The following is a 144179-nucleotide window of genomic DNA, read 5'->3' on the forward strand; positions in this document are numbered from 1 at the left end:
CATGTGATGGAGCATTGTCTTACATGAAGATGGACTCCAATGGCAGGAGAACAATTTTGTAGGTGCTAATTATTCCCTTAGAGCTGTTGCAAGTGAGTGCAGGCAGAGCAAACTCTTCCAGAATGTCAGTCCGATAGTACTCACTGTTGGTCCTCTTGTTGCAGTCCACCACATGAAGCTCACTGAATCCCAGAGACCCAAATGTACTCCACACCATTATCTTCAGGGGATGCACAACAACTTTGACATCTTGCTTTTTCCTGGTCCAAACTTTTCCATTTTGGGGATTTTTAGAGGCAGTTATCTAGAAGAAGCTATCATCTGACCAAACCATACGTTTCCAGTCATCCACAGACCACCCTTCTTGTCAATTGCAAATGCCAACCTCTTCTTCTTCATCTGCTTATTTTCTTACTAGTGGTGCACGGTATCGTCAAAAATCGGCCTATTTTAAAGTATTGGAATCGGCTCAATAATATAACACAATCTTTACAAATAATTTAAAATAATGCTAATAACTTATTTTTTCCAGTGAAAAATGCTACAAAGATAACAAAAATTAATAGAAACGTACTTGATACTTTGTTCTCCTAAATATATATTCAAATAGATTAAATAAAAGCTTTTTTGGATGAAACAGCAAAATATTAAAAGCTTCTTTATTACCTCTTTTATTTCATACACGACAGCACATACCCTGACATAATGTATCTCAGGGTATTTTATATTCATTATTTTGTCATTGGTTTAATTCACGAATAGAATATCCTCGCTTGCCTAAAACCAAGGATGTATTCATACGTCATATTAGGTAAATAATGGGTGTAGTCTTCATGTAAATAGTCTGAACTTGTTAACCTTTTCAAGGGAGTTAATGAATTGAATATTTTAACATGAGCAACAGGTAATGTACATACATAAATACAGATACAAGATATCTTTATATGATAGAAATAAAACAATGTTTTTCCCTTGCTTTAGGAGAGAGAAAACTTTTAAATGAAAGAGTAACATGAAGGGAAACACCAGTTTTAAAGAATGGACCTGCGAAAAACACTTTTAAATGAACATCAATATTTTCCCTAAAGATGTAACGATAACCCCCCCCCCGAAAAAAAAAAAAAAATCCTGATGCCGATTCTAATAAAAATTCCAGATTCCGTTCAAATTCTTCGATTTTGTAAGTAATAGTTAAAAAAAACAATTTTGCTATCAAGACATGCACAGGATTATATTTGAGGGGAGGGCTTTGTTTTCGGTTTTTTTTTAATTTAAAAATTTAAATTATTGAGTTTGATATTAATTTTTTTTCAAATATCCACAATGTTTGCAAAAAATAAAAAATTTTAAAAACCCATGGGTGTTCTCAAAAAAATTAACTTTTTAGAGAAAAATCAAATTTTGGAAAATAAATTGAAAAAATAAATTAAATTTCAAATGCTAAATATTTTATTTTTATTTTCAAATATTAAGTTTTCTAGTTAAAAGGAAAAATTCTTTAATTTTGGGTGGGGGACTAATTTTTTCATAACTTTGAATTTTAATAAATAGTTAAATACCATAATAAATCAGAATCGGAATTGCAGATTAAATTTTATTTTCCTGATGCCGATCCCGATTCCAGAAAAAACACCCGATTTCACACAAAATTTCCTCATGTCCACAGTTTCAGATTAAGGCATACGATGTAATTCCTTAAAATTTCCAGGGTGTTCGCAGGAGGTTGGTATGAGGGCTGTATCCCTTACCAAATTTTGGAGTTTTTGTTTTTTTCTATAAAATTTTATTTTGAAATAAATTTAATTTCTGAAAAAAATTTCTTAAATTTTTATTTATTATGAATAGTTGTGGATTAGTGAAATTTTATTCCTAAAAATTTGGTATTTTGAATTTAATTTTTGAATTGAATATTTTGAATATAGTTTGTGAATTTAATTTTGAAATTTTTTTTCAAATAGTCGAATTTTTTTGTGACTAATTTATTTTTGAAAAAAAATTCAAAAAATTTAATATATTAAATTTAATTTTGGATTTATTTTCAAAAAACAATCAAGAACCAATAATAACCAAAATAATAATAATTATTATTTATATATATATAATCCTGCATTTACCCAGAGTAGAATAAAAATGTAATCCAAGCTGACAGCTTTTATTGACAGGTATCATATTTTATTATTTGTACTTATATGTAACGTTTATTATTGAAAATATCAAAAATCTTTTTTTTTTTTACAATCAAACTTTGATAATTGCCCTAACTGCAGAGTCGGTCTACAAAACTCTAGTATTTTGAATGTCACAGACATTAATTATATATTTTGTAGCCTATTTATTTTAAAGTACTATTGAGTCATTTGAGTCTAGAAACTATAAATTTAAATTTATAGCTCTAGGTGGTTAGATGTAGTAAATAATTGTGCAATATTTAAAGAAAATATTTGAAATATAAAATATTTAACATAAAGAATTACAAATGAAGTGGATCAAAAGTTAAATGACTTATATCTATTGCTAGAACATTCATATATTTCTGAACATAGTTTATACACTCATAACCGAGAAACAACAATACACACAATCTTTTACTGCAAAGTTAGACTTTACACTGATGATATTAACTATTCACAATACTAAGTAATGAACTAATATAGTTTGTGGCTAAGTTCAACGCAACAAAATAATTTAAATTTTAAAGATTATCGGGAAATTAGATTGTATAGACATTAAAACACGTATAGGTTATATTAGTGTCAAAAATCCGTTTCAACTTTCAAGGTTCGTAAATTATAGCGCTTAATGGCGATAATTTATAACCATTTAGAAAAAAATTTACGAACACTCTATATACACCTTAGATTATGAATAAGTTTTAGTTACATAAATTATAATTACTTTCGCAGTCGGAGTCGGTACAAATTTTCGGACTCCTCCAAAAAAGACTCTGACTCGCACTTCACTGCCTTTTTAATTACCCCAATACTTCCGAATAAAAATATGACCTACATAATTTGTCGTCTTGAGACCAGATCACCAGAGTCTACTGAATAAATTTATAATTTTAGAATGGAAGTACCTTCAAGGAATTACATTTGATGTGGAGGAAATTAGAGAAGATGTAAACATACTTAGAAGAAAATGGCAAAGATGAAAAGAAAGATAATAACTTTTTTACCAGTTATAGTTTGAGATGAAAAATACATTAAGAATATGATAAATTTTCGATATAATATTTTGATACCATGTTTAAAAATTACATTTATTCTTTTTGACAAAAGATTTTTTTTTAAATTTGATTATTCGAAATATTGCATTTAGCAGATCAAATAAAGTAAATTTAGAAACACCAGAGTTTCAACATTTTTTTTCTAATGAATACCTATAGTGCTTCTTATTTTTAATTTTATTTTAATTGTCACAGAATTGAAAAATAGATCGATCCGTTAAGGGGTTATTAAGATTTATTAGAAATTTGTTTATTACATGTAGAAAAAATATCAACTTTGACCCCCAAAATGGTGTCTTCTTTAATTAGGATGCAAATTATAACATGAGTAAAAACGTTCAACCGATGGTCCATTAAAATCGGACCACTTTGAATTTTAAGATACAACAAGATATATTTTATTAATTAACAATAAAATCTCAACAAAAAAATATTATTAAAATGTGTGTCTGAGCTCTTTTAATCAATAATGTAGCCGTCCTTAGCGGCAAAGATTGCTTCCAGGTGGTGGCAGAAGACCTGACACCCACTTTGGATTGGCATTAGGGATAAAGGGGGCCAAAAATGTTTAAAAAGAAGTTGCAAGACTCTAAAGAGACATTTAGAAAACTAAATGAAGACATACTGTTTTGTTCCCCGGATGAGGGAACGTGCACAGGGGAGGATATTTTTGAAAAGCTTGGCAGTAAACTAAGAGAAGAGGTACTATTTAGGGAAAATTGTAACGATGAGTGGACGGACAAGGCAGGACCGATGCTGGAGAAAAAGATAGGACTGAAAATAAGAGTATTACAAGTGGTTTTGCGTAGCATTATAAGCCACTTCCAGTGTCGTTGAAGGTCGCCAGTCTCTGGCACTGTAATTTTAGGTGTGTCGTAGGCAGAAAAGTTTGGGAACCCCTGCTCTAGAAAGTCTTGTGTGAAATCTCGAGATCTCTAGCATAGGCCCTCATGGATTTGAAGGTATTGGCCTGAGCTGTTTTCTTTCACTCTTCCGGGTCTAGTTTGTTCTTTTTGACAGAACCCTTCTTATCTCCGAGCTACCGGCGTAGACTGTGGTCCTGGAGACGCCCAACTGCTTGGACTGTGCGAATGGAAATCCGTTTGTCACGTTCAAGTGTCATTTTCTCGACTTGTACGTAAACTAGAGACCTCAGGTTTGTTTTGTTTTTAATTGTTAATACTTCAATATATCGAAAAATAAGATTAATTTCAATCACTCAACCTTCATTAATTATTGAATTAGTAAGTGTTCAGATTTCATCGGACAACACGGTATTGGCTAACTATCCACTAATTTTGTGTCTCTTTTTTATTATTTCTTTTTGGTGAAAGGTTTCAAGATACAATAAAAGTAAGAACATTATGAATGAAAATAAATTATTAACTGAGTACCTAAATTGAAATCTTTCATATAAATTAATGGAAAACTATGAACATATAAATAGTAAAAATCATGTTAAACATGATGTTCCCCTGTTTTGATACCTACAAACTGAAAGAAAGTATTTAAATAGACCCCTAGGATTGTATATTTTGCAATATCTTCATATCTAAGTTCAGTGTTCGTATGTTGGCATTTTAAAGAAAAAAAATGTAACTATTTCTTTTAGTTACTTATTTTGAAATTTAATATCCAACCTCAAATATTAAAGAAAAATATTTATTTATATTTTGTCATACAACTTTTGTCCTAGAAACTATTTATCGAATAATTTCTTGTATATTACTTTTTTGTACAAAATATAACGAAAAGTTTATGAAATTGCCTTATTGCATCAATTTCTCTTCTTTTTTATTTTTTTTATTGTTGTTCTGTCTTTTTGGAATAGCTCACAAAGAACGAAAATAACTTTTTAACTTTTTTTATATAGATATAATATTTGATATTTTTTGTATCTCTTAACCTTTCCAACCAAAAAGAGAGAGAGAAAAAAAAAGAACCAAAATTCAGTAGGGAAATAGCAATTTATTCTCCATTATTATTTGACTATTCTTCATTTATATATAGAACATTGTAATCTGTACTTAATTTCAATCTGAATGAACTCAAATGAACTTGGATATGATAAATATCAAAGAGAAATTATATTCAATATACGAGAGTCGTTTGAATAGTGCGTGCCGAGTCTGAGAAATGTCACTACTGGCGCGTATCGAGGTTATGCTTATTTAGTAATCAGCTCTTGGAAGAACACAAACAAAATTCAGTCAGACCGGTCTATTTCTTTCGGTTTGGAATTCGTTTGAACCGAGGAATCGGCCGAAAAGATTATAGGGAATGTATTTTGGATTCGCAAGGAATAATCCTCATCGAATATATGGACAATGACATGTCCATATTATTCATCGTTATTGGACCTTTGAAAACTCGTGTTGCAAGAAAAGGGCCCACGATTGGTCCACAAAAAGTCATTTCCCATCACTACAATACACCAGCTCACACTACAGCAGTTGTGGTCGCAAAATTAATGGAAATAGGGTTCCAACTTAGATACCCTTCATTCTTGTGTCATCTACCCTCATATCATGGATTTCATCAACGATTTCTGGAGTAGTAACCTCAAAAGGGAGTCAAGAATGTTCAGTGTCAAAGTAGCACATATGGCCACTCTGTAACTTTTGAAACCACTTATAAAATATTCTAATCGAAGGTGCAGAGTCACCATAATGTTTATCAAGCCGCTTTTGAGTCTGTTGAGGCCTTTTGCTATTCATAAAGTAATGTTTAATCAACTTGCAAAATTCTTTTTCGTCCATACTTTGAAAGTCATTCCACATCTTCGATTCAAACAAATGCCAAACAGAAAGAAATAGACCGATCTGGCTGATAGTTGCTATGTGTTCTACCAAGAGAGGCTACTAACTAAACATAACCTCGATACGTGTCAGTAGTGTAATTTCTTGGACTTTACGTAGACTTTTCAAACCACCCTCGTGTATATTTGGAAATTATTTATGAACTAGGCTCCCATTGGCTGCAATAATATCCTCCAAGCGAAGATGGAAGCCCAGTCATACATGTAAAATGTAGCCTTGGCTCATCTTCTGACACTCCTTACTCACGGAAGACTTAAGATGGGCAATGTAACTAAGTAGCAGACTAAACAAGCTTTGGACTCTACTTGCCACCAGATGTTGTACTCCAGCTGATTGATATCTGGGGTCTGGAGTGATGTAAGTCCATTTTATATTTTTGTCAAAAAATTGCCAAATAAAAATTTACAAAGAAAGTTGCAAAAAAGTTCTAATCTTGCACAAAAAAAGTAATGATTATTTATTGGAATTTAAAGAAGAACACAAATCTACCAAGATTTTTTTCGTAATTACAAAAACAAAAAAATTATAGAGAATAATGTCGTTCTCAAAAATAAAATTCATAATTGGTTCATTTTTGTAAATATTGCAAAAAAACATTAATTAATTTTTTATGCAAATTGAAAATACAATATCTTTAAGCTAACGATTCAAATTTTATGTCCAAAATGCATCGTTTTGTGGTATTTATTTTTAAAAATTGGCATTTGATGAACAGATACTGAAAAATATATTATTAACTATTCAGATAATGACAGATATTTCTTTTACGCATCCATTTTTTGTGTCAAATTTATTAGCAAACAAATCTTTAGACAAAATTTATTTCATTTACGAATGCAATTGTAAGTTAATTTTTTTTAACCTGAAAAAAACGATATTATAATTTTCACCGATTTATTTTTTTGGCGATAACTTATATATATATATATATACCGAAAAGTATGTACATTGGTAAAGAAACTCTTTTAAAAGATTCCTTTTGTTCATGGAAAGAAACCACATATTTATAGGACTGCTCTAATAAATATCAATAATAGTAAATCACAGAGTGGACCCTTCACAACCCTCAGAGCACTATAACACGGTCAAGGTACTGTAAGTATCCACTAGTGGAAGGACATGTATATAATATATATAATTAGAACTATTTTTATTTTTCACACTCGAATAAACTCGAATTACATATTTATAATTTATAAATCGAATTGGACATATTGCGACACTGAACACAAGGAGAGACATTTAATAAATGTACGTAGAAAGAGAAAAAAAGGACACCGTAATTAACAGGGTTTCTTATTTGTCGGTCTTGAGCAGGGTCCTGGGGAACAAAATTTAAAATAACGGGATACTATTACTAAATCCTATATACTTTTAGTATCTCTTATTATGTTTGAAGATTTTTTTTTTTTAACCTTTAGTAGATAGCAAATAATATATATACATAACGGACCCTACATACTGTAACAAGTTTACCTTCAAATTAAACTTATAATACGAATAGAAATTTAGACACATTATAGTAAACCATAACGGCTAAGGAAAACGAAAATTCTTTCTTGATATTATACATTCCAAAAAAACCGGGCCGGGTAAAATATACATACAATTTATATCAATAAAAATACTGCACTATACGAAGAGTCAGAATAATTCTAAACACTGCATTATTTAAAATCTGCGGTGTTTAAAACCTCGTTATGTGAGGACTACCTGTAGTATGAAAAATTAAATGCAGGATTTAACGGGAAAATACATATATCCCGGACAAACGGGATACTAAGAGAGTATATATAAATAATAACATAAATAATAAAATTCCCAATATTATGTTTAAGTACAGTTCTTTGAAAAAAAAAAATTCATTGTCGATGTGATTACCATTATTGTCATTATGAACGTCCTGCTTGATAAACAAATACAATAAAAAGTCATAATAGCTAAGTAACTACCTTCCTACATATTTACCTATTTATAATCTAACTCATGATAATAACTACTATCTAATAAAAATAAGAAGAACCTATAATGCAGGTATCTAATATCTATATTATCTACAAAGTGCGTAAGCGCTCGTTACAAAGTCTATTTACAGGATGTGCAAGTTATCTATCAAGCCACTTTGGCGTTCTCTCTTGGGCAGACGCAGGCACTTAGACAGCTGATTTTTTTTTTTTTGTTATATAGCTAGTTCAAGCTTGCACCAGCTGGAAAAAAATGGAATCAATTAACGAATGTGTTGTCCTAAATATTTGGAAAAGACACTGTCTTTGGAATCCGCACCGGGACTGAGAATATTATTCACATCATGTCTTCAACAGACCAAGATGTAGCTTTGGATTAAAATAGTTGCCAATGGGATGCCTTGTATGTGGAAGCAGCAGAGTTGGGTAAGTTAATGCAATTTAACATAACTTTATAAGTTAATAAGTTATGTTAATTAACTTTTAATTTAGCTGGTTAATTATTTAAACAGGATTATTTTAACTTTAACTTAACTAGTTAATTTTTTAAACTTCGTTATCTTAACTTTAAATTAACTTGATTAAGCTAATTAGTTAAAGTTAAATTATTTTTTTTATTCTAAGTTGAAATACTAAAAAAAATTTATTGAAGTAACACTTAGTTCTTTGATAATTTAGTTAAACACTGTGTCGACACTATCTGTTTTGTCAAACTTTGTAACTGGGTCATTCCACACCAAATCGTTTTTATATTATCTCCGATATTTTTTTTATTTTACATATAGCTTAAAATTACACAAAAACTCAAAATTTTAACTTTCTTTGACCTCCATTTAATTAGTTCATTTCGAAACAAATGTTGTTGGGAGTTTGAATCTGTATATATTTTTTTTTATGATCGTTCAATTGTAAGTAGAGAAAATCCCAGCCAGAAAGACCGACAGAATAATCCTTATTCTGCTATCCTGAATATCATGGACCTTTCTAATATCCTTTGATACACCCCAGTGCAAGTGAACCCCTTGTCCAAAAGGTGTATTATTAGCCATCGCCACCGCTTCCCTGCGCATAAAGGGCCCCTTTCAATATCTTATAATACACTCCAGCCCATTGGTTGCACAAATGAACCAATGGTCGAAAAGGTGAGTCATTAGCCACCGCTACAACTTCATTGAGCGTCAAGAATCTTCAGTATTCACACAAGTCAAGGAGTTTAACTTGTTTTGGTATTACACTTTGTGGGATCTGTAAAGATATGTGTAACTTTGGTGGTGGTTTATGACCGTCATACAGCTTCTCTGGTGTTTTTTAATACTAAAATATTAGCCAAAAAGGTAAGCAATTAGAATGAACGTGATAAAATGTTGATATATCAGGAGGTCTACAGCAACAAGTAAAGATATCATTTTTTGTCCCTATTGTATAATATCGGTTCTCGGCTACATGGATCACAACATCCAAGAAGTAGTAGGGATCTGTTTTTCCCCAGTCGATATTTTGAACTTTTGTTTTCACGCATTGTCCTACCTCAGTCTCACCCCCACCCACGGGTTTTGCAAAAGATCCATAAGTTGAAGAGGTTTACATACCGCCACCGGTTTTTTTACCTCTTCCAATATACAAATATACGTCAAAATACAAGTTCCAAATATCGACCGTGGGAAAACGGATCCCTAAACACCAAAAACATACTTATAAATATATGTGAAATAGTTTTAAAAAATGTAGGGGATGCTTCAGAAAAAGGGGGCTGGCGATACCACTGGCACTAAATGTTCTTCCTTATCTAATTATATGTAACAAGAGTTCTAAGAGTAAATCAAATTTAGAATTGCTAAAATATTCAGCGGAGTTACTCGTGTTAGGATTTAAGACTAAGTCCCCCTTACCATTTAGAAAAGCAGATTTGCTGTCATGAAGTTTCATTAAATTATGGTTCAAGCAGTTATGACATGAAGGAAAGACACAAAAACTCTACTCCAAATCTAGTAATGATATAGTCCAGAATTACTCCGACGTCGATCCTCAATTCTACTCCGAGTCCAGAAAGGACTGAAACTTATTACTCCACAACAAATGATCATTGTTAATCTTCATCTTTCACGCACTAGTGATTTCTTGATACTTATATGTTCTCCCTTCAAGAAAAATGATAACAGTTATGCAAAATGAAATATTCATATTCAGGTTGCAACTACAAACAGCTCTTTCATTATCATATCATTTTCATCTATGTTTTTTACTGTATAATTATATAAAAATAGGGATAATATGAAGAATATACATATTTCATAACATCCTCTTTTTTTATCACTTAGCCTATTTTTTTTTCTTTAGACCCTCTTAAAATATATAATGCCTTTCATGGTCATTTACCTATAAGGGTATTTCATATTTTTATCCAGGACTTATCTTTTGAATAGATAATGACGTGCGTGAGTGAATAAATTGACGTAATGTATTAATAAGTGAGTAACTACAGTAAATTATAAGCTTCTAAAGGAAATTCCAAAGACACTCAAATAATTAAATAAGTGAAATAATTCGAATTTATGATAAATCAATTAAAGTAGAAATGCCCATTTTTTTATCATGTATCACTCAATTTGGTCATGATTAGCCGCCACCACGTGTTTTTATTTCGATCCTGTACCTGAAGCTGGCATAAGCGTTTATGACGTGAGAAAGATCCAAAACCTTAGTCTGCCTCATGATGCTGGTTTTCACAGAGGCGTGGGGCTTGACACAGGCCTTACCCTCTAACTCCTTCAAGGCATGGAAGTCCAATGGGTTCGTATTAACGGAACTAGGGGACAAGTCTAGAGATCCAAGTAAGCAAATACATTGGCTGGGACCCTTATTCAACGTCATGGTACTCACAGAGTAGTCTTTGGCATTTTCGACATAGGTTTCGTTGGATTTGCATCAATTGACCTCTTTAGACCGTGCAAGAATGTGGGGTTCCCTTTTGGGGCCTCATGGTGACGTTGTCCGACTCGTTCATACACTTTAGAACATCGTATACGGTCGTCCCAGTGTCTCTGGGGGAGTCAGCGAAATCCCTGACGCCGTTTCCAGATCGAGCTAGTTCAGCAATAGTTCCATGGTCGTTGTTGATATTTCTGCAATAAAATCGAAATCAAATTATCACTAGGACTGATCACCTCTCATATATCAGGGGCGCCTGCATGATTATATTTAAGGAGGTTTTAGTTTTTGGATTTTATTTTTGAAAAAAAATTCAAAAACCAAAAAAAAAAATTAATGAGTTTTGGGGAAAAAAAAATCCACAGATGTTAACAAAAAAATTAAAAATTAGATGTAAAAAAATAATTTTTTTGTGAAAGGATTACAAAAGTCAAAGGTCATTTACAAAAATGAATTTAAAAAAATCAAATTAAAAAAAAGTTATATTTCCATATATTCCATATTTCCTGTATAAGGTTCTTAACTTGACTGCAATGGGATCGTCATTCACATTGATTAAATCAAACTTTTGTATGCATTTATTTGTTATACCTTTTATACGAGTATAAACTTATATGTACATACATATAGGCCAATATTTCCTTTGTATATTTTGGTCCAATATATGGTTTTTATTTGAATTTCTAGGATGATTTCATATACTCGATAATGTTAACTATAGTTTTTAAACTTTATTTGATTTTTTAGACCTTATTTGTCCCTGATACATTCTTTTCAAATAAAATACATATATTATACATCCATTTAATATTTTTTTATAGTGATTTTGAACTTTTGTTATTTTATGGGCAATTTGCAACAAATACAAAAAGTTAATTAGAATAATTTGCTGATTAAAACTGAGGATTATTTGTACAAGAATACAGATTACTCAATTTTGAGACAAATCATTTGAGCTTGATTTTATTTGAACGAGTATGGGAGGGGGGACTATATCTAATTCATCAAATTCCATTCATTAGATTTGTCATAATTAATAAAATCTGACAAAGCTCAACATTCAATCATCAAAAACTGAATCTAAAACTTTTTTACATCAATCTAAACACCAGCTACGGTAGAGTATAATGTATGATAACACCATTAAGCGAACAGAATGAAAAGTACATTAAGATAAGAAGAAAGTTTTTGTTTTACATAATTAATATCATTAATTATATCCCAAGATAATTATGAATGATTACTTTTGAGTATCTTATTAATACACTTTTTTTTAAAACATCAAAAACACATTTAGTTAATTGTGTATACTATAAATTAAATGTGTAAAAAATAAACATTGAGAGGTGTTTAATAAGTATAGTCTAAGGTAAAAATCTCTGTAGATTATGATTTTTTAAATTTCAATCCTGTATTTTGTGTTGTTTAGCCAAAAACATTAAATTTGTGACCCATTTTCTCCAAAGATGACAGTTTTTGCGAGGCAAAATTTTTGAAATTTAAATTTTGTAGACTTATAGAATCTACAATGTACATTAGAAAAACAACTATTTTTGTTCAAATGATAGAAAAAAGGATCTAAAATAAAACTTGAGTGTTTAGTTGTTTCTTCAATATATTTTGTGCAATAATCGATTAAAAAATATGTCTCTAGTGACAAAACTAATCAAAAATTCACACTTTTAGATAAATGTCTGGCTACTGATAAGAAATGAGTAAAGGCTTGATTTACATATCATTTTATTGAAAATTTAATAAGCTTTAAATTGATACCTAATTTATATTATTTTTTGTACAGGAATTTAAAAAACCCCTACTCCCTAATTTTATTGAATTGTAAAAACAAATACCGTCCGTCATTAAAATGTTTGGGGCTATATACTTCAAAATTTGATTGTTTGTACCTGAAACAGTATATTTTAGGCTGATGTGTTTAATTTTCTCCTACCAGCTGTAATATATATACATATATATATTTTTTTGCGATTTACCCATTTAAAATTTTATGCGAAATTATGCATTACGAGAGGCCGCAACAAAAATACGGAATGAGTGATATTCTTGAAAAGTTAATAGATTATGCCCAGCATATATTTCTCTATGAAAATGATGCCAATTTGAGTCGAACTACAGGGAGCGGGGATCCAATTGTCGCCAAAATATTTTTCTACAAAAAACAACACAATATATACATTTTTTAACTTTTTTATTGAAAATCAAAACTATGACGAGCATATAGGTATAGAGTAGCCATTCATTCGATATAATCACCGTTGGTATCAATAACAGCCTCAATACGGCCTCTGAGCCGGTCGCAGACTCTTCTGACCATATCATTGTCCATGTTGCCGAATACCTCCTTGATGGAGTCCATCAGGCTGGCCTTGGTACTATGAGGATATCTGTTGGTATGTCTCTCAGCCCCAGACAAAATAGTCCAAAGGATTAAGGTCGGGAGAGTTAGGAGGCCACAAATCCTTGGTTACGACGTCATAACAGTTCCCGGTTAACCACTGCATGGAGATTTTGGACACATGGTAGGGTGCTGAGTCCTGTTGCCACAATGTTTTCTCATGGCAGCCCAGATCCCTCACCATGGCCTTCATGGACCTAGTAGGGTCATACTCAACCATCTTCTTCACCTTGTCGACAAAATCGGTGTCCCTGACTTCCTGTTGGCGCCCTCCTCCTTGGGTGCCCTCTTTATGGTGGTATCAACATCCCAGGTGTCCTCTAGCTTCTTACGGATACGCTGAACAGTCAGTAAATTTACTCCTAAGGTTGAAGCAATCGTTGAATTGGAGATTTCACCTCCATTATTAACCAATGCCATGACTACGGCGGACCTCGAAAGCTCCTCGTTCCACTTATAGCTCTGTATCTCCTCATATGATGACGGCATGATGCTAACTGAACTGCGTATCGTCAGCTCACGAGAATAGCTTTCCTATTTGGTAACCGGTTTTTTATTTGATAATGTTGTCTTCAAGTTATCAAGGTTTAAAGTAGGCGACAATCTGATCCCCACTCCCTGTACTTAATATTTACGGATTATTTTTTTTATGATTAGATATACCTTTACAAAAATGAGTATATCTAAAAAAACTTTGCATGTTTAATATTTCTAACATCAGATTTGAAGTCTACATAAAATTTTGGTTTAGAAAACATGTATTACTTATAAGAATTCGATACTTGATATTTCCCCAATTTTGGCAGTGAAGCCGAGGTCAAACCATGCCATACATATATATGTTCCCGTATTGCAGTAGTGTTCTATCGACTCGAATGCTGCGTAGTGTTATTACACTTCATGAAATATTTTGAGGCGACAAAATCCACGAATGATTGAGGAAAAGTATCAATTCACAAAAGGGGTAAAATATGACGTCACATTTGTTTGTTTTTCTTACACTAATAATTTACTATTCCAACTACAGAAATGATATTAAATTATGATTGTTCTATAACAGTTAACCAATCAATTTATTTTCTTTAGCTGACACTGAAGTTACCAAGTGGTCCATTAAAATCTGAACACTTTGAATTTTAAACTTCAACGAAATATAATTTATTAATGAACAATAGAATTTCAACAAAAATAACACTATAAATAGATGTGTGTCTGAGCTCACTTAATTATTAATGTATGCCCCTTTAGCCTTTAGATGGCGTGTAGTCCTTGTGTATGAAGACAATCCCAAATCGCCCTTTACGGCACTCCTCAGCTTCAGAATCTAGGAGATCTGAGATAAAAAGCTTTTTGGCTTTTTGCACACTCATGATGACGAAATTTTTATTATAGTTTGTTTATGCACAAAGAATGGCTGAACTAGAATGTCAAAAAAAAATTACTAAAACTCCCTATGTTAAGTAGAAAAGTAACATTAATTAACCGTCCACGTTTTGTTACCCAACCATGTAGGCCCAAATTTAATTTCATAGATTTTTTTCAAGAAGTTATAATACATTTTCTTCTTACAATCTTAAGGAATCTAACTTATAAACGTCATAAAATGCACTTTATAAGATATATATAGATTTTTAGAGGAATTATACATCATGCTATTAACTCAATTCATTTTAGGTACTTTCCCCCTTGTTAAATTATGAAACAAACGAGAATGAGTAAAATGGAGTAACAAAGGAGAGAAATTTTGAAGCTTCTGTCACGCGGTATGTCCCCATGGGTATATCCAATGAGCTTGGATGCAGCCGTACCACTTTTTATCGTGCCAGGGGCTTATTCACCGCTACCGTGGTCTTGGGTGTTTTGGCCAGCACTAGCGAATTCTGCCATCCCATTTTTGTATAGACTTTTGATACGTCAATATATGGCCGCCCTCTTCTCCAGATGCAAACTTCGTGGACTCCTCTACCTAGACACATCTGGAAAAAAGGGTATGTGCTACTCCCCACAGAAGTATTCAGTCTCTAGAGACTTCCATCAAGAAGGAGTGTACTAAGCTCGAGTCTGAGTACATAGTCAAGGTCAGCCTCGTATTGAGGCAATTATTAGAGCTGAGGGCTCACATATCGAATAAAAGTTGCCCCGACTACTATTTTCGGATTATTTTGTTAAATAAATGTCCTCAGAAACCCTCTCATTTAAATTTTACTCTTGACAAATTGAAAATAATAAAAATTGGTTTCGATCCATAGAGTTACACAGAAAATATAGGTCACGCTCTGAGACCGAGGTCTAGACTGAAAAAACACTAAACCAAAAAAAAATTCGTTGCTGGAACACAAATTGGTCCTTAATGACTCGGCTATACTTGTTCCACTCCGTTCAAGTCGACACAACACTATACGTTGTTAACTCTGTTGTAAGTTGGAACTTCCATCCATTTATCGTATTATGTATTATATGATTAAGTAATTTCCAAGCATATTTCCCTTTATATATCTAAAGTGGAGGACTCGTGACAATTCCTTGTCTCGTTCCTTCCCTTTAATGGTTTTTGTATACCAAAACCATTATTCTTAATAATAATTTCAGACATCACATGTATATGATATATATAAGTATCATATAGGTAAGAAAAAAGTAGTGTTGGATTCCAGTTAATATATTTTGAGTTCGAGCCGTTTTAGCCCAACATACCAATGTTTGAGTTCGATCAAGTTCTAGTTTTGAAAATTTAAACATAATACACAATATGACCTCTTACTCGTATATATGTATTGAAATAATTATAATGCACTAGAGAATCATAAAATAATTTATTTTTTAAATATTATAATGACTAGATTATAAAAGTTTAGAAACAAACAACCACCCCCGGTCCCCCATCCTAACTCGTTATCGACATTGAAGATACTAATTAAAGAAAAAAAATATATAGCCATTAGAAAAGGAAAAACTGTTTGTGTGTGTGCCCCCTTTTTATATGATAATCCTTCCATTATAGATCCTTATATTGCAGGCATCTCTTTCTAATACGAAGTCTATAAATTCCAGCCTTTATTTATAATACAAGATCATCCATATAAAATACAACATTTTTTTAAATGGCGCGCATTTTTCCTCTTTGTTAAGCCTAGATAGGAAAACAACATTTTTTTTTGCCAAAATTCATTTTTAGTCATTAATGTAGTCTCCTTTTAGAACGATACAATCATTCCAACGTTTCTCTAGCTTTTTGATACCACGGGTGTAGAACGATTTATCGAGACCTTCAAAATATCCTTCAGTTTCGACAATCACTTCCTCATCTGACCCAAATCTCTTTCCACGGAGCATCTTTTTGAGTTCTGCGAAAATCCAGTAGTCGCTGGGGGCCAGATCTGGAGAATACCGTGGGGTGTGGTAGCAATTCGAAGCCTAATTCAACCGATTTTGCAGCTATTTTTATTGATTTGTGACACGGTGCATTGCCTTGGTGAAAGAGCACTTTTTTCTTCTTCAAATGAGGTATTTTCTGGGTAATTTCTTCACACGATCCAACAAACTGATACAATAGTCGCTGTAGATAGTTTTTCCATGTTCCAAGTAGTCAAAAAATAAAATTCTATCACAATCACAAAATACAGAGGTCATGAGCATCCCAGCCGATGTTTGAGTCTTTGGACGGCTATCTCTGTCTGCACACCACTCAGAAGACTGCCGTTTTGATTCTGTAGCCAAGTTGTGAATCCATGTTTTATTCACTGTGATGTACTGACGCAAAAACTGCTTCTTCTTTCGCGTAAACATCTGCAAACAGCTCTTTGAATCATCTTCTCGTTGATGCTGTTGCTCTGGTGTGAGCGACTCGGGACCCCATTAGAAAACAACTCTTTCATAACCAAATGTTCGTGTATGATGATGTAAACACTACCTTTTGATAACTTAAGAGTATCAGTTATCTCTTATAAAATTCACTTTGCAATTGCACATGATGATTTTCAGTGTTTTTAATTGTTTTCCGGAATTACCGCCTCATTCGGCCCACCAGGGTGTTCAGCATCATCGGTGTCCGCATGAACACGTTTGAAATTGGCAAACTATCGTTTGATGGTTGTTTTCGATGGGACAGAGTCTGGATAACATTTTTCAAGCCAAGCTTTGGCTTAAACAGTGTTTTTCCCATCAAAAAGCAGCGATAAAGCAACACACAAAATTGCTTTGAATCCATCGTTTTTAAGAATCACAAAAGTAGAGTCACTTAAACCACTGAACTCGATAACTACGATAACCAAACGTCATGAAATTTTGATAGTAACCTTTTGAATGTTTGTACTCCCGAAAAATATTTTGTTATTGCGCCATCTGGTAGTTATGTGCGGGACTTATTGACCGATGTAATATATTTCGATTATTAACACTTATAAGTTATTCTAAACAATTGTCTTAGGAAACTGTGAACAAAAAATAAGCAACTTCAACCACGAAAAAAGAACTTAATAACAAATAACATGGAGCAAATCAGAGCTGCAATCCTGGAGCTATCTGAGTGTGGAAAATCACTATCAATGATATATAAAATGCTGGGCTTTAACCGCTCTTCTATGTACCGGGAGGTCTCGAGAGGCACACCAAAAGCTTCCACACGGTCCAGATTACACCCATAAGAATTGGTTGAGGCAGTTAAAGGCAGTATTGAAGATAGAAGAGGAAAGGTGACCGTCAATGACATTGTTTGTGAATTTGATAGCAGCTTAAATACCATGAACCGCTTAGTGAAGCAACACTTAAACCTTAATGCCTACAAGAGAAATCTTCGTCAAAGTTTGAAGCCCTTGGATGGAACTAAGCATGTGACCCAGAGCAAAATCCTCCTTATCAAGCTTGAAAAGCAAAACTCTTGGCCTCCCTACAGCCCGACTGTTTCCCTCTGGACTTTGGTGTTTTTGGACATCTCGAGGGGAGGCTTTCAGGAGTACAATACACAAAAAAAAAGAACCATCTGAAGGTCAGCATCATCACTACTTGAGCCAACCTAATGACAACTTTTGTAAAGAACTGCTGTGCAATGTTCTGCACCAGGCCGGAACTGCTCATTAAGGCAAAAGGGGGGCTATATTGATTTAAAATGTAAATAAATTAGTCCCTTGATTGTATAATTCCAAATCTGAATATATATTTTTGAAACATAACAATTTTTCTAATTTAAAAAAGTGCGCATTTAAAATGGAGAAGCATTTACTAATAGACATATATATAGGCAGTGACATATAGACTATTCTGGGCAAGTAAATGAACACCATTTGGTTTTTTTAGTTCGTTATGTTTATATTAAGAAGGGATTTTTTGAGAGTCTTTAAGTTATCAAAAATAGTAATTACTCGAATTTTTCGTGTTTTGCTTATAATTCAAGTTCAAATAAAGTCGAATTTTTCCAAAAATAAATATATTTACTGCATTCGAGTTACTTTCAGAAAATTTTAGACTTTAGTAATGTAGAGTGATTTTGTTTTTGTTTTTTCAACTTGAGTAATAGACGAATACAACACATGTAGAAAGGATTTCGTAAGTGCAAAAGTATTTTCAACTTATCTAACATCATATTAGGTATATTTAGAGATGAAAGAACAAGGGATTCAATGTCTCCTTCGGGATTATAAATGAGATCAAATGACAAAAAAATGGGGGAAATCTGATTTCATGAGTCATAGAAAAAGGAGAGGGGAAGTAAATCTAAATTATTAAAGAAAAGTTTGTCTTTCTGTCTGTATGAATATATGCAACAAGTTACCAGGTGTGCTATATATATTGCCCCTGACATGTATCATAAAAATATTTTGATCTAAGAAATAAAATGTAGTCGTATAAATGAAATATTGCAGGCGTGTGCATATAGCATCGAACTTGGGTGCACTATATATAGTGCTACTAAATGTAAATAATATAAATATTTTTGAAATAAGAAATAAAAATGTAGTCATTTTTATTAAATACAGCAGGCGTGACAAAAGAATTTCTTCGACAGCTTGCGATTTCTGACTACTAATCAGTCTTGTTTATGACCGGAATTTTTAAACAAGGTCATCTTTTTACAAAAAAAAAAAATTATAATTTCAATAATTTTAGTATTATATTATAACCCTTGTATATTTTATATCAACCTTTGTTTTTCAGAGAAGTTAAGGGTACTTAGAAATAATTTATTTGTAAAGAAAATAAATTATTAAAGAATTAAATATTCAAAAAGCTACATTAATTCTATTAAATAAACATTTTACTATTATACCGTACCGAACAACGTACGTGTTTGATTCATATGTAGGAGTAGTCTTTTGTTGATCATTATTTAGGAATAAAAACTCCAGTTCAGTCCTACATATCAGTCCTAAAACATTTAAAGTTCGGTCTTTGATGAGTTCACTCAAATTATTTTATTTTTATTTTAATCATTTCTAGTAGTGACAGTCTGAAGGACCGACACTCTTAAGGATCGGTCACAAGGACTAATAGGACAGGTTCTAAGACTGGACTGGACCTAAATATGGACTGACACAACACTATGTAGAAGTCCAATTTTGCAGAGTATATTAATTTTTTAGTCCATTTGCACTCTAATAAATAAAAGCGCACGCCAAAAGAAGATTTCGTTCTATCACAGAGTTTAACATCTACATCAATATTGGTAACATCTATAGACTATACATGTTACTTTATGTAATTGTATATATGATCTGTGGTTCCATATTCATTTCAGTGTTCACTGGATAACCCCTGAATTAATTCACTTTTTCTAAACTTTTTTTTTAAATTCTCACATAACCTCGCAAAATGACGTTACGATTGTAGTTATGTTTATAAAGATGGGCAATCCAGGGAACACTAAAATGAATATGGAACGATATCTTCTTTTGGTGTGTGCTTTTTTTACTAGAGTGCAAATTGATTTTTCATTTGTCATATTAATAAAGTAAATTGAAAATTTAACATCTCATAACTTACCCTTTTTAAACTACTAAAAATTTAATTTTTTTATTGAAAACTTAACACATAATTTTAATTGAACTTAATTTTATAATGAAAAAATTATACTATGTACATTATAGAAATGACATTGAAGAAAAAAAAGAGCTGTTCACTATTCAATGTGATTTCAGCTTTGATTTTTTTTAGTATATTAGAAGAATTTTTGCAAGTATTTTTCCTTTTTTTATTTACATGATGATGACTTCAGACACCAATTTTTTTGCTAACATATTAAACATTTTTGATGCAATTTGATTAAAGAAAGTGCTGCAAAGAAGATGATTATTACTGCATTTTTTAGACCACTTCTATTAATCTCATTAACAAAGGAGTCTAATTCTTGATATTTTCCCAGTTCATCCATTGAGAGAGTAATTTCTCCATCTTAAGATAAGAACTTGGTGTAACACTCCCGATTTAATGCTTTTAAAGTAGAATGGGCAACATAGTTACATACAAAATAAATGAGCAGCTCCACCTTTTAAGTGAATCTAATTCCATTGCAGAATTGGAAGATATTATGCTGATAAATGTAGAAACCTTTTCTTAACTTGTATAACTAGATTCTTTTGTATCGATTAAAATTGATGCAATTTATAATATTGATTTGAAAAGTAGGCTTACACGATTATTTTTTTTCACCCTCAAAAAACTGTCGAAAACTGATTTTAAAAAATTAAAAAAATTCACCAGCAAGTTGTCTATACAAAAACGTATTTCTATTGGGTCAGAATTAATTTTACGAAGAAAAATAAACTTAGCTTTATTTTTATCCAGTAAATATATAGCTAAATGGGTAGGCCTATGGATGTTTGATAGACGGCATGAAATGTCTCGAAGATAAACCACATCCACGTTTCTTTGAGAGTATATCCCATTTTTTAATCCATTCTGCAAACTTTATCAAGAAATCAATTTATTCCCGCTCATTTACAGAAATTGGTTTTAATGAATTGTCTCTCTTTTGGACGTACTTAGTATTAGAATTCATATTTATTCAATTTCAAAATCGCTTAAGAATATCCATAACATGAGCTGTTTGTTTGAAGCTTCTGAATTGATCATTAGAGCGGACTCGTGGAAAAAACTTCACAGAAAGATCAGCATTACACTTTTCAGGAAAAATTCCATTTTCTATTTTATCCACATATAATTTTCTGTTTGAGGCATGCGCGTCCGTAATGGTTGCAACAGGTTCTAGGCCAACTTTGATAACTACTTCAAGAACATTCATATAATATTGTTTTATAATGGAAGATTTAATATTTGTGATTGGTACCATAGCTACCATGTCACCGTATTTCCCAAGTACACTCTTCACCATGAAACAAAGTATGGTTTTAGAATAGTTTCCATTTCTATCACATCCAAAAAAATGGCTATCACTAAATTCAACTCTCTGTGAGGAATAGACTTTGTCAATTATAATGGAAACATACTTGTCTTGTTCATCCAATAATTTAACTCTAGATTTTAAATAATCAATTGTTGAAACTGGCACTCCTTGAACTGAGAACACACTTGTAATTCTTCTTATACACGATTCAGATGGCAAGTAAATAATTCCAGATTCTCTAATTTGATTATATAAAGCTGGGGTTGTATTGTGCAGAAGTATTGAAATTCCTAAAAACTTTGGAGAGTATCCTCGTCCTTTTGCACTTACAAAGTGAAGGTGAAGTTGTTCTATAATAAAGCAGATAGGATTTATCGAATTAAAGTCTTGATGATGTGCTGCTTCTTCCAATATCTCAATGGCATACTTTATGCTTGAAGCTAGTTTGAGTTATTTCTGTTTATTTTTTAAATATGCTAAAATGTTATTGATATCAGAATGACGGCTTGGACTCTTTGATGAACATGTATGATTCACTTCGACAGTAGGTATAGGAAGTCCCTTTGAAAAAATTGAGAAAGATGTCATTATTCACTTTTAAACCAAGCAAAATGTAAGGAACAAGATCCTGTGATGATAAGGCGAAAAATATGACAAAGTCTTCATTATATATTACATTAATGCCTTTGGGTAAACACGGTTTACCCAGGGTTTTTTTTATATCCGTCAAATTTTTTATCTCATCTTCTTGAGATAAACGTTCAATTTGAGAATTAAGACGAAGTCTATCTTGCTCAAATCTGAAAAAAATAACAATGCACTTTAAACTAATTTGAAATGTTAATATACCTTTTCTCAACTATAACCTTTTAGTATAAGTAGATAAAGTTGTTATACTTTCAGGAAAAGTTTGTTTTCTCAAGTTTTTTGGAATATCCGGAAATACTGTAGGAACAGCATCAAATTTTAATTTATATCGTTTAAGTGGATTATATATTTTTTCCCCGAGTTGAATTTGCATCCGTTCTTTCATGAATAAAAGCTCATATAGGAAAATGCTTGCTACAGATACTTGAATATTGATTTGGGTCCTATTTTTTTCTTCTGATGGAATCGACCCATACTTAAATAAGTCTTTTGGAAACTTATGAAAAGAATGTTTTTATTCAACAATTTCTTCCCCACGATGATTTTGATGAGTTTTTTCTTGGGATAATCAGTCCTAAAACCTGGACAAAAGCAAACCATTCTTTCTAAAATAATAAATGCAAAATATCAATTTATTAGATGAAATTGTTAATAAATTCATTAAATAATTCCTGTGAAAATGTAATACATATATGTGATTACATTTTATATATAATTTAGGTAATAATTATATAACTTTAACCACGAAGTCTCTAGGTACACAAAAAACTAGAATAATCATTTGGAAAAAATATATATAAAAAAATAATTATTCATTTCTTCTTTGCAGTCTTGTAAAACAAAAAAAAAAGAGCACGTCCCATTTTCATTCCAGTGTTCCCTGTACAATCTGTGTATATGTTTATTTTACTTTTTATATTCTAACGCAACCTTTCATTTTGAAGGAGTAAGGAGTGAAATTCAAATAAATAGTTAATTAATATAAATTATCATTTAAAAAATGCAATTAGTTTTATTGTCTCTTTATACTTGTAACATACAAACGATTACATCGTTTGAATATTTATTTAGTTTTCGATGATAATCTATTATGACTACTGAATTAAGAAACAAAATTTTGCCAAAAAAAGTCTTTTTTGACAGATATAATTTATTGAAATTTTGCCAGTTGGTAGACATAAAAACTAAAGTGCACCGTATTTTATCCGTTGATGACCGGAGATGTCCTGAAGTTGGCCAAAATTAACCTTTTTTTTAAACACGAATTTTAAAAAGTCGATTTTGAATGTATTAGAACTATTGAAATTTAAAGATCTTCAAAAAAAGATATTTAGCTCGGTTTATGAAGAATAGTTAGCCGATAAAAAAAAATACAAAATAGTTTGCGATAGAATAAGTGCATTATTGAATCATTTTTCGGAAAAAAAAATCTCTAAGGGAATGATTTAAGGAAAAAATTGCAACGAAAAAATGTCAGGGAAAAAAGAAAAGGTGTGTAAGTGGAAAAAATGGCAAGATTTTTTTAAACTGATATAATAACTATCACCAATACACATAAATATTATGATAAAATAAAAATTCCTTGGAAGAGCCTATTCGTTACTTGTTATGGTTCTCATAACTTGGCTTGATACATTCGTAGTATGAATTTACAGTCCTAGATAAACAACTTCAAGAATTCGAGTCCTTCAGGTAACTACGTAATGCAGCCTGTTTCTTACTCTTTGGACAATAAATAAGGTTTATGAAGAGACGAAGACCATCGTTCTATTGCAATTTCAGATTGCTCCAATTGTACTGGTATTTACAACTTTCCTCGAACTCTCCAAAGACTGGACTTTTGACTACCTCCTCGAATCCTCTCAGTGGTTAATCGCGCATCATCCAACTATCTCTTCTTCTGGCATACCCTGGATCATAACGAAGTGGAAATCACTGCTCTTGCCTAGTATTATGCAATTGCTTGTCTGTCAATCCAAGAGGCTTGCTGAATATGAATAATCAATCATATCTAATGATATTATAATTGAAAACGAGGAATGAAGTGATTAGCACTTCTTCCAACGGAACCGCTGTCGTGTTTGTTTATTTTTCTTTTATTTTAATATATACATATATTGGTGATAGTTATTATGTCAGTTTAAAAGAATCTTGCCATTTTTTCCACTGACATTTTTTCCTGACACCATTTTTAATATAGTGTCATCTACGTTTGTAACGTACATAGTAGTGTTGCTTTCGGTCTGAAAATCCTAGAAAGGTCCGAGACTGTTACGATTTTTGTGTACTGAACTAGTTGGGTCCTTTAAAGAAGTTCTGGACTGGTCTCAAAGAAAAATTCAGTGAAGATACGTCTGGATCGTAAACATTTAAAATTCGGTATAGACCGATTCTATACAAGAAATATTGATACGTCAGTTGTGTTTCAAAATTGTGAACATCGATATACAATGACGTCATATGAAGTTAAATGTGTGGTGCATCAATCTGGGACTATAGAATCCAATAATATCTAAACAAGAGAGAATGAGAAATGTCACGAAACCTTCTACAAATAAAATACATCATGAGGAAAGGAGGAAAATATAAAATGATTTAACTCTTAAGCACTTTTTTCTGAAAACAGTTTCGGTTGATAAACATTAGTCATCAAATTAATTACTTCTAATAGAATGAGGATGGTTTGGATGGATCTTTTTCACGGAGTATCAGAATATATGGATCTGAGTCCACTCATAGTTTCATTGAATTCATATATGTTTATGACATTGGGATATCCATCACGTTCAGGGGTTTCCTTTCTTTAGAATAGGTTCTTGCCCCTTACTTGATGGATATCATCTCAAGTAATGGAATTATCGGTCATTCTGCAAATGTCCTTTAACGTCAAAATCTTCTACTTCGTTATACATTGGTTCAAATATACATCCGTCCCTGGCTTTATATCTTGTATGGAATCGTTGTATACTTCTATAATAATTGAGGACATGTTTAACCAATAGGATTAATACTGAATTAAAATTTACTTAGAGGAAAAAAGAGACTTTTCATCCGCGGCTCTTCCATTAAAACTACTTTCTCCGTCTCTTCTCTATTTCGTCTCCTAATATTCTTGGAAAACTCTTTTATTGATTTGAGTCCTTATGTGTCATTGATGTACATAACAACTCATATCTATGACACTGAATCCATTTAAAAGGCTTTATTATTTCTGTAATTCTAGACACTTCATCATCGCTTCCGATTCCATTATTACTTGTGAGTCTCTTCCGTCATTGGAAAAAAGTTGAAGACGATCATGGACCATGAATTTAATGTATGTACATTCTGTCAAAATGGATAAATTGTTCATTGGAACTCTTACATGATAAATATGTTAATAAATTATCGGTGATCTTATAACTTTAGTACATCTATATTGGAAAATATTAATTTTGTTTAATATATTTTAAAAGTTGGTGAGTCGAAAGTCATTTTCTGAATAACTTAATCACTTGTCATTATATTTAAATATCATTCGATCGTGAAGATTTAGGATCTTCACATCTATATTCAATAAATAAATTACGGATTACACCAAATCCTTACGATGTAACAAAACTGTATATAAGAACCTTTATTTCAGTATTCATTGACACTAAATAATAGATTATGTTCCTTGACAATTGTAAAGCATATTAATATGATATTAACAATTAAAATTATTTTCTTAGTTATCAATTGTAATTAATGGTGTAGTGCAAATATGTATTTATTTATGTTCTTCATTGATTTAAGTTTATATTTTTATTTCGTATTAATTGTTTAGCCTTATAACATATTTGATAATTGATTAACTTACTACAATTTACACTTATTATAATGATATACTTCTAAATATCTAGGTAATCTTAGTAAAAACGTAAGACTTTGTTGACTACTCTCATTGGTCAAAGGTTTATTCGAAAGTATCTTTGCAATGTTCCAGAATGCTGCAGTAGTTACAAGGCATCGAAGTCTAAAAAATTCATTATAGTGCTTACTTTTCCTAGTGTCTACGTTTTGTTATTTAATATTTTCATAAATTATATATTTAACAAAAAAAATCTAAAATAATATTTCAACTAATTATATTTTAAAACTAATAACAGAGGACATGTATTTACTAGAAATTAATGACGTTGAATGTGATGAAGAGCATCATTTTGATAGTTTTATGATTCGGTCAAATTTTCAAGTGCATGATAAAAACAAATATTTTCTAAAGTATATGATAATATTCAAAAAGATATAAAAACTAAAGAGTAAAAAAGGATTAAAAGTTTTATTGTAAGGATTTTTTTTTTTTTTTTTTTTTCAGAGTGAATATTGATTATTTCAGTCCAATATCGTAATTATTACCTTATTGAAAATAGAGGTACATAGTTAGAATTAATTAGAAGTATGATCACAGTATTTTAAAAAACAATATTGCATATGCGTCAACATAAAAACAGGTAAACGTCTTTTTTGTAGGGGTGTTTTTTCTTTCCTCACTCTTTTCCTTTTCTCCAATAATAATATATCATTTAAATAATATATATTTACGTAGTATCGATCAATTCTCTGTTGACGTCACGACGCGTTAGGAATATAATGATGATTTATTCTATTAGGAATATTGATAATGTTCTTCAAACTTTATAAAATTTTTGATTGTTTATGTAATTGTATTGTACAATATCATTATTAACATTGAATAAATTCACAATAATCTACTCTTATTTACAATAATATACGGTAATATACCAATCAATGAAGCAAAACATAAAAATATCCCATACCGTATATCACCTCACACGTTTTCTCTTCCTTTACGGTAAGTATTGATTGATAAATCATATTTTTACAGCTCATTAATTAGAGTAGTGGAGAAAATTGTTCCAGAATTTGAAGGCAATTAAATTTCAGTTTACGGACTGAGAGGTAGTCTGAATAAAATATCGATCCAAATCGCTTTAGAAAAAATCCTTAAAGACCGAACTAAATAATTGTTTCGTTCTTGGACCGAGTTTTAATAATATTACCTAGCTAGTTAGCAGTTAGAATAAAAAAATTTAAAGCAACGCAACTATTTAAGCAATCAATTTTACTTTGTAATAAACATAAAATACTTGGCAACGTGTGACGTCATATTGTAAGTATGTGTGAGATTTTTTTAAATTTTGTCATAGAAAAATACTATTTTAAATTAGAAATTATTGTACTTTTGAAAAAGTGCAATAACTTATAATTCCATGTTTATCCAACAAATAAAGCCCGTTGTAGAATGAACGAAATTATACACTGAATATAGATCGCAAAAACCTATATTCAGTCCTGGATTTTTGATATTTTGTATTAGTATTTAGTATTACATAGTAAAAAAAGTGGAAAATTATTTTATCTTGTTATTTTTTGACAATCCTATCCTTGTCTTGTTTAATCCATCAATCATGCGGTTATTAGAACTAAGCGTCTTTCATTGGCATCCATCAATATGGGGAAGGCTTGCGTAGTTCCAGGATGTCGTAGTGGTTACAAGCCTTTGAAGTCTGAAAATAATACTAACGTTATTGCATTTAATAAAAAGATAGGGTATCATATGTTTCCCAAAGATGAGGCTCTTAGAAAAAAATGGATTCAAGCAATACCAAGAAAAAATTGGGAACCTACCAAATATTCTGCAATTTGTGCCTTACATTTTGATTCCTCGGATTTAAGAACGGAGCCTCAAGACTCTAATAAATTTCGACGTAATAAACCTAACCTAATTCGGAAAGTGTTGAAAAAAGATGCCATCCCAACCAAGTTCCCCAGTGTTCCCTTTCATAATCCGCGTCGTAGAACAGTTGTGAGATCAGAAAATGATCTTTCTCCATGCCGATTAAGTATAGATCATGAAAAAATCATTAATACTTTAGACACCGCGGATGCAGTTTTGACGCTGGATGAACTTAATAGTAAACTAGATCGAGGCCTATATCCAGAAAAAATATTTGACAAGTTCAACAAAGTGAAGAAGGAATTACTTTTCCATAGTATTTGTGATACGGATAGCCATGGGTTTACTATTTTATTTAGTCTAAAAGTTAACTCAGATATGTCAATTCAAATTTGGTAAATAATTATTTTTCAGAGTAAATTTCCTTTCATTAAATCATGTTTATCTATTTAGGTTGAAAAATGAAGAATTTCCTTTTTATAGACTGAAGCACATCATCAGAAATAATTGTATTGAGAAGTGTAGTGTACTTCTTAATATTTTGGCCTATATGAATTCCTTAACTAATAGTGATTATGTATATAACGATACAAAAGACAAGAAACGTGACATTAAAGATGAACTTAATGAGTGTTTTAGCCGTTTGGATTTTTTATTACCCGAAATAGAAGATATTATAAAAGTGGAAAAATTAGAAGAATCGTCGTTTTGATTGGCTTATTGCTCTAGGGATTGTCATTATATATATTTTTATTATACCAAGAGCATCCTGAAAAATCAATACTGTCTCTAAACAAGTTTTTTTCATTATCAAGAAATGGAATAATCCACGATTTTAATAGCATTTGACAAAAGTATTCATTTTTGAATTGGTAAATATTATACACAAGTAAATAAAAAATATATAAATCCTAATCATTGTGATTGAAATAGCATTTTTACCAGACAAAAATATAATTATTCTGCATCGAAAGAGCAAAATAAATATTTACGTAGTTAATAGTATATTTAGAGTTAAAGCCCTTAAAAAGCTTCAAAAATACAAGCTTTTAAACAAGTTCTCAGTCTCAAAATAAATCAACCAACTGCCGAAAAAGCTCTTTTTGATTTCATGGATGTTCTGGATTCCAATAAGCTTTTAATTCTACGAATATTTGTTTTTTCTATTCGAGTTAGTTAAATATTAGTTTTTTAAATCATAAATTCATGAAAATAATTCATGTTTTGTATAGCGATATTTCTCGGTAATATGTACTTGATATTAAAAAAAAATCTCAGGAAACAATCTCTAGTTTATACCACCTATAGCCAGTCGTGGTTATTTAACTGCATGGCTGCACTAAGTATTATCTAGAAATGTAAGCCTGTTTATCAGGGATATTCATTAATAATTGATATAATCCGTCAAATTTGAGAAAAAGGTTTTTTTTTCAATAACCTCTTTGATCCTTAATCATTGGAGGAATATATGATTAATAATGGGGTTCTTACAATTCATGACATTTATAGTTCTGTATTATTTGGAGACGGAAGATTTAAGTTCCCTCTCGAGGGCAGCAAATGCCCGCATTATACCTTGCCATCTTAAAATGGAAATTCCTAATTCATCGGATGTGGGAATTTTTTTGTGATGATCATATCAAGCTTCCTGAAAACTGGAGAAACATTAATAATAACGTTGCCAAAGGTATGAGTTTTGTTTGGGATTTCCAAAAGGATTAGTGGAGTCTCAATTGAAAACTAAAAAGGATTCAAAAATTCAATGGTGGAAATTAAAATGATGATTTATTTCATTAGGAATATTAATAATGTTTTTGAATATTCATATTAAAAAAAATATATAGTCTAATCCAATATTATAAGAGATAACAATTCACCAATATGCTATGATCTATTCTTATTTACAATTAGATACCTATCGATGAAGTAAAATCGTGAAATTTGTTTTTGACCTCTTATTTTATATAATTATCTTCCTTTTAGTACTATTAAGAAGCTTCTGCCCGGTTCAGGTTCTATCGGTCAGCAGTTTTGGTCTCGGTTCAGCTTTATCGGTCTTGGCTCTTTTTAATACAGGCACAGTTTAGTAAGAGACACTTAGAACAAGGGGCATCGCTAGAAAATTCGGACCCAGGAAATGATATTAGATACAAACAGGGCCGTATCTACCTTATATGCATAGTGCCCCAAGTTCCAACAGAGGCCTCGAAAACTAAGATTGATTACGACAATGGTTTTCAAAGTGGGGCTGTAAGGGGAGGTTAGGTAGAGGGCGCAGGAAGATGGAGAATTGAGGATACTTTCAGTCTACACAATGATAGTACAAATGTTTCGTATAAAGGGGGCTATAGCTACGCTATAATATAATATTACGAATGCGAATGCATATTCACTGGCACGCGCAAATATTCTTGTAGTTTATGTATGGTTTTTACCATTATTGTTGACAGTGGGACACTCATTGATTAGAAATGTTGAATTGGCACTCCATGTCTCAAAGGTTTACTTCCCCTGATACAGAGTGACGAAGTTTAAGTTGATGGCGCTGGAGTAGTAGATTAGGAGTCAGCTGTTGTCGGGGGCAAAGTTATGTTATGAATTGAATCTTGTTAGCTATATCGTTTAGTTATTAGATATCAGTAACAACTAAAATGTTTAAATATCGCATGGATGGTTAATGTCATGCTTATGCAATTTTATCTGATGATAGATTCAACATTTTGGTTGAATAATTTACGTTTCAAAAAAGCGCTAAAATTACAGTTTCGATAATCAATACGGTTATTCGAGAATTGAATAATACGTAAGGAAAAAAATTAATTATTAGAATTTGTAGCACATACATAAAACTACAATTCAAAATTTAAAAAAATATTCTACTCAGTCATCGATAAAATTTTATTAGTTGTTTAAATGGGAAAAGATGATATTATTATGTCAATAAAAATTAAGGATTACATAGCGGCCCATAGTTGATAATATTGTAGAGAAAAACGCATGCGAGGAGAAGGGCGAAGAATGACATGAATGAGATGATTGTTTAAAATACTGACATGATTCTCACTGATAATCACATCAGTATTTATCAGTTGCCTGCTTTATTACGATTTTTGAGGGTATAACGAGAGTATTTATTAGGAAAATGTTTAATAAATATATACTACGTATAATTGACTTAGACGGTTTTTATCCGTTACAGTAGATTTGAAAACGTCACACTCCATGAAACCATGAACTATATTCTCAGAATAATTACTAATAAAACAAGAAAGTAAGAGTATTTCGAAATATATTTGAAGTTCCAAGTTTAAAATAGAAAGCTTAAATTAAATATAATCTACATACTAAAACATAGTCTGGATTTCTGAAATTGGAGGTCTAAGAATTTGGAAAATACTTCCCGGATGAGAAACAGATGGCTTGTCGGATTTATCGATATAAATGTGCCTTTAGTCCCCTGTCTAGAATTACACGCCACTCAATATCCTCATCTCATATCAAGAGCATGGATATTCATCTATAAAATCAAGTTAACGATGAATACATCAAGTCAGACTCTAACTTTGATCTTACAAAGATTCGCATGTAATATAACCTTATCCATTGCTAATCGTCCTACGTTCAAAAAATTTATGGAAAAATACACGGGTAAATTCTTCCCTTCCCGAGGAACCATCATTAATTAATGTAGGATGTTGGTAATGATGTCATTTATAGAAATACCCCAATTGTAAATTGTGAAGTTAAGATAATTTTCAGCATGTTTAGAGTCATCCACACCAAATTACGAAATGGAACTCTGAATTTTGTACCATCTAACAGTAAGTATTCATTTTTTTTAAATCTAATCATAAAATATGATTTCTTGATAATTTTAGCCAAAATTATCAAGAATTATAATACACAACTCATTAAATGGGAAAAACAAGTCCTTAAATGGTCACAACAACGGGGGTAGTAGCTTTGGATGGTTCGCAACTAGTCGGTCTGACATTAGTTTCTTCACTTAAAGACTTGTGTATGATAATTAGGTTTTCCTATATTTGGAACATTTGGATTCAAGTTCCAGATTAGGAGGCACATTAAAACCAGGAAAACTATGGTATAGGATCTTAGGTGTCTTGAGGGTCCCATCATAACCTTAACAACGGTACTTCTATCCCAACATCTTAAACTTCAGACGATTGGAATCCTGGAGCTATAAATATTAAGTATAGTATCTTTCACTATCACAATCACTAATCAATTTTAAAAAACAAGCCGTCTCTTGGAGCCGGCGCGCTTTTTTATTAATCTGCATGTAGTCCAGATAGCTCTAGATGTCCATGGTATAATACAATAGATTGAAAATTCTAGCAAGTCCAATTACATGATGATCTAACCTTGTATTTCTATTAATCTTGACACAAAGGAAGTCTACATGCTATAAAATTAACTTAAGTTTTCATTTTTTAAATTGGATATCATTTTTACTTTATTTTTAATCAAGCTTCAGTAATTTCCATCACAATTAAATATTTTAACAATTTGGATTGTCTTTTTTTTTTTTTTTTTTTGGGTCTTGATGATGACTATTAGAATAGTTTTTTGAAGCCCTACGTTATATTGAATCCGATTCTTGGCAATAAAATTTTTGTAATTGAGAAGTTAATATGTTTTCAATATTTAAAGAACAAAGCAGTTTAATATTGTAATATCAAGGATCAATTTCGTCAACTCTTCCTGCTTTTATTGAGAGCATAACCATTTTAGGACACAAATGACCCAGGACTGGATCCTTTCCCTCAATTTTGAACATTTGGTAAGTAATATTGTAATCATTTGGATTTTACTCAAAAGTCATCTTTTAAAAGATGTCTTGGTAGTAGAATCCACGAATATTCATAATCAAAGTTGTGCCCTTATCGATCTAGATCGGAACCGAGACCGCAATATATTGCTTATCGGTCTTGGTTCTTGTGCTTATTTTCGATTGTTGTATTTTTTGGTTTATGAATAACCTTTCAATATTCCATCAACATAATTTTATGTAAATGAAACACTTCGCTACCTATATTGTAGTACACAACCTTTCCTTCAAAAATAAACAGAAAAAAAGCCGTAAATCATTTGGTAGATAGCCAAATAAGTCAATTATACCAACTGTTATATTCTAAAGTACTACGAGACTATTATTTTGATAATTATTCCTTCACCATTTTTAAAATGAATTCAGAACATAGATAACTGTAGATTGGTTAAAGGCGCTGTCGTCGCAGCATTTCATGTCAGCTATTGTCGGGGGCAGTAAATCAATAAAATTTATTATAATTAATGGCCAGAAAAAAACGAGATGTTCCCCCTGTCACAGTTGTCAAGCATCCGTTCAAGATAAATGGTGTGGGGTGCATTTAAGGTTCTGGGGGTCAGTGAGCTTCATGTGGTGGAATGCAACAAGAAGATCAACAGTGAGTACTATCAAACTGAGATTCTGGAAAAGTTTGCTCTGCCTGCACTCACTCGCAACAGCTCTAAGGGAATCATTAGCACCTGCAAAATTGTTCCCCTGCTATCGTAGTCCATATTAATCCAAGACAATGCTCCATCACATGCCTCCAAATCAATTCAGAAATGGTGTTCTGAGCATTTTTCTGGGTTCTGAATGAAAGCATAATGGTCTGGTAACAGTCCTGACTTGAATTCGATACACGAGCCTGACCACATGATCATACAAAGAGAAGTTCTTACGACAAGTGAAAACTGTCTGGCAAACTCTGGACCCCGAAATCTTGAAGAAACTAGTTGCAGGCATGCCTGGCACCATCAGAGAAATCATCAAGTAGAGGGGAGACATTAATCGGTAGATTTTTGTATTGTCAGTCCAATGATCTTTGCATTATTTTTCTTTTAAGTTCTTCTCCTAACTATATAAAGGGCTCAGGAGCAAAACGTGGACTGAATGACTGATTTTAGGAAAATTTCAATAATTTTATTTTTTGATACATAATTTTGAAATGTTTTTTATCAAAACTTTGAGACAAGACCTTTGTGAACATGTTAAGTCAATATGGCCGCCCTCAACAGCAATCACAGCCTCCACACGGCGGCAGAAATCCTTGCAGAAGTTGATGATTAACTTCCCAGACAAGTTGTTCCACTCCTTCACTATGGCGGCCTTCACGAGTCCACGTTCGGGTGAGATGTCCGGTTAGTCTCCTTCTCCAAAGTATCTCACACAGCAAAGTCCAACGGGTTCAAATCCGGTGAAGATGATAGCTACATGTCCTTGGACAAAAAATCAGCCATGTCGTCTTCTGGGATTTGGCCAATGCGTATGAGGGTGCACCATCTTTAGTCCACACATAGTTTTCCTCTGGGTAGGTGGCCTTGAGGCATGGCAGTATGGTGAACCTCAGAATATTGACCTTGAATTGCTGGAAGATTGCATGGTCTGACTGGAGCTGCTCGAGTTCAAGTCTGTAGTGCTTGGCGACACGCTCAATGATACAGGTCTCCACTTCACTGTCATTGACGATTGCAATGAGATCCATTGTGATGTTTGTATCGTCGGTGGCAAATCTGCTCTCAAGCTCTAATACAATCTTATTGATTGCAACATCGAAATGTTTGGATTGTTGCAGTAATTTATTAATTATCAGAAATGTATCACGGGAAGCTGAAAACGCGTTTTATATTCAAAGGTTCAATCATTTATATTTATAAAATGACAGGCAATATTTGAAAGAGATATTACGGTAAATTACAGGATTTGAATTCAAATTTCTGCGATGAATTGAGATACCCGAGAGTGTTAACTGTAGTTTAAAACCTCCGTTTTATCTATCTGACTTAATTTGACCCCAATATTGTCTTAGAGATATAATTTATTAATTTACTAATTCTATAAATGTGCCGGTGAATTTTGGCTACTTTAAGTACAATTTGTGGTGCCTCCAAAGGATTAATCAGAATTATTTTTTCATTTAAATGAACTATAATTTGTTGGAAAATGTATTCCATGTTCAATTTTGAGAAAAATTATCTAGCTTCCTTTTGGGTGGACGTGCTACAAATATGTAATTTTATTATAATGACTCAGTACTATTATGAGTTGGTCATAAGTTACATATATATAATAGATTTTAATAATTAATTATGACTTAATTCATCTATATTTACATACCTATATGATTGGTGGACGGCTGAGTAAGGTTTTTTTTTTTTTTTGGTCCGCTGAAGCGGACAAAGCGCAATACTGACGTACGGCCCTGGTCACAAGTAAGTAAAATGCAGTTGATAATTATTTTCTTTTGATCAGCATTGAAAATGTTAAAGTGAATACTCCACCCCCTATGAGAGGGATTAATCAACTTCCAGGAGCAACTCCCATTAATGACAGAAAAATTGTTTCGAAAAGAATACATGTTGAGAGGATCATTGGACTGACCAAGACCTATAAAATCCTTCAAGGGGAACTTGACCGCCATAAAACTCCCTTGGCAGGATGGATTATTTACGTGTGTTTCATTTGTTGTAACATTAGAAAAAAGCATTGTATCTAAGTGCATGAAATTTATTTTTATGCTGAAAGTTCACCGTGGGGAAAGTTAACTATGTAAAACAATAAAAATATTCAGAACTTAATCTAGCGGTATTTTTGAACAAAATAACTGTTATCAGTTAAGTAATACAACCAATATTAAATTAGGGAATATATAATTTAAAAAAATATTAATTAAGTAATGTCTCAAAAATTTTTTACAAATTAGGGTCTCTTCATGGTATAATTTATCATAAAAAACTTTCCTCATTGTGAAGTTAGTATTGTAAATTGTCTGTAAGTAAACTTCCCTGTAATCAAGTTTATCAAACTTATTCAAATAAAATAAGTTAGTAAAATAAAAATTTCAATAAGACGCAGTGTGATATAAAATATTTATATATTTATTCTTAGGGACTATAAACATATGGCAGCAGAAAATAATGTGTAAGAATGTGTAAACATAACAAAAAGGACCAGGTATCTCCTTTTTGATTACCTCTTCCGATGAAGTTGTGAAATAATACTTAACCTTTGAGATGAAATGACCCTAATTAGAAAACTATACTACTATTACCACCTGCACCAAGGAAATCAAAATGTTTAGTCTTAGCTGATTTGATATGTATTTTATATAATAATCATTATAAAATTTGACGAGAGGAGGCAGTATATCCTCATTAAAGAATATATTACTTTATATAATTTCCTCAATATAAGTATCTTCACATGTGAAGACTACAAAAAACAGTTTGATTTCCTTGCTGCTCGTAGCTGACCCTGAATTTGGTAGTAATAATTGTGATTTATTTTTAACTTAATATCGCCACCACGAATCTCCAAAAATGGAAATGTATATCCTGGAGCAATTGTATCATAACGTCCTGAATAAGAACATTTCACCTTGATGATTGAGTCTTCTTCCACAAGTCCATGGGGAGATGCAGCCAAAAATGGATACTCTGCATCAATGAAAACCCCACATTTGTTAACAATTTTTCTAATTAATTGGGGATACTTTTTTATACCAGAACACTCATGTGCCTTCCCATGGGAAATAGGAGCAGAGAATTTTTTTTTGTTTGGTAAAGTCTGGCCCATGACATGACTTACATGTGTCACCAAATCTGGAGGCAGTCAATCTCCATTTCCGTTCTATTTTCCATGCAGGAGACGATGCTTGTAATCGAGTATTCTTCTCAATTTTTATGATATCCTGATCAGATACAGCTAATAATGGGTAAAGGGCTGTGCCAAATAATCGTGATCGAAGATGGCTGCTTTCAGACTTGCAGACCCAAAGCTATATTTCCATGATGTATTTAATTGATCAATTCAAGATGGATCAATTTGAACTTGTCAACAAATTCAAGTCTGTTGAGGAAGCGCTCAGGTCGAGGATCATCGTGATTGTTGATACCTGAAATTTAGTTTTTTACAGTGAAAGTGGTATATATTAACATTTCTTAAACAACCCTCTGCACATTTTTTCACCCACTACGGGTTCTCTGCCATATAATTTTCTGGGACTTTTAAAAGTCTGTAGTGTCTCTGTAGAGGACTTTGATATATAGAGAATGCCATAAGAAACAAAATTTTCCATTGTCAGGGGCCAGAAACCACATGTTTACAGGTGCCATGTGGACCGATTCCTGCCGCACATTCACAATGGCTATTAACGACCTCTCCTGATTTTGCGATGACGAACTTTACATTATAATTAATTTTTTTCATTTCAGCTTAAACTATACCAGAAAATTGTGTTTTATGTATGTCTTCTTTTGATTCCACGAAGCTCAAGGCCAAGACTGATTCTTTCATTTTTTCCCCTTTGCACATGGACACAATATCCAAATTTTGAATATCGTCCCCTACTTGCTGATGCATAACATAATGCTCAATGTGAGCCTTTGTTATAGGAGGAATAGAAGTCCTATCTGACTTAACGATACTTTTAAAGTCCCCAGAATCACGCCAGATTGGAATTGGAATCATGCCTGGGATCTGAGCAACTGGGTCTTTAAAGTCAGCGTTTCGTTCATACAAGAAAAGACGCTTTATCAAATCGGACTTTCTCCCCCTTGTCCTTGCACCTCGTTTGTTCAGTTCTCTCCAAAGCGCCAATAAAGCCCAGCTTGAATAATTAGAAGAATCCAGGGTTGAATAAATTACTTTCGTCTTCCCGCTTTTATAACTAATAAGCAATAAATAGGTAAGGAGTCAATAACTAATAACAACTAGTTAACTAGTCGTTAACCTGTTTTAAAAAATGGGACTTGCTAAGAATAATTTTGAACTTATTTGACATTAGCATCGAAATGAGGAGAGGCAGTCCATACTCGTCTAAAAACTTTTACATAAGAAAAAAGGCCATTTTCTTGTTGCCTAACTTTATAATAGTAACATTGACTGATATATGGATTAGTTTTAATGGATCTAAATCCAAATTGTAATTCAAGGACTACTAGCAAGAAGGACTTCATACTTTTCTTATTTCTTGAAAAGAATAGATTCTTGAAATTAACTTCTTGGGTTGTTCAACTCATCTTTGGAAAACCACTTTGAGGCAAGAATACTTTTAATTTAATTATCACTTAATAAAAATTAAAATCACTTTCATAAAGTCTCAAATAAGTAATAACAATGAGTAATCAAATTTAAGGACTCATGTCAACTTCGTTTGAAGTCTCTCTCCTTGCTAGTAACTAGTATTCTTTGGCCGGATAATCATAACTATTATTCAGGGAGGTTTATTATTTTTCCACAACGTGGAGCTACTCACTGGTGGTGTGTTTACATACGAATTTAAGTAAACAACGCACTTGCCCCATTGAATTTATTTTAGAAAGGGTGTTCACTACTCGAGAATTAAATAATAATGACAACTACTAAGGAAAAGAAAATTCTTTCTTTATATTACCAATTAAAAATTAAAGGGCCACCTAAAAAAACACACCGAATTTACATCATTATACATGTGTATATAATTAATCTGATTGAGATACTATAGTAAAGTATATACAAATTCAAAACTTTCTCAGCTAAATTACCTAGAACCCACTAAAAATATTCTAATAAAGAAAATCTTAGTCTTAAAAGTTGTCGGTTTATTCGTATGTATAAAATTAAGATGAACAAGGGTAGTATTTTGACAAGAAATCATTATAATACATATATAAAGCCTATACTATAAATGGGATTGAAAAGTTATTTTTGGCACAGATTTTTCATCTAAAACATAAATCATATCATTTAAACTTTGTTTAACGAGATTTTCTCCGATGATACTCAGGGTCTCACTCTCATCGATCGACTCTTCTTCTTCTTCCATAACTTCTTCAATCTGATTTCTTTCCTCCTCCTCCTCTTCTTCAGGTTCCTCTGTTACCGTTGGAAGATTCATGATGGTACGTAAGTGACGATCAAAGAAGTAGTCATAAACGTTTTGGTGATCGGTTAAAGTACTACGGTTTAAATTCTAAAAGAAAAAAGAAAAATACACTTTTATATCGTAAGTGAATAACTCATTATTTGCTAAAATCCATTTGACCAAATAATTAATTTATAAATACGTCAATATATAGGGTATATGTTGCAGTGTCCACTGGACTTGATTAAAAGTAAGCACCCTTCGTCAATTTGTGTCTCTGGAAAGGGTCTTGGAATATAATTTGAAAATGAAATTTATCATGTCAATAATTTTACTCAATTCCACTTTTTCAGTTATTATTCACATTAACGGTCTTGTTCAGTTATTTTGTAAATTAACAGATTTCTTACTTTAACTGCAACGTATACATAGAGAAAGAAATAATAGAGGCGACAAGGAATTTTTATTGCCAGTTTGGTAAATCAGGGCAGTAGTATATTAAAATTTTCAGTCTCCAGGAATGGACTGTAGGTCGATAACATCAGCTAAAGAGAAAAAGTTGATTGTTCAACCTTTTAATACGTGATCAAATTTGAATATACTTTCCACAGTTGAGATTACAGATCTCAATCGACGAACTTCATATTCTGTATTCAATATTTGTTTATAAATTATAGTTATATACTTTTATTAAAATGTTAAAATATTGTACTGTTTACGTTTGCTCCAATTTGGACAAGGGTTTGTCATCTGGATGTAGTATCCATGATTTTCTAGAGACCCAGGTTAAACATAGCTTGAATCCTACACCAATTTTGGTTTTTGAAATTTATTGGAATAAAATTTTAAATAATAATTTTTCTGGAGAAAAATGTCAAAGATGTATAGTCATTCACAGCAAATTAAATTGATTTGAAAAAAATCCAGAGTTATTCTCTAAAAATTATTTTTTTTGTAAGAAAAGTTGAAAAATGATTTTAGGGTTGACTGTATTTGATAGGTTCTTAGCTTGTTATATATTAGATATAATATATTGGAGAGAGTATGTTGTCCCTAAATAAAGAGGGGTACTACCCACTATATCATTTCTTTCTTTGGCATAGTTATCTTGTAATTATCTTTGCTGTCTAAGATCCCAAGTTGGTTATTCAAATCAGTGCTGGACAAATTAATAATGTAGTAAGTTTGAAAGCCAATATAACTCACTGAACTGATACGATGCACCCAATAAAGGAAGAACAATGAGCTGCTAGCTTACCTCCTGGGTGGCCTGGAAACAGGTAGATCTTTGAATAATAAATTGTTAATAAGATAAAAGTAGATTATTTTACATACTTTATAACTTTTATTTTTGCATCTTCTTCTCATGATACAAATTCATCAATGCAGAAGACACTAAATAATGATTACATTTATACAATGAAGGAGTCATGATGTAAGAGCGTACAAACAGATGCATTTTTATCTCGGTAAAGGGGGGTAAATAGCGGGAGACGAGGGCCCCAAGCCAAAGTTATTACCAAGCCCCGCAATCCTATCTCCGGTTGTGTATAGAGTTTTGGAGCTTATACTATCGGAATAATTTTTTCCATGTTCATTAATTTTCTACAGAAACTTTAGTATTAGCATAAATTCTTAAAAGATTTTATTTCATCAAAATATAACAGCTATTTGTGGTTCATTTAAGAATTAAATGGAATGAATCGATGAAGTATACAGTGAGATATGTATTTTTTAAGTATAAGAGTAGCAAGGGGTTGAGAAGACATAAGCTAATCTTGTATTAAGGGGTCAGGCAAGGGAACCCGAGAAAGCAACCCCTTACTCGAGCTGACCTCTTAATTCAGTTTTCTTATTTTTCTAACAATGGGGCCTGAGCGTTGTTTACTTATATTTGTTTGTAAACAAAGTGACAGAGAGTGGTGCTGCATTGTGTTAAAATAATACAACTCCCTTAATGATAATATTTTTTTATTAAAAATTAACAAAACGTATGTTACTAACATAGAAGGCACAGTGAAAAAATTTCTGAGAATGCACTGATATTGTAAGCATCAAGCTACAGATTGTCACAACACATTGCGAATAATACATATTTTTTTTAGTTTGCTCATGCCCTATTATAAAATTAAAAACTGGATATGACTACTTAGTGTGGTGACACTCTTAAAAAAGGTGCACTTAAACCAGATTTCACTGTATATATTATTAAAAAAATAGCTTAAATGATGAAATGGTAGGAAATTATAACAGAATAATTAATCAAATAATATAAATTTTTGGTTAAGATATATATAGGCTTTAATTATACTGATAAATAATATTATTTTTCACTTTTATTTATCAAAAATCCCCACTGTCCCAACTTTTCTATAAGCTGTCTCAGTTTTTCACTTACATGAGGAATATCAGGGGGAGGTTTGGGCGATTGTAGCCCAAATTGAGAATTTTTTGAAAAATTATCACATAGGAAGGGAAAAAATTCATGAGAAAATGAGGTTAAGAATTTTTGTAAGGATTTCTTTTCTACAAAAAAAGTTTATTCTTCCAATTAGGCTGTGGAGCAAAAAAAAATTTACAAAAAACTAAACCCCCATCCCACCCCACCCCCAAAGAAAAATAACAATAACATAATAATATATATCTAATCCTGCGCACACCCCTGAATATTAGAACCAAGTACTATTAATTATGATATAAAATTGGTGTTAAAAGTTACATAATATAAGTTTTAAATATTGCAAAATAAATCACGTCTCAATGTCCCTTCTATAAAGGGAGTAATATATCAAAAAGGAAATTTCGCGCCAAATATTTTTTATTTTGTCGCAAAATGACTTTAAGAAATTTTAATATTTAATATTTCTGACTCATTCTAAAATGAAGCATTTCAAATTTAAGTAAATATATTTAGTATGTAAAATAATAATTATTCTATCAAGTGTACCTCTCCTGGTTCAAGTTCCTCGTCCTCAAAAGCTTTTTTATCAAACTCCAATTGTATATCCCTATCCATATTATGATTAAAAGGATCATAGTGCTGAGGCTCGCTCTTGACGGGCCTTTCGCGCATCCAGGTCTCTTCAGAATAAGGAATGAAATAACTGGTCGATGAATATTTCTTTTTTCGTCTACCGAATTCACCACTGAAATGAGTGATTCCGTCGACTTGGGAATAACCATTTCGATGTCGAAATGTGTCTTTATTTTTGATCTAAAAGATACAAATGAAATTAATTTATAGTTCATTATGAATGTTTGCAAAATGATTTAAAGTGGAATTATTTATCTTGACTTATCATGAAGTAGTAGAATTAAGCTTCTCAGTCAAGAAACATACGAGACAACTTTTTTTGGAAAACTATTTTAAATACTCTGATCCTTCCTTATCTTTTTTATAAGACACACTAAGTTTTAGCTACAAATGGTCATTGCTACATTGTTATTTCTTAAATCAAGTAGTCACGCTTTTCTGAGACAGTAAGCGTGCACTTAAAAATGAGGCATGGACAGGTTGATTATTTCATCAACTGAATACTAAAAACGAATCCAAATCACATTTATGAGCAGTGATCTTAATTGATAGCTTTTACAGCATGTTAAAAAACTGACAATCAACATGGTAACCCCGACAATTTTTTGAAGAACGTTTTACAGAAGTGCAGTTTAGATGTAATCACGTTTAACAAATCAGCTACAAGTAGCTATGATGAGGGGGAAGAAATAAAACTTCCAATATAAGTAGGAATTATTCGGATGTCAATCGTCAATTATACTTTGAGTCCAACAAGGACTTATATACAATTATAACTCCGCAATGAAATCCACTGAGTTACTCTCTGTCTTTTACGAGAACATGTAAATGTTCAATCCGGTTTCGGATATATCAATGATGGCTTGTATGTAGTAGAAAAGGATGTTTACTCCTAACTTACTCCTAGTAACTAAATAATAAGGATAGCAGCGTAGCATCAGAAAATTCAATTTACAGGGACACAACTCCAAAAAATGAGCCAGCTAAAAAATACAACCGATTACCATGATGGTCTTTTTAAATGAATATTTATAATTTTTTTCTCTATATATATTATAACACTTTATAGAAGCATTTTAATGGTTAAAATGTTTTTCCACTCCTCGGTTAAATAATAAATGTGATTAGGATTAAGAAAGAATCAGGAAATCTCCGTTGAATTGTTTTACTAGACCTTTGAGAAAATCAGGATTATATTAGATCATTTATTTGCTGTGTGAGTCATTCAACTTTCAGCCGGAAAAAAAAATATTGAAAATCAATTTCTTATAACATACAAAGTAAGTACCTTTACATATAAGAGACATCGATATATTTATGGCTTTGCCCTACATTCGCTTAATTGAGAAACAATCAAATGCTATTCTCGCGTTTTACATGATAGAAATATTTTCTTCGTTGATTTTTTTAAGATATTCATTTGAGTTTGAACGGTTGAGATCAGTGTCAATTTCAAAAACAAGAAAAAAATTCAAGGAAAGGCCGACGTCAGCACTCCATTAATTATGAACCATGACCAAAATTATTGTCAAATGGCAACAAGGAATAATTTTAAAATATTTTCAACATTATTATAGGTCTCAGTTAAGAGGGCGTGAGGGTATTTGTGAAAATTTGTTCATGGAGTGTCATTTTGTAGTTGCAGCCTGAAAATGTTTTTTTTTTTATTTTACAAAGGTGTTATAATTATTCTGTTGTACTTTAATTGAGAAAGTATAATTACTACTTGTGCATGAAAGACGAAGACTAACACAGATGATTAGTTGCATAGTTATAAGTGGAAGTCCTTGTTGGACTCGGAGTAGAATTGAGGATCAATTCGTCGTATTGCCAGCCAATAGAGCGTTTACAGATCACGTTGTCATAGTTTGGATTAGATATATGCACTGGATGATAGTGCACGAAACCTCGTAATAACATGTCCCCTTAGACAGTAGTTCCCAAAGTTTTTGTGTCCAAAGCTCACCAAAAGACAATAGAATTTTCGTGATACACCCACTTTAAATAAACCAATCATTTGGATTATTATAAGCAATTAAAAATAATGTATAATTGTCACAAATCGTACGGCACACTTGAACTTCCAATATATTAAATTTAATCGTAATCAGAAAGAGTTGTCACCTATACGAGCAAAAATATGAGCGGTAGCGCACATACAAAATTACTAACAAATCACATAATTATATCACAAAGAAGAAGAATAAATTAACGTCATCTGTTGTATCTGAAAAACGAGAACTTGCAGGAGGAAAATTTTTCTCGTAGCCAAGGTAATCTCCGGGAACTAACAAGCAAATTTGTCATTTTTTTATGCCTTGCTGCCTTCCCAAAAACAATACTGCCCTACATTGATCCCTTCCTCAATATTGACAACCATTTTTATAAATGATCCGCACGATATACCTTATTCATGCAAGTAAGTATAGTGTCCAATGTAAATATTAAACCATTAGCTCTATTGCTGAATTATAAATTATCATAATGCTTAAGGAAATTTTAAGTAATCACCTCTGAAGATCAATCAAAAAGCATACTAAAGTATGTAAACTCATACATGTTTGAGAGGGGTAGATAAGATTAATGTAAATAGAGGCGTAATTATGGGGGAGAGGGGGACTTGGGAATGAAATTTGGTTAAAGTAAGTAGGTCAATTCATAGCTTAAATGAAAATATGTAAGTACATAATGACTAAGTCATTAATAAAAGAAAATAATCGATTTTATAACGTGACAAGAATTATTATCAAAATTCGTGAGGAAAGCTTATAAACCATAGATTTATGCTTAATTTATATGGGTATGTATTATGAATGTATATGAAATCAATATTGTTTACGATGTTATGCCTATGTGTGTGTATCTTATGCACGCTCGATCCACGTGTAGGACCACAATTATCCCAAAATAAAAAAGTTACAATTAGTATTGTTCGGTATACTGTTATAATCAACGTTCATAACATTGTTAAGGAGAAAAGAAGCTGACAACAAGGTACAGAGGATTTTGTTTCCAGCTGTCGATGTTTCTGTCTCACACGCAATAACAGCCTCAATACGCCGGTGAATAGATTATCAGCTCTTGACACTGAATGCTGTGTGCATGCCGTAACACATTGTCAAGATAGCAGCTCGCAGCAAATCCAAATTTGGATGAGAGGTGCGGCAGACATTTTTCTCCAAGACACCCTAAACTGCACAGTCCAGGGTGTTGAGGTCAGGGCTGAAGAAGGCCACATAGAGGCAGGCCAGAAGTCAGCCATGCTGTTTCTGCAGAAGCTATGGTACTTCTTGGCTAGATGGGGCTTTAATGGCCTTCTTGATGTTGTAGGGCGTCGAAATGGAGATGCCCACAGTCTCTGCAGCCTTATCGACACTGACACCGGCGCAGATCGCACGCACGTTTTTGTTTTTTTTGTTTTTGCTTTTACCACTGCAAGTTTTGGGTACTCACTCTATAGCTCCCACGCAAACAAAAATTATGCTAACGCACTATTAAATAGATGTAAATACCGATATCTATGTTAGAATCACACAAAAAAAAATATTGGTATCGTGACAACCCTTTTAGGAGACTTTTTACGTTCCGGGGATAATTCCCTAAATAGAGGAATTTTAAACTTGTTCTATCAGGACAAGCATCTATGACCCCTTCGCACACCATCCATCTTGAATTGGTAAGTCTGCCACACCCCCCGATATCCCGTAGTGCCTGACGAAACATCTCCAGAGGGTTGAGTACCATTACTAAAAATTTAAGGACTTGGGATCACATCCAAAATCCTTAATATAGCCTCTCACCAATGCCACGAACTCCATATTCTTCTTTCAATTCAACACATCATCAATTTCAAGTTCCAAACGGGAACATTCACATCTCAACTCCACAAGCATGAGCATGAGTAATAATTTTACAATCTTCGTTGCCACTTTTGGCGTTTCAAGAAAGACTATCTAATAACGGAAAGCAATGGACTAGGGGAATCGCATGTAAATTAGACTATTGCATTGGGGGTAAAATTGTACTCTGAATAATGTACATGTCAGGGATTACCATATAAAAGATGTATATAATACTAAGATAATAAAATATATATACAAGTACACACTATTGCTAAAAGGTAGATTGATTGCTAAAACTACTCTCCGCGTCATATAAATAAAGGCAAATAAAACAATGTTGATATTATATATAAGAAAAATGTATGCACTAATGTACCTCTAATTGAACACCTTTTCCTGTGACTGTCATCCCAGGTACCACTTTTGACTGGTTCGACCGGATGGGTCGGATATCTGAAATGGCGATGAGTTTGCCTCCGCGCGGGATGGTTGTATTAGGATTGAACGTTGCTGAAGTCATTATTCGTGTCATAGCTGAAAAAGGAAAATATAATGAACTATGGGGATATTTGAAAGAATAACATATATCAATCTGAAATGTTATTATAATAGGGAAACTATAATCACTCTACTTTTTGAGAATTTACAATTATTATATGTACATATAATGGGCTGGTACGGTACGGGGTTGTAAAGTGGTTCGGTTAAGAAGCCTTACCGGGGAAGGGGCTAGGTTAATTACAAAAATTAAAGTATCACGATCGAATAACCTTTTTTAGAAGGAAACCCTCAAAAAAATCCCATGTTTTTCTAATAATTTTTTCATCCACAACCCCTCCATCCCATCCCAGCACACCCACCCTGCCCCCTGCATATCAATCCTATACATATATTAGTGCAGTTGTAATATTTATGATTGATTTTGTAATACTTTTCTACGGTTTTCGTTTTGTCAAAGTTAAAATTTATATTTTGCATTGGCTAATGATGCTACATTTTTTTAAATCATTTATTATAATATTAGATGTTTTTATTGCTTCACAGAATATAAATAATGTCTAAGGCAAATAATATATTCAGCTTTGTGGAGAGTAAAATATTGAATATACATAATATTGGAAAATATCTTGCATAGGGCGCCAAACTGATTCGGATTGGCCCCTGTTCGATTTCATAGATGATCTCAACAAAGACACAAATGATATTTAAATATAAGAAGCAAGAGTAGGTAGAAACGTCAAGCGTCATCCACTCCCATTTTTTTAAATTTTTTTAACTAGCTTGCCTGAGGCCCACAAATGAGAAATTGATCATGGAGGGACGAACAAGCTGAAAACGAGGAAAAAGAATAAAACCTTCATTGGTGCAACAGAAAACAACCATTTGACGCGTTATATAGTTATACACATTACAAAATTTGATTAAAAAAATCAAAGGGAACATCAATTTCAACCCAAAATAAGCAATAACGACTTATAAACCTCATTTATCTATATTTCAAGACGAAATATCCTTAAAGCAAAATGGTTTTAAGGCAAAATGTTTTGAGGAAAAATAGATTAAGGCAAAAGTATAGGGTACTGGATTAGATACATGGGACAAAATGCTGTTAAATAGTGTTAAATGTTTAAAATTTCCGCACATTCAGAGATATATATTTGAAGGAATTGAATTTCACCCTGATACAACAACTGACTCAATTATGCTCCCAGTTCATCTTTTTAACAGCCCTTGATTCTAATAAATATCTAATAAGAGGGCATCAGAATTATACTACAATTCACATGGTGGAGAGTTGAATAAACGTATCACGTATTAATTTAACATGTGTTTCTTGTTTGTATGATTATTTGCCTGATAAAATTCTAACTAACTCTAAGATAAAGCTGTAAAATTAACTTGAATTATGTTTTTAAAGACTCACAACTGCAAATTATAGTTTATGACTAATGATTTGAGTTTTATATTGTATTAATAAATCCACCGCAGCTTGCTAAGCCAATTCATGAAGCTGTGGAGAGTGTTTATGCTACCAGGCCTTAAAAACATATGTATCTCTCTAAGTTTATGAAATAATTATTAGTACATAATAATTTAAGTGCAACATTGTACGTTCCTACAATACTACAAATTGTTTGGTTAAAAATGAAAAGAGACATAAAGTCTAGAATCTAGACAGTACCTCTATTGTGATACATTATTCTGTTCATAAAACGTGAATGGGAGGTCGCAGGAGCGTATGGTGGCCCCAAGTTTAGTTAAAATAACAAGATTATTTGAAATACAACTCAATTTAGAAGCACTATGAGTATGTAAACATTAATAATGATTCATTTAGGATTACAAATTGTTTGGTTAGACATTACATAGAAAATAATCAGTGTTCAAGCAATTGAAAGTTGTTCACATAAAATCAGAGCTAACTTTTTTCACTATACATATAAAACTATATTTTAGCCACCATCAAAGATAATAATTATAGTTATATTCATAATAAAGAAAAAAAGATGTTGTAATCTTTAGAAAAAATAGTCGAAAAGCGACCCCTTATAAACAATAAAAAAATGAATGCCGTTCATTCTTCTTTTTTTTTTTGTCCATAGTTCATTCGTTCAAAAAATCAACGGAAAGCGTGAACGCCGTTCATTTTCCATTCAATATTCAAGCCTGAAATTCATGAATAAAGTGTAAAATTTTAGACTTGTGGAGGCACGAGGGCTCGTTTGGGATCCCTTCAAAGTGTTGCTCCCTTCGAAAGACCTTCGTACTTGAGTATGCTATAATTCCATTTCGAATTAAACGATTTATTTTTTATTTTTGCATTAAAATAATTTAAAGAGTAAGAGCTTCAATTGATACTAGTAAAATTAAATTACAAAAATAGTTAATTTTGAACAATCTGAGAAAATTATTTCGTAATTTTAATTATATTATCTCTTATTCATAGTTATGTTTTTCAAAATTTGCTTCTCTCCGACTTTCAGAATGCGTTCTTGCTAGTGAAAATGGGACACACAGTGTATGTGTTAGTACTATTCACGAAAATGTAAAGCTTATGGTCATGGGATCTATAATGTAAGAAATAACGGAATATCACTCCTACCGTCAATTATAGCGTCTTAAACTTTGTAATCTTCTACATTGTCCTGTTGTTTCTTTCGTAAATGTGAAAATTGGGAACAACTTACTTGCTCAAGAATAAATTGCTCAACCACTTTGAGAAAAATAGTGTTGTTAATTACAATTTCAGCAGTGGATATCAACCAATAGGTCAGAGAGCTTACTAGTATAGTACTTTCAATCCAAAAAATTTTAGAAATATTTTATGACAAAGCAGAAAAGCTGGCAAAATACGGCTTCCTTGCTAGGGCACAAAGTAATTTTTTGAATAAAACAAAATATGGACGGTTAATTTGTTGTAATTTTAGAATTTTCTGAAAATTACAGCTTTGTAGTGAAGGGGGCTACTCAAGGTTTTCATTGCAATTCATCAAGGGTGACGATACACCCCTGGGTCTTTTATCACAAAAAAAAAAAAAAAAAATGGGAATCTTTACCATGACTTATTTCCGACAACTTCCATGTAGCTACAGTAAACTTGTTCTAGCATAGACTAATTAGATATTCGAAGGCCACGTTCGGATTTATAAAAAAAAATGTATTACTTTTCCGACGGCTCTGCAGGTCAATACCAAAACTGTAAAAAAGATTTAAACCTGATATGTCACGAAGTGGATTTTCATGTCCCTGCTGAGTGGCATTTTTTCGCTACTAGTCATAGCAAAGGGCTAGCAGATAGAGTCGGAGGGCTAATTAAAAGAACCACAAAAGAGAGCCTTCACCGCCCAAACGATAATCAAATTACGAAACTAATTCAGTTGTTCGGGTTTGTTTCTAACCATTTAAAATCAATAAAGCGTAATTTTGTACGTATACTGACTACAAAAATGAGCGGAATTTTTTTTTAAAGAAGAGGTTAAACAATGCAAAGAACATAGCAGGTACCCAGAAGCTTCATGCATTTATACCTGAACCAGATACATCCGTTAGAATACAGAATACAGCAACGCAGCCGAGTCGAGAGTGGAATCAGTGTTTCATTATAGATACTACTCTGGATAATAAAAATTAAAAATCTGCTTTACATAATTGTATTCCTTTAGCAAAACTTAAATTTTTGTCCTTCGAAATAATAAAATGTTTTTTTTGATAAATATGATCAAAGATAGAAATACATATATTAACAGAGTATAAATATTTAAAAGTTAGAGGGGGATAGATGGAAGAATAACACATAATTACATATGTTTTTAAATAAAAAGACAGAATTTATTATAATGGTGACTATGATCTTTTCCAGTTATAGGCATGAATAAAAGTGATCCAATTGAGATCCCACTCTATCTTTTTTTTCTTTTTTTGCACACATATAGAATATGAGTAAGAAAAAGTTTTTACAAAAAATTGGCGAAATCAAATTTGAAGTATGGCTGGGGCGCTATTTTTTACATTTTGCAATGATGTTTCTATAATATTTTTTTCACATTTACTATTTTTTAATAAAATATGAATTAAATATCGTGCTTTTAAAAGTATTTTAATAAAATGAAATCAGCCTATTCTAAATAGAGTTGTGGCTTACTCAAGTTCGAAGGTTTTTCTAATGGGGCCAAACTTTGAGGGAATCCCAAAAGGGCCCCGTGCCTTCACAAGTATAAAATTAAACACATATTGTTTTTTTTTATGAGATAAACATCCTGACCAAAAATTATCGAAATCGGTTTGTTACCATAACAAAGATATACAAAAAGTGTGTATACTTGACCTGGAATGCTACCTATATATTTGTACAGAAATAAATTATTAAATAATAAAATAGGGAAGTTCCATTATATTTCAAACACCCACTACGGTGAAATTTATTTTAAATACACTGTTGCATAGAGCATCATTAAATATGATCACACAAAAACATTTTTTTCTGGAATATGGAACTCTTGAAGAAATCAAAAAATTCAAAATTTCGTATTATTCTTCATTCTCAAATTGGGTCCCAAAGATATGCCTCTCGAAACATAAAAGCATTGATTTCCCTTACTTTTACACCCATTATACCATCAAATTCAAGTTCCTCTCCCCAAAAACATTTAATTTGATACAAAATCATATTTGTATCATAAGTATGACCTACAAAATCAGTGATTAATGTTTTCTATATGTGAGCACACCTTGTGGGGGTTTAGATTTAAAAAAAGGCCTATATCACTAACCGGTTGGCCAATTTTAAAATTATTTTTTTGGAATTGTAAGTTTAACTGCACCCATGTCATTTTTAAATATTTTTTACGTAATTCATCCAAGGGGTTGTTGAAATATAATGGAAATATCCAATATCAAAAAACTTGAAAAAATATATTAAACCTATTTTTTTTTTAACAGAACACATTTGACTATTATAACGTACCAGCGACATACTGTACTGTTCCAGTCCTATTATAAAACATAACTTGGGTGTCCATACTTTAATTCACAAAGAAAGAACATGTGGACCAATTAGGTTTAGTTTTTAGAGGTGTGAGAATGGAGTTTTAATGTTTTGAAATTATTTACATTTTATATTAAATTTAAACTTTATTTAAGATGACTCACAATTAGTATAAAACGATAAAAACTACTACTGAAGGAAATATGCCCCCCCCCAATCCCGGTGATAATGAACCTGATCTATATGCCTTTTTTAAAGGGGTCCTGTAATTAGGGCTATGCTAATAATCATATAACTAGGACGTCCATATTTTGATTTCCAAAAAAAGGACATGTGGGCAAAATAAGTTTTATTTTTAGGGAAAAGAGGTTGCATACTTTGATTTTAGATTTAAAGTTAAATTTTGGTTCTAGTTTACTAACTACAATTTTTTTAAATAATAAAAACATTTATATATTTTTTACTTTTTATTTTATCTATTTCTTTAAATATTACAGAAAATACTTAATCTAAATGTTACGGGCAATATGGAAAATCGGGCATTTTGCAAAATGCCTGTTAGAGCGGGTTATCTATAAAATTTCCAATAGAGTGGTCATTTTACCTTAATTTACATTGTAAGGTCAAATGATTATGGGTAATTTGATTGTTAAATAATTAATTGCAAGCAATTTGATAATTATGAGGATTTTCATTGAAATGTATATTATATTCAGATGCATGTTGGAAAATATGATAGACAACATAATATTTCGGCACACAGAGATTACTATAAGAACTATAGTGATCCCTGCTTTCTAATATGTTAGAATTTTTAAGATAAGGAGCAATAATTACTTAGATAAATAATATCCTGCTTATACATTTTTTTACGCTCACGAGGATTTCGACATTTTTAACATAAGTCATAACTAAAGAGGGGACCTGTGTAAAGTAAAAACTAAGTATAGCGCTTGGAAAAGGAAAAACGGTTGATGCGTGTGCTCTTTATTCTCCTTGGTTAATTATTTAATAAGTTTCGGTTGTGTTAGCATCTCCCCCTAAATTACAATAATTACAATATTTTCCCTGTACTAATGGTATTTTCAATGTAGAAGATTCTCCTTTTTATAGCAATAATTACTTTTCTCTACCTGAAATCATATAAAAAGCAGCTGTTATAACAGGGTCTTAATTCAGTAATACTATATGTTACGCTCCCACTTTCTCTTGCACTCCCATCTCTACTCATAACGCATGCTAGATCTAAAAATAATGACATTTAGAGTCAAATTATCATTTATTGATGTAAAATTTTTCATAACCAATTAATTAATATTTTATTGCAGATAATTTTTACTATGATAATAATTTGATTTAGCCATCAAAATCAATAATAAAAATTGCATTTTAGTTATGGGGGTATAAGGACATAACTTATGAACAAGGTTGTGCCCCGTTCAGGTTCAGTGGTTCTATCGGTCTCGGTTCTTTCATTTCATCAGTTTTGGTTCTTTTTATGCATTCTCAGTTTGGTAACAGGCACTTAAAACAAGGGGCATCTCCAGAAAATTCGGGCCAAGGAAATTATATTAGATACAAACAGGGACGCAGAGTGCGTAGTGTCCCAAGTTCCAGCAAGGGGTCGAAAACTAAGGTTATTTATGACAACGGTTTTCAGGTTTTCAAAGTGGGAGCCGTAAGGGGAGGCTACAGGGGGAGGGGGGTAATATTATGGATATATATATATATGTAATTTTGAATAAAATTTAAAAGTTGTGATGAAATAATAGTCTCGTAGTACTTAAGAAAAAAATAGCATTGACTTTTTTGGCTAACTTCTAGTTGATTTTGGACCTATTTTTAAATTAAAGGTTGCGTAATATAATGAATGGAACGATGTGTTTGATTTACATAAAATGCTATATATTGAGGTCTTGGCTCAACTATGTCGGTTCCGGTTCTAGAGGTTCAAGAACCGGAACTGCTAGACCAGTAAGAGAACAACAACCTTGCTTATGAAGTTATACACCGGAGAAAGGCAAATAATTCATAACATAAAACAAAGATTAGGGAGAGTAGTTACTTTTCCCATTAGCATATCTACAAAAACCTCAATTGAAGTAATCCCTTAAATTTATACTGAAAAATTATATCGATACTAAATAAATTATTTATAAAATTTAAATTAAATTTTTTTAAATAAATATAAAGTTATAGTCATAAAATTACTTTTTATATGAAAGTTTTAATATTAAACCACAAAAAGTTGAAATCGACTCCAGCCATCCAAATGTTAAGTTGAGAGGGCTAAAAGCGATACAAATATCATTTCAAAATCAACATTGTATTCACGATACTGCTTAGTCTACTTTGTGGAACCACAGATCAAATATCGCAACCAAATAATTTCATAAGAACGTTAATATCAACAAATATAATAACAGACTCGAGTACTACAGCTCTGAGTAGATAAAATATTGAGCACAATATATATTTGTGTCAATTAATGGTTAATTTTTTTTTCAAAAATTGGGAGTAACTAGTAATTGAGTCGATGTATACATCGAAATGTATTCTTTAGATATCACTGATGGTTGATATTTTGAAATTAAATTTATCAAAAAATTTCGTTGCTAGGCAATTTCAAACATATTTTTAAATATTTCAAAATAACCGGGTTACTTTGGCGTTCTTCCAAGTTTGATATTTATGAATAAGTTACACTTTTAATTAAATTAAACTTTCAACAAAATATATAAATAAAAGATTGTGAAAGATTAGTAGGTAATGATTAATTATTATAAACAATGATCAAATCGTTATTATTAAATAAAAAAGGATAGCAAGATTCCAGTACCTCTAATAAGAGCAGTTTAAACTGTATTATCATTTATCTACCACTACAAGACATGCAGGAGTTAACCTGATTTTCTTAATCCGGTAACACAATTTTCATAGTATCAAGATCGATCTGTGTAATTCCTGGAGGACAATGAAGCGAAGTTCTAGAAGAGATATGAATAAGGAGTCTCTTATGAAGCAGAGAAGATGGAAATCCGAGTTAATAATAGCAGAATCTCCCGAGCTAGTGGATGTGGATTCCCCTTCTGCTAGATTTAAATCCAACTATGCCAAAGAAGTGGTACAATACGTTCGTCATAATAAAAATTTATCTGGTCGCCATAGTCATCCCGGATATGTTTATAAGTCTCAGAGTGAACTTCGGATTGATGTAAGCCATTGAAAAACCATTTCAGTTTTTTATTTTATTTCATTGATAATTATATTATTGATCATTTTGATTTTCAGGACTATCCTGAAGAAAGGGATCAAATGTACAGAAGTAGAAGCAACTGTGACCTTATGTCTCTTGCTAGAAAAAATGTTCATATTCAAGCAGAACTCCCAAGTAAGGACGATCATTTGGCTTGGATGTCTGCTACAACGTTTAAGAGAATATTGGACAAACAAGAGGAAGCGGAGTTAAACTGCAATTCTTGTGGATCTCGTAAAGCAGCTTATAAAAAAGGAATGCCTGTAGATAAACGGTGCTCGGAGAATAATGTTGACCTTTTGAAGAATATGAATAAGGTCAGAGATATTTTAAATTTGGATGTTAGGGAAGAACACCAGTGGACTAATGTTTGCAGTATTATTGAACAAAAGAAAATGTTATCTCCCAATTCTAATGGGAACAATGATATAATTCTATCTAGTCAAATGGTTGTTAGAAATGAAAATGGTAATAATTACATAGGAGAATGTCTGAGATTGAAAGAACAAAACGAGCTTCTTTCTTCTGAAATTCATGATTTAAGAAAACAAATTAAAACTGAAAAGTACTATGAAAATGAAGTTGAGAATTTGCGAAACGAGCTGAAGTCGGTAAGTTGATTATATATTTTGTAATAATTTTGTAATCGTTAAATATTTGTAATTGGATTTCAGATGGAAAAAAGTCGGAAAGCGTATGAGTCAGCAACGGTTAGGTTAATTACGTTACTTGAGCATGTAACAATGGTCTTACTATCTACTTCTCCTTCACATCAACGTCTCGTAGATCGAACTCGTGCAGAAATTGCTGCCTTGTCTCAAAAAACAGGATGTGGGATTCGTCCTGAATTGAAATGTATATCTAACAGAACATCACGCCCTTCACTCAAAAATCCTATAAAAATGAAACGCTCTCAATCAACTTCAATAAACCCTCAGATCAACCGCCCTTCATTGAACGAATCCGATCAAAATGACTCTTCATTGCCTGTTCAATTAGACTTGAGTCGAAATGATCCTGTTTTCACATCACCCCTTCCTTCGTCAAAATCTAAGAAGTATTACGAAAACATAGAAGTTTTTGAGAGTTTGTACAAAGACACTCTTAGTGGACAAGAATGGAATTCTATGAACAAAACTGCTAACAATGACATAAGTGAAGAAACCAGTCCTAAAATTAGGTTTGAAAGGCGGAGATCCTTTAAACATAGGTATATTAATTAAATAGTAGTTAAAAAATGATGGAACTAATTCGTTAAAATTGATTTCACAGTGCTGCTTTCAAGAATAAGATTAGTAATTCGACATTAGCTTTGGACGAAAGTAAAAACTTGGGAAAGCCAAGAACACATAAAATTATGCGCTCAGTCAAATGGTTTTTAGCTAAAGAAAAATCTCTGAGTATTACTCCACATAAGAAAGTCGAAAATATTTGAAATACTTATTGACACAAGTTGTGAATGAAGTAAGATAACGTATGCCCAGAAAATCAATTCGTATTTTAGGTTTCTATTATTAATACTTGATTAGATTGAAAAAAGTTGTTGATATTATTTGACTCTGATCTCATGTAATTAGTTCATTTTCTTGACTTATTTTTACATTTTCTATATAATTAAGGTATATCAAAAAATAATATTCATAAAATAGTTATTCACTTTTATTAATTAATTATATTATTGCTTTTATTGTTTCATTTAATGTTAAACCTATTAAAAATATCATGAGTGTTTCAAAATTTATTTAGAAACCTTCATTTTGTAAAGGCTTTTATAAAGTAAAAAAATATATTTTGAATTCAAAATGTGTGTACTACTATCAAATGACTAGTTATTTAAATGCATAGAATGGCATGAACTACTTTTACAAAGTAGGCTATAAATCACTGGATACAACGTGTAATCATGTTCGAGTATACATAAATTTTCCACAAAAATAAATTATAATACAATTTGTATTTGATTACTGGTTATAGCTTTCATATATACACCTAATGAAAAAAAAGTGATATTTTTTGCAAGTCAATATATCGAAATGATCATGGGCTATTCGGTTCAAGGATATTACGCCCTGTGGCAGTTTCACCCTCATACAAATATTATAGCATAAATGTATCTTCTATATATAATTTAAGATTGAAAATTAGTGTGTGCCCCAATTGAAGTCATAAGTAATGCATTTTTGCATTCAGCAGTGTAAATTGAGTGCATTTAATTCAATTTGAATATATTTTAAAATAAAACATGAAACGGTTCGAATTCATTATAATAAGAAACAATTATTTAATATTAATTACTCAAATGCCATAATTTCATAAATAATTACAAATGACTTCAAGTTGAAGTAAAGGAATACCTTAAATTATATGTAGAAGATACATTTATGCTATAATATATGTGTGAGGGCAAAAATTCACAGTGCTGAACTTCCGGTCACGGGGATATTCTTATGTTTTATTTCATTGATAGGTATATTATTGTAAATATGAGTAGATTGATGTCAATTTATTCAATATTAATGATAATATTGTATAATACGATTAGACAAGCGAATTTTTTTAAAGGTTGAAGATTATTAATATTCCTAATGAAATAAATCATCATTTGAATCCCCACCATTCAATTTTTGAATTACTTTTTACTTTTTTTTAAGTATCCTCATTTACTTCAGAAAGTAATAGTTTTACCTTTTACTTGAAAATTTGACCGAACTATAAAACGATCAAAATGACGTTCTTCATCACATTCAACCTCAAAAATTTCCTGGAAGTATAGATCTTCTGGTATTAGTTTTTATATATTATAATTAGTGAAAATATAATTTTCATAATATAGACCTGTTGTTTTTAATTTATGAAAATATTGATTACCAAAACGTACACAATAAGCAAAGTAAGCACTACAGATACTTTTTTTTAGACTTCGATGCCTTGTCACTATCACCAAATTCTGGAACGAAATTTTTCACCATATCGATGGATTTCAATGTTAGACAATTAAGACAAAATAAAAATATAAACTTAAAGACATAAATAAATACAATCGCCGCGCTAATCGTGGGCTACTTTTGAAATAGAAGGGTAGTTGATCAGCTAATTGTAGATGCTCTTTTTTTTTATCTCTTTTAACAACCGACTAGTGCTCTACACAGCAACAGCTGACTTTCTTAATTTACTGCAGCATGCTGCATGTCTCGCAGACAGGAACAAATTCGGGGAGCTGTTGTGACACTCATCCGCGTCGGACATGAAAATACCAAAATAAGTTAACTTTGCAACATTCCAAAACAAACAGTTTCTAAGGTGAAAGTGAGTTTCTGCGCTTTTGTTTATAATGGTGGAGACCCAGACGAGTATGATATACGCCGCGGCGAGTAAAAGCGGCGCTCTGATACTGCTCCAACATCCAAAATAGCGAAAGTTAAGCGCTAAATTGTATCAGATGAGCTCGGTTTGAAGTCTTATGCCCGTCGAAAAGCGCAATATTGTCAAATGCAAATAAGGAGTCCCGTGCGCTTCGATTTTGTAAATTGTTTAACTTTCTGAAAAGTCGAAACGAGAACGGAGAGGGTACCAAGAAGTTGATTTTTTTCAGTGATGACAAATTTTTTTGGCAAGACCAGAAGCTTAATAGTCGCAATAATAGGTGGCTATGCTCGAAATTATCGTAGTCTCTCAAACAAAGTTTCCAGCGCACGTTATGGTCCTTGGAGTGATATGAAATCAAGGCTACGTTATGTCTCTATTTCTTTGAAAAGGGTCAGAAAGTCAATTTTGATGTTTATATCAACGTTTTGTGCACTGTAGTGAAGCCGTGGATGGATAACGTGGCAGGGGAGTGGCATACACGTTCCAGCAGGACGAAGCACAGGCTCACAAGGCCAAGAAGACCCAAGTGCGGCGTGAATTTGCCAAATTTCTGGCCACGTGGCCCCCTCGTCACCTGACCTAAATCCCCTGGATTATTATTTCTGGTCCGCGATTGAACCAAATGCAAATGCCAAACCGCACAGCACACTAGACTCGCTGAAACGTGCCTTCGCCCAAAGTTAATTGGAGACCCTGAAACGTGTTTGTTTCTGTTTCCGGACAAGATTGGAGCAGTGAGTATTTTGAGTAAAACGTGTTTATAATACCATAATAAATTATCTTTGAAATTCTATGTTTGTATCTTATTCCGTTTTCATTTTATGTAAATTTTTGTCCAAAACCGATTTTGTCCACGATTAGCGTGGCCACCCTGTACATATTTATGTAGGTGTATTACACTATTATTTACAAATGATAAATATGAAAATAATTTTATGTGTTTATGTCATATTAATATGCTAATCTATTGTAAAGGCACTTAACCAATCTTTTAGTGTCAATGAATACTGAAACAATCGTTTTTATATACAGTTTTGGCACATCGTAAGCGTTTAGTATAAACAGTAATTTATTTATTAAATATTCATATGGATATCCTAAATCCTCTGGAGAGTGTTATTTAAATATGGTAAAAAGTAATTTAGTAATTATTTAAAAGTATTTAGAGAATAACTTCCGAAATTTTTGAAATATGTTGAAAGAAAAGTTCATATCTTTATATTTAAGTCTACTAAAGTTATAAGATACCTAATGATTAATTTATTAACATTTATCAGATAAGAGTTTCCATGAACTATTTATGTGTATATGTAATTAATGGGGGAGTTGAATAATGCTTTCCTGATAAAGTTATCTAGAACAAAAGACCAAATTACATTCATGGTCTACGATCGTCTTCTACTTTTTTTTCCAATGACGGAAGAGACTCTCAAATAATAATGGAATCGGAAAATCGGAAGCGATGATGAAGTGTCTAGAATTACAGAAATAATAAAGCCTTTTAAATGGATTCAGTGTCATAGATATGAGTTGTTATGTACATCAATGACACGTAAGGACTCGAATCAATCAAAGAATATTAGGAGACGAAATGCAGAAGGTACTTAGAAAGTATTTTTTAATGGTAGAACCGCAGATAATAAGTCCTTTTTTTCCTCAATGTACATTTCATTTCAGTATTTTTCATCTTAATTAAACATATCCTCAGTTCTTATAGAAGTATTCAATGATTTCATACAAGATGTAGTGCGACGGATATGTATTTGAACCAATGGATGATTAAGTAACCAATTTCGATGATAAAGGACATCTGCCCAATGAATGATACTTCCATTAAATGAGATGACATTCATCGAGTAAGGTGCAAGAACCTTTTCTAAAGAGATGAGATCCCTGATCATCATGGATATCCCTATGTCATAAACATTTATGAATTCAATGAAACTATGAGTGGACTCAGATCCATATATTCGGATGTTACGCGAAAAAGATACATCCAAAGCATCCTTATTGTGTTAGAAGTCATTAATATGATGTAGATATCACTATTCTGACTAAATTTTATCACACGAACTGTTTTCACAAAAAAGTGCTGAATCATTTTTTTTTATTCATCTTTCACCCCATGAAGTAATTTGAATATAAGAGGTCTATAGCGCTTCTTATTCTCTCTATTATTACGTATATTTGAAAGTCAATATGAATATTGGCAAATCCTACAAATTTGAATACAAAGCCTATAATTGAATTAAGTATATAATATGTCTAGGAAATATTGGTTTGAATGTACATATATTAAGAAAAAAAAGGGATATTCTCCCTTTCTGAATTTTATTCTAAATTAATTTTATAGGGAGAAAGGCCTTATATTATTAGTCTTTGGTATTGAGTCGATTCACATGTCCAAGCTCTTAAATATTTTTATTAAGTATAGTTAGAGAAAAGTTAATAATTGAATTTCAACTTTCCGCTGTCACTGTCTCCAATTTTGAGATAGAAAGTATGACATGTGGACAAACTTATACAGTGGACCGATATATTTTATTGGATTCGTATCTAGATGGAAATATAGATATTAATAACTGTCTGAATTATGTAAACATATCAAATCAATAATATAATTAAAAAGTTATAGAAATTATAAATTTTAAAATGAATAGTCATATATCATTGTTTTTTTAAGTAGTTAGAAAATACATTTTATTAGAACTTTATTCCTACTAAAAATTGACTACAGAACATAAAAATAAGTACTTCATTTGATATCAGTTTTTAAAATAGTATTATATTGAACGTAAACTTAGCTGGTACATAATTGATTCAAAGTTGATGTCTTGTTTATTAAAATCTACATCTATATAAATAACGCAATTTTTATTTGTCTGTATGTTATGAAAAGCACTGTGTATATGCCCCGTTTTCTCATAAATTTATACGAAATGTCCTTATACGAAGTTACCCTATAACCGTATCGAACGTATATACAGGTTGCACTATATATAGTTATTTCTGATGTATATCATACATATTTTTGATCTAAGAAATAACAAAGTATTCATATTAATAAAATGTTACAGGCGTGTGCATGCAGTCACTTTGATGTAGTATCGAATATCAATGCTGTGTATTACCGCTAGTTATATTCATAAATAAAAATTTGTCCGTTTGTGTGCGTCAATATATAAATCAATAAAAATATCAGAAAATGATTACCGTAAGAAAATAGTGCTGAAAACAGAGAATGAAATTTCAAATTTGCGAAAGAAATGCAGGTATCTGAAGAGTAAGAAACATGAGGTATGTATTGTTAAAAAAAACACATTGGTAGCAAGCTTGTCGCATCAATGACAAAACGTATAATTTCAAATAAGGATACCAAGTTTAATCGGGGTTATATAAGGGATGAAATAATATCTTCTCTTGTTTTGAGATTAAAAACTTTTGAATACCTGAGGAAAAATGGTTAACTATTTCTTCCAAGCCGACAAACTCCAGAGAAGTAGCTTCAACGGGTTGACTGCTTGTTTGGATTGCAACATGACGGCATTTGAGCCTTGAAAGATACGTTCTTAATTTCTAAAGATGATGAAAACATAGCAATCTTAGCCTTTGATGAGATGGATATCAAGAAAAGATATAATATGAATTTAAAGAAACAGCAAATAGTTGGTCCTTGCAAGAAATAGCAAAAGGTAATTATGTACGGTTTATTCCGTCGCTGGAAGCTTTTTATAGGTATTATGATATTGATATGATTAGTTCAAATTATTTTCCGTAGGATAAATATTAGTTTTTGATAATTATTAACTTTGTCTATTAAGAATTTATCAAATAAATATATTTACTCTTCTCAAACTTTAATTAAATTAAAAAGTTATCAATTAGTTAATTTATTAATATATATATATATATATTAATAATTATAAGAAGTGAACAGATATTCAAGAACCTTCTCCACTGAACCTGTGATTTATCCAATTTCCCTTAGTAAGAGATAAATTAGCTAAAGTTATCATGGAAAATAAAGACAAGGACAATCCTGGTGGAAGTGAAATGGAGATGACCTACGAGAAGAATGTTCTTGAAGCATCAATAATAGAGAAAACGTCATTTCCCCTAATGATTCGGGATCCATCACAATTATCCACCTTAGAATACTTTAGAGATTTGCCACTTGATAACGCAGAAGTGCATCAACAACTTGAAATTGCCGAACCCGAAGCAAAAAAGCGAAAAGTCGAAATGATAAGTCCCTCCCGGTCAAAAGGTCGCGGAAAAGGCCAGACGGAAGCTTCAAAAAGTAAAAGTAGAGGTAAAAGAGCTTCTAAGTCGAGAGAAAGATCGACTTCTAAAGGCAGGAGCCGTAGTAGAGGAGCTTCTACGCCAAGAAAAATATCGACTTCAAAGGGCAGGGGTCGCGGTAGAGGAGCTTCTAAGTCAAGAGGAAGATCGACTTCAAAGGGTAGGGGTCGCGGTAGAGGAGCTTCTACGTCAAGAGGAAGATCAACTACAAAAGGCAAGGGTCGTGGTCGAGGAGCTTCTACATCAAGAGGAATATCGACTTCAAAAGGCAGGGGTCGCGGTAGAGGAGCTTCAAAAGGAAGAGGTCGTGGTGGCAGAGGCAAGGCCACTACTTCTGCTAAATCCCGTGCTTCATCAACTAAACGTGGCACAAAAAGTAGAAGAGGAGGAAGAGGCAAAATGTCTTAACTAGTTGAAAAATCATTATTTTAATCGAAGACATCAACTCTTTTATCAATTAATACTTTTAATGTAATAGTTTATAGTGTAATATTTAAATATTATGTTGGCTAATGGCCAATAATTAAGCTAAATCAAAATGTGAAACATTTTCTGAGGAATCAAAAATTATTTAATATATGTAAAATTCAATTCTTAAAAAATAATAATCTTATTGTTGGTATATATTCAGGATGTACAAAGGTGTGTTTTCCCCTATTTTTCAACTTTTTGATCTCAGCTATACAAATATTAAATTTTGTTTCTCAAACTTTTTAATGATTGTACCACTCTAAAAACATAATATCAACATCTCCAAGTACCACAATTATGAACAAAATTAATAAAATACGGAGGATTAACCTATTTATAACGTTTCTCAACGTAACACTAGAGGTTTCTTAATTACCATCAGTGATACGCGTTCCCCAATTTAAAAACAACTTAATAACGAATAGTTAGCGATGACATGAGCTTTAACTATTAAGTGGTACCGGGACATTTCATGGTTGAGCACAAAATTATAGAAAATATAGTTGATTAATATGAAGACCCTGATAGCAGATTTCCGAACATATACATACATACATTGGAACTTGTCTAACTGAACCTTTACTCTATCATAATTAGGGCATTCCATATCAACTGTACACACCTTTCTTCCATCACCATCACCGATTTTGATAATTTTTGGTCAGGATGTCTATCCCATCAAATAAACGACATGTGTAGAATTTTATCATTGTGGAGGTACGAGAGGCTGTTTGGGAGTCCTTCAAAGTTTGACCCTCTTCAAAAAACCTTCGAACTTGAGTAAGGTTCTTTATTTTTTTGTATTAAAATAATTTAAAGAGTAAGAACTTCAACCCATATTTCATAAAAAGATGTAATATGTGCAAAAATACTATTAAAACATTATTGCAAAATATAAAAAATAGGGCCCCAGCCAAGCTTCAAAATTTATTTAGCCAATTTTTTGTAAAAAACTTTACCTCACTCATATTCTATATGTGTACAAAAATGAGACTGGAATCTTAATAGGATCATCTTCATTCAGTTTTATAACAGGAAGAAGTCATAATCGGCATAATAGTAAATACTATCTTTTTATATATAAAATATGTAATTTTGTGTCATTCTTAAGTTTTGAATATTCTTAATCTTGTCATATATGTATTTGTATCATTCATCTTATTTATCAAAAAAAAAAAAGATATGATTTCGAGTGACTTAATTATAAGTTTTGCAAAAGGTAGATAATTATGCAATCCGTAGTTTGGATTTTATTAGTTTGCTATTTATCCATAGTGGGGGACTGATTTCCTCTGAGCCACTGATTCCACTCTCGACTTGGCTATGCCGCTCTATTCCAGAGCTCTAACGACTCTCACTTGAGGAACTTGTTGCCAGGATGTTGTTCATCTTGGACAAGACCTTTCTGATTCGTCAATTTTTTCAATGATTTTTTCGTTATTTTTCCCCGTTCAGGTGCTCAAAAATAAAATTGTAAGTTCTTGGTGCAGTAGAATTGCAGATTGAAATCGGAGTCATTCTTGCATAGTGCCCTTGTTTATTTCCTTCTCCCCTCCCCCCTCGTCACAGGGGCTTAAAGCTGATAAAAAGAAACTTCGTGACAGCTTAGCTGCTCTACTCCAAAACATTCTTAAAATTGTCAAGGTTACCATGCTGATTTTCGGTTTCTTTTTTAAGCATACCCAGAATTCTACCGAGTAGCTTTCCTACCTTCAGGCTTACCTACTTCTTCCGATTATAAATTTAAGAAATGTAACTTTTTTGTTCCCATATGTCTGTAAATTTCTAAATCGTTTCCAAATATAAAGAAATATTTCCTATGTATTAGCATTTTGTATAATTTTAGAACTGAATGAACTTTACTACAAATCGCATTATGAAGATATGTTCTCTTGCAAAAAAATTGGATATTATTTGAAATTGGGATAGACTAGGGTGGAAAGAAATGAGGCTCTACTTTTTGGTAAGAGCATGAAATATTCGATTTCCCATATGGCATTTTAGGGAAAACGACATAGGATAAAATTGTAGAAATAGCAGTGGAAAAGTAACAAATTCGAAAAAATGGCAAAATTATTTTAAGCTGACATAATACCTATCACCAATATGATAAATAATAAAATTAAAAAAATAAACTCAAAAATATAAGGCATTTTTTTCCAAAATAATAAGAGGCCTTTCTTAATAAATAATTTTGTTTATTTTTTATCGAATGACCTTTTTGGAACAAAAAAAGCTTTATAAATCCCTTTTCCTAGGCTGTGCCAATATTTACTTTGATGATAGCATAGTTAATAGAAATTCAAAGTTATGCCATCATGTAATTTGACACGCCAGAATTTTCAATTTGATGTGCCGTACTGACTGCTGGGCAACACAGACAAATTTTAATGTCATAGAGTAAAACAACATAGTGTAAAAGTAACAATCAAGGAAGGCGGTATATTTCTAGGGGCGTCCGCAGAATTATATATATATTTTTTTCGGAGGGGCTTAGTTTTAGGATTTTTTGGAAAAAAAAAATCAAAAACCCTTGCTATTCAACAGAAAATTTAATTTTTTTTTTCAAATATTAAATATTTTAGAAAAACATTTCAATTATTAAATTTTTTGAAAGTAAATTTAAAAATCCACAGCTGTTTACAAGAAATTTCAAATATTAAATATTATATATATTTTTTTTTTCAATAAAAAGCAAAAATTCCTTAGTTACAGCCTCTCCAGCCTACCCTCTGCGGATGTTCCTGGTAATTACACTTCTTAAAACAGAGAGAAAAACAAATAACTATATAGTAACAGTATAGAATAGTAACTAAAATAGTCTGCAGGTGTGGGTTGAAGGGACCTATAGCCCTCCCCTTCCCCCAAAAAAAAAAGGAATTTTGTATTTTTACTTGAAAATTTAATATTTTTTTTTTTTTTTTTTTTTCAAACAATTAAACATTTGAAATTTAATTAAATTTTTCAAATTTTTTTCCAAAAAAATTATTATCTTTGTGACTCAAGATTTATTATGTAAGTTTCAACTCAATTAAGAACAAAATAAACGAGAAAGCGTAAAATGGGAGTTACAAAGGAGTGAAATTTTGAAGCTTTTCTCACGCAGCATGTCAAGGCCATATTCATGGAGCTCAGGTACAGCCGTAACACTTTTTTTTGCTCCAGGGGTTTATTCACCACCACAGAACACATATGAGTAGTTACTTGTGGGCATGCTCATAAAACAGAGTAACACTCATAATTTCTTGAGAAGTTATCTTCTATATGATTAAAGCAAAATTTGTTTTTTAGCCGACGCCTTATTACTTCTACAGTTAGTAATTATCAAGTGGTAAATTACAATCTGAACACTTTGAATTTTAAACTTCAACAAGATTAAATTTATTAATAAGCAATAGAAGTTCAATAAAATTAGTACTATAAGTAGATGTGTGTCAGCTCTCTTAATCATTAATGTAGCCCCCCTTAGCGGCAATGATGGGTTCCAAGCGGCGGTAGTAGGTTTGGCACCCCTACTGATGTTCCTCTGTCAGTACGTCTTAGTGCTGGCTGACAGAGGCTGTGAGTACCTCGGTGTTTGGATACCAGACACTGCATGACTTCCCTCGACATGCACCCAAAAGATGCAACCGGGGGTTTGCATCAGGGCTGTAGGGGGCCAAAAGTGTTTTTTTTTTTTTTTTAAAGAGTTCAAAAGGGTTTCTTTTCTAGTGCCAAAAGTGGCCTCTCCACTCTTACAACGCTCTTTTCATAGACATTTTTTATAGTTATCTCTTGCAAGGGCCCTTATGGACTTGAGGGGCTGTTTTTATAAACTCATCTGGGTCAAGTTTAGCCTTTTTGAGAGAGCGCTATTTCTTTTTCAATGTTTCGGACTTGCTGACGGCGTAGACAGTGGTCTCGGAGACATCCAACTGCTTAGAGTGTGCAAATGTAATTTCATCGATTATGTTCATATATAATTTTCTTGACTTGTACGTAAGCTAGAGAGCTAAGGATTTTTTTGTTTTATAAGTAATTGTTCATGCTTTAATATATAGAAAAATTTATTAATTTCAATCACTCATCATTAATTAATTATTGAATTAGTAAGTGTTCAGATTTCAATTGACCACCCGGTATGAAAGAATCTACTATCTGAAAAATGCTACGGTGCTGCATATATACGGGATACGGAGCCACTTTCTCAAAAATTATACATAGGTAGGGATACATAATCAAACGAACTCTAGATACAGAGGTGCAGATACTGAATAATAATTGCCCAGTTCTGAAAAGTGTGGTGGTATGACCCCCTGTTGTGTGGTGCCTTTACAGAAGCTTATCGTCTATAATGACCGGTGGCCTGGGCTCCGGAATAATTTTTTAGTAGTAGTATTTTTTTGGTATATTAATGGTGAGTCATCGAGGTTTACCCAAACCGCCGTTCCCCCCTTCACATAACAAAACCGTGACTAAGGTACTTTGGATCCTTCACGCACTTTCATCAAGTGGTTCTAAAATATCAACTAGCTATAAAATATTATCACCCTACCTGTATTGATGATAAGAATGTCGTTTGTTTTGTGGTAAAGATTACATAATATTATTGCAAGTCATTCAAGATAAAGACATACAATTAGTATAACTTATAGCAATTGTAATTTCAACTGACTTTCTTAGCGATAGTTGTACTTCAAAGTAAACCAAGGACAGACTGTTCGTAAAACTTCTTTTTACTCTCTAAATATAGATCCTTACAACAAAAAGACTCCCTTCTTTCTGTTAAAAGTCTATGTAATTGTAGAAAAGCCCCTTTTCTGTATGTATGTTTTTTGTTTTTGCTAGTATGGAGGGAGAAGAGAGGGTGAGAGGAAGTGAAAGCCGGTGGTGGCGTGTCTAAGGTGTACAAAAATAAAATGTTTCAAAAAATAAGAACACATTTTTTCATAGTGTTATCCATATAAACCTTTTTAATGTAATTTAAAGGCCTATATGTGATATTCAGTTCATCACGCATCACTTTTAGGTTTGGATGCTCAAAATGTTAGACTTCTTCTCTGTGGTCAAAATATGATTACTAGAGTTGTATAAAATATGAACTGCCGGTCAGTAAAAAAAAATATCAAGTGAAATCACCGTAGCTCATGGACAACGTGCTTTGGAGAAATTATTCTCTTGAACTTAATGTGCGTAGTTTCGCGGCCAGGTGATTCCTAGAGAAAGATATATACTTTATGTATATGGTCTTTACAAAAGATTCCTAGGTTAGTTGGAGTAATTGTAATAATATAATGTTTACTTATTCTTAATCAGTGTAACCAATTAAAGAAACGCTTAAGTATATATATATATATATAAGTAATAAAAATGATATGGTAGCCCTATCAATTTCATTAATGCTTAGGCTTTGGAAAAGAGCAGCACGTACGATTTCATCATTAACTATAGTAGCGGTATATCTAGTGTAGAGTAGTTTGTAATGAAAAAACTACCTTTAAAATTAGAAAAGAAAAAACGGTTGTTGTGTCTGTTTTTTCTTCTATTTTGTTCATCATTTAATAGGTCGTCACGGCCTTAGCATCTCCCTCTTAAATAAAAATTATGTCTTATCTTTCTTGTAAATTGTTTTAAAATGCATTATAAAATAAACTTAATAACATTATTTTCCCTGTGATATTGCTATTTTAAAAGTAGAAGGTTCCCTTTCTATTGCAGTAATTAATTTCTTCCTTTCAAAAATTATATATGAGACAGCTGAATTGATAAGGGTCTTAATTCAGTAGGACCGTATAACTCCCAAACCAATCTTCAGTGTTAATCTCCATTTTTCATGATCCCACTCACTAATGATTGCTTCATACTTAGATGTTCGGTCTTCAAGAATTAGAGATTTCGAAAATAAAAAAACACTTTCAGATTGCCAACTAGAAAAAAATCTTCCTCTTGTTTAGGTCATATTTTATAAAAATCCAATGATCACCATGATGTTTGGTCCATTGAAATCTGAACACTTATTAATTCAATATTTAATACATTGAAATTAATTCATATTTCGAAATACTAAAGTATAAACACTAACTTACAAAAAAAAATTGAGCTCTCTAGCTACGTACAAGTCGAGAAAATTAAACTTGAATGTAATCGACGAATTTACATTCGCGCACTTCAAGCAGTTGGGGTGTCTCCAAGACCGCTGTCTACGCCGTCAGCAAGTCCGAAATGTTGGAGAGGAAGAAGGGCTGTGTCACAAAGGCTGAGTAAAAGAAAACAACTTAGGTCAATCCCCTAAAGTCCATTAAGATCCATGCAAGAGCTCATATTTTCAAACTAGACTGTCCATAGAGCTATAAAAAAAGCGAGAGGAAAGACAGATTTGGCCCCTTACAGCCCTAATGCCCCCCCCCCCCAACACACCTTTTGATTGAATGTCGATTGGAAGGCCTGCAGTGTCCGTCATCCAAACATCAAGGCCCTCAAAGTCCCACTGTCAGCTAGCACTGGGACTCCATGACAGAGGACTACATCCGCTGCGGGTGCCAGGCCTTCTTTTATGATTTTGGATGATAGTATATGAAGTATTTTTTCTCTAAGAATCTTGTATATTTCAAAGAAGACTAAAGGAGAGCTAATATAAAAATGTTTTTTTGTTTAGGTATTATTCAACTAATACTATCAATTATATTGCATAAAGGTAGGAAGCAAAAGACATGGTGACCCATAAGTCTTAGGACAGCAACTTCAACTTAATATTTCTCCTAAGTAGCTGTATACTTTTTAATTCTTTTTGTTGCATATGATTCATTCAATCTCCATCTTTGTTTGTTGTTAAACAAACTTTTTTAAATGTGTTCTTGAGCTTCTAACAACGACATCAATAAATCCGAAGCAGACCGTCATTTCCCTTCATTTGGAAAGGAAGAGCTGTAAAGCCATTACCAAGGCCCTGAAAGACCTCAATATGTACAAGTCATCGGTCTACTACACGATTAAGCAATACATGGAGACCAGGAGTGATGGGTGTTCAGGGAGGACTAAATGATGAAGCCGTATCGTCTACAAAAGTGGCAGCTTCTCAGCGAGGCCACAATAGCAAAAAGGCTAATCCGGGCGAAGGTTTTTTCTGAAATTCCTCAATTATTGTAAACACGTTTCAATCATTTGGACTGACGAGAAGATCTTCACTATGCTGGATTACAATAGCCACAAAGACCGGGTGTGGGGTCGGAGCATCGATGACATTGTTAGAGGAGACCATATATACAGTGTGTTTAGTTGTTCCATAGCGTCTGAAAGCAGTAGTTGAAGCAAATGGTAGCCATGTGTAATGAAGGGAAACTCATTGCAAAGGAAATTTTATGCTGATTGCAATGGTATAAAAAGATGTTCGGAGAAATAAATATTTGTGTACTCTCTTGGCTGTTGAATTTGTCACCCTGTATAGTTTCTTATTAAAGGGAGATGTTATCACATCAATGATTTGGCAAAGAATGTAAAAAAAAAAAAAAAAACACGCAACAACAGTTTTTTCTTTTCTAATCTTCAAAGAGTTATTTATGTATAATCTTTGTTCAGCTTTAGTCGTAACTAAAAATGTATGGCATGCAAGATTAATTAGTGGCCTCCTTCGGGGAAATGCCTATATTTGATAATAACTCAAGACCTCCTGACTGGTAGTATTGTATCCCTAGCTGATCTTTTCTTATGTAATTGTTCAAAGCCGTTGAAAATCATTTCAAAATTACCTTTAATAGTCCAAGTTCAACAGATTTATCAGACTGTGTGAGAGTTTCAGTGTTATGCACTAATATTTCATTATTTTCTATTTATATGGGGGGTTGTATTGCTTCAAGCCTAAAGGGTTATGGAATAATAAATTTTTAATATAGCCAAAGCCGATATAACCCGAACTAAAAAGAGTATTGGGATAGAAGTTCACCATGTTAAATGATATAAATAGTATTTCCCATAAAAGAGATTTTTAAATAAATAATAAATACATTTCTTTGTGACAGGAATCCAAGATCTGGCTCCTTCTTTTTCTTTTCTACATATGGACGTCTAACAATACCAAAAGTATGTTAAACTTAAAACAATCAACAATATTAATTATTGATTATACAACAACAATAAAATTCCAGAAGAAAACAATATTATAATCGAAGTTCTAATATGTATTACATTTAACATTATAGCCCTTAGAACTGGACTATTTATTTGACAGATTGGGCTTCCTACTAAAGATGATCAAGCCCTTGATGGAAAGAAAAATATCCTTAATAAAAAAATAATATTAAAAATATTATAACTAGAGCTCTAAATCCAAAGCATTTTAAATTGTGCGAGTTTTGTTGTTGTTGACAACCTGAATAGTATTGTTTTAAAGCTGTTATCATTATTCTCGAAGAGAGAAGAACAAAGTATAAAGTGTAACCACGAGTCTGTGTTATCATAAATAACAAAGAGTAACGTTGAGGATTTGTCAGGGGTATTAAGTCTAAGTCCCCCTTGGATTCAGATAATGATGGAGGATTGAAAAGGGAATAATTCCTGCCTATGTCCTTGCCTGATACGGAGTGGGATTTATGTTTATTTCCTTTATATCGTTGATGTTTGATGTTATTCTAATGAAACGTCATGACAGCTAAATTGCTGTCCTTCCAAACTTTCGTTTTGTTTTTTAATCAATAATAATATATTTCAACAATTTCCTTGTTAGACTCAGAGGATCGACATTAACATTATTCCTGCCTATGATCTTGCTTGGAGTGGAACTTCATCCTTCATCTTGCACCTGCTCACTACTAATTTAATGAAAGGTAATGACAGTTAAGCTTTTCTTTATCAGCTGTTAATTTCCTCGTCTCACTTGATACGTCATGGTTATTTCATAATTTATTCTTTTTGATAAATAAACATAGTTTGAACTGCCCAAATAAAGAAATTTCTGTTTTTTAGCAGAATGTTTTTAAAAAAAATTCCATAAGTTTAATTTTTTGTGAATAGAAATGGATTTTTGAAATTTTTTTCCTATTTTTTTTTTTTTCAATAGCTATTAATTTTTTTAAATTTTCGGCAATAGCTATGGGTTTTTGAATTATTTTTTTTACTTAAAATTTGATATTTGAATTTTTTTTCCAGAAAATATTTTTTATTTTTTTTTTTTGTAAATAATTGTAGATTTTTGAATTTTTTTCCCCAAAAAGTTCAATTTTTCAAATTATTCTTCCAAAAATCTAATTTTCTGTGAATAGCTATAGATTTTTGATTTTTTCTTCCTAAAAAATTTAATTCGAAAAACCAAGCCCACCCCAAAATAAAATCCCTTGGACGCCCCTATACATACGTATGCGCTTGTTCCAGAAGGACAAGAATACAATTTCTTGTTCATGGCTTGTAGTCCTATATATATATTGGTCCTTTTATTATTTCTATGAATAAATTTTAGCTTTCATATACAAATAAAAATGTATACCTACGCTTATAATAAAATATCACTAAGCAATATGTATTGTAATTAAGGAAGGGATCTGTGTAAAAAAATATTTAAGTTAACTAATTTGAAAAGGAAAAATGGTTGTTAAGTGTGCTCTTTTTATTTTTGTACATTATTTCATAATCCATAATCCCTCAAAAGAAGAATTATCCCCTATCTTTGGTGTTAATTGAGTTAAAAAAAGCATAATAAAATTAATATATATTAATTTACATATCACTATAATATTTTTCGTGCACTAATACTATTTTAAATGTAGAAGGTTCTCCATTTATAGCTGTAATTCACTCGCACCAAAATCATATAACATAAAGCTCATGTTAACAAGGGTCTTAAGTCAGTTATGCCAAATGTCTTGATTCCACCTTTTCCTTGCGCTCTTTTCACAAATCCCATATTTAACTATAATACAGTATCGAATAAAATACTTTATTAGATTTTAATATTATTAATGTAGAGGCTCGAAGATGAAATCCACCCCTTTTTTGGGTAGTATTGGAACCGAATGTCGTCGACATATCAATTTTATTTAAAATCCCCCGTAATATACAGACAAAACATATTCATTCAGTTTTACTAATAAATAGTCTCGTAAATATATTACAACATGGAAGAACTATTTCTCTCGGTCATCTGGATCTCTCCACCTTATAAATAAGTTTGAGCTACCGATCAACAACGGAAGAACATACTGTGATCATCGCCCGAGTGGCGTCTCTGGGTGAGGCAGTGGGATTCTGCACTCTGGTAGGTGTCCAACAAGTATATTGACTGGCTTGAGGAGAGCAGATACGACCTTGTAACCGACGCTGAGTGTAATTACATCTAGTAAGCCTCAAGACAACAAGACCTACAAAGACTCTGTTTTTTATTTGAAATAAAAATATAATAAATTCAAAGTTTTTTTATAGGCTCAAAGCTCCAAAAAAAAAAAAAAATCCAGAATGAGTAAAAATATCTCATTTGATAGCTAAAAGTCTGAGCGAAAATTCAATTAAGCTTCCATTCAGAAAACTCTCTATATGTTGGTAATTCTTCAAGGATTATTAAATTTATTATATAAGATCAATTTACTTAATTATTATTAAAAACCATATAAGAAGAAAAGAAGAGAAGAATAGGCTAGGAAAAAAAAAAGAAGGGGGGGGGGGAACTCAAACATTTCGTCGCATAAGTTGAGATAATTAATTAAATGTGGGCCTTTGTCACAAGGGGCTTACACGATTTGACAGACTCAACAATTTTCTTCAATTCATATGAATTTTCCCAATTTGGCATCGGAATCAGATCAGGAACCTGGACTACTGAACCTCCATAATCATCATTTCTATCATATGATTGGAGACGCTCAATCAGAAGTAATTTTCTCCCATGAGTCCTAACACCTCGTTTTACGAATGCTCGTTTGAGTTCCATTATGTTCCAACCAGAATAATTTTGAACTATTGACTTCTTTTGTAGGTTGCTCATTTATGGCGACGCTTTTCAAAGAAAATCATTTTTTAATTTCATACGAACAATCTTATTTTTTAAATACATTCAGTTCAAAATGAATATTGGATAGTTAAGAAAACTTGATGTAGTGTTCCTAAAATACAAAAGATACGCCCGGAGAGCAAGAGACTGGAGACAAAGTTTACAACAATGACTACTTAATTTGGGGGTACACGCATATACAATATCTAAATATATTTCTAAGGGACCAAAAGGTAAAATAGATACATACTCATAAAATAATAAAAGATCAATACAAGTAAGAATTATAGGTAAAATGTACATTAATGATTCAAAAGATTCCCTACGTCAACTTAATAAAAGTGAATAAAAACAAGAGTGATACATAACACTTCATCCGTGATTATTGACAAGACATATAGCAAATTTTAGTTAAATTTAAGTATTATTCTCAATTTTTACTTTAAATTGTCATTAGCATCCAAATAAACAATGATGCAGTGCGTTTTATCGTTAAGAGTATTAATGATATATCCATTTTCTGTATCATAAAATTATTCAAACTATTTTTCCTAACTAAAGATTTATTTTTAGAGGTTCCACTTTTCGAAACATCTGCTTAATAGACAAGATATTCAAAATCAGTATTTGAATTCTTACACTTAAAAATCATATTTTTAAGAAAATATCAATTTGAATGTTCATGCTTCTGGAACTATGCAAATATTTTTTCTATGGTATTGAAACGTTGCAAAGGATATTTTCTTATAACTAGGAAAAACTTTTTTAAAAATAAATTAAAATTTATTACAATTCTACTGTAAAACAATGATTAATTAAATAGTATTAACACTTTCTTGATGAATTTATGATATTAAATATTCAATTTTCTAGGGCCTGAGCATAGAGATAAAAAAATATAAAGTGCTTACTTGAGGAAAAAATTGAAGGGAGAGACAGCTGATGATTACAAACAACAAAAGGATCAAAACATTCAAATATTATAGTAAATAACCGTTTCGTCTTACTTAATAATGTGGTTTTAGGGACCTAATAGGTAATGACTAATGAGAGTATTCACCTTAGTTCAAATTTTCCTCATTTCTCTTATCAAAATGACAAGTATAAATATGAAATCTGTAAAATGCGAAATAGTTCATTATTATTGTTATAACAATTCATCAATTTCAATCTCTTAAAGGATTCTCCACGATTGGTATTTAAATCTTGAATCCCATGAAACCTATAACAACATTATGAAGAACACTTTCATAATTGATTTTTAAACTCTTAATATTCCCGTTTGTTCTTGTAAATACTTATTTTAATAAATAAAATGTTTTAGAATATCTAAGACAAATAAACATGCAATCATTGAAGTATCATTTATTCTACAAAATATTAAATAATAATAAAATTAAGTCTTTCAACATATTATTGATATTTTTCAAATTATTGATTCTTAAACTGAATAAGATATGGCAATTATCAAATATAACTGCTATCTTGATTTCAGGATGTCTCTTTTTGCTTTATTTTTTCACCACCCCCAAGGATTCCATAGTACTAGATAGGGCATATGTATGAGTAATGACTATATTAACAGTATGCCTTTTTTCCTCATCAGAATTCTTTTTTTTAGTACTGTCTTTTTCATAAGTTCTTCGCTTTAAGATTCGTCGATGGGACTCCACTTTTTTTAAGTGCATTGGAAAGTCGAAAATGGGGGGGGCACTGCTCCATCAACAACTAAAAAGAGTGTACTTAACTTTGGGCTTGATGATATCAGAATCCTTGAAGTGCTAAAAACATATCCTTGACTATTTGGTTTGTTTCTAATCTTGGGGACGGTAGTTTACTATCCATCACTTTAGAAGCACTAGATTTTTAGGATATCTGAAAATAGAGGGATATAATATATATGAAATATTAAATTATGTAACAACTAACAAGGATGCCCAAACATATGATTGTTTTATAAAGTTATGAAAATACTTATGGAAAAAAACTTATTTTCACATAATTGTGGTTATGTTAACATTTTTTGCACAATTTACTAGCAAGATCGTGCTCTAGAGATCTAGAAAAACCCGGTGTTCTTGAAATACAATTAAATGCAATGCATTGAACTCTACGAATAAAAAAATAAGAATACCTCAAGTTCCAATGATATCCACAATGATAAACTTACCTAATACCAAACTCTTTTGTAAAAATTAGAAGGTATCCATTTATGCCTTGCCCTAAAAACGGTCAACAAAATATTATGCTTCTAAAGAAAAAGAAATTTTTTTTTTTTTTTTTTTTGAAAACGTCATTTTCGATAATAAAAAAATTGTCCAGCCTTTATTTTCTAAAATAAACGCGGATTTGAAATTACTCAACTATTATTTGACAAAACTTGAAAATTTATTATATTTGATTTTTTCATTTTTTTAGGATAATTTAACATCTCCAGTAGGGTTAAAAGCGGTATCCCTGGAATTTAAGAAAAAATTATCCTCTAAAAAGGTGCTACGGGACTAGTCTTCCCGCCAATTATCCCACTTCCTCAAAAAGAAGCAAAGGAAAGATATAATAATTATAAATAAATAAATATATTGTTGTGACTTGATGAGCGAATGATTGAGCAAAGATATCAGTTGACAAAAGGTGTATAATATATTATATAACTTATCTCTTATTGAAGAAAATTTTTGGCAAAAATATTTATTTATTGGACGTTTGAAAATATTTTTTTTTATTTCAAATGGCATATTTAGATGACGTTGAAATTACTATACACCTTTATACCCAGAAATAGAATAATATACATTAATACCTTGACATATGAGTTTAACTTATTCCTTGACGGAGCTCGTAAATTAAAGCAATTAATCCTTGATAAATAAATTGAATAGTTTGACAAAAAAACGTTTGAATTTTCAAAATAGGTAGGAATAATTAATAAGAGCACTAATATATTAATACCTTGGAGGTTATCAACTTATATTTTTTTGTTTTATATGTAATAATGTATGCTCACAAGGAATTCGACAATCTTCACATCCCTAACCATAACATAATAGCATACATCACAGTTTTTACAATAATTGAAAATTATTCCATGAAAAGTGAATATATCTTTTAATATATAATTTGTAAATACTACATTGTTATCCATGTAACAGTACATACATATACTTATGTTTGAAAAGTGAACTGGGAAATCATCTGTTTGTAGATAATCTCTAGCAACTGTTATTTATTTATGAATTTAACAGGAACGAATATAATATTACCATATTATATATACCCTTCACTTATAATACGTACTTGTACATTCAGTCAATGTCAAAAGAATACGTGTTACACCTATGCCTACAAATGGCAAATGTACATACATAGATTGACACACTGCTGGTAACTTTTTAAGGAGTATATTTGAACAATAAATTGTGCTTAGAAATTTTCATAAAATTAATTTGTATGAAACAATAATACATTTTTTATGGATAAAATTATAAGTTGAATTAGCAATTAATTTCTGAGCACTTCACTTCATATCCTTGGATCGTTCAATGATGTCATTTTGTGTGAGAAGTTCAAACCCTTCTTTTTGCTCTTCCAATATATTTTTCACCATAACCGAAGCCAAAAGTGTAGTTGGAATGGAGTATTTTAAACTTTTGCTATCAAAAAATTTAAGAAAGGATTGCGCAAGGAATTCAAATGCCCTAGACTCTTGCCTTTCACATATCAAAACAGAGGGTCTGTAAATAGAGGTTCGCTCAAATCCCAGGGCTTTGACATCCCTTTCAATTTCTCCTTTTGTTTTATTGAATAAGAATGAGGAATCCTCGTTAGCCCCAGTAGATGATAACAAATGGAACTCAGGACAGCCTTGTTCTTTGAGCAATTCGGCAGATTTTAAGACATAATCATGATCAACTTTATAGAATCCTTCTGCTCCAGACTTGCCTCTAGTAGTTCCGAGACAGCAAATTGCAGCATCACTCCCCGAAAAATTGCTGCCACTTAAATTGTCGAAGTCCACTACTCTTTGTTCTACGTCCTAGGTATATAAAAAATAAATAAAAATGTATGGTCATTAAGGTGACTAAATTTTACCTTATTTTCAATGTTATCACAAATATCTAAGAGTCTTCGTGAAATTAATATAACTTTGGATACTGTTTTCTCCTGAAGAAGACATTTCAGCACTTCTTTACCAGTCTCTCCGCTTGCTCCAATAAGTAAGCACGATTTCATCATAAAAATCTTTTATTCGCACTAAAATATAAGGATTGAACGTCTTGTAATAAATTCAAAATGAATAATAATTAATCCCTTAATGGAACTATATACGCGTGCTAATGACATAGTCACCTATGAAACAATATATTTAACTATACATAATATCAATAATAACAAACAATACATTTTTAATTATTTTTCTTAGATGAAGTTGATGTAAATAATTTAAACATGTCAGTAAAGAGACCCGTTCCTATAAAAACTAAAACAGTTCCAATCCAATGTGCAAATGTGAACGGATTTTGGAAGTACCAAATAGATACCAAAATAGAAAGAAACTTTCTTAAAGTGATGATGAGCGTTACAGTAAGACTAGTACATTCAGAGGTCAATAAGAATACAGATCTTATACAAATAAATTGCGTTAAAATGTTTGCGATAAGATAACAAATCATAATAGGAATGTCAACCCCTATATTAACAACTTCTGAGTCCATAGCTATTTGAAAGTGTTTTGATATGTCAGAGAAGAGGAACAGAAACCCAGGCAAGGCAATGACATGCTGAAACAGAGATAGCAACAAAAAAGTTGCAAATATATATAAGCACAATTATGTTTTTAAAATAATATTACCATATAAAAAAAGGCTTCATTGGAGTGTTTTCCATACTTGGAATTGAGTTTTTCTTGAAATATACCCAAAAATGCGGAGAAAAATAAAGATATACTCTGTAGTGATATACCAATCAACCAAGAAGTAAGTCCTCCCTCCGAATTTTCTGAACTAATCGACTGTCCCGACACAATCGTGCAAATAGCAATACCAACACTAATCATGAAAACAGAGATATATTTGAGAGATGTATATGTTTTATTGAGTACAAAAACTCCCAGCACCATATTTGCCATTAAAGAACCCTTTAAAAAAAGTATATTGTCTTATGGAATTGTATCAATTATAATTTAATAATAGCTCACAGCACGGAAAACCAAAGTTAGGGGCATTGAAATATTAAAGCCAAGAGCGTAGTTGTTGATAACACTGACGATAAAATAAATCATAACTAATTGTATCCATGTGGATAAAGGAACTTTGGACGTTCCCTTTATAAAGTATATTTTGTATATCAAGCCTTGAATCGCATTGAACAAAAAGCTTAAAAACGTGAGTAGATTTCCAATCCCTGAGTTTTGTCTAAAAAGTAAAGAAATATTAATATAAAGATAGGTTAACATACAATTAAACTACAAATTAATTACTTAATGAGTAATTCAAGGAAGACGACATTGGAACCACATCCAAGGAAGACGAGTCCTATTGCTATGCGTGTCTGTGTCGATAGCATGACTGACGATCAAAACGTCATTCTATTTCTTTATAAATTATAATAAATTTAAATATATATATTATATTTATATAATAGCAGAAAAGTCTTGCGACGCGTCGTTCACTTGTTTCACTTTAAGTATTCTTTCGGCTTCATATGAGAAATTATTATTGACAGTTACTCCTCGATTATATGATTATTATTGCAAATGAATATCGCATGAAAGGAATGAGTTTAATTTATGACTAACGTCATCATAACAGTAAGCAACAACAAATCAGAGTTCCTTTCTTAAATATATGACGTCATTTTAGCTTATTTATAATAAGCACGGTGTTACCACCCTAACACAAAAATACTCTATTAATTATGTATCCATGAGTTCTACTAATATCTGGAGTGATCTGGTGGTCAATCACTTAACCTCATGTAAGGGGATGTGTATTTTTTATGGTTGAAAATCAAATGGCAAAACATAATTGACTTTGTACAATATTACTCAATTTTTATTTCAACAACATCAGAAAATCTATGTCACGTGCTACAATTAATGCATTTACCACCAAGACAACATTTTTGAACTGAAATAAAAATGTTTTTGATTTAAAAAACTTACGTGGAGTATATTTTTTAGCCTGAAATTGCTACAGACATTACCTTTAACATTTTCTACAAGAAAATTACCAAAAGTAAACTTTAAATCGAATATTTTACCCTTTATAGTTAGGAGTCATTTTTTGGCAAAGGTTGTACAATATATTTTACGTGATGCTAATCGTAAGCATTTTGTAGCTCGCCCATTTTTTTTAGTTTTCTTTTTTTTGAGTTGGCAACCTGAAGAGTGAACTTTCTTTTCCAATCCTAAGCTGCTATGATTAGATTATTATTTAATTCTTGAGGATTGAACTTCCATTTTCTTCTACATACAACAACATACAAGCTTCATTGATATAAACGAACCCGGATTGAATATTTGCGTGACCTCAACGAAAACGGACAGTAATTTGTTGCGGAGTTATAATTAAATGTCCTTGTTGGATTCAGACTGGGGTTGAGGATCGACATCGGAGTACGCCGTCCCTCTTCCCTAAAAAAAATTATCTTCAAATTTTTAGGATTACCGTCCATGTTGATTTTATGTTTCTTTGTTTTAACATTCCAAAAATGCTAACGATTTTCATCACTTCTCCCACTCAATGAGTGCACCTTACTTTTTCTTTTTGCAGTCTAGTTTAAGGTTCCTCGTTCGACAACCCTAGTTATTACATATTAGAAAACATTGTTAATTTAAAAAATCAAATTTGCTCAATTTCTTCTACATGCTTTGAATACTTGAAAATGGATATTGAAGGTGTTCCTGAGAAGATAAAAAAATTCCAATGTACTTACTGCTCTAGTTCATGTATAAGCCCTGGACAATTGAAGAGCCATATTGAAGGTGTTCATGAAAAGATAAAAAATTACCAATGTAGTGTCTGCTCTAGATCTTTTGCGCGCTCTGGAGACTTGAAGAGGCATATTGAAGGTGTTCATGAGAAGATAAAAAATTACCAATGTAGTTACTGCTCTAGTTCTTTCACACGCGCTGGACACTTGAAGAGCCATATTGAAGGTGTTCATGAGAAGATCAGAAAATACAAATGTAGCTACTGCTCTAGTTCTTTTACACAATCCGGAAGCTTGAAAATACATATTGAAGGTGTTCATGAGAAGATTAAAAAATTCAAATGTAGTTTCTGCCCTAGTTCTTTTATAAACTCTGGAAACTTGAAAATTCATACTGAAGGTGTTCATGATAAGATAAGAAAACACCAATGTGGTTTCTGCTCTAGTTCTTTTACACAATCTGGACACTTGAAGAGACATATTGAAGTTGTTCATGAAAAGATTAAAAGATTCCAATGTAGTATCTGCTCAATTTCTTTTCCACACTCTGGACAATTGAAGATCCATATTGAAGGTGTTCATGAGAAGATAAAAAAATTCCATTGTGGTTCCTGCTTTATTTCTTTTACACAATTAGGAAGCTTGAAGAGGCATTATAAGAATCGTCATAAGTAGACATACATAAGTGCAACTTTTCTTAGATAGCAAAATATATTAATACATACGACTGAGTAGGAAAATATCTAATTTATATCTATTTATTTAATAAAATATATTTATATTTCTGGTTTTGCTTCAATGATGGTGTGGTTTATCCAAAGTTCAAAGTGGGTGTGCCCATTGTGTTTACAATTTTTGATTCAGTAAAAATATAATTATATAGATATTTAGGTAAAAGAAATAAATTTATTTCAGAATAATTAAATATTTATATTCATAACTGAATTAGAACTAAATTTATTGTTTCACTAATGTATATTATTCTACCAAGGGCTTTCGAGAGTTAAGAAGACTTGTCTATGATTAAATTCATCAACTATTCTACTCTTAACAATCACACTAGATTCAGTAACTATCTTAACAACAATATACTAGGATAATAAAGTATTGATAATTATATATATACATATATATGTGAAGTAAATTAGCCCGAGAAGGCTTGAACATAGAATTACATTATTGAAAGTTCCTTAATAATACCCTTGAATATTTATTATCCAGTTTTAAAAGCTCACACTAGATCCACAATACTCATCCAAGAATTTAAGCTAATGGAATGCATAAAATTACTTAAAAATAACAAATTTAAATGAAACATATAAAATAAAATTTGATATTTGCTCTTAAGTTTGGCAAGCCAAAGGTTTCAATAATCTGTCAGAGAGTTATTTTAAAGGCAGGATTTGTTAATTCCTAGACCATATCGAAAATTTAAAGCTTTGATAACGTGTAAACAATTATAGCAACCAGAGGGCGTTCTTTCGCTAAAATTCAAGACAACTTTTAGATCTGTTCTAGGGACTAGTTTTAAGTATGGTTAACGTTATCACTAACGCCCAAACTTGTTCTTCAAACTAATGACATCCCTACTTAATCTATTTTTATAGCAGCTAAATTTTACTACACATACTTTGTATTAAAAAAGACCAAGCGTGGACCTTTTCCCGAAAACCTTATTACAAAAAAAAAGGCAAGGTTAATAGAAATACAAGGGAGCGTTCTAGTGAAGTAGTATGAACTCTTTTTAATATTTTTACAATTTGTCATAGAAAAAATATTATTCCAGTTCATTCAATTCAATTACATCGGATTGAATAGAAGTAGATAATATATATTCATACATGTAATGATACTTAGATACATTATCAATTAAGGCACATTATAATAAAAATCTTTTTTTAAATGATGAAGGAGGGGGGGAATATTCATATTTGGCCGCGTGCCGTCGAAATTTCGTCTTCCCATCTTTTAAAAATGAAAAAATTACTTTAACTGCAAAATTAGACGGCATTAAAACTATCTTTAAAAAGGGAATAAGCATGGGTATCAAATACACGCTTAAATTAACTAATCAAGTAATCCATCCACATCCTATAGAATAAAAAACAAAAGTTAATTTATCACTAAAAAAATTATGAATCAACAATAGAGGCTTTAAATCATTATGGTAAAAATAACGGAGAATTGTAAAGTTACAGCGAAACATTTTTATATAAAATTAAGGGATGAAAGTAGAAAACCAAGTACTAACGATCAAAGAACACAAATATAGTATCTAATTTCATTCGGTGAATAGTTATTGAAATGGAAAACAATATCTGGTTAGCACAACAATTTATCCATTAAAACATTTCAAACTGGTTTAGGACTTGTCTCCTACATATTAAACACTTTAAGTTTATATTACTAAGAAAAATAAATTATGCCACCATTCAAAGGAAATTCAGATGATATCGTCAATTTGGTGGTGTTAATTACTTTTAAGTTGAAGACATTTTTTAAAAAGGGAAAAAAAAAAAAATTGAATTAGATCTTTATTGAAAATAAACATTAGATCCTTATTGAAAATGAACATTAGGTTAATTAAAAGAAATTTTCCCATTCAACTCTTCTTTAAAAAACGTTGAAGATGATTCAAAAACATTTTTGTGAATGATTTATCATATAGATATCCCAGACTTGGATGAAATTAACAGAATATAAAATGTAATTTATTACGTCAGCGGATTTATAGCCTTTAGCATAATGAATTGTTTACATCAAAAATGTTCTGTTGAATTGGTCTGTTCATCAAAAAAGGATCTTATTTATGCCGATGAAAATAGAACACATTATATCTTAAATTCATTTTTTGATGTCATGGATAGAGGTGGGCTCAAAAGACCAACTGATGTAATGAACTTGACTACAATTCATCCTTATTAAATTTTACCGATTTTTTAAAAAAGTAGATGCTATAAGAAACACATTATTTATATTTAAGAATCCAAAACATGTATTTACTGTTACTGTAAATACTTGAATTAAAAAAAGAAAAAAAGAAAAAACATTTGTCTTGGATAATGACAGCAAAATGTAAAATAATCACAAATTTAATCACTTTTTGGTTAAAATATCTTGTACAATATGTACAATTTATTTGTAATTTTTTTCTTATGAAATGGACAGCCAAAATCATTCTGCTAGAAATAGAAATAACTTATAAGATCAGAATAAGTCTGCTAAATGAATTAATAAGCTTCGATCATTAAATTCATTAATTCCAATTGAGTTCTTATTTATAAATAAATAAATATACCAAGTAGAATTGTAAATAATCTAATTTTATCTACAAGTTTCATATAAATCATACAATCTCATTAATCATGTAACTATTATAACTATTCACATAAAATAACATAATTTCAATTAATAGTTATGTTCTCCAATTGATTTCAAGAAAGGATGAGCTGCTTTTTTGATTATATAAATATTCAGAAGTTGATGAATGAATCACACCATATTTAATTTATATCTAGTGTTCTAAAATTGAAACAGTTTTTATAAGATTAGTATATAATAAAATAGTGTAAAACTAAAAGTAATACAATACCACATTCATTGATATTGTCATGGATAGATAATCATAATCTGGACGCAGCTCAAACATGATCCAATGATCTTTGAAAGTTAAATACTATAATCCGTCTCTGTTAAGTATTATATTTAATAAGCAATATAAATTATGATATTAATTAAAAAACGACCTACGAAGGAGAAAATAAGTATTTGATGACTCACCAATTTTGTAAGTTTGCCCACAAGGGTAGCCAAAAACCAAAAAAGTTAGAAAATCGAATTTGGCTAGTTATATTTCAATGAAAATGAAACTGACAATGGATCTTCTAGTACGGCAATAATCCAAATACTTACGATCATGGCAACAGAGGAGTTACTAAAAAGGAAGAAGTGCATTAAAGTCATGGAGTGGCCAGCCAAGTCTCCGGACCTCAATCTGATTGGAAATCTTTGGAAATGGAAAAAAATGGGCAAACTTACAAAATCGATAAGAGATCAAATTCTTATTTTTCTACACTATTATTATTAATAGTCATAGTGAATACGACCTATTATATTCAACCATAGAATTTTAAGAATGGAGTTTTTCTTACCAGTTATGAGTCAAAATGATTCTCGTTGAAAGTAATATTCTAAATTTTTCTGCCGAAGTTTTATTAACTAACAATAAATTAAGAATTATTTTCAAACAAATAAAATAGGTAATACACCTACTAATAAGTTGTGACACAACTTCTTGAATATTAGGTCGTGTAAGATATAATGCAGACTCCAGTACTAAAGTACTCCCTGGTTAGACCATCATGTAATCGGGCTTGCTAAAATTTTCAATTTGATGTATCAATTATCATACCGACTGCTGGGCAAGACACAAAAAAATGATAGGATATTATCATTTTTTTAAAAGATAGTTTTTATGATGACACCTCACATTTTAATGAAAAAATAATTTGACAAAAACCGTAACCAACCATAGTCTATGACGTCACTATTTGTAGAATTTTCAATTTGATGTATTGTACCGACTTCAGGGCAGAAAAGACAGATTTTAACAAAACACACAACCATTCATATTTAATTATTTGCTACGAATTGTAATGATTAAGGGTTGATTAATTAATAGTTGAATAATTTTGATATAAGTATTCTATAACAGTTGGCCAAAACCTCTATTAGAACATAAATCGTAACAAAAAAAAAATTGAACAAACAAATTAAAAAGGAAAAAAATGATTAAAGATATTAGACAAGTAAATAAATCAATCAATGGTTGAGATTGAATGGACGATACGAATGAATCAATCGTTTATATCAAACATTTTGGAGTTCCTATGTATCTGGTCAAGTCTTGATTGACATTTCTTTATTTCAAAGTTGTATCTGACCTTATAATTATCAAGATGTGTTATTTAATTCGAGTAGTCTAAAAGTATTGCAAAATGAATCATCGTATTATCCCTAGTATTTATTGTAATATTAAAATAATTAATTCATATATGCAGCATTAATAATAAATCAAAATGATTTATTTAGATTTAACACACAAGCCTTGCCAAAAGTTGATGATGCAATTTTGTATTCCCAATGCGACTGAAACTTGATGCAACTTATAACGTTAATAATTTTCATTTCATAGTGCGTTTTCACTTGACGTCAGCATTGTTGACGTCGCCCATTTTGGTGACCTTAACAACCAAGTTTTATAAAAATGAAAGCCATTTTTTCATTCATATTAAGGAAAACAGTGAACTATTGGATGTCTAAATGGGATCAATAAATAAAAGGACTTAAACCTTACTGTCCATCAAATTTTTATAACTATGTTGTATTATATATGTGATCCTAAAATTTATTAAAAGAGTTATTAGATCGTTATACAATCTTATTTCTGTGTTGTAGATATAAATGAACAATTACAATGGAAATAATAAGATATTTTTCTCTAGTTATCTTGTTTTTTTTATCTGTAATCGATCCCCCAAAAAAAATTAATTGTATTAATCTAGCCATTATATGGATTTTCAGTAAATATTACTTAGATTCTATTCAAATATCAGTGTTTATCATTTGGATCAAGTAGCATTTAATGCAATTGTGAAGTATTTTTATATTCTTCAAGCCATTTGATCAATTTTTATTTAGGTTTATTTATACATTGTTCATTTAACGATATATAAATATCAAGTTTGAGCCCCCAAGATGGCGTCTCCTTCAATTATAATGCAATTTATGACGTTTGTGAAAACGTAAACTGTATGTGTATATTCAATTAAGATATTATTCCTATTGTTAAGTCCAAAGTAAGTTAAACAATATGGTGGAAATTTAAAGCATGTGCAACAAGCAATATTTATTATTTGGCCAGTTGAAGATACTATAAATTATAATTTATAGATAGCATGAGGCTACCTATATAATATATTTAGAAACAATTTTGAGAGAAAAGAGTTGCGTGATCGTTTAAGGAAGTTGCGTGATTCTGCTGAGAATTGTTGAGTGTGATTTGGATGTTGTTTGTCATTGTTTTGTAATCGAACTATAAAATACAACTACTCGAATAAAAACTTAGTGGTCGGAATTACTACTAATAATTGTATAATATCAACTAATATGTGCGACGACGAACTCATCCTTGTGGAACGAGTGTTTTTGCGATTCGTATCCTGTGATGACGATAACTCACTGCAAAGTAATGTGACTAAACTCCTGGGTCCTTGTCTCTTAACCCTCGGATCCCCTAAAGAAGGTGTCCGTAAAAAGGTGTTGGAACTCTTTGTTCATTTGAACAAGAGGATCAAGAATAATACGAAGATCAAGTTACCCATGGGGACTCTGATTGAACTCTATGCTAATCCCAAGCACTCTGGATTTACGTGGAACTTCACAATCGTGTATATAAAGATGGGGTTTCCAAGATGTACATCCGAAGAGAAGGGTTCCATCGTGGGCCCTCTCCTCCAGTCCATGGAAGGGAAGCCTTCGAGTCAACAGGACTCTTTACTCTTCATGATTCTTCCCTATTTGGGAGAAATCAAACCCGATTCTTTTCAACTCACGAATAAGCCTCAAATCAAGAGTGCTTTAATTAAATACATCTCAGATTATCTTCTTCTGCCCTACGGAGTCTATCCAGATGCAAACTCTCCCCCTCCCCCATGTTTGAACTTCAACGCATGGAAAAGAGTGTCTGGCGATCCACCTTACCCAGCATCAGAAGTGATCACAAGCAATAAGGCTGGAATATGCGTCTTCCTTGGTTCCGGTGTGCTTAAGCCCAGTGAAGCATCACTTCCCCTAATTTTGGCACTTGCTGATACGCGATATGCCGTTGTTTCTAAAGCAGAAAGCGCTATGCGACAAATACGCGGCTCTTTGGATTGGAATAGTAGTGTTCTCATTGAAAAGATTCGAGATTTATTCATAGGGAATAGAAGTGCTTCAAAGGACGGAAATATGCCTGCAGATGTTCGCTTAAGATTAAAGTTCATGCCTTATTTGATTAAATCTCGCGAAGCAACAATTAGATCCGATATAGCTATGCCTATTCTAACTGAGCTACTCAACGAATCCAATGAAAAACTCAAAACTCAAGCTGTGACATTTATGCATAAAATGATTGATGATTGTGCGGAGGAAGACTTGAAAAGTAGGGGCTCTGTGCTATTTGAATCCCTGACTGATATTGTTACGGAAAAGAAAAGTCAAGAAACGGCTTCAAGTACTAAAATCAGGCATGTTTGTTTTCTGGCTCTAGGCAAATTGGGTGCAAAGGTTCCAAATCTTGTCAATGAAAGTCTGACAATGGTGAGATCTCTTTTTCATTTACTTCCATATGAAGACAATGAAATGCAAATGAGTATAAAGGAATGTTTATTCATTATGTCGGGTTCATTTAAACTCATGGATTCTAATAATTTGAGTATGATGGATACGCTCCTATGTACTAATATGGATAATAAAGAAAAACAAGTGAGGCTAATTTCAGTTCAATATGCTGGAGAAATTTTTGAGTCCAAACATGTTTCCTCTCGTTATACTCTTCTTTTGGGAGCTGGTGATATGGAAGAGGAGGTTTCACGTAGCGCCAAACGGTATTTATATGGAGGACTTAATGATATTGAGAAAAAAGATGGCGTCTCTGGCAAAGATATAATTTTACCTCCATTTGAAGCCATGATAAATTTTATTTTGAAAAAATCAAATGTTCGCTCTTCCTCCAAAAATAAGATCTCTATGAATGGCGTGTCTCTACCATTTAATCCTGTCGTATATTCAGAAATACTTGATTATCTTCGTATATGTCTATTGAATACTGCAATCCCAGAGCTTATTCCTCAAAAGCAATGGTTGAGTCAACCAACTTATGAAGCTCCTCTCATATCTCAATATTTGAATAAGCTCTACGAAAGCAACAAGGATCTTGTGAATAACTTCATCAAATTTGCTGAGAGACTATTAGAAGCCAAAAATGGACTTCAACAGAGTCTTGCCGTTTTGCAAATAATTGGATGCACTTCCACCAAAACTTTTAATCACTTTGAGAATAAAATAAATTGGTTGAGAAGTTTGTTGAACGAAACCCAGCAGGATGTTCGGGATAATATTGCTCATTTAATTGGAATTATTTTGTCTAATTTTGATGCTCACTTTTTTGATAAATCAATTTCAGATTTAAGCAGTTCATTTTCTGGAAAGTCTGCAGAATACCAAGAGGGTGTTATTTCATGCTTTGGCTATAGCTTTGGTAGTAAAATGTTACTACTTAAAAATAAAGATGAAAGTTTCAGTGATTGGGAAATTTTTCGTTCAACAGTTCAGAAATTTTTAATAGAGCCACTATTTGATGAAAATATCAATAAAGATACTTCCAGTACTAAAATGTTAATTTTGAATGGAATATGCTTTGCAATTGGAGAAATAGGTCGCTGTGGATCCTTGCCCATTACTTTTGAGAAGAAATTGGAAGTTTCAAATCGATTGATTAATTTAGTAAAAAGCGAAAAGATGCCTATGAAACTAAGAGAAAAAGCTGCTATATCGGTAGGGCAGCTCTGTGTTGGGGATTCTACATTTCCTCATCGACAAGTTATTATTGATGGCCTTATCAAAACATCCTTAAATGTTGAAGAGATTGAATTACATCTGAGTGTAGGAGAGGCCTTAGTGTATGCATCTCTTGGGCCATTATCTTCAATTGGTCGTAATCTTTGGACTGGTGAATCATTAGCGAGTTCTTCTTCTGATGAAAGTTATTTGGCTAATTTACTGGATGAGTTAATCCAAGTCCATACAAAATCAACCCATCCCAAAATGAAGCAAGCCTCTTGTCTCTGGTTACTGTCTGTGGTAAAAAATTCTTTAGAGTTCAGCTCTGTGAAGGAAAGATTATTAAAGATCCAGTCCGCGTTCATGGGATTATTGGGAGAAACTAGTGATCTTGTTCAAGATGCAGCTGCTAAAGGTCTTGGAATTGTATATGAATCTTGTACAGAAGAGCAAAAAACAAATATGGCAAATCAACTTGTTGGTACTCTTTTAGAAGATAAAAACACTGTTATTAAGCAAGTGACTGAGGATACAAAGTTATTTGAGAAAGGTGAATTGGGTAATGCTCCTTCTGGAGGAAATATTTCAACATATAAAGAACTCTGCTCTTTAGCAACTGACTTGAATCAGCCAGATCTTGTATATAAATTTATGCATTTAGCCAATTACAACATGGCATGGGAATCACGTAAAGGTGCAGCATTCGGCTTTGGCTCAATTGCCAAAAGAGCTGGAAAACAGTTAGAACCTCTTATACCTAAGATTGTGCCCAAATTGTATCGCTATCAATTTGATCCTACCCAAAAAATCCAACAGTCCATGTCAATGATTTGGAACACAATTGTTCATGAACCACGTAAAACGGTTGATGACTGTTTCAATACTATTCTTGAGGAATTAATACGCAACTTAACATCAAATGAGTGGAGAGTACGAGAATCATGCTGTGGTGCTCTTCAAGAGCTACTCAGAGGACGAACATTTGATGATGAGAATTTAGTTTATATTCCTTCTTTATGGAAAGACCTATTTCGTGTGATGGATGATATAAAAGAGACTGTTCGTGCTGCAGCGGTTAAAGCAGCCACAGCCCTTTCGAATATGTGCATCAAAATGGTTGATATGGGAGTTAACTCTGCGGAAAAAACTGTTAAAGTTATTCTGCCGGCTCTATTGGAGAAGGGGATACTATCATCTGTGAGTGAAGTCAAATCAATTTCTCTTAATACAATAATGAAGATATCGAAAAATGCTGGGATTTCCTTGAAACCACATCTTAGTACTCTCATTCCGTCTCTTCTTGAAGCATGCAGTGAGTTGGAAGGAAAAGATATAAATTATATGAGTACAAGATTGGCAAATGATGCTTCGATCCAGGAAAAGTTGGACGCTGCCAGAATTTCAGCTGCTAAAACATCCCCCATGATGGAGTGTGTTAATTATGTCATTCAATATGTTGATAAAGATTCTTTAACATCTCTTATACCTCCTTTAATTGAAATAATCAAAAGTTCCATTGGCCTCAATACTAAAGGAGTAACTGCTCATTTTATTATTTCTCTCACCCATCACTGTCCTTTAGATATGCAGTCCTTTACTGGGAAGTTATTGTCTGCTTTTGTAGCGGGTCTATCCGATAGAAATAGAACGATTCGAAAAATTTATGCTGGCGTAATTGGACATCTAATGAAGACAGCCAAAGATAGTTCAGTTGAGAAATTAGTTAATAAGTTGACTAATTGGTATGTTACAGATACATCGAGAATCAGTGTTGCTTATACTTTTCAAGCAATTAACCAATATAACCACGATGTAATTAATTCACATGCTGCCAAATTTATGCCTATTGTTTTTATGGCCATGCATGAAGGGGATCCGAATGGAGAGGAAGATGATGAAAGTAAGAGGGAAATTATTCAAATATGGAAGGAGATATGGAATGAAGGAACTCCAACTACGGAGAGTGGAATTACATTATATTTGACTGAAATAATTGAATTACTCTCTTCTTCAATGGATGCACAGCAATGGAAGGTCAAGTCGCAAGCAGCTAGAGCTATGGGCATGATTGCATCGAAACTGGGCGATAAATTACATAGCAAGGAAAGAAAGAAATTATGTGCCTTATTATTGAAAGGCCTTGCAGGTCGAACATGGAGTGGCAAGGAGTCTCTTGTCGAATCTTTATCCTACATTTGTTCATCTCCCGAAGGAATTTTAGATAATGGAGAAGACTCTGACGTAAACGAAGAAAAACTTATCGAAGTTATTTTTAAAGAATGCAAAAAAGAAGGGAACATTCCTTACAGAATGGTAGCCCTTCGTTCTGTGGGAATGATCCTTGATAATCTAGAACTAGATTATTTTGATAAACTCTATAAGATCGTGTTTCCTTTTATTAAGGTGGATAAAAAGCAAGATGATGATGATCATACCGATCCGAAGGAAGAAAATGCTTCAAAGAAACGTCGGGTCAAGTATGAAAACATCCTTGATGAACATGAAGAAGATAAGACAAAGCTTGAGCTTCAAAGAGTTATTTTTGAGTCCCTTGGTCGAGCATGGCCTAAAAATGCTTCCAGTACACAAAAGCAATATATGGTCGATTTTACTGAGCTCATTTTTAATCACATTGAAAACACCACGATTAAAAACCTAACTTGCTTAGTCAAAACAACTGGTGATGTGATGAGAAAATGGAATTATTTAGACTTCTCCCTTATGGAACAGGAACAAAAAGAAATACTACTTTATGTAGCTCAAACATTGTCAGTTACCCTTGTGATTCCCAAAGCAGTTGCTCTCAAAGTAGAATCACTCAATACTTTGGAGATAACGATTCAAAATTTAGAAGCTTATCATGAGGAAGCAGCCACTGCTTTTAAAGAGGAAATTGCTCCAAGTCTCAATGACGTCGTCAAAGACTTGGCTCTTGAAAGTTCAGTCAAATCTCGGGCCAGAAATCTGAAGCAAACTCTTTTTCCGTGATCCCTGTACATAATATGCATTCTTCATTTCGAAAACGCATTTTATTTATAATATCAGGTATTTTTTCTTTTGTTTGTTCCTTGAAGTGCAATATTCACTTTCTAGGACAAAGGGAGCTTGATAATAAATTAATAATTATAATGTATTATTTATTAACATTCTGTATTTAAAAAAAAGAAGTTTAAAAACTAAGGTAGTGTCATGCAATTATATTTTGTGATCTAAATTAGTATGTAATTATATCCAAGACTCAAGTGAACAACTCGAAGATTGTTGATTTTATTTTTGTTCGTGATTGGAGTACAATTAAGATGTGCATCAGGTATAGCTTAGTTGAATCATGTTTGTCTTGATTTATAGTTATTGTAACATGTTTTCACCTCACTTATGAATTAAAGTTATTTTAAAGATAAAATTGGACTGCGTTTTTGACTTCTATGTGTTAGCTATTATTATCTAATTACAGAGGTTCTCGACTATTTTCGCATTTTTAAGTCTATTTCAAGTTTACATCAAAACCCTATAAATTAAAACTGAGATACATTTGTATATATATACACTGTTTTATTAACCCATATTATCCCAAATAAGTTTTTTGTATCAAAACATTAAAAAAAATTGATACATCTTGGTGTGTTAAATGTGAAATTACACTTTTCTTAAAGTTTGGACTTTTTTTGGGGCTTAATTAAGGGTTTGATTTATTTACGTCAGTTTAAACTGACACTGGTTACATAAGGGTGCGTATTCCCGCTCCCTTTTCATACAAAATAATGAATAAAAATTACTCCAAAAATGCAAATTTTTTTAGGTGAATGAAAAACAAAATTAGACCCTCAATAAAAATTTATTTCTATTTTGATATCTATATTTATATTTTGATAACTATATACATACTAACCTATATATAACTTAATGTGAAAATCCTTGAAACAATCGGGATGGAGTCCAACGTTGCATTTTTGACAATAATCTTACTTGTTTTGAAACATTTTACACATTGCCTCTGATTTCCTTTGACAATCCAATCTATTTTGTGATAGTAAATATCAAAATTTACTTTTTGTTTTGTTTTGGGTGTTGAAGATATAATACTTATCCTTACTTATTTGAATCTTTTATAATATACTTACACTATTTCTCTCCTAAATCCTAGAAAATCAACTTTTTTATGTCTTTCATGTAGAGGCTGCAAACGGTATAGTTGATAAGCATTATGCATCTACACAAAATCGCACAAGAGGCCACCACCACTTTTTAGTTTGTAAATTAATCATATACTCTATCAAATTTTGGTCTAATCTGTCTTCTACAGCCATATATTTATTATAAACTGAAATTGCGTTTGGTCGTTCTATGTTGAATCTACCACCTATTTCTTTGATGTACCGACGTGTCATTTTTAGAGTTTCCTTTCAATATAATGTTGAAGCAACAGTAACGACCTAATTATCTCTCCATCGAACAAGACGTTAAACTTTCTTTCGTTTACTACAAAAGAGCTATAACTCTTTTTTTCATATCATCGACTCTGATTAAGGGTGTATTGCCAATTCTATTAGGTCGAGTTGTTCCAGTTGCAGTAACGCCTTTCAATTTTAACAATTTCAGAAGTTTAAGACTCGTAATGAAGTTATCGATTCCTACATGGTAGTTCGATTGGGAAAGTTTTTGCAACTGAGACATAAGTTTCATCACAACAGATCCTCCAAGTCCAATATCTTTGTTATAACAACTGTCTCTTCCTGCATACGGGTAAAATTGTACGGCGTAATCAAGTGGTATCCCTGCACCTCATAATTTATATCCAAATTTGACCAGTTTGTTTTGGATGTACTGTTTTCAGCTATGACGCCCATAATAAGGTACCATTGATTCATCGATACTTACATTCCTTTCTGGAATAAAATTCTTGATGCAGTTTTCATTGACCATTTCTAGTAGGAGATTTACTTTTGCAAATTTATCGGCAGGGTCCAGTTTGTCATTGTTTGCTAGATGCAAAAACTTCATTATTTCATCGAAACGATTTTTCGTAAAAAGATCAGTTACAATTGAATTCCTCACATTAGAACCGATTTCCCAATACATAGATCGTCTATGACATGAAACATATCCGCTCAGAAGCAATACGGTAATAAATGATTTCAACTCATCTATGAATAAAACCCTGTACCCTACAGTTACCAGGCTCAGCTTAAACTGACGCTCGAAAACATCGATTTTCGGAGCTTATACTGTTTGTATTTCGAATATTTCTTTTTTCAAGAGACAATATAGATTATAATTAATAAGTTATATGATTTTTTATATTAAAAATTAACATTTATCATATTTAAAAAATCAATTGAAATTTGTATAAAGAATTTGTAGTTTACAATAAACATTTGTAAATATCAATTACACAATATTAGATTTTTTAGTTGAAAAAACTAATTTATTGGGAATTAAATATCATATAATTACATATCAATCTGAAATTTAAAGTCATATGTATTAAACAAGTACATATAAAAGCGATAAAAGGCATGTCAGTTTAAACTGACAGTTGGAAGATATGAGTTAATATAGAGATTGTCTAACTTTTTATGATTGTAATTTGTAATATATTTGTACAGGATTAACATCTTATATAATTATTTTACAAGAATATCCCATAGCTAAATGTAAGGAGGATAATAGTTGTCCTCTATCCATTTTTTTTTACTAACTTAACATATTTGGGAAATATAAATATATCAAATAATTATTATTCAGATGAAGAATAATATAAAAGAATATTAAATAAAAAAGCTATTTTAAAAGAAGCTTTTTGCAGTTGTTACCTGAATCAGGGAGAGTGCTCCCTGCATGAATATGTGTTTTAATTTACCAAAACTGTCATCATTATTCTTTTTTATCCTCACTACGGCATCACAAAGCCAATGGAGTCCTAAGATAAATTAGTGTCATCAAAGATTAAGTAAGAACTTGTGGGAAATAACATCTTGCCTTAGACGAGATTACAGGTAGATCCAGAGATTACTTATCTTCCCATAGACCCACAGTATGAGGACTCGGGCTTGACTTGAATACTGAAAAAGTACATTCAAATACAGCTCTGAACATTATGTCTAATGAATCTTTACTCTTTCTTTAAATTATATTTACTATTTACAATGAGTTATTATTTATGGAATATGAAAATGATCTATAATGAATATGCAAAATAAATAATAATTAATGATAATTATGAATTAAAGTAGATACGAGTATAATATTCAAAAAAATATATAATATTTGGTTTCTTATATTGATTGCACTATGTAAGTTTTATTGATGATAACTTCCTCGAAAATGTATAGTTGTTTCATTCATTAGTACACATTTAAGTTGCGCGTACAAATTTCCCAATAACAATGGTCTTATATTCCATGAATGAATAACGGTATTGTCTATTTATTGCTGTTGATTTATTGATTGTATCACTGTTTTCAGACTGAATTGAAGTGCTTGGCGTAGTAATCAATCGTTTTCAATCACCAGAATTAAGGCACAGCATTTTTATTACAAAGGATACTAATTCATTTGGAGTTAGAGTAATTTTAATTGGTGGTGACAAATACTTCCAGTTGTACAAAGAGGTTAAAGTATTAAAAAAAAAAAGATCAAAAAAAAAAAAAAAAAAAAATATTAATCATTAATTTGGTTTAGCAACATTTTCACTTTTAAAGCGGTTCACGTGCGAGTGCAAATTTGTTCTGTCATTTTCAAAGCAGCCGAAACTGTGGGAATATTGCTGTAAACAATACCTGTTTAGGAGTAATTTTGACGAACTTAAACTTTTTTAAATCTAACCCAAGAGGCCCCCACGCACATATTTTAACTTGGGGGTTGCTTATTTTCTGGGTTTTACTGATTATATATTCGGGTTTTTGGGTGTTTAATTATTCTTCTAGAATAAATCAGGTACTTTTACATTAGATTTAAATGGACAAACATAAATAACACTTTTTATTTGAATTTTTAAATTATTTGACATACAAAAACATGTACTATCTTAACCAGCATTTTGTGTCCAAATGCGTCTCCCCCCCATGCGTCCGTGGAACAGGCAATCTCATACTTTTTGAGAGTTTTACATAAATGATTCAGGACTGGATGCTTTTCCTAAAATTTGAGAATTCGATAAGTCATTCTACCTTGATAAAAACAGAGTAAGATGGTTGGGATGTTATGATTATGGTTAAGATAAAATGTCCTTGTTGGACACTAAGACTAGAGTTTAGGACCGAATTTGATTAATTTTGCCAATGTTTTTACTAGATACTGAGTAGAATTTGTGTTTATTTCCTTTCCAACACTCTCAGGACTACCCACAGCTAATTTAATAAAACGTCATGACAGCTAAGCTGCCTTTTTCTAAAACATTCTTCAAATTGTGAGGGTTACCATGTTAATTCTCGGTTTCTTGTTTCTTTTTTTCAGCATACCGGTGGATAATATTATTTTCATCTCTGCTCATCAGTGGCAAGGACTCTTGTAAGCAGGACCGGGCACGCGCAAACATGAATTCAAATATACGTGCAACATGGGTACATTGAAAAAAAAACAATGGAACGTGTTTGGTAAGATAATAATTAATAAGTAATAACTAGGGTTGTGGGAATCGTGTTTTTGCGCAAGCGCCCGCAACTACAACTTCTACTATCTGGTTCCTCTGTTTTCTTTCGGACAAAAACAAACTTTTATTCATAAATTGTACTTGATGCTCGATGGGTAATTTCGAACGTACTTATAAGTAAGGGTGATAATTTTGGTAAGAATAGAAAAGCGTGCGAGCAGAAGAGAAGAAATACTTATGGCATCATTGATTAAATAATATACATCTTCTTCTATCAATCAAGAACGTCATCATTCCCGCCTTTATTATTCAATATTAATATATTAGATGGTGATAGTCGATAGAGAACTGAATAAAATGCCTAAAATAACGTCACCTTCTGTCTGGATTTCTGAAAATGGAGGCCCAGGAATTTGGGAATTACTTACCAGATGAGAAACAGTTGGTTTGTCGGATTTGTCGAAATAAATGTGCCTTTGGTCTCCTATCTAGAATTACACGCCACTCATTATTCTCATCTCATATCAAGAGAATGGATATTCATCTAAAAAATCAAGTTAATGATGAATACATCAAGTCAGACTTTAACTTTGATCTCACAAAGATGCTTATTGCATGTAATATAACCTTATCAATTGCTAATCATCTATGTTCAAAAAATTTATGGAGAAACACACGAGTAAACCTATCCCTTCCCGAGGAGCCATCATTAAATTAATGGAGGCTGTTGGTACTGATGTCATTTATAGAAATACATATAAAAATGTTTTGAGTCATCCACACCAAATGACGATCAAGTTATCAGTGAAAAGTATAAAATATTTACTAATTTCGAAATGAAACTCTGAATTTTGTACTATCTAACAGTAAGTATTCAATCTTTTTTTAAATCTAAGCCTAAAATATGATTCTATTTTAGCTAAACATATCAAGAATTATGATACACAACTCATTAAATAGTAAAAACAACTGCTTAAATAGTCACAACAACGGGGGTAGTAGCTTTGGATGGTTCGCAACTAGTTTGTCTGAGACTAGTTTCTTCACTTAAAGACTTGGGTATGATCATTAGGTTTTCCAACATTACATAGTCAATAAATATTACTTCTTTATCACTTAAGGCTTAGCTATGGTTGATAGGCTCCAAGAAATGGTGTTCAGAAAACTCATAAAAGGCAAAAACATCTGCTTAAATGGTCTCAACAACGGGGGTAGTTGCATTGGGTGTAGCATTATAATTATCAATTGTGTATATATGTTGTTATATAAGCATAAATAGCGGAGAAAAAAATCTTTTTTGATGCTCTTAATAAGGAGTAATATCGCCGGACATTACTACATAATTATCTTTTGCTCTAAATCTTTACGATGTCATGTTAGAAAACTACAATAAGTCAAGAATGGTTGCCTGAATTGTCTTATCAGTTAAATTTGACTACATGGATTAACTTTTCTTTTTTTAGATAAATATGAAATAAATGAAAGTGGGATTCTAAAAACTGTTCTTACTAAGATTGGAAGAAGATATGGATTGAAATCTAACATTATTTTATGATTTACTTTATTATTAATAATTATTAAAATATCATCGGTAGAAATATATCTATCCTGTGCACAATTGTATATGCAACTTGCACATAAGGAAAAAAGGTGATGACCTTTTTGATTAAACTCCACGTCTGGCTTGTATTTTGCAACCTCAAGTTATGACATATTGAACTGAATTCCGATGTTAGAACAAGAAGATATTATTTGGATCAATCTATTATTTCAATATTCTGTATTTATAATTTATTGTTATTATTAGTTATATGATTCTAATTGTTTAATTTTGTATATTTAACTTCAATGTATGATGGTTTATTTTTTAGTATGTAGATTATATTTAATTAAAGCCTTCCTTTTTAAACCTGGAACTTCAAATATATTTCGAAATACTCTACTTTGTCGTTTCATTAGCTATTTTTCTGAGAATATGGTTCACAATAAACTACTATTTCATGGAGTGTGACGTTTCCAAATCTACTGTAACGGATAAAAATCGTCTAAGTCAATTATATGTTATATCTTTATTAAACATTTTGCTAATAAATACTTTCGTTACACCCTCAAAAATCATAATAAAGCAGGCAGCTGATAAATACTGATTTGATTATCAGTGATAATCACATCAGTATTTTAAACAATGATACCATGTGTCTTTCTCCCCCCTGTCTCCTCGCACGCGTTTTTCTCTACAATATTATCAACTATACTTATAAGATATCTCAATTATGATTATAGCTTTACTTAGTACTATTTAATCAAAATAATATTATCAAGAAAATGCCTTAATGTTAGTTGTATGATACAAAATAGTATTAAATATTAATTGTCATAATATAAAACTTTGGTTACGAATATCAACATACAAGGTGGATATAACAAATCGTAAATAGCATATGTGTAAATTAAATGCAAACTATAATAATTTTTGTATGAGGCTGTAGATGTTCATTCCTTACATGGGGACGTAAAACCATTTAGATAAAAAAAAATATGTCACGACAATCTAAGTCTAAGGGAGAAATAGTCTTAAATTTGGTCGAAATACTCATACTTCGCGAGGAAGAAGTTGAGTATCATATTATGCAATGCCGCAATGGTAATGTGTGAGCCCCTAGAATAGAAATCATTCTAAGGGACGTCTTATATTTTACGAAAATTATATTATTCACCCAAAAATTGTTCATTCAAACTTTTCGTGTTCAATCCTCCTAAAGTTAACTCATAGTTTAAGTAACCCCTTTCCTTATTAAGAGTCCTTTAGTGCCCTTAATGCCTATAACGCACGAATCACTACTATGAATAGTTACTATAACAAATATCAATTCCATTAATAAGTTTGAATTCGTGCTGTACTGCAAATATGGACAATGAATACTTCCAGCCTCACTCCCAATTTCCTTATTACTCGTAAGACCCAATATAATTAGAGAACATCAAACCCCTAATTACATCGTGCATTCGGTAGTGCTTAAAAAGTATATCTAATCATCTTTAGACCTGATATACAAGTATATTTTAAAGAACATTCAAGGATGACGTCTAACAAATTGACCGGAGTTTCTAAGTATAGAGAAGCACAATTAAGATATTTTGACGGTGCAATTAAAATATGTGAAGTATATATTAATGGAAAATAGTAGAAATTGCAAAGAATAATCAAAATAGTTTAAATGATTTAGTATCACAGAGTGTTATCGCAAATACAAAGTCATGTGGATTCAATATATATCGAAGAAGTCAAAGCAGTAGGAGATCGTGGAACAAGAGCCAAGAAAGATTGTGTAGACAGTGTGGTTTACAATTTCCTCATAAGAATGGGAAAGTTTGCTTGCAAAAAGCATTGAATGCACAAGATTGTGTAAGAGATGCCACTATGCAAGAGTATGCAGGTGTCTAAAAGAAAACTCTATTTTGATCATCAACTCTGTTCAAAAATTTGAGCTGAATAAATTACCCATCTATGCATTGAATGCCCATGGAAATTACTTCAAAAATATAATAGCTACAAATGGCAGTGGTGCGATTGTATCTGTCGCTGGAGCAAGAGTTCAAAGTAAATATCGATTCCAACCTAATTAGAAGAGTATCGTTTAGAATATATTTTTAACTTAAATTATTTATTTATTTACACATGAAGGAAGAGGGATTGTTGTATATTATTCATATATAACTTCCCTATAAATAACTTTGTAATTGTATAATAATTTCTGTAAATTTATGCAAGACAAAATATATTGTTAGTTAGAGAACATCAAACCCATCATTACAGGAAGTGTACTCATAACTTCTTAGTGACCACTGACCATAAAGGAGGAATAGATAAATTTGGCACGAAATCTAAAGGATAGAAGTGAGAAAATAAAGTAACAAATTATTTTAAAAATATTGTTAATATTTACGAGTTAATAATTAAATGATAACAAAACATTCAACTTATAAACTGAGCTTATGACGATGCTCTTTATATTGTTTGCGTTTGCAATCTGAATATCAATCAAGTCAAAAAGGTAAGGTCTCCAACAGAAATTTCCGTCCAAAGGACCAATAAAAATAGCCGTCATTGATCTCCCTTTATGATCCCTTGTCTCATCTAGTGCAACGAAAATATCCTTTTCTTCCACATTTTCTTTTATTCTATTCAAAGCTCCTTAACATACTTCCACAGCCAAGTTGTCCAATCGACCTGGAGAAGTTTTCCCAGTATATTTTTCAATAAACTTGGAGAAATTGGGATGATCCAAAACATTTATGTTACAAGAAACAAACAACTTTGCTTCTTCCAAATTGAATGATGAACCGTTTTATTATCCTTCGTCTCCTTGAATCTTGTGTTTCTTGAAGACTTTTAAGTTGATGATGTGATGGGAGGTTTTGGAGTGGCGGATTACTTGCCATAAAGGACGAGATGGGTACGAGAAACTCCAAATCATAATTCCACACATTAGTACTTCCGTTGTTAGAAACCCATGAAAAAAGACACGTTTTCTTTGGGATAATGATGATACACGTGAGAGAGGAGTAAGGGGAATTGCTTTGGTGATGATTAGTAACTTACTGAGGAAAAGTTGATAAGAAGATGTAAAAGTATCAACGTGTTTCATTATTTTTTTTATATAATATCTATAAACTACTAATAACTATTAGTTACTTTGTGGACGCCATTTTTATTGTGCTTTGTAATTCCAATCATACCACTAAGTGGTGTGCTCTAGGGTGTAGAACGGGCTATGACAACGAGCCATAACAGTGGTGTTATGAACCATCTGTGCCCAAACAAAGAGAGAAACCCCGGACTTGATACCACCTTGTTGAGAGCCATTCCAAGAGGAACAGATCTGAAGAGGACAGATTAGCCACCATCTAAAAGTACAAGGCTGTATTCCCTACATTTCAATAGTAGCCACTATCCATTTTGAGACAGACATGTCATTCAAAATGTACCACTCTGGTGTGTTGATTGACAAAAAGGTAGTGTCACACACCACCTCAGAAGGCAAGGTCAACAAGTTAGTGAAGTTTCTCAACTCCTCAGAGATTGAACCTAAGCAACCTTGTAAGCTCTCTTTCATTCATGAGCAAATGGCTCTCCTCTTCACTAAAACCAATAGCTAGATAATATTCACCTTGTCTTTTTTCAATCACACCCATGCGGGAGAATGTGAGTTCAGGACTATGGGGAATATCATAAACGTCAAGACACCTGGAGTTGGCTACGAAAAGAGAGATGAGCTTCGGGAACCAATCTCTGAGAAAAACCAACTTGGTCGCTTTTTCTTGAAAGATTTTGTCGACTTTCTCATCGAGTGGCAAAATAGTAAAGCACCTGGCCTCAGAAACCTTCCTAGCAACAAAGCAGACGTTCCTTGCTGCAGCAGATCTGGGTGAGTATCTTCTCCTGGATGAAGACTTCTCCTGTGTAATCCTCGGCATGTGCCAGTCTGATACCATCGAAAGAAGGTTCGGTTGGTACAGACAACTAAGTGTTTTTTAAATTTTCAGGGCTGACTACTTTAGAAATTAAAGGTCTGCTGGATGAAGACCTGGTAAAAGCTGAGCTCATTTTGACTAACTGGCAACCAGATGACCTCCAGGAACTAGCTTCCAAGGGAAAGAGTAATGCTCTCTACTTTGTTGCCGGGTATATTGGTTTTTCTTTGAAGAAGAAGATCAGCTGTACATCATGCCAAGAGTGAATGATCATCAGAGACACACCTCCGGACTCAATAACCTTAGATAGCCCAACCAATCAGCATGTAGACCTGAAAGAATTCATCGACATAATGAGCACAGGGGGGTTGTCGACTCCATCTTACCTTCTCTACCTCTCCTGTCAGTTTAAACAGGACAGTTTAAACTCTAACATTATCACCGTTCAGCTATTCTTCAAAGAATTTCATTCGCTTTGTTTAATGTCATGGGTAAAAATTTAAGTTCTAAACTGAATGATGACATCCGATTTTTAACGAAAAAGAGGATGGCAGCTAAGAATTCAGAAGCTAATATAAAAAAAGCTAAATTTCAATCAAAATCTTCTGACTTGTAGACTTGAACCAACTTTGTACTTTTTGATTGTGCCTTTTCTCTTTTATATGTTTTAAATGTTTATTTTGATAAAGTACTAATAAAATACCACTTCTATTAGAAATATATAGCCTCATTTTTATTTTTTTGATGATTTCCCCTAGCAAAATACTTTTAAAAACTCTATTCAAAACACTTGAAGAGAGACATTCCATATAGAATAAACAAAGATCCATACTGGAAATGCTTGAGGGCAGTGTCCTGTCCTGGTTACAGGAGTCCTTGTCAGTGGTCAGTAGAGAGGTGGTTTTTTTTTTTTTTTTTTTTAAGAGAGCGAGGATAAGGAGGAGCGATTCATATGGTACTCCCGAATTAAGACCCTTAGTAACATCATCTGCCTGTTATTATTTAGATTCGTATATTTTTACTTTATTATGCCTTTTTAAACGAATTTATATTAACCAAATATAGGCGATAATTCTTCTTTTAGAGGAGATGCTAACACACACACACGAATGATTAAATAATGAACAAGAACAAGAAAGAGCAAACATATCAACCGTTTTTCCTTTTCTAATCGCTATACTTAGTTTTTCTTTGCAGAAATCCCCTATTTAGTCATCAGTAAACAATTCAATACTTAGACATTAGGCCGATTTTTGGCGGAGGAACGGGCAAAGTAGAACTATCTCTAATTGTCCTATGGAACTTCCCCAATTATAGGTCGATTTTTGGGGGAGTATCGGGCAATGAAGCAAAGCAAAACAATGAATTAATATTCCACAAAATTTACGAATAACGATACCGACAATAGGGAAGGGTCCATAGGACAATAAGCAAAACGTTAGTGCGCTAAATTTTTCAGCGGGAATGGGAATTTATACCTCAAATGGATCTCAAACCATATTATGAGAACCATTACAAGTATAATTAATTTAATAGGCTGCTTCAGCGAATTTTAAGTGCATATAAATATAGAATTATACTATATTTTTAGTTTACTTTCCGATACAATATTGTACATAATAAACACTTTAATTTGAAAATATAAAAATAAATTTGTTTAATTTTCTTATTATTTTAATATTATTTGCATGATTTGTTTCTTGTTCGAACTTATTATAGAGTGAGTTTTTGATAGTATATATTGTATTTTTGGGGCAGAATCCCATAACTATTCCTACAGAAAACAAAATATTTAATTCTTTTTATAGTAATAAATATTACATATTTTCATTAAAAAGTACCAAAGAAATATAAATTTAAACTAAAATAAAAATAACAACGTATAACCCTCATTTATTTATATATTAAGGCAAAATAGTTTAAGGCAAAAGTATGTTATTTTCAGATGAAGTATCTCCGACTTGAGAAAAATTATAGATGGATACCGAGGCTTTATCTGAGCTAAACAGCGAATGATCATGGGACTTCATGGAAAGAAGTGTTTTTCTTGGGTTTGCTTCTTTAGAATAGGAAAATTTGCTGAGGATTGAACCAGGTCTTAAATGCCTCCGTTTTCGATTTATTAAATAGAAAATATCTTCCTCTCTGATGTGAACAGAACATAAAACATGCGAGGCTTTCGGTTCGTAGTTCTTCCACCTCAAATATATAACCATACCTTATATTGGAGTAAATCTTTTTGAAAATAAAAAAACGATATATCTGTCCCTGGAAAATGTTTATTCCGGCATTCAAAAGCAGCACAAGCAGGTATTTTCACACATCATTTTTTTCTTATTTATAAGCAATGACTTCCATTCTTTTAAACAAGAGTTTACGAGATTTGTTTAGGTGAAGTTTCAACTATCGAATGTCCAGACTCTCCTATTCAGTACATCCAGTGACGTGTTTTCATATATTAATAAATTACTTTTTACTCGCTGGATGGATCTTAAGAATCAATATTACTTTTGAAAGACTTTTTCGCGATAATTAGCAAGATTTGTTATAAAAAACAGAAATATCACTCAATTCAGACAAATTGTATCTCATAGTCACAGAATGAAATCGCTGATTTCCTTAATTGAACATCCTTTCAGATTGAAGTAAGTAAGTTTTGATGTTATTAAAATACCCAAGAGTACAAATTTGTTTTATTAATAAAGATAAGTTTTTATTATATAAGGCCACGCCTTTTTATAGACATTCAGAAGAAAAAAAGTTATATTTTTTGTTCCATGTTTCCTATGACATCATTTAACGTCTATAGTGTTTTAAGTTTTTTTTTGTACCTCATTAACGTACGTGTGTGAAGTATTAAATTTAAAAAAATGTGATTATTATGTAACAAAAAACTCTTCCACAAAACTTTATATCTTAAAGCTAAGATTATTAAAATTTACGAAAATTTCCCATTGTTTTGTTTTTTAATTTTGAAATCAAGACAAAAATGGGTTGAAACTAACAAAAAATATTCTTGTAAAAGTCCTTTAGTGTTTCCAAAACTTGAATAAAGGTAGTGTTAAATTGGTCTTAGGACTGCATTCCTAATTGGTCTTTTTTTTTTCCCCCTTTCTGTTTTTTTTTTCTAATCGTCCCGGTCTTTTTCACTATTCATCAGTCCTAAGGACCAACTATTTGGCAATTCAGTCCTAGCTATCTTAGTCCATAAAGAAGCAGAAACAACAGAGGTTTATTTTCTAGTGATGCTAATGGGTAGTTTTTTGGGCATATTAAAAAAAAAGAAAACCAAAAATCAACATGGTAACTCTGACGATTTGAAAAATATTTTAAAAGGAAGCAGCTTAGCTGTCACTAAGTTTCATTAGATCAACTAAAATCAGCTATGACAAAGGGGGGAGGGGAGAGGGGAATAAACTAGGACATTGGCAAGTATTACACTTTTGTCGATCCCCGATTCTACTATGAGTCCAACAAGGTCTTACGATTATAACTCTGCAACAAATCTACAGGATCGGAAGAAGACCAAGATCTTCTGCATTAGAGGCAAAAAATGGAAAAAAATGAGAAAAAACTGATTTTATGAAAGATTTTTAGAAGTGCATCTAGGAATTTCTTTTTTTTTCCACATTAATTTGGGATTTTATTTTTATTTTTCAGTATATTTGTTCCAAAAGTTGTGATATTTCTTTCATTATTTAAAAACTTTAGTCTATTTCCTTTATAACCCAAAAAACGATATCTAAATTGCATTTATGGTTTTTTACTGAGGTGCGCACCAAAAAACGCGGATTTTTTAGGTTTAAAAGGGTACAAATAGTTAGTAGGGTGTAAGAGTGCATAGATTTTGCTTTGGTTTTATGCCGTTTCTTGGGTTCGATTTGCACATGAGCTTGTGGTGCACTGGGTGAGTTATCTTCGGGGTTGTCATCCGACAACGTCACGTTCAGCCTAGTGCACTGATTTTGGAAGTAGAACTTGGCTTGTATTTCCCCGTATTTAGAAGGTAAGGACTTAATATAGCCTTTTCCTTGTCAGCTCGATCTCTTACTCTTGCAATCGCTCGAAAAGCGAACTAGTCCTATTTATGATCTAACGACAAACCAGATTGTTTCCTTACTCGCTCACTAAGCTCTCCAATAGTCAAGGTAGGAGAGCCTCGTGAGTCACATGATTCGAGGAGAAACTCCTGCAGCTCAGTCAGTGTGATTCGGTTAAAGTTTGTAACTCCCATTCTATTGAAGGTATGATATAGTTATATAATTGAAGATCTTCTAAACTAGTTGAAACTACCACAATAAGGCATTTGAGACTAACTAATATAAGTTATCAACGTTCATACCCTTGATGAACACAAAATTTACGTTTTTGTATAATTTTTGACGGGCCCTTCTTCCTTGTTTCGAACTTGCTGACGGCGTAGAAGGTGGCCCTGGTCACATCCAACTGCTTGGAGTGGGCGAATAGAAATTTGTCGATAACATTCAAGTGTCCTTTTTACGACTTGTGCGTAAGTTAGAGAGCTCAGGCTTGTTTTGTTTTGTAACTCATTGCTTATGCTTTAATATATTTTAATATGAATTAATTTCAATTACTTAACTTTTTATTAATTATTGAATCATTCAGTCTATAGATTTCAATGGACAAGTCGGTATATAATAAATAGTCAAATTTCTTATCTACTTAAAATCTTGCAGAAACCTTTACAAATAAACCAGTGCAAAAATATTGGCCTCGTCAACAGCAGAAGATTTTATGCCTATTACATTTTGAGAGGCAGAACGTAGGTTCGCTGTTATGATGATTTTGATTAACACCGATTTGGTGAATATTAGCAATAAAGAGATCCTCACATGGTCCTCCGGCCATTAGAACCTAAGTTGGATCGTGGTTTCTTTAAATATTCAGGGATTCATTTGATATTATAAGATTTCGATATATTTTGGAAGATTGATTGAAAGGGGTAGACCTTGAGGGTTGAAAGGATCATTAGAAAACCATGTCGGTAGTATTTGAAGCTTAAAAATAACGGGCTCATTATAAAACCAGACGCGGTGTTATTTGAAACTTGAAGGAGTCATTGTAACACCACACACATTCAATCGGGCTTCCTTGAGTGCAATGAGTAGATTCATTTGATATTATATGATTTCCATATATTTTCGTAAGATTGATTGAAAAACGTGGTGCTTGAAGATATATTTCAAGAACATAACTTCATCTAGTTAACCTTGAAGGAAGAAGCATCTGTTGAAAAAGAGATTAAAACTCGCTGTCTATTATGGACAAAGAAGATAGAAAAAGAGAACCCTCAATGGATGAGGAGAAAATAGAAATAAAAGTCTGGATTTAAATCAAATACCATCAAATCTCCAAAAAAATGAAATAGATAAACATTCTACCCCGATATCGGCTGAGGATTCCGAGCATTGGAAATTATTCCAAGGATCTACTCTCATTAATTCAACCCCGGAGGAAGAAGCAGCTATCAATAAAGAAATCAAAATTTAATTTCAAAAGACATTTATATAATAAGTTGTGTGATTAATAGAACGCATAATCTCCACACAAGTATGAAATATCCCAAAGCCCTCAAAATAACTACAAAACAATTCAAGTATGTTCGTTGAAGAAAGGAGATTTATATTAAATGTCTCATTACATATGGTATAGGGTATTACTGTAAAAGGAATTGTGATCTTTGTCATTGGCATCATGGCACTAGAGATCATTATATTTTTATTATGTTCTAGAAACCATACTACTAAAAACGTTAAAGATTAATATGATTTACATAAAAAGAATTCAATGAAGAATCAGTATAACGAAAATAAATATTTAATGTTAAAAAATAACTCCACAAAAAATGTAAAAACAGCTCATTCTAATTCACAATTTAATTATTTAATTAATGTTAAAATAAATTCATTTTCACTCTAATCACACCAATATTATTAAATAAATAAGTATTTCAAATACTATTATGTGTTATTTAGTGAACCCATTTAACAAAAAAGTCGTATAGATAAGAACACTACTTGACTGTTTCTAATACCTCTCTTATAAAACAAGAACTACTAAAAGGTTGGCTCTTAATGATCCTCCCAATGTTCTCTGAATGAATGTTGCAGATAAATTATCTATCTATTACAACTAGAGAAATACATGTTATATTCATTTAGTGAGTTTATACAATAAATATGTAACTGAACTTATGGCGGCTACTACAATTAATAAAGTTGGAGAACAACTTCAACCGATACTTATCAACCCTAAGTATAAGAATCATTCAAAAGATATTACTTTGGCATATATTGACTTTTATCAATTTTTTTTTAAAGTAGAAAACGTGGAGATAAGCCCACATGAACCTGATGATAAACCATTCAATGCTATGGACTTCCAAGTATAACAACATATGAAAGATACAGTAGTGTATAATTCTTCACAAAGATGCTGGTTTGTTGAAATGCCATGGAAAGATCTTAATGCTAAAGGTCATGAAATGAGTAATAATTATAACAGAGCATTAGCTATGTGGAAAAAGGTTTTGACTAAAGTTAAATCAGAACATCTATCATTAGTAAATGATACTTTAAATGACTTTATTAAAAATGTAATTGCGGGAAGAATTTCAACGCAATTACAAGAAATAACTAATCACTGGCCTACATTTTGTTTATTATCACAAATTGTACCATTAATTTTACATTAAAAAATGTACAAGTTTATTGGAACAATAGATGTATCAAAAATGTATCAATACGAATAAAAATTAAAAAAAAGGAATCACATATGGATATGTTTAGATTTCTTTTAGAAACTTTAATTATAGAAATAACAAGTATCATAAAAAATAATTGGGAGTTTTGATCAGGATCCCCTACCACCTTCAGCTATTACTCCAAACCTCATGATTCATAGTCGTCAAAAGGGTGTAATAAACACTCCAAATGAATCAATCTTGTACATGTTACCCTACAGTAACATGTGGTTGTCAAGGAAAAAATTCATGAAAGGTTTTTGAACAAGATGGAGTCTAAAATATTTAAATGAATTAAGTATTAGCAGAAAAGGGTTGAAGTCTTATACCATCTCAATCAAAAAGGGTGAAACAGTAATCCTAAAACTTGAAATATTTGAGAAATATTCATGGAAGTTAGCAAGGATTACTGAAGTCCATAAAAAATAGGACAACGTTGTCACTTCAGCAACACTAAGCTTAACAAAAGCAGAAAATTTTTACGAAGAATAAGATAAATTGCTCTCTTAGAGTTCTAACGTTCCTGAAAAAGAAATGATGGAATCTAAATTGACCAATCAATGTGGACGTGCTGGAAATCAAAAGCAGACTTTGACGGTCCCTGAGTTTGGTGTACAATCGACTTAAAAGTACCAATCTCCTGTTCGAGTTCAACCCTGCCACAAAGAGGAAGTCAAAAGGGATAAAGTCATTTCCGGGGAAACAGCTACCATGTCTGTAGAACCAGTTTCTTACAATTCTGAAGAGACATCAGAGAGAAATGTTGCTGATACTCATCATCATGAATTGAAGAAGAAAAGACGACATATATGAAGTTATATAAAATTATTAAAAGGCGACAATTAAACATCTCAAACCATGCATGGAAAGATAAAGTAAAACATATTTATTGATATATATCTCTAAAAATGACAATATTATAAAATTATACAACAGGGTAAAACTGTCGTGGGGGTCAGACAACCTTACAACTTCTATGTCTATTCCAAACTCGAGTTACGAATACAAGATAAACATAGGGTTATCTTTTTTTTATTATTTTTTTTTCTAAAGACCCGAATAATGTTGTGAAAACAAAGTAACTTAGACAAATTATAAAGTTATCTGGGGCATAGTTTGGCAATACGAGATAGATCCTACAAATATAAACATATTTTTTCTCTGAAGTTACACTTCGCTCAATTAGTGAGACTTCCTGGAAAGATCTACACCCTTACAACCTGGGGTCTATGAATTCCAGTCGAAATTGATTGGGATATACAAAATCACAGAGACAGAAAATGTTGTATTCTGACGAACCCGTCTTTTTGTGGGGTGTCTATTGGAATCTGAGTCTTTTGCATATCAGGGCATATTGGCAACCCTGATTATATTCAACTATTTTTTTCCCACCAAAAAGAAGGTTTTTTTTTCTTTCTATTCTTTAATTACAAATATATAACTCTATACCGATACACCTATAGTTATTGTCTAGTGTTTTATTTTTGAATAAGTAATACATACCATTAATTTCATTATCCTTGGTTATTGAGAGAGGCCTAAATCCTCACAATATGTAACACGACAAAAGTAGAAGGTAAATATCCCGAAGCATGTAAATGAAGGATGAAGGACTAAACCCATAAAATGTGTATCATGGTTCTAGGATGTTACGCTCCGGGCAAGTTTCCCCTGAGGAAGTTTTGCACTCATACATATATTACAGCATAAATTTATCTTCCACATATAATTTAAGATTTAAAATTAGTCTCCCCCTAATTGAAGTCATTTGTAATGCATTTTTGCATTCAGTTTTGTAAAATGAGTGCATTTAATCATTTAATTCAATTTTAATATTTTTTTAAATAGAACATATCGAATGGTTCGAATTCGTTATAATAAGAAACAACAATTATTTCACATTAATTACTCAAATCCCATAAGTTCATAATTAGTTACAAATACCTTCAAGTTGAAGTAAAGGAAGACCGGAAATTATATGTGAAAGATCCATTTATGCTATAATATATTTATGAGGGCGATACTTTTGCAAGGCGAAACTGCCCAGGGCAGAACTTCCCAGGCGAAACTGCACAAGGTGTAACTTCCTGTCACGGTGTATCATTATTGGCTAGATTCCTCAACATACTGAAAAGGTCAATATGGGTAGGTACAAGAGGATAGATTGGTAAAAGTATTATAGATACGCGTTGTAACTAATACTAATATAGTACGATTTACAAATATCCAAGTAAAAATAGATCCCACCTGACCTATCAGCTATTACAGATTAATATTAGACTTTTAGCTATTAAATGTTTTTTTGTTGCACACATGAAATATACCAACCAAACTGCCAGTTGATATAAAATACTCCACAAGAATGTATCAAACTGAGACGACCATGTTGGTAAGTGTGAGTAAATGTTCGTTTGATATTTATGTTGCATCACTACAGACCCTAAATAGTTAGTTAGTCCATAAAAAACATTTTTGGGTTAAGACCTTTTTTTATATCTAATTCGGAATAAGTGTGACTATTTATTTTATTCTATAATCCGTAACTTCTATTAAATCAATCAATATAATTAGGGTGACCAGACTTCCTCTTTTCCCTGGACATGTCCTCCTTTTGAGACCTAAAAAAATGCGTCCGGCTGGGATTCCCAAAACGTACGGGATTTTGATTCGTCGCATACTTGTGTTTCTCTGGGTCTTTCACAAACTAGTTATTACGCCCTTACACGTTTTGGAAATGGTATCTCCCTTCCACCTTCTTGCACGAGCTTCGATTGTAGAGAGAACGTCATTGGTCGACCGATCTCGGTGTTGCCAGATAAACGATAATTATTCTCCAAATACGACCATTTTGAGCCTTTGGTACAGTACTGCACCATTTCCAATCTGGCAACACTGAGTACATTGCCACCTCCACTAGTTGCATTGTTTACAGCACATGACATCTGCAGCCATGCAGAAGAGTAAATGTAAGTTCACGGACGAACTAAAAAAAACCCCATGTTTTCGCCTCGGCCGTTATGCTTTGGAAGATGAGTGCATGATATGCAATGCAGGCACGTACGTGTTAGTCGCAAATAAAGGTGGCAGCGATTTGGAAGCTCGCATGCACTCTGCAAAACACAAAACTGCAGCAAGAGGAGAGAGCTCCTCAAGTAAAGTGAGAAACTTTTTTGTGATTAAAGCAGACACTTTTGTTACAGCTGCAGAGGGTACCTCTGTGTTTCATATAGTAAAACATCACAACAGCTACATATCGATGGACTGTACATCTGGTTTGCTAAGAAAGATTTTACCAGATTCTGTGACAGCTCATAAAATCTCAAGTGCTCGCATTTAGACAGAAGTCATTGTTAATGCCGTGATAGCCCTACATTCTGTAGAAGTTGGTCTGGAAGCACTTGAAGAAATTCCGTACTGTGGCGTGTCATGGAGCTGATAAATTTTCCGTCTGCTCATTCAATATTTTGATTGGAAAAATGATCCACTTCTTGAGCCTGCAATTATTTTTCACAAACTGTCGGTGGAATGTATTATAGGACATAAAAAAAGGTCCTTCATGCTAAGGGAAGCGGTGGGTAATGATTCCCTTTTTGGACCAGTGGTTCACCATAGGTTGTACCATAAATATTGAGCCTGACACATTATAACTCAGGATTTTCCTCCAATTAATAAAAACACATTTAAATTAGAAAATATAATCCCCTCCGGCTGCAATGACGTCTTGGCAGTGCTCCCAGAGCTTCTTGAGTTGGTGTAACAGCTCGTCTTCGCTCACCCTCTTCATCGGCCGCGGCACGGCAGTAGTGACTTCCTCATGCCCCCAAACTCATCATTCCCGATAAGATGCTTCAACTTCAGGAACAGGAACCGGTCACAGAGGCTCAGATCTAGGATGTAGGGCTCTGTTTGACCGGTTCCACGTCCCTTCGGATCAGAAACTTCCTTGTTTCAGTGGCAGCGTGAGGACAGGCGTTGTCCCACATCAGTAAACAATCGTTCAAGTGAATCCTATACTGTTTGAGGTTGTTGAAGCGTTGCCCGGTCGTCTTCAGGTACTCTATCATGGTCTTTCGGTCGTTCTACTCTGTCCTTGTCTCCTGGGGACGTCCAGGGTGTGTCCTCTTCTCCAGGGCAAAACTCCCACTATCGAAGTCCTTCCTCCATCTCTTGATAGTGGAGAGGCCGGGCAGGTGTCAGGGAAGGTATAGACGAGGTCTGTGTGGATCTCGTTGACTATCTTGCCGAGCTTGTTCCGCATCAATAAGTAGGAGTGAAAATCAGGTGTCTCCATTTACTGCAGCGAGAGTGGAGATAGATAGAAATGGTGTGATTGTCAACTATTTATATAACTTGTGTGACATCACCTAACCTCTTCCGGTACAAAAATATGTGATAAGAACGATGCCGTTGGACATTTTGAGCTATCTTGTTTAATTTTTAAGATAATGAACCTAGCTCTTTATTTATAGTACAACCAGGTTGTTTTATAATATATTAGAAGGGGTTTTTGATACTAAAGATAGTGATGGAGATAGGTTTTGATCCCTCTTGGGGACCAGCTGTCTATCTCCACAACATGTTGACCGAGGTATATTTTGCAAAATCCTCTATCCCCCCTTGTAGACCTACCCTAGTATGAACTTTTAATTCCACCCATGGAAAAATATACATAGGATTTTGTTACGAATTATATAGGTACCTATAACTGGTATAGACTATAATAAATAACTTCTTCTGGAATGTTTATGGTTAGTAAATAGATCACGCCAAGTTCTTCGGGTATCTAAGAATATACATTTTTTTATACATATAATGTTAATTTGACCTTCTAACTTGTTCTTTTTTGTTGCTTTGTTTTCTTTATACTTTTGTGCAATAAAAATATTGCCTGTTTCAAGAGGAGAAGGGAATTGAACTTTGATATTTTAAATTTTATATATTGTGTATCTACTTTTTCATAAAAAAAATAATTTCTATTATAAAAGTTATTTAGCATAAAATATATTCCTCTACATCTTTGCACGAAAGAATATACACTTTTAATGGAGCGTGAACAAATTAAAAAAATATTACTATCTGCAAGGAAGTATGACAGGATTTAGTTTTGGGGTGCAACATAATTAAGTAAAAAGGTGTTTTCTTTTTTAATTTATTTTTCTTGAGCCACAATTGCAATTTGGAATTTGAATTTACAAATAATAAATATCCATATTAATAAAACAAAGTTTGTCTTTCCGTAAGAAAAATAGTCTCGGTGTGCACTGAACAGGATGGTGCAGATAAATCGGGGAAATCTTTAAAGACTTCTAACAATGAACTAGATAGGTTAGAATCAAAATAATTTATTATTTGAAAGCTACATTTAATGAAATTCAATTATTCATAATGAGATCTGCCTTTCTTAATAACCTCGTTGACCTTCTTCGGGGGCCGTAGAAGATTAATTTTATATATTTATATAGACATACACAAACTATAATTATAAATCCAGGTTGCGTGAGCAAATTTATAGAATTGTTCCAAAGGGAAGGAATTTATAATATATAATGTTCTGTCTCCCCTGGTTGTATTTCTTTATGACTTCTTTTATTTTAAGTTTTATTTTACAAATTTTGTGAACATATTTGTATTAGTTTTTACAGTTGTTATCGAAAAAAATAAATATAATAATAACCTTGTCCAAACGTCGCCTGAAGCTTTGGTAGGCCCGTGTAACTTAGTGCGGATCCAGCTTTGCCAATTTACTGGTTTTGCTTTTTCACTTTTAATTTACATCCCTGGAAGAATGGAGTAGCCTGAGAAAAAAATTGCACCTCTCAATATGACAATCTACCATCCCACAAGGCCAAAAAAGTACAGTATGTTATGTCTCACTTTTGAAGTACGGATTTTTGCCCTTCAGACAGCCCGAACCTGAATGTGATTTATATATATGGGGAGGGTCGAACTTGAGGCTTGTACTAAGAACCATTCGTTTGTTGAGGCCCTGAAGAAGTCAATTACCCGTACAATAGCAAAGTTGAATCCAAACGGTTTAACCAGGGCCTCTGGTGCCGTGTGACCGATTTCATCAAGAAAGGCAGATCTCATTATAAATAATTGAATTTCATGAAATGTTGCTTAATAAAAAAAATATGGTTATACCCTATCTTGTTCGTTATTAGGCTTTAAAGATTAAAAAAATTATCAGGACCACGCTGTATATGGTCTCCATCATGTGTATCATGGAACATTTTAATTTAGAAATAACAATTTATTTGTATTATTAAACTATTGCAAGCGTGTGCATATAGTAGCGGACATGATTGTATGGATTATAGTGGTCTATCATGTATAATGTATATCATAAAATATTTTTGATCTAAGAAATAACATTGTAGACGTATTAATGAAATATTGCAGATTGTCTGCATGTGGCATCCAATATGCAGCAATATTTCTGTTTGTTTTTTGTTACTGGTCTCTGATGTATAGCATAATTCGTATGCATTACCGTATATGTTAAAATTTGCATGAGATATAAACACTGCTTTTGTATATTTAAAGTGATCGCATTTTGAAATATTAAAACTCTCTACTCATCGTGAAGGGATCGCTTTATTATTTCGATCCTGGTATATCATTCTAAAAGAAGGAATCCACTTTAGTTGCCTATGAGGTCGGGTAGTTTTCGTCGGATGAATTCTCCTCGCGTTGTCCTTCTTGGAATCCGAATTCGAACATCTCTAGTGATCGATGATCAAGTTAGAAGTATCTTTCTTCGATTGCCTCGATCTTCCTTTTATGAGCCATGACATCATGAAATCGGGAAAAATATGATGATAATGTTGACTATTTGCTAGAACACCCCCATAAAAATGGGTTCACTACAAAATGGAATTAAAATTCTGGAAGATGTATTTTTTTAATTTTCAAATTATATAGTGAATATTTTTCTATAATACAAGCTATGTATTATAGAAAAAATAAATCAGGAAAATATTACGGTGGGTTTCATCCCATTTTTGGAAACGGCAATGACTGAAAACAGCCTCTACATGTGTAAGGGGGTTGGGAGGCCCCCTAACTGGTAGTTTATATAGAAATGGTACTGCTGGGTTATGTTTCAGGTGGGAGATGTCTGAATGGGATATATTGCAACACCATTTGGAGTACCTCTTTATTTTATATTCTACGATCAACCTTCTGTCAGTCGATGTTTTGTCTTGTTAACGTTTTGACTATTGGACGTTATGTCCATTTGACGTTTAGTCGGTTGACGTTCTGTCGGTCGACGATTTATCAAAAATTTGTAGTACGTGTGAGGACATGTAAAATAAACCAATATATGCTGAATCTTATAAGTTTGATCCTGTATTTATTTCTGTTTTTAGATTTATTTATATACGACCTTTTATAGTAATTCTTTTTATATATACAGTACTTTAAAATCCTCTCGTCTTAATAATAAAAGGGTTTAATTAATAAAGAAAAACGAAGGGAGGAAGACAATATTTGGTGATGGAGCTTGTTCGCTACAGATCCATTGCAGATCTCGACTAACACCCCATATATTTCTCCTCACGCTTTCTACGGCATCACATCCCCTCATAAGATGTACAAGAGATTCTGATTCTTCTCCACACAACCTGCATGAGTAATCCTCCACCCAGTCCATCCTCTTTACATGTTTGTTCAAGGGAATATGCCCAATCACAAAACTTAAAACTTATTTAATTGATGTTTATCTCTCTTTATATACTTTCCATCCCTCACAAGCACGAGGAAATAAGTACTTTGTTGGCCGATAACTTGAATCACGAGGACACTCGTTCAACCAGACATGATTTTTTTTTTTTTCTTATTTCAGTTTTTACTGTGACCAGTGGGACTTCCAATGTCAATTTTTCCATTTTTTTACATCCACATATTCATTGCCCGTAATATTGTTATCATCCTTTACCCTTGACATGTTTACAGAACCTTTCAATCTGCCAATTTTAGCCAACATCTTTTCTTTTCCATACCAACAAGAGCTCGCAATGCTTGAAAAATTCCTTCCAACTCCGCCTGAAACACTGTGTTATAACAGTTTACTTTTCTATAGCAATCAAGAATAGATTCTTCCCCACATGAAATACACTAGCTATGCCCAAACTTATCTTCAATTTTTGATCCATCATTGAACACTTTTGGAAATCGAGGATTTGCAGATATCCCTTCCTTCATAGTCCCATAAGGAATAAAGTTATAAGGCTTATGAACTATTTGTCTAAGGGCGCATCAAGTATTTTATCTAAACTTTGTTGGAGAAGGGTTTGCCCAACTTTTGTTCTTCACTATTCAATCCATGTGTTTGAAACATCATCCAAAATTCTTAATTCAGTTGTTATGGCATGTATTTTAATACTAAGGTGTAAAGGTTCCATATTAATAATAATTTCCATTGCTTTTGTTGGTGTTGATCGCATCGTTCTACACATCAATAGACAGGCTACTCTATTGACCCTTTGAAACTTAGTTATGTTTCCCTGTTTTTCTATGATCCCATATTGCTGCCCCGTAACATATCACTGATTCCAAGTATGCCTCTGGAATTCATTTGACGTATTTGCCCACATTGGAAACGAACTAAGGTCCTTGCAGCAGGCAATACTTTTTTTTTTTTTTTTTTTTTTTTGACAATGTGATCAATATGAGGACTCTACCCTGTCGTGAGTTAATCATAACACCAAGGTATTTGTATTGATTCACCTCCTCTATCACTGTATTTTGATCTCAGGAAAAGTCACTTTACGTGCCCAGGTACTTAATATCCCCATGAGTCTTTTACCCACTAAATCTGAGATCGATTTGAGACATAAAAAAATTCATCTCACTTATGAATAATAACAGCCATTGAAGTCAGATAAATCCCAGTAAGCACCAAGGCTATGTCATCTGCAAAACCAATAGTAGGTAATGACCATACCCTAGGTTGAATAATGTGCTGAATGTTCCATACGAATGACGATAGAACTCCTCTTGGAGGACATTCTTTTGTTGGGTTGAGGAAGAAAGGTGATATGTCCGTTCAGCAAGTAATGCTTGTACAATTGAACTGTGCATGAGTCAAACCATTATTTTCCAAAGTTTTTTCCATGGTACCGTAAGGGAGTTTGTCAAATGCTCTCTCGATGTCAAAGAAAACGATTATGTCATGCTTCTTATGAAAAACAGCGCCTTTTACCTAATCAACCACTTTGCCAATTGGCGAATCTGTAGACTTTCCCCTTTGGAAACCAAACTTATAAGGTAATTGTACTGTTAGCTTGACCGATTCGATTAGCCAACACACAATTATTTCTAGTCTTTTCACTATTGTGTTCGCTAGAGTAATTGGTTTGTATGCTTGTGGATGTGCATAATCATTTTTACTGGGATTTGGTAAGAAAATGAGCCTAGCTTCGCTCCATATCTTCGGAAAATAGGAAAATTTAAGTGATAACTTTAATATAAAAGCTATCCTGTTATAATATTCATTTGATAAATTATAAAAATAATAGGGACTAAGCCATCAGGTCTAGGTTTTATTTATATCATTTACCCATTAAGCATGAGTGCTCCTATTTGTCTCAGTCCCTTCATTCACATTTCCTTTTTAGCCTTGTCTATAAAGAGTAGCATTCCTAAAATGCATTTAGATTAGTTTCTTTATGTTTTCCTTATTGGAAATGTTTCTTGCTTCATTTTGTAGGATGCCCAATGTAGGTTTATAGTTTCCATTTTGTGGCTTAATGCCGCCATTATAGCTTGTTGAGAGTCATATTCAGTCCATCTCTTTCTCCAGTAATGACGCCTCTCCAAATCTATTACTCTCCTATATTCTCTCTTGCTTCCATAATAAGAATTATATCCTTAGAACTCTGTGTTTTGCGTACTTGTTTTTCTGCCCTATTGACAGCCTTCCTCAAATTGCTTAATGCCTTCGTCCACCAAGGAACAGTCTTGCTCTGGGAATTATTCTCAGAGGTGTCACTGTTTCAAGCGTTATTTTAATTGACTTCACATGCCATTTTTTGTTTTTCTTTTGAAGAAATTTCGTCCTCTAAACCTGTAAGAGTTGTTGTTCTTAAAGGTTGGAGTTTCTTCAAAAATTCAGACCATTTCACACTCCTCAAGTTTCTTATTAGGACGGGCTCCGTTTCTAATTTCATTCGGAACATATTTTGCTATTACATATAAATAGTTATTCGGAGCGGTTATGTGATTATCTATTTTACAATATATAACAAACCTCTTAACTTCTGTAGACTTATGTTGAAATATCTGAATGTCATTGAAATTTCTAAGCTTATTGAGTCGGGAATCCTTCTCTAAACAGCCAAATTGATTGTCACTATATTAGAATATTAATCTCACAATGATCTAGGAATCTAGATATGAACAAAAATAAATAAACTAATAAATGTTTGCATACAAGAAGTTTGCATAATCTGCTTTACTGAAAACAATAGTTAAAATGTAACAAAATATTAATACAATTGTTTTAGTATTGATTGTAAAAATAACAAAGTATCAATGATATCTTTCAAAATTTACATTCCTTATTTATGAGTTCAGAGTTATTATATTTTTTTATCTTACTGATTCATTCGATTTTGTTTTGGACAAGCAAATGCTATTTTGTTATTGTGATTGTTGTCAGGCGAATAGAAATTTCAAAATCGTTCTAATTAGTAGTTGTAGAACTATTATTGGTCTGTATTACAATATGAAAGTGGGAAATCTTTAGAAAATTTGTTGCGGTGGGTAGTGATCCACCTTTTAGACCAGTGGTTCACTTGCCCAACTCATGGGACAGGGCGCATCATAGAATATTAGATGGGGTCCTTGATACTCATGATAACGATAGCAATAGGTCTTGATCCACCTTGTGACAAACAATTCACTTGCGTAACCCGTGCGCCGGGGTGTATTATAATATAACGGAAAATCCTGAGTCCTTGTTACTCAGGATAGTGGTGGCAATAGGTTTTGATCTCCCTTAGCTGTTGGTGGAGTCAAATTTGCAAAATAGAAAGTACTTCTTGAAGTAAGAATAAGTAGCACGCCGCACCTATACATTAGGCAGTCTGCAATGTGTGCTGCGATCCACAGGTTGGACATCTGTGCACAAGATTTAAAAATTTGTTTCTAATGAAATTGCATCTTAATCAAATCCTTAATGATCAAATAACTTGCAATGAATTGTTAAATAGTCAAATTACCCTCAATCATTTTACCTGGCAATAAAAATAAACGTAAAGTGACAATTCTATTGGAAATTTTATAGATTGCCCGGGCATTTTGCACATTGCTCGCTCTGACGGCCATTTTTTAAAATGTCCGATTTTTCACATTGTCCGTAACAATATGGCCAGTCTGAATATTTTTTAAACCACTTATAAACTATTATAATCGAAGGTGCAAAGTCCCCATAATGTTTATGAAGCTTCTTTTTAGCCTCATGAGGCGTTTTGCCTTTCATAAAGTAATTTTAATCAACACAAGAAATTCTTTTCCGTCCATTTTTTGAAAATCCCTCCACTTCCTTGATTAAAACGAATGCCAAACAGAAAGAAATATACCAATTTGGATTAAAGTGCGTGTGTGTTCTTCTAAGGGCCTCTACTATCCAAACATAACCTCGATACAGGTCAGTAGTACCATCTCTCCAACTTTGCATGGACTATTCAAACGATCCTCGTGTACTGAAACGCAAATAGAGGGCAGGGAAATTGTGTCCACGATTGGCTCTAAAAACCCTGTTTATTGTTGGGAATATATATTTAGCCACTCGTATATTGTTCTAAAACAGTAGTTACCAATCTTTCAAATATTCAGACCTTATTAAGAAAAAGCAAACAAGAAACAACCCAAATTAAAAAAAATATGTATATACCTAGATAAAAGAGTTTGAGTGTGTGTCCTTCATGGGTGCACACACTGTAGGGCCTAAGAGGTTAAATCTTTGCATGGGTGCCTTATTTGAACATGGTCAAGCTATGACGGGGGTGCTGATTTTAGTGGGGTTATTATGAAGGGGTTTAGTCTAAACCTAAAATATAAAATTGTTTTTTGGAGCTTATGGAGACTTGAAGGGGGGTTGAGTTAAAAATCAAAAAGTGATGGGCGTCTCACATAACAACTATGTGAATAAAAACTTTTTTAAATTTATTGAAAATGAAATAAAATGGGCGAAAAAAGAAATGTGTGAAAATTGCATTATTCTTTTTTTTTTTTTTCAGGTGCAAAAAGATGGATTTCCAATAGAATATTACATAAATACTGATGTTTAACTGAATAATTTTTTTATGATTCTTCCATTTTTTTCATCAAATCTCAATTTTCAAATTTTAAGAAGGAAAGTCACAAAATAATACATTTTGTACATAAATTACAGTCCTACAACAATTTAAGTTAATTGAATAGCAATTTTAATAATCAAAACATTTGAATTTGGTAAAATATATTTTTAGTATATATTTAGTAACTAATATGTATGATATACATTTTGAATTTTTATAAACATTTTGTATAATAAAAAGTGCTTATAATTTAGATCAATAGATGTTGACTTGATTATGATATGAGTCATGTTTTTTTATCTTAGAGAAAAAGGGAAGGCCAAATATTAACAACATAAATCAAAGGAAAATAAATATGCTCCTTTATTATGAACTTATTACAGAGATTAATAGTTGATGTTCTATAATGATTCATTACTTCATATTGTTATTTTCAGCAAATAGTTGCTAATATTTGCATTTATTTTGTTTATTTGAGAATTCACTTAAAAAGGAAATATTTAAGAATAACCTCAAATTTTAAAAGGAACATAATTTATTCCATAAATAGTACATACTTCAGTGAACTCTTTAAAATCACAATTTTATACAATCAACTTAAATAATATTATTAGAAAATAAGAAATATAATACAGGGTGGTTCAAATAAATTGGGAAAATCTTTAAAGACCTATAACAAAATAACTAGAAAGGGTCAAACCCTATTTTTTTTATTATTATTAGAAAACTACATTTAATGACAATGCCACAGAGCACCAGAAGCTTTTGCATACCAGGGCGACATCTTGCAGATCTATGTCTGCCATTGTACGGGTAATGAACTTCTTCAGGACCTCCACAGACGAATAATATATGGGACATGCCTCCATTCCATTCTTATCCAGAGATAGAAATGGCATGGGTTCAGATTCGGACTGTTTTCAGGTCAAAAATCTGGACTCCAAAAGTGAGGAGATTGGGTGGCCAAGACATCCTGCACTTTTTTAGCCTTGTGAGCTTGTGGAAGGTCTTTTTGTAAGGTGTAATTTCTTCTTTGTACTACTCCATCCATCCAGGGAATGTAAATTAAAAATAGATAAGCCCGAACCATTACAATGGTATAGCTGGATCCGCAAAAGGACACCTGGGCCTGCCAAAGCTTCTGGAGTCGTCTGGACGAGGTTATCAAATGCAATTAAATGTATATAGCTTTCAAAAAAAAAAATAAAAAATAACTTTACCCGATCTTGTTTGTTCGTTATAAGCCTTTAAAGATTTTCACAATTTACCTGAGCCACCCTGTATATTAAATAATCAATTATAATGCAATTAGATTCATTATCAAGTGGAATGTAGTACACTTCGAACGTTTGATGACATTGATATACAACTTTCTTCTATTGATGTCTTTAGGAAAGCTTAACATTTTGAAGGATGAACACCCTGTATACTTGATATTCTTTAGCTAATCAATTTTTATAATTCACTGCACTACACTTCAGCTTTATGAAAATTATAATTAAAAAAGTTCTTGGGTAATTATACTAAATAATTTAACTAAGTGTTTTCCCATCAAAAAATTATCAACATCGTAAATAGAATTACGTATATAAATAGTCAACGTGTCTAGGATCACAGTGTACCTCGTCAAGGAGAGGCTTGCCAGCAGTGAGAATGAAGAAGAAGCTCTCAGACACAAAAACCACAGTGGTTGTTAGAGAAAAGTTGACGTTGCTCCTGGCCAAAGTCGATATCGCTACCCCATAGGGCTGACTTGAATCCACTTGACTTTACGTTCTGGCCACATGTGGATTCAATAGCCTACACAATTAGCCATCCAAACATTGCCGCCCTGAAGATCTGATTCAATTAGCATTGGGAGGGCATGCACCGCGTGAGAGGCTATCTGCAACAGGTGTGCAGCTTTTAGACACCGCTTGAAGGCCATTATTGCACTCAAGGATGAACGCATTGAGAAGTGTGTGAAGAAAATTCAAAGGAATAAAGCTGTACTTATAGAAATACAGTAAGATTGGAATATAATATAAATGCACTTATAGTAAATGTTCCCTCAGATACCAATTATTTACGACATAAAATACTTCGGAAAGAAGAAACACAAAGTAAAAAAACTGCATAGTCAACTTCTTATTTCTTTTTTTGGTATCAATTTCATAAGAATTCATGTGTCTGATGGAAAAATTGGAATGAAAAATGTCCATGAGTATTTTTCCTTTTTTATCGTTAGAAACTGAAAGTGGGGAGGGGTTAAAATCCTCTTCAATTTTCTTAGAACTTCTCAGATGCAAGAGCATCTTTTTAGCACTCTGGAATAAATAATTTTTAATTTCCGCCTTATTAATTTAGCCACTTACAATAAAATTAAGGAATGAGCTCTGATACTTATTTGATTCGATTTGGAGTGATCGATCAGTATCTATGTTCTGATCGTTTGAGTATCGAAAGTATTTTCTTGGAATACGAATTTTTTTTTCCTCAAAATGAAAAAAAGTATTCTATTCTTATGTATCACTTGAGAAAATGAACTTTAATACAACTTTCGAAATTCAGCAACATGACGATAAAATTGAAACTTCTTAATCATTATTTTTCTGTATGATTCTTTTTAAACTGATTTCACATTGGGTTTTAATCAATATGTATACATTTCATCAGTTACTCCCTCCAAAAAAACAAAAAAAACACACCCTAATGTTAACCCAAAAAGCCACAAAAATATGCCTTAATATATGAAATAAATATTACATTTGAGTAGTAAAAATTTGGTTGTATTAGATTATTTACATACGTATCAGAAAAGTATGATTTTTGATATATGTACTTTGGTTATAAGAAAAATCCGGGTATAGTCGACTTTTCATTACAAAAATAGCTGTTTCCTTCATGCAGATTTGACTTTATGTAGCTTTTTTGGGAGGTCTTGAGCTTGCCCCTAATCGACACCAAAAAAAAAAAAAAAAAAAAAAAAAAATTTACACATTTCAAAGGGGTTTTCAGTACCTATACCGAATGGTCTATTAAAATCTGAACACTTTTAATTATAAAGTTCAACAAAATATAATTTAATTTAAAATTAACAATAGAATTTCAACAAAATTAATATTTTAAATGGATATGTATCTTAACTTTCTCAATCATTACTGTAGCCCCCCGCCCAAACATCAATTATGGCTTCCAGGCGGCAAAGGAAGTCCCGGAAACCACCGCAGATGTAGTCCTCTGTCATGCCGTCCCAGTGCTGGCTGACAGAATATCTGTTTTTGGATGACAGACACTGCGGGCCTTTCCCTCGAAACCCCAAGATCTCTTGCATGGGCCCTTATGGACTTGAGCAGATTGGCTTTATATACTCCAGGTCCAATTTGGGCTTTTTGAAGGAGTCCATCTTCCTCTCCAACATTTCCGACTTGTTGACGGCGTAGACAGTAGTCCTGGAGATACCCAACTGCTTGGAATACGTAAATGGAAATTCGTTGATCATGTTCAAGTATCATTTTCACGACTTGTACGCAAGCTATAGAGCTCAGCTTTGTTTTGTTTTGTAACTAATTGTGTATGTTTTAATATATCGAAATATGAGTTAATTTTAATAACTCAACCTTCATCAATTATTGCATTAGTAAGTTTTCAAATTTGAATGGACCACCTGGTGTATCTTATGTGGCGTTATTTCGCTAACACAAAAATTTACACTGTATTTTGTTGTCTACTGTCTATGTTTCTGTTTCCTTTCCCTAATCAGTGCTATAAACATTGATTGCTTGAATAAAAATCAGTTCTTGTTAAGTTGGTCACAATCCTGAACCATTAATAAGTATTAAATTCATAGTGGTGAAGAATTGGCGAATTACCAAATAATTTTGTGCCTTTTCCTTCGGTTTCTTTAAGTATGAAAGATTGCGTGATACAATAAAGTTAAGGACGTAAAATACCATGTAAGATTTTAATATATATGTAATTTATATCAAAAATTGTGGATAAATAATACGACAATGATAGTCTAGGATTACATAAGAGATATATGTATAGCAGTTGGTATGATTGACTTATTTGGCTAACTACCAGATGATTTCGATACTTTTTTGGGATTTCTTTTTGGAACAAAGGTTGTGTGATATAATTAAGTTAACGACGTGATCTGTGTTTTTTTAGTTCAAAGGAGAAAATTGAATAACAGACTAAAGGATTTAACGGCCGCTGAAACCAATGAAAAAGTTAAAGTTAAGCTAACCGGTTACGGGGATAAATTCATTAAAACGTTTAAGTATAACCATTTGGTTCTGTAGTTCATATACGTTATTGTTAATAGATCAAGCCCTTATCTTTAAATGTACGAATATTTTATTGGAATATAACTTGGCTTAATTTGTTTCAAAATACTATTACTTAAAGTTATGTCGTTAATTTTTTTAAAGAGAGGACAGAAATATAAAATATCGAGGAAAAGTGGATGATAACATCTGCATTAAGTTAGGATATTATTGATTGAAGCTATCTATATACGTATCTTATAATAATATGCAAAGGTTATTTCATAATATGACTGCATTTTTGGCACTTCCTTACACATTATCTAAATCCATTAATGCATATTTTGTCACTAGATCTTTTTATGCTTAGGTACACTCATATAATATTAAAACTTGATATATGTACAACACACATACAAAGTGGCACATTTATTGTTCTTATAAAAAATTATATGCTTATATATAAGAATTTCTAAAATTCGTTGGTATCACTGAATTCCTCAACTTTGAAATTACAACATTTGTGAACGATTGAGAATAAAATATCAGCTAAGAAAAAGGGTACATGACGTCATGTTTTTTCTTGGTTCTAGGGCTCCTACCCCTAGTTGACTACCCCTAGCATTTCACTCCCCAAAACAGTCTACCCCTCCCCCATATTACAATAAATAGCGACCATATCACCAAACATTCAATCTTTTAACCACCATACAAACGTCACTATTAATTTAACTTAATGACGTAGGTCACTTGTAACTACTATTTATTTAAATTTTGCTATTAATAATAATGATTATTTATAGAGTTATGGATATCAAAATGAAATACTTCAAGAGGCTGTTATGTCTTGCATGCAGTGATAATCAGTGATGGAAATTAGTCATTGTACTGCAACTCCAAACCTAATTTCAGATCTTTGCTTACTAGTCTAAGTCTTTTAATCAGTAATTACACCTAGAGAAAGGATATTCACCTATGATTGACTCTGATGGTGTAATGAAGAGGTAACACATCAACTTATTTCCTTAAGTTGACGTTTAAGTAATAACACACTTTCATACCAAGAGATAAAATAAACTACACTAATAGCTTGACATACGAATTCAATTGGTTCCATGGTGAGGTTCGTAAGTCAAAGCAATTTGTTTCAAAATAAAGCCTAAGAAATATTAAGCTTGAAGTAATTCGGGTTCCGTCCCCCACTCTTGACCAACTCCTATTTTAGTAAAAATTCGTTATTGTACTATTCTGATCTCTAGATATTACTGTATCTTTGTTTCTAATCTTTTTCATAACTGATTTTTAGTGATGTTAATCGTAAGTATTTATAAGCTTGCCCATTTTTTTTTTTTTTTTTTTTTTTTTTTTTTTTGAGTTGGCAATCTGAACATTATTTTTTATTTTCTGAAGCAGTTATTATCTGTATATATATATAATGCAGTTAGTGTGTGTCCTTTATAGGTGCCCACACCGCTGGGCATAGGAGGCTGAAACTAGATAAGGGATTGGTTTATAAATCAAAAAGAGACTGGCGTCACAAAAAAAAACTATACGAGAAGGACGTTTTCTAAGTTAGTTCAAAATCAATAAAATTATGGACAAAATAAGAAATCGGTGATTTTTTTTTTTTTTCAGTTGCAAAAAAAATGCAAGAAGAAGGTTGAGTATTAGATTTATAAATAATATAAAGTTTTTAGAAATTTGTCTGAAAATTTGTTTGTATATAAATTGACACATAAAAATTTATGTTGAACTGAAAAATTTTTCATTTTCTGAATAACTTTTCAATTTCTTTCATTTTTTCCTATATTTTCAATTTTCAAGAAGATATGCCCTAAAGCAATACATTTTGCACAAAATATTATAACATTAATTTTTGAATATTTGCATAAATGAACTAGTTAACGACGGGAATCTTTTCAACCCCATTATTCCACATAACTTTTTTGATATTGCAAGGGCTATTAACTACTCTTTTTTTTTGCAAAATTATTGCAAAATAGTTTTCTGTAATTTTCTTTGTAAATTTTGATTTGCCAATGTTTTGACTAAAATATAAGATGGATTCTAATCTGTACAATTTTTTTATGTATATTTGTGGGTATATTATTTGAAGTTTATAATACATTTAAAAAAATAATCATAATAATACATATACATGTTCATATATTATAAAGGGTGTATATTATAATGTCCGCTCGTAACGAAGGGGTGTAAAGGTTAAGAAGAAATAGCATTGCCCATTGTCAATCTGACTTCTCGCTGCCTCCTTGGTTGAGTAACGCAGGTTATCCATTGGCTAGTTATTATATAATTATTAAGGAGTGAAACTTTCTTTACTTCTGCTTATAACTAACCCCAGGCTTATAAGGACTTTTTTGTTTTTGTTTGGTGTTACGTTCAATTTTTGTTGCTTCGTTCTGCTATTATTTCTGTTCTGTTCTACATTTCAATCAAAAGGCAGTACCAAATCCCCTAGGACAACAAATCGCTAGTTCCCCTATGATAGTGTCAGGGAAGCCTCATTTTGAGAAGGAGGTTTCAAGATATTTTAGCACAATAATGCAGTGAATATTACGAGTTGAAATGAGCCAGAACTGACTAAAATTGGCCTTCATTCATTGTCGAGATGAAGGCCAGTAGACAAAGAATAGCACCCAGTACAGCAACAAGGCAAGAAAAACTGGACTGTACACTACTCGAGAAACTCCAGGAATCACCACTATCTCACCAATATTGTTAATGAGGTTCTACCGGTCCATCAAACTAAGTTTCCATCCTCTGTGGCAAATACTGGGAATTGTGGTATCAGACGAGAAGAGGATACCACTGTATTCGTTCCTGAAAGGCCTAAAAAATTGCACCCAAGGAGTACTAGGACGTTTTCAATGAGGTGGTCTTGCCCTGGGCAAAATCCAACTACTCAGAGGGAAACTATGTGCTCCAGAAGGACTAGACTGGGGTCCTTACAGCACATGAGAGAAAGATTATTTATTTTTAGTGGCCTATTTGCTTAGATTAACGGCCAAATTATGAGCCTCGGCCCATAACTCAGAATTATTGAGCTGGTCAAATTCATAAGTTCGAGTTAAGGTAGACTTCTATTAACATCCATATTTGACAAAAGCCTTCAAAATTTACCACCACAACCAAAATAGGTATCCCAATCGTTCGTCTTTGCTTTATCATCCCTTTAAATCATATTTTAAAGAACATAATGACACATCATGGAGGATTCTTTTTTTTTAACATTCGTAAAATGCTAATGATTTCCATCAATAATGATGTTCAATGCTGCAGACGGAAGATTGTATTGCCTTATCAGCCTAACTGTCCATCGAAATCCCTTTGTCGTATCTATGTATATGTTCTCTATGCAGGGTGACCAACGGTTGACATTAGCACTGATATGTCATATAGTTAAATCCCTTGAATTGATTCGAACTCGTAAATAGATGTAGACTAAACAAAATGATATGAATTGATAATTACTCGGCAACTGTTAACAGCTGACAAAAATATATATTAAGCTTTTATGTTAGTGAAATAATGGCCTTTTATTTACGTACATCTGTCCAAAAATGACAATGTCGTAAAATAAGTATAAATGATTTTCCAAATAATACTTTCAATACGTCATTGATTGAAGTTATTAACAACAATTCCAAGAAAATGTGATTTTTTTTCTTCTTTGAATATTTCCAATACTCAGTCACATTCTTCCCAAAAAGGTTATTCCTCATGGTCATCTAGATAACATATAAAATATATATAAATTGTAAAAAAATAACAGCAATAAATGTTCAAGCTTTTCCATTCAATCGATCTTTTCCGAGAAATTTCCACGTAAATTATTCAACCAAAATGTTCATCAACCATCAGACAAAATTGCATAATCATATGTAGTATTAACCATCCATGTGATATTTGAACATTTTAGTTGTTACTGATAACTAATAAGCGATAATTATAAATACTTAACAAGATTAAATTCATAACATAACTTTGCTCCCGACAATCACTCCTGCAGCACCATAAACTAAAACTTCGTCATTTTATCTATTCTCAATGGATACTAAAGACAACATTACTATATAGTTACAATATTTTCCCTCCACTCATACTATTTTAAATGTAGAAGGGTCTCCTCTTTATAGTAGCAATCCATTTTTCTCCCCCCCCCCTTTATAAAAGAAATCATATAACTGGCAGTTGCAGCCTTTGGTTTTTGTTTTGGAAATTAACACAAATCTCACTCACTATCTAGCAAGAACAGATAGGATGAAATTACTCCAATATCCATCCTCAATTCTCTTCCGATTCCAACAAGGACTTAAACTTATAACCCCCCAGCAAACCCTCATTGTTCCTCTTTATCTTTCCTGAGAACACTCACTAATTATTACTTTATACTTCGATGTTCTGTCTTCAAGAATTAAATGATAATGACAATAACTTTGGGAAATTAAAAAAAAATCATGTTCAGATTACCAACTAGAAAATGGCACTCTGCTTTCTAATTTGATATTTGTTAAAAAAAAAATGCGACTTTGATCAGTTACATGAACAAAATTAGGTTTAGTTCGGTCCTACATTAAAAATGGGTCTTGATCGAAACCAACTGTTTTTATGGATGAATTGTTGACGACGTCATGTGTGTTTTCAAATTGTGACCATCAATACAATGATGTCATATTAAGTTTGATTTTTAAAGTCTTTCATTTGTCTTTTATGATTAAATACAAATGTGAAATCCTTTTTCGTAAGTATCAATGATATTTTGTATGTAGTAAAAAAAGGAAGTTGATTTCTTAGGAATTAAATAATAATGAGCATGAGCGTCTACGGGGGGTAGCTGTAGGGCTTGCCGCCCCCCCCCCTCAAAGAAAAGAAGATTTTTTTTGCTTTTTACTAGAAAATTTATAAATTTGTTTTCAAAAGATTTAATAATTGAAATTTAATTTTTTTTGAACCGTGTATTTATGAAATTTAAAAAAATATATATTCCTCCTCCCCCCCAAAAAAAAAAAAAAATATCAAAATAATCCTGCGAACACCCTTAATACTAATAATAGCAGCTTAGGAAAAGAGAACTCACTCTTACAGTTCCCCCCAAAAAAAAAAAAGGAACTAATTAGCATCACTATGTATCTATTTACTTACATAGTTTTCTAGAATTTTAGTAAAAAAAAAAGAATATTTTTGATATATTCAAGAAAAATACAATATTTATTAAATTCTGACCCTAGTAACTACGACTTTGTTTCCAAGAAATACATACATTTGATTTATTAGATAAAAAGGCTAAAGTAATTAATGTCACCACTCAGAGAATTTATGGAATTCGTTTTTTTGTATGTTTTATTACTGGAGATTCAGTAACACATTGTTGTATGAATGATTAGTTATTGTGATGAATTGACAAAAGACAATGGGAAACTACATTGATGAAAAAAAAAAAAAAATCACTTGAGTTTTGATGAAAAATAGTTGGAAGACAGTCACAAAGCGTTTATGTACTTATATAGGGTGGTCCTGTAAAATGAATAATTCTATGAAACTTTTGTATTTATAATAGATGAAGTAAAAATTTCTGAGTTTTTTCACTGCGTTTTGACAATACAATTATTATAGTTAGATTTTGAATCTTTAGTATGGTTTCCTGTCTAATCTTCAGTTCCTGGTCAATTATGTAAGGGGACACATACCGGTTCAACTCGATGATTTCCATTATTCTATCAACATTTTCGACGTCCATGTTGCCAGAACGGAATAGTTGAAACCACCACTTGGCTGTTGCACAAACATCACTCATTTTTTTGCCCATCTGCTCCGCCTTTTCACCTGGATCGTAGTGACAATGTACGCTAATTATTGTACGCTTAGGTATATGCCTATTTTAAGCTCTATAGTGAAATATAGCTCTAGTGGTCAATGGTATAGGAACCCTAGAACTATCAAGAGAGTAGTTAACAATGTATTATTAGATACTACTCCTTATAATAATCTAAATCCTAATCATTAGAAATCTGTAGATTCTAGGGTTGGTACAGGCCGGGGTTATACAGAGGTTCAGTTCGGTACATTTTTACCATCGGTGTAGTATGTATATATATATAATCACATGTCATATATTTTGATATTTTAAAATCTTGCATATTTTTTAATTGATAGATTTAGATACTGAGGTAAGATTTTAATTCATAACCATCCTTTTATATAAGAAACAATTTATGTATTTACTTATACAAAAAAGTGATAATAACTTACAAAGGGATAAATCATATCACAGTTAACTAAAAAATATTGGTATGGTGGAGGGATAATTTAACTAAATTTACTAATGTTTATAAGTTAGCTTCACGATACTTCGCAACTATTGGTACAACATCTTTATATTTTTTTTCAAGCAAAAAACAATTTTTTAGAGACCTGGCGATAGTGGAACTGCTATTCGGTCTTTTTTTTATTAACAGAATATGTAAACAAGCTCATTTTTTGCAAAAAAAAATCCAAAATATAACCTTTGCATATAACCTTAAAAAAAAATTCTATATTCAAATTGCTGATAAGAGTTTGTTTCATGTTGACGAAAAAACCTACTTCTTATGTATAAATAAATTCCATTTATTTATGGAGGTATCCGAATTTGTTTGGATTTTTTAAAATCTAATTAATTAGTTAAACTTCATGGCACATTTTGAGAGCATTGAATACCTCAAATATAATAATCGCACAAATTACTTGAAATTTTACCTTTTTTCATTTAAAAAATCGATAACTTTTTAAAATGATATATATCGAACGATTATTAGGTTATTAGGACCACAAAGGAGGGTTAATTAGATCTAAAATAAGCCACTCTTTCATTTTTCATTTGATTGCATCACAAGAATGTGTAAGCAATCTTTCTCAAATATGATGTCTTCAAGCAAGCCAAAACAACTCTCTCTTCAATAATTGTGAATAGATATGCAAGCTGCAGATAGTTTCCAAGTGTTCGATATTGTTGTATATTAAAAACATTTCCATAACATTTTTTGTACATTTCCAATCACTCAATAAATTAAAAGTTGCCTTTACAATTCTCAATTGTTTTGTTTTGTGATGTAGTAACACCAATTAATTTTACTCCATCAATTCTCGAAACAAGTGTCAGTAATCTTTCTTCCAAGTAATTAGGATTTTCAAGAATTTCCCTGAGTTTTCTATCCCAGTACAATGGGTGGAGGTTTCCAAGAACTTTTAATTTGTTTTGCAATACTAGTAACGGTTTCATTACAATATTTGTAGGCTGGATCATATCTTAAATAAATCTTCTTTGCGTGAGCGTTGTTTACTTTAAAGAATGCTGACGTTATGTCTTTCAAGGATATGACTGAAACATTATTCTTGACGGTAGACTCAAAAACGTCGGGGGTATTGAGAACTGTTGAAATAAATAACAAGAACATAATGTGGCTAAAAACCTGTAGCTCCAGATTTAACATTTTGACGATGTTTTTGACCTTGGCACATAGTAACTAATATGAGAAAGTGAAAAAAAGGACAAAGGATTTATAAACGAAATAACATTGATCAAAAATTCTGGATTTAGCCTCAGAATATCAAACCTCAACACTATGCAAATGGCCAGCAAGAGTAAAAGAGTTTGGGTAGAAAGATCACCCTAGTAGCTATATATCGCCTTCCTTGAATGTTTCTGGTAGAGTACCAATGTCTCTATGACGTCCAGACCGTTAGTTCCCTCAAGAAATCCTGTGCGCGCTCCCACTCGTCTTTTAAAACAATGCTCCTGCTTAATGAAAAATCAGCAGCGCTCATTTTTCCTCTGGTATCTGAACTTGACAATTCTTTATGTAGGTATGTGACAAAAAATTTCAATTTTTATTTTCTTTTTAAACCTGTTTTATCTGATAGTTATCGGTAAAAAAGACATTTTGATTCAAAAATCATGTCTCTCACTTCAATATTAAGGAAGTAATGATCAATTTATCATCCAAATTTCCCCGCTTTTTTCTGTAGTGCTTATGTTATAACCTACACTAAAATCTGTGATCTAATAAATATAATATTTCAATACAACATCACGACTTTCTTTTACATCAAGAAAATTCAATGAATTTTTCATGAATTACAGAGTATAGTATTGTGCAAAAGATGATATTGTTTAGTATGAAATTTGAGTATATGAAGGAGAGGAAAATTTTTATAATTGTCAATTTTATCAATGGATCAATACTTTTGGGGATGTTAGTTAATGTGTGGAGATAATTGATTCATTTACAGAAAAGCAGGGACGTCCGCAGGGGGTAGACTGCAGCAAGTAAGTAGAACCTCCCAAATCAAAGAATTTTGGCTTTTTACTAGAAAATTTAATATTGGAATTTATTTTTTCAAAAACTTTAATATTTTATATTTAATCTATTTTCCAAAATTTATTTTTTTGAAAGCAGCTATGGATTTTTGAATTTTTTTTTCAAAAAGTGAAATATTTTAAATTAAATTTTTAATATAATTTTCCAAACAAAATGATATTTGAAATTGAATTTTTTAACTTTATAAAAAAATTAATTTTCCGTGAATAACTACAGATTTTTTTGAATGTTTTTTCCGGGTTTTTTTTTTTCTGTGAAAAACTATTACTTTTTGAATTTTTTCTCCAAAGATTTTAAATATTTGAATTTTTTTCCCGAAAAATTTTAAATATTCTAAACTTTTTTTCTTAAAAATCTAATTTTTTGTAAACAGCTGTAGATTTTTGAAATTTCTTTCGTTAAAATTGAATTTTTCAGATTAAAAAAAAATTAAATTAATTTTTCAAATGAAAAGTTAATATGAATATTTTTTTTTTTTTTTTCCAAACCAATACCCTTCCCTAAAAGAAATCTATACATATATAATCCTGCGAACCCCCTTAAAAGTTACTGGAACTCTTGGAGTAAGAAATAAATTTGATGGAGACAAGTGAGACATGAGTATCTTTGAGTTTGTACAGTAAAATTAGTGAAATCCCCCCAAAAAGTTATCCCTTTGCCTGGATTGAAATTAATGAAGGCCATAAAATTTTGAGCTACCTACCCGACGACAACAAAAATATTTTTATTGAATATGCCGATATAAGTACTCTTATAGCCCCCATCCAGAGTTAAACGATACTTAATCTCCTCGTTCCACATCGAGAATATGAATTCATACGAACAACATTTGACTCATGATGATTCTGACAACTTTAGCATCGACCTCTTAAAGATGCTACTTTCCTGTAATATAACTTTTTTCACCGTGTACAACACTATTTTCTCAAAGTTTATGAAGAAATATGCCGATAGAATCGTCCCTAGGATATGGACTCTACATAGATTAATGGAGGCTGCTAGCAAGGATGTAATCTCCAAAATTAAAGGGAAAATTGGAGATAAGGGTATTTTCATAGCTGATGATGAGACTAACGACAACCGGGAATAATCAATGACAACTATATTGATTGGTCCTTTGGATGGCCGTTTCTTGGATCGTCCTTATTTAATCAACATGATTGACATTAAAGTTGCTAATGCCGTTAATGTTGCAAATTTTGTCGTTCAGAGTATTCAACTAACTCTTGGTTGGACTTTGATGAAAATAAGTTAAAAGTTTTCATCACGAATGGAGCGTCCTACTTTAAAAAAGGGGGCTAAGACTTCAAAAGAAGCTACCCCCAATTGAAACATATTATTTGTGTAGCTCATAGACTCCAAAAGGTGGCTGAACTTGCAGGCAAAGAATTTTCAAAAACAAACGAGCTCATTTCCAAAATAAAAAAATGTTTTTGAATGCCGGGCTAAGAAACTTTACTGCTTCTTACCAAATTCCATTACCTCCAGCACCTATCATCACACGCTAGGGAACTTGGTTGAAAGCAGTTGATTACTATTTCAATAACTTCGAAGTAATCAGGGAATATTTAAACAACCATAATGAAAAAACACCAACGGTCGTTAAAGCTAAGAAGATTATAAATGATGAGTTTATTTATGAAGAATTGTCAATAATTAATCATAATCTCAATCCCATTACCGATATCATTACCGCGTTAGAAGGAAGACTCCCTTTACATGTTAGCTTGACTATTGTGAAACATTTACGCGTCGATATCAAGCTAGATCCATTCAAAACGAAATTAAATATATTTTTATTTGAAAATCCAGCGTACAACGATTTGGAGACCCAGCAAATTCTGAGGAAACAATTTACAGAAACACATCTATTGTAAATTGTGACTTAAAGAGGATTTTCAGCATATTGAGAGCCATGCATTCAAAAATAAGTTCCTGTTTATCGGTAAAAAGTGTCAGGAACAGCCTAATTATAAAATGGAATATTAAAATATTAGATTCGTAAGAGTAAGTATTTATCGAATAACTTTTTAAAGAATAAATTACATTTATTCTTAAATACAGTAAGATGGTCAAGAACAACAGCATGAATGGTCTCAAAGGGGGCCTTAGCTTCAAATAGCATGGAAATAGTTTGTCTAACATCAGTTTCTTCGCGTAAAGACTTGGGTAAGTTATTATTGATGTATTTAAATAATCGAAAATTAATTAAACAAATACTTCCTTAAATTTGGAATTATCATATAACTAAATGTCTGCAAATTACTTAAATGACGAAAAATGAGGATTCTACATGGAATTTGAAGTATGATAGGAAAGAGACGGATTTTATTTCTAATCATAATTAGTATACTTTTTTCTGTATAAAAATGTTTCATTATTTTTGTATATTTATAAGTTGCATTTTTCCCTAATAATTTGTTGAATCCATTCTTAATATTTAATTTTAATAACTTCAAATTCGTATCATTTTTTCCTAATTATTTGTTCACTCCATTTGTAATATTTAGTGTTGTTGTTATTATTAGTTTGTTTCACATTCTATGTATAGCTACTATTAAAATTTCTAATTAATATTTTTCGTTATAATTAATCGTTTTTTATTTGTGTTTTTTATTTTACCCATACTTTTTTTAATTTAATATCACAAATATACGTTATAATACTTTAATTTATAAATTTACTAGTAATTAATTTTAAAAAAAACCCTGTATTGCTATACTTCATATAAAACATACAACGGGTACATGTAAAAATAAATTTAACATTTGGTGCCCTCGCAATAGTTTGTCGGATTAGGTATCCTACTGTAGTCCGTCCTGAAGGTGTTCTACGGATGGTGCATTCTTTAGCCAGCCACCAATATCACAATTTATTAAAAAATTGGAGAAGCTGGAGTCGAAATGTTTAAATTTACTCGTAATTAAGTGATAGTAATAAGTTTTTCACTACTCATTGCATAACATATTATATTAGCGAATTTTATTAATATTTGTTAATAAATCTATAATATAGAAATTTGTCAGTTTTTTCTTTATTTTCACGAAGTAAATCAGGTATTCCAGAATTTGAAAATTTCAAATACTTTTTATAGTCACTCTTCTAGTGTAATAGAAGATTCTCATTTTTATACCAGCATCACGTGATTTATACCTTCCAAAACCGTCACTTTTTGATACCATATGTATCGCTCCCGCTTCTTAAAAGCACTCGCTCGATGGCCATCTCAAGTTATGGTATAACTATAAGTTGATAATTCTGTAAAGAAAACGCGTGCAAGGAGAAGGGGGGAAAAGACTTATAGTATCGTTGTTCAAAATACTGATGCGATTATCAAACGCCTTCTTTAATATACTATTTTAAAGCAGGAGACCGAAAGTATTTAGTAGCAAAATGTATAATAAAGATTTACTACGTATAATTTACGTTTTTTATCCGTTACAGCAGATTTGAAAACGTCACACTCCATGAAATTGTAATTTATTATGAACCATATTCTTAGAATAATAACTAATGAAACGACAAAGTAGGGTATTACAAAATATATTTGAATTTCCAAGTTTAAAAAAGAAGGCTTAAATTAAATATAATCTGCATTCTAAAAAAGAAATTATCATAAGTTTATGTTAAATATACAAAATTAAAGAATTAGAATCATATAACTAATAATAAAAATAAATTATAAATACAGAATATTGAAATAATAGATTGATCCAAATAATATTTTCTTGTTCTGACATCGGAATTCAGTGAAATATGTCATAACTTAAGGTTGAAAATACAAGCCAGACGTGGAGTTTAATCAAAAAGATCATCACTCCTTTTTCCTCATGTGGAAGTTACTATACACAATTGTGCACAGAATAGATATATCTCTACCGCTTGTATAACAACATACTATTATCACGAAGGATACACACAATTGTTAATTATAATGCTACATCCAATGCGTCAACCCCCGTTGTTGTGACAATTTAAGCAGTTGTCTTGCCTTTTATGAGTTTTCTTAACACCATTTTTTGGAGCTTATGAACCATAGCTAATCCTTAAGTGATAAAAAAGTAACATTTATTGACTATGTAATATTGGAAAACCTAATGATCATACTTAAGTCTTTAAATGAAGAAACTAGTGTCAGACAAACTAGTTACCAACAATTTAATTCTAGACAGGGACTAAATGTACATTTATATCTATAAACCCGACAAGCCATTTGTCTCTCGTCCGGTAAGTATTTTCCAAATTCCTGGGCCTTCAATTCCAGAAATCCAGACAGAAGGTGACGTTATTTTAGGGATTTTATTCAGTTCTCTATCGACTATCAGCATCTAATATTATATTAATATTCAATAATAAAGGCGGGAATTGATAATGTTCTCGATAGATGAAAATGTATATTATTAAATCAATATACCATAAGTATTTCTTCCCTTCTCCTCGTACACTTTTGTATCCTTACCAAAATAATCAACCTTAGGTATGAATTACTTTCATGAGTGGGGCGACTGCTTTTTATACGGAATATTATAACTGCCAGACCGTTTTTTTGTTGAATATTCGGTTTTAAATTTTGTATATACATCTAAATGTTAAAATTTTGTGATGTAAACCCAAGAAGGAATATTTTTTAACCTTTTTTAATTGCACATGTAATGGGAGGATCAATTTTATTATATAAGTCCATATGTGTTATAAACGATGAGAATACAACATACAATGGACACTAGTACGGTGGTATTATAAAGAAGTAGATTTTGAATAGGGTCATTAACTTCTCTTAAACGTGTTGAAATGGAACCTAGAAAACATACTCAAAAGTTAAAGTCCTACTAACTAATGATTTTCCAAAATATACCATATAATATTCTATTACAATTACAAATAAACCACAATACTATTTCAATGACTTAAAAAACTCAACCCTAAACGACTTTAAACAGAGTACATTAAAGTATTTGATTCACTATTAGAGCCTCAAACTTTATAAAAATTAACTGAGGCAGAAAAAATTTATATACTGCAAGTCTTTGCTCAAAAGTCCTAGTCCTTTAATATTTTCATCGAGTCCAGTTTGAGTTCTAAAGCGAACATAAAAGACGCTTTAAAAGGACCTTATATCTCAGTGAAGAAATTGAAATAACTTTCGAGTAAAAGCCGTTTTGTGAGTCTCTGCTTTTGAGTACAAGCCGTGTCGTGAGTCTTTGCTTTCAAGTACAAGTCAAGTCTTTGATTGTGAGATCAAGCTTACAAGTCCAAGTCGAGTGGAAAGTCTCCAGTCAAAATCCCCATCTCGAAAATTTAGCAATGATCCGTATATATAGCCGATATATTGTTGGTACGATTATAGTCAACAATGCATATGACTACTTACAAATTATAATTATGGAATTTACAGCCTTATATAATTTGCTCTTATTGAAGAATTTTTCACAAGATACTTGAATGAAATGAAATCTAGGAATGTTTACTATACAATGGAATAAACTTATATTTAGAGGAATAAAATATCCAAGTATTATACAGTGGTAATTTCAAGAAAGTGTGATTGTTCATGGGAAATGTCCCATGGTGAGGTGTGGTGGTGACTAAGTTGATAGGAGCTGACTGACTTTTTAGTTTTCAAGACCCTCAGCAACAGTTTCTTCAATTAATGGAGTTAACCCTCCGACGATCTTACGAATAATACTATCCTCATCGAATCCAGGACCACTTCTTGGAGCAGGTCGGGTATCTACGACATTGGTTGACCCAGCACCAGCATTTTCAGGGCTAATGGAAACAAATCCTTCTTGTACTGTTCTAGTCTCGGAGTATCCCTCAGGTCCAGCCTCGTAGACAACAGTGATAAGACTTCCATTGGGATCTACAAAGCTGTATTCACCAGTGACAAAGTCACCATCACGAGATTCATCCTGATTTATGTATGTTTGGGTTAGATCAGAGGCAACTTTGTAGGAGAAGTTGTATTGAGGATTGGGCTGAAAAAATAGAGGTATATAAGTACTTGATATGAAACGATGAGTTTAGAATGAAAGATGTCTTACATCAAAGAATTCATCTTGTTGTTGAGGACGAGCAAGGGAGGTGGCAGTTAGAGCAAGGAGGCAGATGAAGATCTATAAAGAGTGTGGGGAGGCTAGCAAATTAATATCAACTCAATTACATGGAGAAAAAAACGATTACCTTCATAATTTTTGAGGGAGTTTTTTTTTGGTGTATCTTGAAATAGATGTCAAAGGAGAATGATGATTCAAACTGGAACAACATTGACCTTTTATAGTTGTTGCTTTAATACAACTTTCGGCAGTCACCTTTTGGCATAGAAATTGTATAAAAATAAGAAGGAAAAAAAAAAGAATGGAATGGGCGCTCAATTTTTATTTTGCCTGATTTTTTTTTTTTTTTTTTTTTTGCAGGGTGTATGTTAGAAAAGGGTTAAATTTAACGTTTGGAGTCGCAAAAATAAATAATGACCTGTGTTTGAATTTATTCAATAGCAATAAACATAAAATGAACATAATACTTTAAAATGGATTGCAAATAACTAGGAAGATTTTTGCAAAATGACATTACTCTTATATTGTTAGCATTCAAAAATCGTAATAATCATTGCTGCACATGAGTGCATAGATATAATTCATATGTTTTCTATATTAGATGAATATAAGTATGTATAACAAAAGAGAACTCATAAACTAACAATTAAATTAAAATCGTAAAATTACATTTGTAGTCTTAGTCTATTAAAAACCAGTTATACTATATTGGTCAGGTGTCAATTAGAAATGTCAATTATCGTAAACTTCAATAAAAGTATTTGTACGATTGAATATCACATTTTCTAAATACTAAGACGATTATATCTCACAATTTTTCCACTTTCAAATAGAAAAAGAAGAAAAAAAAATGGCATAAAATCAGTTTGTAGTTTTTAGTGTTGAGACTTGGTACGAAACCATTTTTTTCGGTTCGGTCTTAAGCAGGAAAATGAGAAAAGGAGTGTTGTTCAAGCTTTCTGTTCAATTTTGAAGGCCTGAACGGGAAAAAAGTTAACCATTACGTGGAAGAATCTTTGAACGGCGATAGCTGTTCATTTCTTTGCTCCTTCGTTACTGTTCTTCAAAGACAGTGTTGTCCAAGATGTGGCCTGTGGGCGAGTTGCAGCCCGTTTAATTTTTAAGTGTGGCCCATTGCTCAATCTCTCTTCAAGGAGTATTTTTTGAAAAATATCGTTCTGGAAAAGAAAAACTAATAAGAAAGCTGAGAATTTTGTTTTTGAATTTCGATTCTTAAAAAGAAAGTTATTTGATCAAATTATACAGCTGCTATTCAAAAAAAAAAATTATATATATATACATATATGAATTTAATAGTTTTTTTATAAATCGTTTTTCATGAAATTTAATTTAAAAGGTTCTGTGAGCCTTTAAAATATTTCAAATGGCAATGTGGCCTATTATATTAAAAGGTTGGACATACTTGTCTAAAGACATATACCAAACTTCAAAGCCAGTGATGAAACGATGGGCACCTCATCAATTTTGTCCAAATTTAATTGGCTACAACAATACATTTTGTCGCTTCGGATGCACTGAGAGTAACATGGATTAATTTTTAATTAAGTATTGATTTAGTGACATCATCTGTGGTCCTTCAAATGGACGTCTCCCGAGGATCTTTTTTTCCCCAAATAGCTTTAATTGGGCAACAATAATTGATCACGTTAATTGTCATTCAGTTTCAAATATGAACAAATGAACAGGAAAAAATGAATATCTAAATAAATTTTTTCTCAAAAATGAAAGGCTGAACGAATGAACGAAAAATTTATTACCATTTCCAAGCCTAGTCTCCAAAATTTAATTTGTTTGGTATCGCTGATCTACGGACCAATTTTCTCCCTACACGAGTTATAAGAATTGTATATCACTTTAACCTAAATTGCGACATCATTTTATAGATGTTCACAATTTGAAAACACAGATGACGTCATCCACAAACATACCATCTATATAATTGCTCTAAGCTTTATTTTAAATGAAACCAAACCTAATCAAATTTTTCCTTGTAACTATTTAAGTCCGAAATTATTTAGAAGACCTAATTCATTGGATCCAAAATAAGTTATAACGGTCTCAGAACCGTCTAGAATTTATAGCCCGAAATCCAACACTAAATGATGTAACAACTCCTTCCGACAAAAGTTATTTTTGCAAGAGATCTCCGAGTTTAACTTTAGATACTAGAAATGAAAGAAACCACTCACATCCTTTGCAAGACTCTTTCGAATCCTTTTTTGACAGTTTTGACCCCCCCTACAGCCCTGATGCCAACCCCTCGACTACATATTTAGGGTGAATGTCGAGGAGAAGGCCTACAGAGTCCTTCATCTTAACACCGGATCCTTCAAAGCCACAGTCATCCAGCAATGTGACGTCATGAAAGAAGGCTACGTTTGCAGCGGGTGTCAGACCTTCCACTGCAAACTTGAACCATCATTGCCTCTAAGAGGGCCTACATTAGTTATTAATTAAGAGAGCTTAGACACACATTTATTTATAGTATTTATTTTGTTGAAATTCTATTGTTAATTAATAAATTATATCTTGAAGTTTAAGATCCAGTGTTCAAATTTTAATGGACCACTCGGTAGTGGGGTAACGGCGTCTTAAAAATGAAAAAAATGTTATTAATGCTGCTATAAAAAAAGGATGACGTCATGTGCAAAATCAGTTTTGATCATATTATTAAAAGATAATATTGTAAAGGTTAGTACGGTGTACTTACTAATAAACTCTATAAATATAATTATAGGATTGAATAAAATGAATTTAAGAGTTAAAAAATGACAATGCATATTTATAATGAAAAAATCATTGGTGAAATTTTTTACTCTTTCCAGAAATGCTTACGAAGGAAAGTTTTTTTAAGTATTAAATAATGGTATCTTAACTTAAATTGAGTTTTGAGTGACTCAACAATTTATATGCAACGTCTTTATTTTGAAAGTTGGACATCTGGGAGATATTAAAGCCACAAATTCTATAGAAATAAAACTATTTCTCTAATAAAAGTTTAGTTTTCGTTTTTAAAGTAAATAACTTAAGTTTTTGTTACTTTTTTTAAAATGCATTGATTTTGTTATAACTATATATTATGTTGCCCGTTAACACAAAAGCAAGCTAGAAGGGTTTTTCTAAAAGTTGAGTGTGTATTACATTACTATTCCCGACGAATTATCGTCAATTTCTATCAACAAATTATTCCTATTATCCATTTGATGTCACTACCAATTTCACTTAAACAAGCCAAAATTGATAATCACATTAAACGAATGAGAAATTGACAGATTTTATTTGGAGGGAGCTATATCAAGGCCAATATAAGTCTTTTAAATCAAATAAAGGTCTATACTTTAGCTAAAACTCTTGAGTTACTTAATACAAACCATAAATTGGAATACGAAGACTATAATTCACTCAAAATATCTATAAAATATTGGTCTTTAAAATATGTTATGTACAGAATATCCGAAATATGATTGGTGCAAAATCCCAGAAGAAGACAACAAGACATCTTATATCTGAAAAGGGCAAAGAAGATTCTAAATTTTCTCAAGGGCAACAAAAATTCGACCAAAGTTTTGCACTTTCTGATGTCATAGTGTGTTTACGCTGCAAAGCCCCCAGGGCTTCTTGAAATAAAACTTTCCAGACTTTTGGGACATCAACATGTGGTGCCCTCTTTTCCAGACGCTAACACCTTGGACTACTCTATCTAGGTGGTATCGAGGATAGGATGTGTGTTATTCCTTACGGAAGTGTCCGATTTCTAGAGCCTTCCCTCAAGAAGAAATGGACCAAGCTCAAGTCTGATTACGCAGCCATTATCTGGAAGGGATTTATACTTCTTGTTGAGGCAATTATTAGACCTAAGGGCTCACATATAGAAAAAAATATGCCAAGCACTATTTTCAGATGATTTTGTTAAATAAATGTCCTCACAAAGCCTCTCGTTTAAATTTGATTATTGAAAAAAAAAAAAAAAAAAAAAAAAAATGTGTACCACTAAATAAGAATAACTCTGTATCAAGTATAAAAAAAATATTGTAATTTTCTCCTTTTCTTGATTTTTAATCAAGATTATATTTATGTTGACGCAATAAAAATATAAAGCCTGTCAGTACAAAAACAAACTGGTATGGATTTTTCTCAAGAGTCAGTTAGAAT

General features: G+C 31.9%; 7 protein-coding genes and 8 long non-coding RNA genes across 17 annotated transcripts; 8 read left to right on the plus strand and 7 right to left on the minus strand.

The window, feature by feature from the left end:
- Positions 1 to 21323: 21323 nt before the first annotated feature.
- On the minus strand, positions 21324 to 24501 carry LOC139905485 (uncharacterized). The gene is made up of 4 exons (XR_011780273.1): positions 23529 to 24501; positions 22552 to 22938; positions 21789 to 22485; positions 21324 to 21734 (listed from the first exon to the last, which is right to left on the minus strand). It is a non-coding gene; the product is annotated as an uncharacterized lncRNA (long non-coding RNA).
- Positions 24502 to 24881: 380 nt separating this feature from the next.
- Positions 24882 to 25933, plus strand: LOC121117949 (uncharacterized). The gene is made up of 2 exons (XR_005864285.2): positions 24882 to 25489; positions 25557 to 25933. It is a non-coding gene; the product is annotated as an uncharacterized lncRNA (long non-coding RNA).
- Positions 25934 to 27349: 1416 nt separating this feature from the next.
- LOC121118625 (THAP domain-containing protein 1) lies at positions 27350 to 28979 on the plus strand. Of its 2 annotated transcripts, none has more exons than XM_040713209.2 (3): positions 27350 to 27488; positions 27800 to 28450; positions 28509 to 28979. In XM_040713209.2, the coding sequence occupies exons 2-3, from the start codon at positions 27831 to 27833 to the stop codon at positions 28765 to 28767; spliced, it is 879 nt and encodes a 292-aa protein (XP_040569143.1). In that variant the 5' UTR covers positions 27350 to 27488; positions 27800 to 27830; the 3' UTR covers positions 28768 to 28979. The 2 variants fall into 2 exon arrangements, with proteins under 2 accessions (XP_040569143.1, XP_040569144.1); XM_040713210.2 differs by having other exon boundaries at positions 27432 to 27492.
- A 9684-nt stretch (positions 28980 to 38663) lies between these two features.
- Positions 38664 to 67416, minus strand: LOC121118128 (uncharacterized). Its single transcript, XM_040712673.2, has 4 exons — positions 67235 to 67416; positions 46197 to 46354; positions 41892 to 42158; positions 38664 to 39052 (listed from the first exon to the last, which is right to left on the minus strand). The coding sequence occupies exons 2-4, from the start codon at positions 46350 to 46352 to the stop codon at positions 38762 to 38764; spliced, it is 714 nt and encodes a 237-aa protein (XP_040568607.1). The 5' UTR covers positions 46353 to 46354; positions 67235 to 67416; the 3' UTR covers positions 38664 to 38761.
- On the plus strand, positions 54126 to 56364 carry LOC121118127 (uncharacterized). Its single transcript, XM_040712672.2, has 4 exons — positions 54126 to 54519; positions 54597 to 55172; positions 55236 to 55771; positions 55834 to 56364. Exons 1-4 carry the CDS (start codon positions 54280 to 54282, stop codon positions 55994 to 55996), a joined length of 1515 nt encoding a protein of 504 aa, XP_040568606.1. The 5' UTR covers positions 54126 to 54279; the 3' UTR covers positions 55997 to 56364.
- Positions 57697 to 75001, plus strand: LOC121118129 (uncharacterized). The gene is made up of 2 exons (XR_005864349.2): positions 57697 to 58661; positions 74525 to 75001. It is a non-coding gene; the product is annotated as an uncharacterized lncRNA (long non-coding RNA).
- LOC139905487 (uncharacterized) lies at positions 75001 to 76443 on the minus strand. Its single transcript, XR_011780275.1, has 2 exons — positions 75822 to 76443; positions 75001 to 75526 (listed from the first exon to the last, which is right to left on the minus strand). It is a non-coding gene; the product is annotated as an uncharacterized lncRNA (long non-coding RNA).
- Positions 76444 to 77033: 590 nt separating this feature from the next.
- On the minus strand, positions 77034 to 77884 carry LOC121117459 (oxidoreductase HTATIP2-like). Its single transcript, XM_040711905.2, has 2 exons — positions 77741 to 77884; positions 77034 to 77684 (listed from the first exon to the last, which is right to left on the minus strand). The coding sequence occupies exons 1-2, from the start codon at positions 77882 to 77884 to the stop codon at positions 77166 to 77168; spliced, it is 663 nt and encodes a 220-aa protein (XP_040567839.1). The 3' UTR covers positions 77034 to 77165.
- On the minus strand, positions 77876 to 79458 carry LOC121117458 (UDP-xylose and UDP-N-acetylglucosamine transporter-like). Of its 2 annotated transcripts, XM_071888769.1 has the most exons (5): positions 79128 to 79458; positions 78846 to 79062; positions 78501 to 78785; positions 78051 to 78429; positions 77876 to 77902 (listed from the first exon to the last, which is right to left on the minus strand). In XM_071888769.1, exons 1-4 carry the CDS (start codon positions 79211 to 79213, stop codon positions 78055 to 78057), a joined length of 963 nt encoding a protein of 320 aa, XP_071744870.1. In that variant the 5' UTR covers positions 79214 to 79458; the 3' UTR covers positions 77876 to 77902; positions 78051 to 78054. The 2 variants fall into 2 exon arrangements, with proteins under 2 accessions (XP_071744870.1, XP_040567838.1); XM_040711904.2 differs by lacking the exon at positions 77876 to 77902 and having other exon boundaries at positions 77975 to 78429.
- Positions 79459 to 79894: 436 nt separating this feature from the next.
- On the plus strand, positions 79895 to 81521 carry LOC139905486 (uncharacterized). The gene is made up of 2 exons (XR_011780274.1): positions 79895 to 80264; positions 80422 to 81521. It is a non-coding gene; the product is annotated as an uncharacterized lncRNA (long non-coding RNA).
- Positions 81522 to 86580: 5059 nt separating this feature from the next.
- On the plus strand, positions 86581 to 92588 carry LOC121117285 (proteasome adapter and scaffold protein ECM29). Its single transcript, XM_040711660.2, has one exon. The coding sequence runs from the start codon at positions 86750 to 86752 to the stop codon at positions 92171 to 92173; it is 5424 nt and encodes a 1807-aa protein (XP_040567594.1). The 5' UTR covers positions 86581 to 86749; the 3' UTR covers positions 92174 to 92588.
- Positions 92589 to 96380: 3792 nt separating this feature from the next.
- LOC139905488 (uncharacterized) lies at positions 96381 to 98718 on the plus strand. The gene is made up of 3 exons (XR_011780276.1): positions 96381 to 97642; positions 97696 to 97835; positions 97898 to 98718. It is a non-coding gene; the product is annotated as an uncharacterized lncRNA (long non-coding RNA).
- Positions 98719 to 99789: 1071 nt separating this feature from the next.
- Positions 99790 to 100863, minus strand: LOC121118720 (uncharacterized). Its single transcript, XR_005864547.2, has 3 exons — positions 100724 to 100863; positions 100454 to 100661; positions 99790 to 100395 (listed from the first exon to the last, which is right to left on the minus strand). It is a non-coding gene; the product is annotated as an uncharacterized lncRNA (long non-coding RNA).
- An 855-nt stretch (positions 100864 to 101718) lies between these two features.
- On the plus strand, positions 101719 to 102969 carry LOC139905489 (uncharacterized). Its single transcript, XR_011780277.1, has 2 exons — positions 101719 to 102205; positions 102324 to 102969. It is a non-coding gene; the product is annotated as an uncharacterized lncRNA (long non-coding RNA).
- A 36444-nt stretch (positions 102970 to 139413) lies between these two features.
- On the minus strand, positions 139414 to 140283 carry LOC121118463 (uncharacterized). The gene is made up of 3 exons (XM_040713047.2): positions 140134 to 140283; positions 139995 to 140066; positions 139414 to 139928 (listed from the first exon to the last, which is right to left on the minus strand). The coding sequence occupies exons 1-3, from the start codon at positions 140215 to 140217 to the stop codon at positions 139563 to 139565; spliced, it is 522 nt and encodes a 173-aa protein (XP_040568981.1). The 5' UTR covers positions 140218 to 140283; the 3' UTR covers positions 139414 to 139562.
- Positions 140284 to 144179: the final 3896 nt, after the last annotated feature.

This window comes from Lepeophtheirus salmonis, chromosome 5 (assembly GCF_016086655.4).
Source record: "Lepeophtheirus salmonis chromosome 5, UVic_Lsal_1.4, whole genome shotgun sequence".
Lineage (NCBI taxonomy): Eukaryota > Metazoa > Arthropoda > Copepoda > Siphonostomatoida > Caligidae > Lepeophtheirus > Lepeophtheirus salmonis.

What these genes read in the sequence shown, in the direction of transcription:
- LOC121117285 (XM_040711660.2), top strand. Translation starts at nt 86,750, where the DNA reads ATGTGCGACGACGAACTCATCCTTGTGGAACGAGTGTTTTTGCGATTC.
- LOC121118625 (XM_040713209.2), top strand. Translation starts at nt 27,831, where the DNA reads ATGGGGAAGGCTTGCGTAGTTCCAGGATGTCGTAGTGGTTACAAGCCT. An exon ending in GATATGTCAATTCAAATTTG is followed by an intron (nt 28,451 to 28,508) that starts GTAAATAATTAT and finishes TTATCTATTTAG; the next exon opens with GTTGAAAAATGAAGAATTTC.
- LOC121118463 (XM_040713047.2), bottom strand. Translation starts at nt 140,217, where the DNA reads ATGTTGTTCCAGTTTGAATCATCATTCTCCTTTGACATCTATTTCAAG. An exon ending in CTCCCTCAAAAATTATGAAG is followed by an intron (nt 140,067 to 140,133) that starts GTAATCGTTTTT and finishes CACTCTTTATAG; the next exon opens with ATCTTCATCTGCCTCCTTGC. An exon ending in AACAAGATGAATTCTTTGAT is followed by an intron (nt 139,929 to 139,994) that starts GTAAGACATCTT and finishes CTATTTTTTCAG; the next exon opens with CCCAATCCTCAATACAACTT.
- LOC121118127 (XM_040712672.2), top strand. Translation starts at nt 54,280, where the DNA reads ATGAAGCGAAGTTCTAGAAGAGATATGAATAAGGAGTCTCTTATGAAG. An exon ending in AGAGTGAACTTCGGATTGAT is followed by an intron (nt 54,520 to 54,596) that starts GTAAGCCATTGA and finishes TTTGATTTTCAG; the next exon opens with GACTATCCTGAAGAAAGGGA. An exon ending in CGGAGATCCTTTAAACATAG is followed by an intron (nt 55,772 to 55,833) that starts GTATATTAATTA and finishes TTGATTTCACAG; the next exon opens with TGCTGCTTTCAAGAATAAGA.
- LOC121118128 (XM_040712673.2), bottom strand. Translation starts at nt 46,352, where the DNA reads ATGACACGAATAATGACTTCAGCAACGTTCAATCCTAATACAACCATC. An exon ending in GAAAAGGTGTTCAATTAGAG is followed by an intron (nt 42,159 to 46,196) that starts GTACATTAGTGC and finishes TGTATCTTTTAG; the next exon opens with ATCAAAAATAAAGACACATT. An exon ending in AGGAACTTGAACCAGGAGAG is followed by an intron (nt 39,053 to 41,891) that starts GTACACTTGATA and finishes TTTTTCTTTTAG; the next exon opens with AATTTAAACCGTAGTACTTT.
- LOC121117458 (XM_071888769.1), bottom strand. Translation starts at nt 79,213, where the DNA reads ATGCTATCGACACAGACACGCATAGCAATAGGACTCGTCTTCCTTGGA. An exon ending in TAACTTTGGTTTTCCGTGCT is followed by an intron (nt 78,786 to 78,845) that starts GTGAGCTATTAT and finishes CTTTTTTTAAAG; the next exon opens with GGTTCTTTAATGGCAAATAT. An exon ending in ATGAAGCCTTTTTTTATATG is followed by an intron (nt 78,430 to 78,500) that starts GTAATATTATTT and finishes TCTCTGTTTCAG; the next exon opens with CATGTCATTGCCTTGCCTGG.
- LOC121117459 (XM_040711905.2), bottom strand. Translation starts at nt 77,884, where the DNA reads ATGATGAAATCGTGCTTACTTATTGGAGCAAGCGGAGAGACTGGTAAA. An exon ending in GTGATAACATTGAAAATAAG is followed by an intron (nt 77,685 to 77,740) that starts GTAAAATTTAGT and finishes TTATATACCTAG; the next exon opens with GACGTAGAACAAAGAGTAGT.